This window comes from Halichondria panicea, chromosome 9 (genome assembly GCF_963675165.1).
Source record: "Halichondria panicea chromosome 9, odHalPani1.1, whole genome shotgun sequence".
NCBI classification, from domain to species: Eukaryota; Metazoa; Porifera; class Demospongiae; order Suberitida; family Halichondriidae; genus Halichondria; species Halichondria panicea.
In genome coordinates this window covers 2860432-2981527 of record NC_087385.1, presented here as the reverse complement: position 1 = coordinate 2981527, position 121096 = coordinate 2860432, and the positions used below count along the sequence as shown (strand labels likewise).

General features: G+C 41.5%; 8 protein-coding genes, 6 long non-coding RNA genes and 1 pseudogene across 16 annotated transcripts; 9 read left to right on the top strand and 6 right to left on the bottom strand.

Moving 5' to 3' along the window:
- Positions 1-1519: 1519 nt before the first annotated feature.
- LOC135341759 (glucose-6-phosphate isomerase-like) lies at positions 1520-14169 on the top strand. Its single transcript, XM_064538415.1, has 21 exons — positions 1520-1997; positions 6064-6154; positions 6262-6330; positions 6386-6454; positions 6517-6567; positions 6624-6648; positions 6708-6766; positions 6814-6960; positions 7010-7081; positions 7140-7184; positions 7372-7425; positions 7478-7582; positions 7648-7683; positions 7739-7822; positions 7879-7911; positions 7962-8091; positions 13390-13466; positions 13515-13643; positions 13694-13769; positions 13828-13894; positions 13947-14169. Exons 1-21 carry the CDS (start codon positions 1879-1881, stop codon positions 14068-14070), a joined length of 1662 nt encoding a protein of 553 aa, XP_064394485.1. The 5' UTR covers positions 1520-1878; the 3' UTR covers positions 14071-14169.
- Positions 10535-11579, bottom strand: LOC135341761 (uncharacterized). Its single transcript, XR_010396630.1, has 3 exons — positions 11282-11579; positions 10980-11055; positions 10535-10938 (listed from the first exon to the last, which is right to left on the bottom strand). It is a non-coding gene; the product is annotated as an uncharacterized LOC135341761 (long non-coding RNA).
- A 1006-nt stretch (positions 14170-15175) lies between the features above and the next one.
- Positions 15176-22143, top strand: LOC135341756 (uncharacterized protein K02A2.6-like). Its single transcript, XM_064538414.1, has one exon. The coding sequence runs from the start codon at positions 21045-21047 to the stop codon at positions 21876-21878; it is 834 nt and encodes a 277-aa protein (XP_064394484.1). The 5' UTR covers positions 15176-21044; the 3' UTR covers positions 21879-22143.
- Positions 22144-27279: 5136 nt separating this feature from the next.
- LOC135341753 (uncharacterized) lies at positions 27280-30928 on the bottom strand. Its single transcript, XM_064538411.1, has 6 exons — positions 30679-30928; positions 28723-30347; positions 28510-28671; positions 28232-28420; positions 28059-28182; positions 27280-28003 (listed from the first exon to the last, which is right to left on the bottom strand). Exons 2-6 carry the CDS (start codon positions 30343-30345, stop codon positions 27711-27713), a joined length of 2391 nt encoding a protein of 796 aa, XP_064394481.1. The 5' UTR covers positions 30346-30347; positions 30679-30928; the 3' UTR covers positions 27280-27710.
- On the top strand, positions 30904-52059 carry LOC135341754 (methylmalonate-semialdehyde/malonate-semialdehyde dehydrogenase [acylating], mitochondrial-like). Its single transcript, XM_064538412.1, has 12 exons — positions 30904-31062; positions 31250-31306; positions 34917-35153; positions 35265-35498; positions 39289-39436; positions 42622-42743; positions 47160-47339; positions 47795-47902; positions 49363-49521; positions 50898-51002; positions 51082-51180; positions 51783-52059. Exons 1-12 carry the CDS (start codon positions 31045-31047, stop codon positions 51879-51881), a joined length of 1566 nt encoding a protein of 521 aa, XP_064394482.1. The 5' UTR covers positions 30904-31044; the 3' UTR covers positions 51882-52059.
- Positions 51948-72273, bottom strand: LOC135341755 (basal body-orientation factor 1-like). The gene is made up of 8 exons (XM_064538413.1): positions 72113-72273; positions 71514-71676; positions 66983-67177; positions 59503-59735; positions 56358-56577; positions 54186-54451; positions 53972-54127; positions 51948-52251 (listed from the first exon to the last, which is right to left on the bottom strand). Exons 1-8 carry the CDS (start codon positions 72208-72210, stop codon positions 52068-52070), a joined length of 1515 nt encoding a protein of 504 aa, XP_064394483.1. The 5' UTR covers positions 72211-72273; the 3' UTR covers positions 51948-52067.
- Positions 72274-72343: 70 nt separating this feature from the next.
- On the top strand, positions 72344-74144 carry LOC135341758 (uncharacterized). Its single transcript, XR_010396628.1, has 2 exons — positions 72344-72524; positions 73915-74144. It is a non-coding gene; the product is annotated as an uncharacterized LOC135341758 (long non-coding RNA).
- A 5588-nt stretch (positions 74145-79732) lies between these two features.
- On the top strand, positions 79733-82924 carry LOC135341757 (uncharacterized). The gene is made up of 6 exons (XR_010396627.1): positions 79733-80664; positions 80742-80906; positions 80964-81309; positions 81366-81517; positions 81566-82240; positions 82308-82924. It is a non-coding gene; the product is annotated as an uncharacterized LOC135341757 (long non-coding RNA).
- Positions 82925-83891: 967 nt separating this feature from the next.
- On the bottom strand, positions 83892-86686 carry LOC135342116 (uncharacterized). 3 transcript variants are annotated; one of them, XR_010396761.1, is made up of 10 exons: positions 86266-86686; positions 86057-86124; positions 85961-86000; positions 85839-85898; positions 85568-85748; positions 85356-85505; positions 85202-85305; positions 84954-85073; positions 84686-84889; positions 83892-84075 (listed from the first exon to the last, which is right to left on the bottom strand). It is a non-coding gene; the product is annotated as an uncharacterized LOC135342116 (long non-coding RNA). The 3 variants fall into 3 exon arrangements; XR_010396762.1 differs by lacking the exon at positions 85961-86000 and having other exon boundaries at positions 84954-85140; XR_010396760.1 differs by lacking the exon at positions 85961-86000 and having other exon boundaries at positions 86266-86477.
- Positions 86687-90110: 3424 nt separating this feature from the next.
- On the top strand, positions 90111-91421 carry LOC135342117 (uncharacterized). Its single transcript, XR_010396763.1, has 2 exons — positions 90111-90491; positions 90544-91421. It is a non-coding gene; the product is annotated as an uncharacterized LOC135342117 (long non-coding RNA).
- Positions 91422-99035: 7614 nt separating this feature from the next.
- On the top strand, positions 99036-100928 carry LOC135342114 (uncharacterized). The gene is made up of 2 exons (XM_064538809.1): positions 99036-99930; positions 100112-100928. The coding sequence occupies exons 1-2, from the start codon at positions 99180-99182 to the stop codon at positions 100873-100875; spliced, it is 1515 nt and encodes a 504-aa protein (XP_064394879.1). The 5' UTR covers positions 99036-99179; the 3' UTR covers positions 100876-100928.
- A 5444-nt stretch (positions 100929-106372) lies between these two features.
- LOC135342113 (uncharacterized) lies at positions 106373-107472 on the bottom strand. Its single transcript, XR_010396759.1, has 2 exons — positions 107371-107472; positions 106373-107189 (listed from the first exon to the last, which is right to left on the bottom strand). It is a non-coding gene; the product is annotated as an uncharacterized LOC135342113 (long non-coding RNA).
- A 1153-nt stretch (positions 107473-108625) lies between these two features.
- On the bottom strand, positions 108626-111898 carry LOC135341260 (uncharacterized). The gene is made up of 7 exons (XM_064537770.1): positions 111876-111898; positions 111595-111770; positions 110288-111103; positions 109923-110199; positions 109693-109863; positions 109247-109523; positions 108626-109177 (listed from the first exon to the last, which is right to left on the bottom strand). Exons 2-7 carry the CDS (start codon positions 111690-111692, stop codon positions 108888-108890), a joined length of 1929 nt encoding a protein of 642 aa, XP_064393840.1. The 5' UTR covers positions 111693-111770; positions 111876-111898; the 3' UTR covers positions 108626-108887.
- Positions 111899-113282: 1384 nt separating this feature from the next.
- On the top strand, positions 113283-117807 carry LOC135341201 (LDL receptor repeat-containing protein egg-1-like). Its single transcript, XM_064537712.1, has one exon. The coding sequence runs from the start codon at positions 116163-116165 to the stop codon at positions 117447-117449; it is 1287 nt and encodes a 428-aa protein (XP_064393782.1). The 5' UTR covers positions 113283-116162; the 3' UTR covers positions 117450-117807.
- LOC135341239 (uncharacterized) lies at positions 117744-119867 on the top strand (annotated as a pseudogene).
- The last annotated feature ends 1229 nt before the right edge of the window (positions 119868-121096 follow it).

Genomic DNA, 121096 nt, shown 5'->3' with positions numbered 1-121096 from the left:
GTTGGCAGTTGGGAGTTGGTAGTTGGCAGTTGGCAGTTGGTAGTTGGCAGTTGGCAGTTGGCAGTTGGTAGTTGGCCTGTAAACTTTGCAACAATAATTAGCCTGCTTTTAAATTATGATACTGGCACCGACATCTAGCTGGCCTAAATCTAAGACGGCAATATTAATCTTATATATACACATCTAGGTAATCCTCATGTACCTATATTCCCGGGAGGGGGGAATTATAGAAACAGGTTTTGCATGGATTCGATCTATTTTGCTAACTGCAAAGTTTAAGCGATGTCAGACCGATTTTTATTTTTGCTATTTGTAACTCCTATGTATTACTATCTCTTTTGAACACTCTAGGCAAACCAGAAAAACTTTACTGCACTGGATTTGGTCAAGCGAATGCAGAGATACAGCGTTTTGAAGAACACTAGTCAGGGAAAAATTCGTACAAAAATTTACCGCATTTTAATGTACTTGGGCGGGACTTATGAAATTTGTTGTTAATACCGGAAACGATCTTAAAGTTAGCATATCTGCTTGAACCGCTTGGTCTATTCTCTTTTAAAAAAGTATGAAATGGACACTCAGGACTCGGGAGTTAACATTGTAACCATTTGATATCTATTATATTAAGTTTATAATGTTTCTGTAATGTATATCTTTATGATGTCCCTATAATAGTATGATGTCTCCTGCTTCAGAGAGTTCTTTTGGATTTAAAGTAACCATGCTATCTTTTCAGTATATTGTATCATGTTTCAGAACTCTCATCAATGTCCACCTTACGCTTGTATCTGTTTCTTGATGTTTATAAGCAACTTTTCTGTCAATTTCATTTGGTCTAAATAATTCGTTTTTAGTGTGATGTAGATTTAAGGCCATAGAACTATAAATCTATGATACAACTCTGTTGACAGCTTCTAATTAATACAGTAGATTACTCTTGTCTTTTTTGTGTGCAAATTGAATCAGTTCTTGCAATTTAATAGTTTTGGTAGATTACATTGTTGTCCCTGGAATTCTCTCCAATCTTTCTTCTTTCTTTTCAACAGAGGCTTTCAGATTGCTTCAATAATTACTTTCAGGAACTTCTAGGAACTTCTAAGAAATAAATACAGCTATTGGTACACTTGGCTTGATTTTACTGCATTTCTATTCTCAGCTCCACCCATCTATCCATGCAATATGTGATTCCGCAAGAAATAAAAGCTTATTGTAGCAACTTTTTGCATAATCTGGAGAGAGTTAGAGATGAAAGACATGCTCACTTGTGTTTTTGTTCATTTTCATGTTTGGTTGCCAAAATGATGATCACCTTTAAGAAAAAATCACACACAAAACAAGCATCAAATGCTAAAATCATAAAAAACTGTTATAAAAATCAAATTCTACGCTATTTTTTACCCTTGGGAACAGCTGTTGTTTTGCTAGACTCTTCCAGGGCTTGCGGAAAGCCCTTCTTGTTCACTCACTTTCTGGTCCCGTTTTTTACCATTGAATTACTGTACGAAAATACGCCCACGCACTACTTCCGGTCTGACATCTTAGGTCACGAACTACCAACTGCCAACTCCCAACTGCGAACTACCAACTACCAACTGCCAACTACCAACTGCAACTGCCAACTGCCAACTACCAACTGCCAACTGCCAACTACCAACTGCCAACTACCAACTGGAGTAGCACTCAGGGCCACCGTACATTACAGATAACTTTTTGGCTTCGTGACCAACCTCCTCCGGGAGTATATACATGGTTTCTTGTCCGTGGGTGTGGTTTATACATAGATCCTTTCCGGGCAAGAGTAGAAACAAGGGCTATTAATTTTGTGCTCTGCAAGTTTAATACAGTACGTGTTCCTCTGAGCTTTGCTGCACTCTTATCATGTCATCTCTTGTGGATATTCCCGAGTGGAAAGCACTCGAAAACCACTACAAAGCTGCCAAAGATTGGCAGATGAGAAAAATGTTTGAAGAAAATCCGGACAGATTTAAGGAATTCAGGTAAACTTGTTTGTTTAAAATTTATAGGTTGATAGGTTGTTGCTGGTATTGGCTATCAAGCATGGTTCAGAGAAAATATTACACTGCAGTTAAAATTAGACTAGACTTGCAAGCCAGCAATTTTTGCACGCTCCAATTTCTCCCCCTGAAATGTGCATTCAGGTACTAGTTGGGGTCCATAGCTGGCAATTTTACATACTAACAGGGTATTGAAATAACCTTTTGACCTTTTTTTAGCAAAATGTTCTACTTATTTCCCCCTCTACTTCAAAATCCTGTACGACACACCAGTGTGGATTATAACGGTCGGCATTCGGCTATTTACCAACCCAAGAACCTAAATAACCGGTCAGTTTAGCTCTGGGCTGCCACAATGACCTGCCAGTACTCGAGATCTAGTTGCGCAAGATGCGCCCTATGCATGCTGATTCAGCAAGCTAATTAGTTGCTATTGGATGCTGATTCAGCAAGCTAAATAGCCACGTGCGAAATTAAGAATAGATTGTAAAGTAGCTAGCTATGCCCTCTAACTGTCACTCTTCTCAGCATTTAGCTGTCAAACAGCCTAAGAGACAAGTTTATGTAGGAAGAGGCAAGTCCATTGAACTTGAGAAAGATCACTAAACACTATACCATGACTGTGTTGCGAATCTGAGCAAAACAAGCACATCTAGCTCTACAACCAGTCCTGATGAAAATGAGTCAACCATTTCACTGGCTGAATACTTATAGGATGGTTCAATGACTAAATTTTCACTTGTGCATATTAATTATTAATAATTAGACTGTCATATCATATTTTATCAGAATGAACGTCAATGAGCTATAAATAATAATGCATGGTAGATCCATGTCTCAGACCCTAGACTTTCCTCATTAGTCGGGCCTTGCGACAGTCATGGCAGAACAAGATACTACAATGACAGAGCATTTTGGTTATGGTCTGACATAAGTCAGTTCCTGTCAGATTTCTTATAATCCACACTGCACACTATTATCATTATGAATAAAATAATTGTTTCCGTCGTCAATGAACCAGCCACAAAAATCTCAGCCAATCGTATACAAAGTGCCAATCATATACAAAGTAAAAAATAATTATACCAAAAACATAATTATCAGAGAGTTAGTTTAGTTTTGTTTTCTGCTCTTCTTAGCATTGGGAATGAACACAAATGTCTTCGAATTTCTGTTGAAAAGTTTCTACAGGATCTATAGCAGTACAATATACATTGTAGTATAATTTATGTCGAACATTTCATTCATTTACTTGACAAGTACAAGGCTTTAACACTGAGCTTATGTATACGTTTAGTCCAACAAAAAGTTCTTACAACAGACTGAAGTAACCGTTTGCAGAGAGTGCAGTGCAGTGCAATACTGTAGACTGGCGCGAGCGACTGGCCAACTGTCTATCAGTCACTCGTCTCAGCGGAAGTGTATAGATCATGCAACACTACCAAACATGAATATCATTATAGATAATGTGGTTAAATTTTGCTATGAGATTTAGCTACTATGGAATGTACTGAATCCCCTGAAGTGTAAGTGCCGTTACAATTACAGGGCTAATATGACGTTGAGCAATCTGATAGGCTGCAATGCTCGTTGCAGCTGAGACGAGTGACTGATAGGCAGTTTGCCAGTCCCTCGCGCTACGCACGCGAGGGGCTGTCGCCGCCGGTCTAGCAATACTGTACCATAGATATAAGAAGGGAGAGGGATGGGAAACGGAGCATTTGCGCACAATCACTTCTGTGTAATGCCAAAAGTTGATTCGTGTTTCGCCTCCAACGGGAATGGTCATTACTATCATTCACAGCTCCCTACTGGGACTCCTAGTCCTGTGCTGAGCATCCACGTCTACTGTGCATCATATAGAAGCGTTGTGTATCTCACCAAGAGCTTGAAAAGCTTTCAAAGGCGGTTTTTTAGTGTTGTGTTATCGTTTCGGCTCTATCTAGTGGCTTTGTGTACCTTCTACAAGGAGAGGCTGTGACTACAGCCCAAAATATTAATGATTCCCTCTTTCTTAATTAAGTAGCTGCATGGGCATTGTATGCAAGTAAAATCAAACCCACTTGGCTTTAGGTTGGTAAGTAATATTCATTTTTGCTGGTTTTTGAAAAGCAGACTCGTTGTGTACCCATTTAAAAAGTTATGTCAACGATTTGAATGTACTAGGTAAATGTCTCTTTGTATTCATTGATAGTAACTGGTTCATCGTATCGGCACAGTATTTTACGACAGAACTTTGTTACATTTCCATAATTCTCTATCATGTCTGTGACTGTACTGGAATACTCAACAGTACAGACAGAGCTCCTCTCAAGAATTTGCCTGTCCAAGCTGCTTTTTATACTGCTTGGAGGGGTCTCACTAACTATTGCTGTGACTGTTCCACTAGCCATTACTAATACATGGAGCTCAGTAGCTAGTTTATAGCCTAGTACTACCTTAGCTTAAAATATGGCCTGGTCTCTATTGCATGGGTGATACAAAGACTTGGAAGTTGCCATAGTCTGTCTCCTGTGAAGCTGTGGCTCTATTGCGTTGTCGAGAAGGCTTGCACACTGTTCTGAAACCAGAAGAGGCTCACATCTACCTCTATGATGGCCCTATGGTTGCAGTTGGAAGCACAAAGTTAAAGACTTGCCAAAAAAGACTTAAAGACTTGCCATAGTCTGTCAGAAACCCAGTTCAAAATATCACGACCATCCAACCATCATAGAGGTAGATGAGAGCCCTTTCTGGCTTCATAGCGAATAGGTACCAGCACATGCGCATTGAGCTGCTCTTCCACGTGGTATTTTTAATATTTTGCTTCGAGGTACGGTTCCATCAGAATCGTCGAAAGAAAAGTGACTGTTTTATAATTGCTACAAGATCTTCGTAGACAACCTCAGGGAGGTTCTAGGGAAGCTAGAGAGTAAGAATATCGATGCCAGGGCGCACTTCCTCAAAGAGTGGGCCTGGTAGCGACTGCTATTAATTTCTGCGAATGAGAGTAGAAATAAGTGTATTCGCAGATAATTGCAAAATGCAATGAACTCATTACAACCATGAATACCAACATTTATTTCACAACTTGACTTAAATACCAGCAAAATGAGCTAAACAGTGAGAACGCAAAGAAATTTACCTGTGAAAATATATCATCTTAAGGTATAGGTATTAGAGGTGTGGCCTGTCTAGTGTCAGCTTTTACTCTATTCAGACGATTATCATCTACACTGTTGCAAGCTGTGAGTCTTTTGTTGGCATAGCAGGCTACGGGTAGCTATCAGATGGGCTAGAAACCTTCAATCGAACTTTCTATCTACTTCCTTCAATCTACTTCCGTTTGTTGTGGCGTCATTGTTTTACTGAGCATACCTGTTGTTATCCTGCGTTAGTCGGTATCTGGTTAATGGTTAGCGCATTCGCAAGCAGTCGCTACCAGGCCCACTCTTTGAGGAAGTGCGCCCTGGGATCGAGGCTAGACAATAACCAACAACCTATGATTATAAAAATAATACGGTTACAGGGTTGTAGGCAGTCTCCCCCCTGACTAGCTTTTAGCATGTGCAAGGCGAAACATTGATCTGCACATACGCAATGCGTGGGTGCAACTGTTGTTCGTGATCTAGCTATATCTGCACTCGAAGTAGTATTCGATCGAATGTGTATCAGCAACAGCAGCATTTAACTGAGCCATTCAAACTCAGGGCCGTAGATAGCTTAGGCACAACAGCTAGACACTGTGGTACAAGGATCAAAAGGTTGATCTGCATAGGTGCCAACTGTCCATATTTAGCACACCTGTCCCTTGTCCTGAAAGGAAACTGCTATTCACCTCAAGGTTGCTGCTCTTGAGCTGGGTCATTAAGCTCCAATAAATCCTAAAACTACAAAACAATGAGTTTTACACAATAAAACTTAGCTAGCTAGAGCTCGATCAATCCAGTAAGCGGGGCTCACTTACTTGTGCAAATAATAATAATTTCATTATTCCATGGATAGTTTAGTTAAGTTTGTCTACATGTAAGTGCAATGTGTGTGCTAATTAATGTACCAATCTGTCCAGTGCTACTCTCAATGGAAAGGATGGAAAGGTGCTTATTGATTTCTCCAAGAATATAATTCAAAAGGAGACGTTGGAACTCCTTTTCAACCTGGTAAGTTTCTCACTATACAGCTGAGCTGTTGTTATTTTACAATCATACGTGGATTTGTGTAAAGTAACTCCTTTAACTTACAATGTACATACTATTTCTTTCTACAGGCACGAGCGCGTGGAGTTGAGCAGTTGAGAGACAAAATGTTTTCTGGGGAGAGAATCAACATCACAGAGGTGATATTGATGATCTTACTGTACGTGACTGTCTTTGATTTGTTACAATCTGTAGGATCGTGCAGTCTTGCATATTGCCCTACGGAACCGCTCTGACAGGCCTATTCTAGTCGCTGGGAAAGATGTGAGTGAATCTACATGTATGTATAGTGAAACTGGCATGACTTCATCCATATTACTCCATAGGTTATGCCTGATGTCAATCGTGTTCTTGCGCAAATGAAGTCTTTCACACAGGTAATTAATAGTATTATATTTATGTTTCGGCATTATATACTTTGCTTCATTATTAGGCTGTGCGTAGTGGAGAGTGGAAAGGTGAGTAGTACATGTACGTGCTACATTTGCATACATGTTCATCCATATTAATTGCACAGGATACTCTGGTAAGAGGATTACCGATGTCGTGAATATTGGGATTGGCGGATCAGACTTGGTATAGCATGCCAATTGTATCCAGTTCTTGTAACTCCTGTCTTGTAGGGTCCTTACATGGTCACTGAGGCTCTTAAGCCGTATGGGAAAGGAGGACCCAATGTTCACTTTGTGTCAAACATCGATGGCACTCATCTTGCGAAGACCGTCTCCAGCCTGAATCCAGAAAACACACTGTTCATTGTTGCCTCCAAGGTTTGATGTTATTACAATATTGTATGCATCTGTGATGATTTTTCTGCAGACCTTCACAACCCTTGAAACAATCACTAATGCTAAGTCTGCTCGAAAGTGGCTTCTTCAATCAGCAAAGGATGTAAGTGTGTGGTGTATAGAAATATGTGTACGTGGTCAAAATACTATCTTACCCCTAGGATTCTGTTGTTTCCAAGCATTTTGTTGCGCTTTCAACAAATGAGGTGAGGTGATTCTGTAGGTTATGGTGACTGGATTGGCTAGATGTGGCAATGCTTTACCGTAGAAACTGGAATATTAGGGTTGCATTAGTGGGGTCAATAGTAGAGCTCTGCGCTTATATTAGAGTCTTTTCTAGCACTGTAACCGACTCGACTCGAGTGTTGACAATTGGAATTCTTATAACCATAGATTGAAGTAACAAAGTTCGGAATAGCCAAAGAGAACATGTTTACTTTTTGGGACGTAAGTAACCTTGACTTTTGATGCTATAAATGATATGGTATATCTTTTGAAGTGGGTTGGTGGTCGTTATTCCTTGTGGTCAGCTATTGGACTCTCAATTGCTGTCAACATAGGCATGGACAACTTCGAGCAGCTTCTTGCTGGAGCTCACTTTGTTGTAAGTTACATGTTTTTATATATCCATGAATGGGTTCAAACTGAATTGTAATGGTTATCGCGCAGGACGAACACTTCCGTACTGCCCCCCTAGAGAAGAATGTACGTGTGTCAACAATCAATTCTGTATGTTTTTCATTTATCTAATTGCATACAGGTACCTGTCATCATGGGAGTGCTGGGTGTTTGGTACAATAACTTCTTCGGTGCTCAAAGTCATGGCCTGCTTCCCTATGACCAGGTATAATGAATATAAGTGTCGTCATTTGAGTTGATTTTGTTACTCGGTCTTAACAGTATCTGCACCGGTTTGCTGCCTACTTTCAGCAGGTTTGTTTATTTAGTATAGCGTAGACTATTGTCGTTCGTCACTTTCAAAGGGAGATATGGAGTCAAACGGGAAAAGTGTGACTCGTAGCGGAGCAAGTGTTAACTACTCAACTGGGCCAATTGTGTGGGGGGAGCCAGGAACCAATGGTCAGCACGCCTTCTATCAGCTAATTCATCAAGGTATAATAATTACCGTACCGGCAAGGTTATTTTCGTACGGTGGAAATGTTTGTATTTTTGGTATTGATGATGCTTTCTAGAGGAAATGTTCTACCGCAATAGTCACTATCCTGAATTAATCTCCATACGGTACGTCGAAATCCACGCCTAAGCATGTAGATTGAAATCACCCCATTTGCTTATGCCTCGGTGAAGACAGCAATACACACATTACAATTACATTTGCATAGCAGGGAATGCAGTTAGAGTACGGAAATGATCGACCATGGTGGTTTCTCAGTGCAGGTTTACTGTTTTTTCCTCACTTTTGCGGCTACCAATAACCAAAAAAGGGGACTAGTATTCGTATACAGTGGACTCTCGATAATCCGGTCACCCTTGGGACAGAGCAGCTTGGCCGGAATAGCGAGGTGACTGTATTTCAGGAAATAGCCGCAGCTTAAGAACGACCTTACCTCGAATCTTAATGACTATCTTGAGGATAAAGGATAATGAATCATTCTGCTCTCTATTTAAGTGTAATCCAGCCAAACCACACCACATCCGGCCGTAATAAACGTATAAAATGATTGAAAACCTAGTTTGGGGCAGCCAGCACTGGCCATGCAGTGTGAATAGCGAGTGGCCGTACTTGATCGAGGGTGAGTTTTGTGCAGTAAGCATCTAGCTAGCAATCCGTGTCAAACGAAATGGCCGGTATATCATGTGTCTGTACTTTATAGAGCCGGAATAAGAAGTAGTGCAAACAGCTTGTAAGTTGAATAGAAAGCTTGTGCGATCAGATGATGCTATGAAAGATTCAGAAGAGGCCTTCACTGTAGCAATAACTCGAGAGAATGAAGCTGTGCCGGTCCACAGACAATACAAAATTTCGATGTTGAAGACTAGCCCAACTAGTGCAATTTGTGTTGTTCCCAACTGCTATGACTGAGCATAGATATAGAAGGGAGAGGGATGGGAAACAGAGCACGTGCGCACAATCACTTCTGTGTAATGTTTTGCCTTTAGACACCCCGCCAACCCGGCGGGGAATGTTATTACTATCATTCACAGCTCCCCACTGGGACTTAGTCCTGTGCTGAGCATCCACGCCTACTGTGCATCATATAGAAGTGTTGCATGTGTATCTCACCAAGAGCTTGAAAGCTTTCGAAGGCAGTTTTTCGATTGTTGTATTATCGTTTCGGCTCTATCTAGTGGCTTTGTGTACCTTCCACAAGGAGAGGCTGTGACTACAGCCCAAAATGTTAATGATTCCCTCTTTCTTAAGTAGCTGGGCATTGTATGCAAGCAAAATCAAAGCCACTTGGCTTTAGGTAGGTAAGTAATGTTCATTTTTGTCTTAGTAAGCTGGTTGTGACAAGCAGACTTTTTGTGTACTCATTTAGAAAGTTATATCATGCAATGATTGAATGTAGGTGTCTCTTTGTATTCATTGATAGTTGGTTCATCGTATCGGCACAGTAATTATTTTACGACAGAACTTTGCTACATTTCCATAATTCTCTATCATGTCTGTGACTGTACTGGAATACTCAACGGTACAGACAGAGCTCCTCTCAGCTGCTTCACTAACTATTGCTGCTTCCTTGTTGTGACTGTTCCACTAGCCATTGCTAATACATGGAGCTCAGTAGCTAGTTTATAGCCTAGTACTAGCTAAAAGCATGGGCTGGAGGAAGTAAAGAAGAAAACATTGAACGAACGCAGATCGTCAATGCTATTTATGTAGCGTTTCCTATCCCTCTCCCTTCTTATATCTATGGACTGAGAAAGAAAAGTGTCATTTCATTGTTTACCCCACTGAGCACTACTAAAAGTGTGGACTCTTAAAATCAGGCAGTTCCTCTAAACAACAATTCAAGAGTTTGTAGTGCACATTTTGTGAACGATGCCCATTGCAACAGTAAAGATATTGCTGTAGTGTTGCTCATCCGCATAATTTTGAGCAGCTTCCAGCATTAGGAATTACGCGGGAATAAATGGTCGAGTGGGAGGGAATAATTAATTCCATGTGGTTAGAATACTAATAACAAACACTTGCATCACTAGCTAGCAGAGGAGGCGGGATATGCATCATCAGTCACATGGCATGTGTGGCATACATACGTACGTTAGGTTAACCGATTTCAGTAATACTTGTGACACATGTGACACATGCACGTGGGATATACTGGCTCAGTAGTGACTTACGCCCCAGTACTGAGCCAATATATCCAATGTGCGCGCTAACTCGGGAGGTTGAACACGCGTCATAATGTTTTACGGAGGAAATGTGTGTGCATGGAGAGATATATGGAAACATGCAGAGAACAGTAGCTATTCAGCCAAGTCAAAAGCCTGCAAGCGATTTTAGCACTCCATACTAGTAGTAATTTGATGCTAAAAATACCCAGTGAAACTAGAAACTGAGTAGCATAGTCATACTAGAAGCATAGCCTCGATCCCAGGCCGAGTTTTCGCTTTTATAACGGTTAGGCGAACAACTAGGCCTGGTACTAGTTGTCTGCGCATGCGTCAAATTTTCGTTGTATTTGTGGTCGGCAAAAATATTTCGAAATTTGTACACAGAAAATGCACAGAGTGAGTACACAAACTATGCACATAGAGAGCTGCTACAAGGGCCTGGGGAGTTGCCAGTTGTGCTGCAGCACGATTACAGTGACCCAAGGCAACTTCAGGATGATTGAATGCCTTCAAATTACGTTTCAAAAAGATTTAGCAGGCTGCTAGACTTCTCTGATTCTAGGCCCCAACTCGTAAATCAGTTAAATTTTGAAAACGTAGATTCTCTTGATGCCTCTGAGCTACCCAGCAACGCTCGAACGAGCAGGTCATACTCCAATCCTGTGAATATAGGACAATATCAAAGACGGTTAAACCCTTACTTCAAACTGTCCAGTCTCGTCCGTTAGTATAGCCAAGAGGAGCACTGTTGGGATAGCTGGACATTAGCCATTGCTCCTGTACAGAGAAGTAGACATTCTAAACACGTGTAGATCTATATACATATTCAATTTCTCATATTAAACAGGTTACAGTGTCATTGTCGACGAGCTGATGATGGCAGCACCAAGTTCTCTAGCTCACACTCTTCACTTGATCCACCATATTAATGATGAAACTATAGTAGATCTTGCCAAACATGAACAAGACTTGATAGCATAGGGCCCACACAAAAATATCTGACCTTAACAAGCTTGACAAAGCTTTATACCTCTTCCCTTGTTGTTTAGTCTTCAGAATAATGTTTTCTAAGCTTCAGAGAAGAGAGAAGCTTCAGCTAAGAGCCATTCCAATCGATTCCAATAATGATAAAACGGGAACTGACTTCTAGTACACGATAAATGTCACGAAAGTGAACGAGAATATCCATTCGTCAGAATCTGACGAACGACTGACGCATGCGCAGACAACTAGTACCAGGCCTAGTTGTTCGCCTAACCGTTATAAAAGCGAAAACTCGGCCTGGGATCGAGGCTAACTAGAAGCAATGTGCCAGAAACTTAGATTACATAGAGTTATTCCTGCACTGGCTTTGTTTTTTTACTCTTGTCTTGATGTAGCAGGTATAGCAATTATTGTTAACTACTAACTAACAGGAGATATAATACAAGAGAGATAGACAAGCAAGAATGAAGAGTTAGGTAAAATGCTGACTCAGCAGGATCAAAAGGATCGGTTTTAAGCGTATTCATGAGATTATTAATGGAGAGTGCGTGTGGCGCCTGTCCAGCCTCCTCTGGTAACAACTGCACTCCTTTTATAAGACAACATAGGACAACTAGTTTGCAACTACTTGTGGTCAGCTGTGGAATGCACCATACGCACGAAAAACGTTTTTTGCTTCACTAAGTAGGTAAAAGGGACGGTTTCAGATTATTGGGTAGGTGGGTGGGCTTTAGGTAACTTCAGCCATACTGTGCCAGTATCTAACTGCTATGCCAAGCTCACATCACTTTCTAAGACGGCAACCAACCTGCTCTCCATAGTAGCCGTGAAAACCACTTGTTTTGATGGTAACTTCAGCCAGGATCCCACCATCCGAGAAAATGGCTGTGGGATCGGGATGCCGCACTTTTCATGCACAGATTGTTAATAATTACTGAGGCATGTGTGTCCTACCTCCTCTGGCTAGTTTGCAAGAAAATGACTGGGATCGTGATGCTTGAAGATCTGCACTTTTCATGCACAAATCATCTTTGCAGCTAGGTTCTACATTATTTCAGCATGGGATCTGGAGATTGGTACAATAGCAGTAGCACCAATGCCCCTATGGTGGCGTATCTAGTTAGGGGCTCAAGCACCCCCCTAAGCTAAAAATTATCTGGGAGCTGAGCAGCACTAGCTATTGAGATTGACAGCTTTGCGCATAAAAAGAGGGCCTGGTACGTGGGCGTATAAAATTTGTGTCGCGCACTCTCTCAGCACCCTGCTACTGCATTTCATAGAGACAACACTGCCTAGAGGAGCTCATGGAGCAGTAATAATTATACCATGGCAAAAAACGTTCATTGTTAAGCAATATATTTAAGAGGATAATATGATTGCTAAGCAATGTCCGTTCATTCATGGGGCAAAATATTTGTGGTCAGAGAACTTCAACCGTAAAAACCACCATTACCAGTTATACCGTAAATACGGAAAATAGACCTAATCGGTTTATGAGCTAAAGAATGCAATTAGTGTTGACAAGAGTGCATGAATATTATTCATGCACTCGCAAAGAAAGTTTAGAACAAGGGCCATTGTCGAAATCCAACTGGAGGTGAGATATTCTTCATGCAAGTTTAGTACTATCTAGCTGGTTTATAGACCTTATCCTTCATCTGCGTACATATAACACTCTATAGCTAGGCTGTTCAGTAGCTTTTAGAACTCATTTGGAGGAGCAAGGAGGTGTGAGATAGCTTTGGATATACTATCTTATGTAGATTTACTGAGTTACTACCTAGCTTGACATAAAACACACAACTTAAACTATAAGTGTTTTGCACTTCTAAACTATAATTACTGCAGTATAAACCAACTTTACTTGCATGAACACCTCCAGTTGGATTTCAGACAACTACCATGTGGGAGCCCTTGTTCTAAACTTTCTCTTTATTAGAAAACTGCAAATTCTACTATCACTTACATGTAAAGTGGGCGGTGGGTGTGGCTAAAACTACTTCGGAAGTAAACCAAGTGTGATCAACACTAATTGCTTTCTTCAGCTCATAAAATGATAAGGTCTATTTAGATATTACGCTACCTTGACCGTATTCTGTTATGAAATTATTCACTGGAATGTCATAGGTACAAAGGTTATCCCGTGCGATTTTATTGCCCCTGTGGAAACACAGAATCCTCTGGCTGACGGGCTGCATCATGAGGTGGGTAACCTGTTAATTATACATATTTTTTATCGATGTAACATGTAGATTCTTCTTGCTAACTTTTTGGCCCAAACTGAAGCATTAATGCGTGGAAAAACACGTGGAGAGGCCAGAGATGAGCTCGTCAAAGTTGGTGTTAAAGGACCAGAGCTGGACGCTCTCTTACCTCATAAGGTATTTCAATTAATAATTGTTCGTAATAAGTCATTTAATCCTACTGCCAGATTTTCAGTGGGAACAAGCCAACTAATTCCATCTTACTTCAAAAAATCACTCCGTATAGCCTTGGTTTGCTGATTGGTAAGCTATAAACATTTGCAAGGTTACCATTTGCACTTCTATGTTATGATCTTTCCAGCCTTGTACGAGCACAAGATTTTTACACAGGGTGCCATATGGAACATCAATTCATACGATCAATGGGGGTAAATACAATGTGCTAATAACCAATAACCTATAATGGGAAATTTGACACAGGGTGGAGCTTGGTAAACAGCTTGCTAAGATTATCCAGCCTGAGTTGAAGGGGAAGGAGCAAGCAACTGGACATGATGCCAGTACTAATGGTCTTATCAACTACATTAAAGCTCAAACAAAATAGAAGAGAAACATAATTATAACTCAGACCAAATAGGAGTGTAGGCTGGAGTGTAGGCTGTCAGAATATGTGGCGAGCATGAAATTGAAATTTATTATTATGTATATGTAATTAGCCAGACATGCTGCACGAATCACTACAAGTGCTAGTGCATTTGGCCTGGAGCAGCAACTAGATGTAATTAGAATTAATTGGCAATTTTTGCTGAGTCAGCAAATACGTTCAGATAAAAAACATTGCGTCACGAGATCAACTCCCACGAAATCAATTCTTACCAGATCAACTTCGCATGAGGTCAACTCTCACTAATAGTGAATTACAGATTAAAGTGCTGATAAGTACGCTGTGTTGACCCCTTTTCCTTCTGTGGCTAGCTCCAGACATAGATAGAGTAGAAGAGTGATTGGAAACGGAAGTACCCTCGAAGTACCATCCGTGTATCTCCGCGGTTTTAATCGAGGCTTACTTTTTAACACAAGGGCTAAACATGAATAATTCATGAGAATTGTTTTGCTCTCGTTTTGCTCTCTGTAAGAAGTCCACGAGCAGTTCTGCTGCTAAACATCAACTTTCTCTAATACTTGAGGCCATTTGGGACACAGGACACTATTTAGTTACAAAGCCTTAGCTATATCATGTCAAAGGTACTATAGGAACACTAGTTGGGCGGAGTCCAACCAACTACACAGTTGGTTGGACTCCGCCCAACTATAGGAACACAAGCATGAAAAAGCGCTCTGTGTACCTCTAGCTACTTCACGACAATCGAGATTATATTTTCTTTGTTTCCAATTGATACCTACTATCAGGGGGGGGGTAGCTCTGAGATGTACGCTTTGGACACAATAAGTTTCCTGGGCTTTTGCGGGAGTTATGAGGGATGGTCCCAGAGCCACTATGTAGACTCACTTCCGTTTCCAATCCCTCTTCTATGCAGGCATTCTCTGCATGTATTCGATCCATTTAAATGTTAGGATGAGGGTTGCTTTTCTATCCTAGAACCTATTCTCATCTCTGGCTCTCTTCCTCATTCCTGCAATGGCAACTTGAGTGGTATAATCTCAGCTGGATTGGGTGGGTGATCATGCTCGTTCCTTACAACCATACTCAAACCCTCTGAAGTGGCTCTTGCTTTTATGGTTTTTGCACCTCCAGAATTGCAATCATTTTCATCTATTATTTTGTATGCTTAAACTTTCCTCCTCGGTTTGTCTTGATGAATTGAACTGTGCTAGCTTGTATTTTTACTTAATACCTTTCAACCTACTAAAATTATAGTAAGCTAAAAATAAAGGTCAAAACACCTTTAGAAATTTCTGGAAAGTTGATTTCGGGAGTTGAGTTGACTCTATGAAAAGTTGATTCTATGAGAGTTGATCTACTAAGAGTTGACCTCATGCAAAGTTGATCTGGTAAGAATTGATCTCGTGAAATTAAGTTGATCTCGTGTGCACCCACCAAAAAAACTCAGCGTTTGTAGAGTCCTATGGACCTCAGGCAGCAATTACACTTTATGTAGCTAGTATAAGGTCACTGCATTGAGCATCAAGATAGCTATCTACACATTTTGCTGACTTGACAATATTCGTAGCACGTGATTGTTATGTGTCGAGTCAGCAAATAATAGCTACGTTGATGTACAGTGGTTTGCAGAACAGTTGTCGAGTAGCAGTAGGCGGTAACTCTGTCTTTAAAAGAGTTTCTTCCATGAACTGCAGGCGTTGAGCTGTACCACCTTTAATTAATCTTCTGAATAATTATGGTGTATAGCTTCCCACAAGAAAAGTACTGAAGAGTAGTTCAAATTTAATCACCGGTACATGTTAAGTATATTCATATACTCTCTTCAGTGCTTCCAGAGGAATTATTAAAAGTGATGGTCAGTACAGCTCTAATTGACAGCAACTACAGAAAACTCAGAGTCCTATAATTATACCACCACTTACGTCACCACTAATTGATCTCATTGGTCAACAGCTGTAGGATATATAGATACAGCCCCAGGCATGCACAGTTTTCAAGTTGTTTTTAGTTTTTTCATTTGTTCAAGAAAGTAAGCAAAGAGAAAAGAGCCATGCTTGACGGTACTAAGACACAAAGCGACGGCAGAAACACGGAAGGTGCTCTCCAACAAGCTTCCATGGGTCCATGGGCGCGGATTTTATCCAAGAAGAGCTTGCAACTCCAGTAAGGGACGTCGAATGGTCAACGCTTGTACCAAGGAAACTCTTGAGCGGAGTCAACATGTTGCTCAACTAGCTCTTTGACGGCTGCAAAATCCGGCATAGTCTTGTTCTTTTTTGCAGTCTGAATCGCGATTGAATTATTGCTAGGGGGAGGTCCTTTTATATAGTGCTGCGGTCACGTGGTATAAGTCAGATATGCCACACCTACTCGGACCCTATATATCCTCTTAGGTGTGGTATATCCTATACTTATGGCCAACAGGCAGCAATTGCAAGATCACAGGTATACGTCATACTCAGAGTAGCAGTGGGTTCACTAGACCGTTTACTCATGCTTTTAAAGCTGAACGTTTTTGCTGACTCAGCAAAAATTGCCAATTTATTTCCAAATTAATTGCCTCTGGCCTGGATATGTAACCGCAATGACACATCAATGCATTGAACTTCATGATTTGTGCACGCATGTCGGACCTCCTCTGGTAATTGCTGTAGCATGCAAAATATAGATTTAGTACAATTATTGATAATTATGCCTCGCTGTACATGCGCAAGCGAGGTACCCATAATTATTAGATTTAATATCATGTATAACTCTCTACTCAAAAGGTGTACGGTAGTGTGTTTGTGTGTCTGTGTGTGTGTAGACTGCTACAGCGAAGTACGTGCAAGTAAGAGTTTCTATAGGTTTCTAGTCATGGATTTTAATAATGCCTATTTGGCTTACTCGGAATACCTTTTCACTTGTTTACCGAGTGTTACTACTCTGCATTAGCTGCAAGGCTCTGCTGATGGCATGCCATCAATTGAACTTTTGGCATCGATCGTTCTTAATAACAATCATAGTCGATCATTACCCACTCCTTGAGTTTGCATGCTAGCAAACAAAAATGTTCATCATTTGTACGTGTATAAAAGCTATTAGTAGCTTTATGTTATGTAGCTTTGGCATCTCCACCGATGCGTGCATCAGCACCTGCGGTGCTTTCAAGAGTTCATTGGGACATATATTCCAACCTACGTCACAACCACATGCTGTTGTGCTGATCAGTGATCACAACTGACAGTAGGAAAGGCAATAGTTACTATTCATTGCCATTCCTGCTAGTTGCGGTGTAGCGTCGAGCCAAGCCGATTTGTCTCCAATTTAACACTAGGTCGCCTGGTGTTGACATACATACACATGTGCTGTGGTTGCTCAGGCCTTGGAGCGAATAATAGTAGGTTAAATCACGAAGAACTCATGTCATAGGTCTATTCTAGTTTGTCAGCTATAGAGTGTTAGCTGAAGGGGTCTGAGCATGGTATACAAAGAGATTGATGGCCAGAGTGTGAGGATACCGTATAGCGGGTATATTTCGAGGGTATAAATGTTTGCGGTTTTCGCGGATTGAGCCTGTACCGCGAAAATTTATACCCACGAAAATTTATGAATAGTAGGCGTGTTCAGTATTATGGATTCGAGGCTAACGGTGTGGAGGTACACTGCATGTAGTCTCAAGAACGGCGGCTGATTCATGAGACTACGCTGCATGTTGATGTGCGCATGCGCCAGAAGGCTGGAACTCAGACCACGAAAATAAAATCCGCGAAATCCTTTGTAATGGTCCATCCCCGAAAATTTATACCCTCGAAATATACCCGCTATACGGTAGTATAGACTTAGTTAGGCGGAGTCCAACCAACCCACGCAGTTGCCCTCCAATCTACTTGTACTAAACTACTGACGTGGAATGGCTCTGGATTCTACTGTCTCTTGGTGCACTGTGAACACACAAGGCACATCCAATGGAGAAGCTCTTGTTTGAAGCTCTTGTTTGGTGTACTGCTTGTGCAATAACACTCTGCAAAAAACAGCGATTGCCCACATCTAGTGTCATTATATCACTGTACATGTATTTTTAGACATAGCACAAAGTAATTGTAATAATTATTAATACTATGTACCGGTCACGCCCAGATACAATCGGCAACCTAGCGTTCAATTGGAGCCTGGGATCGAGGCTAGTTGCGGTGTGACGTAGGTCTGGAGGAATGCCTTTTGTATACAGTCTATTGGAGTTGCGTACTCTTCCTAAATAACTTTTTGATGTGATAGAATTGAGTGGAAGTCCTGCGAAACTAACCCTAACGCTTCAGGACGGACTCTGTAGGAGGACGGAGACCAGAACGTGGAAGTGAAAGCTTGCGAGTACTCTGTCACCACAGCAGCGATCAAGGCTTCTACCATTGAGGCTAGCTAAAACGAGTTGTTATAGATGCTTCAAGAGCGGCAGCAAGCTAGGATACGATGTAAGAAGATTATGTTGAGTGCCAGACAGGGGAAGACTGGAGGATGTGGAGGACCAGCTGAGGGAGACCTTGCCCGAACTGGGAGAGCTAATTCCCGTGTGCGAGCTCTAATAAAACAGCACTAAGTCTTATAACTTTATTGGAAAGTCTCTTTTTACTGTGTGTGTGGCCACCATGGACTAGGGAGTATCAGGAGTGCATGATAGCTCTTTTCCTTTTTTCCAAGGTCGCAGTTTGCCCGTTGAGGTCGCAGTCAGATGAGAGAAACATTTTTGTTTGTTTTTTGCAGGCCCCAGGTGGGGTAAAAATAATTATTAGAGAATGGCATGTACAGTGACAAGGGCACACGTACAATAGTAGATTATTTATTATTGTTAATATTAATGAGATGGGATTCTGCTGAGATCAGGTCGATCTCAATGGGCACACCGACGATCTTGCACCTCTAATTGCTTGGATGGCTGAGCGAGAAGGTTAGGCGACATCTTAACCAGCATAGAGTTTTATTGTAGGTGATGTCCCATTGCTGGGCGAGTAGTGAGCTCAGGTGTTTGTAGAAGCCTTCTACGCCCATGACTGATAGAACTAACGGTTTGAAAGAGGAGTGTTCAACTTCCTGGACTCTTTGCTGATATGCCCGTTTCTTTTCTAGTTCGTGTTTTCTGTATGTTGCTACATGTGACTGACTACTCTTGTGATGTCTTGAACATTCATGCCCTTGCAGGACATAACTTGAATAGACTATATCAGGTGTTAGTTGTAAGCTGTACTTATGATGTAACGTCTGTATTCTATCAAAATTTGTGCAATAATTGAAAACACACACTACTGCACTGTCAATCCTATGTACAACCTACTGGTTGTACTAATATTTATACATATTCTCGTTTTTGTATAAATACCTGTGTTGTTTATTATGAATGAGAGTTCTTTATTATTCAATTATTCAAGTCCATCTACGATATTACAACTGGCGACGAGGATTGTGGATTAACAAATTCTATGATGGTAGGAACTCTCAACTCATTCAACCCAATGGACGAACCTATCACCTCCTATCTGGAACGTGTTCAACTTTTCTTCGTTGCAAATTCAGTTGGCGATGGCAAACAAGTGCCTACTTTTCTCAGCATCGTTGGCCCTGCCACTTATGCAATTCTACGAGATCTATTTGCTCCTGCACTCCCAAGTTCTGTCACACTGGCTGACATTTTCGAACGCCTCAAGAAGCATTACGAGCCCAAAAGAGCTACCATTGTGGAACGCTACCACTTTCACAAAAGAGATCAACTCGAAGGAGAGACTGCAACCCAGTACGATGCAGCTCTTCGCAAACTCGCAACACACTGTCAATTCGCGGATTACCTCGAGGAAGCCCTTCGCGATCGGTTTGTTTGCGGCCTACGGCTGTTCAACGACGATTGCTCTCAGAGAAGGAACTCTCACTCGCAAAGCTATGGACCTTGCCGTTTCAATGATCAGCCCCCCTTGTTCTCGTCATCGTAAATGGAAATGGACCGAGCCTATTTGGACGAAACTGAAACTGGCTTAAGTACATCCAACTCAATTGGGAACAAATTACCACGGTGCAAACTGAATCCAAGGTGCTTCTGGAAGACCACAATGCCCTTTTTAAAGATGAGCTGGGTTCGATACACCCATTCACGGCAACTCTACATGTCAATCAGGATGCTCACCCCAAATTCTACAAGCCTAGACCAATGCCATTTGCCCTAAAAGACATTGTTGGACAAGAGCTGGACCGCCTTGAGGAACAAGGCGCTCTTAAGAAGGTCGAATTCAGTGAATGGGCTGCCCCGATTGTCACAATACCAAAGAAGGAAGGCCGAATTCGAATATGTGGCGATTACAAGATCACCATTAATCAGGCACTTACAGTGGACTAGTATCCCCTGCCAAAGCCCGAAGAATTGTTTGCAACCTTAGCAAATGGGGAACAATTCACCGAATTGGATTTGTCTCAAGCCAGTTTCCGCTGGACGAGTCCTCGATGCCTTATGTGACTATCAACACTCATCAAGGCCTGTACCAATACACTCGCTTACCATTTGGTATCGCATCGGCTCCAGCTATTTTTCAAAGGCTGATGGAGACAATTTTGCAAGGAATCCCTGGAGTCGTATGCTACATTGACGACATTCTTGTCACTGGCAAAAATGAAGAAGAACACCTCAGAAGTTTGAACCAAGTGTTTTCGAAATTGACCGATCACGGGTTTCGACTCAAGAAAGGAAAATGCAAATTTATGGCGAAGTCGGTGGAGTATCTCGGTCATAAAATTGACAAAGACGGAATTAGCGCACTACCAAACAAAGTAGATGCCATTGTCAATGCTCCTCACCCAACCAACGTACAAGAGCTACGCTCATTCCTGGGCTTATTGAATTACTACGGGAAGTTTATTCGAAATCTGGCTTCATCCTCTCAACCAGCTACTGCAAGCCAACCACAAGTAGAATTGGACTGCAGAATGCCTTTCAGATGGCCAAAGACCAGCTAGTATCAGCTGACGTGCTCACCCATTACAACCCAGACCTACCCATTCGCATGGCTTCAGCTTATGGAATTGGAGCCGTGATATCTCATGTGTTACCGGATGGAAGTAAAAAGCCGATATCATTCGCTTCTCGAACACTCACCCTGACTGAAAAGAATTATGCACAACTGGAGAAAGAAGCACTGTCCCTCGTGTTCGGAGTAAAAAAGTTCCACCAATACCTCTATGGAAGGAAATTTACCCTCATTACCGACCACAAGCCTTTGACGGCCATATTTGGATCCAAGAAGGGCATACCCACTCTAGCAGCAGCACGTCTACAAAGATGGGCCTTACTTCTGTCGACATATGACTACGAAATACAGTTCAAGCCCACTGAATCTCACAGCAATGCAGATGGACTTCCTCTACCTGTTCTCGATTCAGACAATGGAGGAGAAGCTGTCAGTCTCTTTAACGTGTCTCAGGTGCAGTCTCTGCCAGTAACATTTCAACAAGTGCAACAAGCTACCAAACGTGACCCCGTTCTGAGCAAACTGTTGAGATATGTGAGGGAAGGCTGGCCAACACAAATTCCAGATGAGTTTAAAGCCTACCACAATCGTCAACATCAAATCACGATCGAACACGAATGCCTGCTATGGGGAATCCGAGTGATCATCCCTACAAGTCTGCGACAGAAATTGCTGGAAGCTCTTCATGAGGGACACCCTGGTGTAGTGCGAATGAAAGCGATTGCCAGAAGCTATATGTGGTGGAGTGGACTAGATAAAGATGTTGAGAACCAAGCCAAATCTTGTTTACCATGTCAAGAATAAAAATCGAATCCTCCAGCGGCACCTCTTCACACTTGGCAATGGCCAACAACTCCATGGAAAAGAATCCATACAGATTTTGCCGGCCCCTTCTTAGGAAAGATGTTCCTTATAGTAGTTGATGCCCATTCCAAGTGGCCAGAAGTCATCATGATGTCAACTCGACCAAAACGATTGAAGCACTTCAAGCAATATTTGCGAGATTTGGCCTACCGGAACAGTTGGTGTCTGATAATGGACCCCAGTTCACATCTCAAGAATTCGAGCAATTCGTACAACAGAGTGGAATCAAGCACATTCGAAGTGCACCCTATCACCCATCAACTAACGGATTGGCGGAACGATTTGTACAAACTTTTAAGAATAGTATGAAGGCCAGTGAGAACGATGGAAAAAGTTTGAATACTCGAATTGCAAGCTTCCTTGCCAGCTATCGTTCAACTTCTCATGCCACCACTGGTGTAGCACCGAATGAACTCTTCCTCCAAAGAAAGGTCTGTACTAAATTCGACATGCTCCAGCCTGACGTGCAAAGAGTTGTACAGGACAAACAGTCTCTTCAGAAGAAGTATCATGACAACCGTGCCAAGCTACGCACCTTTACTCCTGGTCAAATTGTGATGGCCAGAGATTACTTATTGTCGAAGAAATGGATTCCAGGAGTGATTGAAACCAGCTCCGGTCCAACCATGTACAAAGTTAAGATTTACAACGGGAAGATTATTGTTAGGCATATTGACCAACTCTTACCAGCCGATTCCCAAAATGATCAATTGCCACCAGATGATAGGTTTACATTCTTCAATGATGAAGTTACCAACACCACTCCTCCTACCGAAGACCAGCAAGATGAAATACCTGCACCCAGGTACAATCTTAGACGAACTCACGAGAGACGCCCTGTCGATCGACTTATGAACTTACAAGCTAAGCGGGGAGGAATGTGATGTCTTGAACATTCATGCACATAACTTGAATAGACTATATCAGGTGTTAGTTGTAAGCTGTGTCTACTGTACTTATGATGTAACGTCTGTATTCTATATTTATACATATTCTCTCTTCTAGAATATTCCCTGAGTTATCGTTTTTGTATAAATACCTGTGTTGTTTATTATGAATGAGAGTTCTTTATTATTCAATTATTCAAGTCCATCTACGATATTACAACTCTCACATCAAAGTATGTTTTGGCCGAGGCCCCGTTGAGTTGGTCCGCGCTCACAGGTTGTAGGTTGGGTGCATACTTCCGTGAGAAGGGATGCTGTGGTATCTCTTATTTCGTTGTGCCTTAACGTAGGAAACCTCCTTTGGCACAGGACAGGGCGTGCTCCACATTGAAGTTTTTGCCACAGTCGCATTTGGAGGGCAAGTGAGTTGGGGTCCAGCCATAGCGTAGTGCTCTTGGAAGGCCGACTTGTGTAGTGTGAATCCATGTTCCAATAGTGGGAGAACTGTGAGCCGCGCTCCACTGCCTTCTGGAGCCAGCTGTTGATGTATAGAGGCTGCTTGTCTGTTCCTGTTGTCACCTCTCTTTTCTTCAGTTGCTGATCACGTTATATCCATATTCATTGTCTTGAGCTAGGATGTGGTCAGTGAGGGATGAGGTGACTGTGAGAGAGTGCTGCAGTTCCTTGTCCGCTAGCTTGGAGGGGATGGTTATTGCTAGTCGTATAAGTCGCATTCAACACTGTTTGAAGGTGGTATTAGTTTAGTTCGAAGTGCTCATGTTGGGTACGACCCGGCTGAGGTATGTCCATTTAATTAGGAGGCCATGAGTAATGGCTGAGTAGGCGGCATGTGGTTGCGACTTCGCTATGTTACTGAGGGCACAGTTGTACCAAGGGCGTATAAAAGGCATGCAACTCCACTATTAGTCTCGCACCAGCCCCGATTAAAAATCGACCTAGCGTTCAAATAGAAAACATCCGGGGCTGGCTGTGCGAGACTACTCCACTGTCCACTATCAGTACACGTAACTAGCAGAGTTCAAACGTGGGTGGTGCATGAAGTGCTAAAAATAGAAATTTCATTTCATGCACAGTCATGCACATTCAACCGCCCACGTTTTAACTCTGCTCATATAGGCCCTCTCTTCTTTTATACGCCCTTGGTTGTACCTTAGTGTTCACGTATTCAACAATGTATTCACGGGAGCCAATCGCTGCACCTAGGTAAAGTCTGCCTTCTGGCGTGACGTTGACTCCAGACCCAGCGAAGATGTTGGTGGCTCGGTCATGGTGGTTTTGCTTTGTGACAAGCCAGGTTTTAGACGGATTAGGGAGGCCTATTGTAGTGGGAAGTGCGGCCTGGGATCGAGGCTAGGCCTATTGTTGCTAACCCCTCATGTTCAACATATTCATGAACTCCATTTCAAAACTCTCGCTTTCGAGAGACTGCCACCTTATGCTTTATGCCGACGACATCTTACTCTTTAAACCGAGCTGGAGGATTTTCAGGGAGACGTTACAAACTGGATACAACCCTAACCATCAGAAAACTCAGTACCTCCCAATCTCTCGATCAAAAAACGGCCCAAGGCTCACCATCTCCTTAAATGGTCAGACCCCATCAAGTGTCACCCTAACACCAAATTTATCGTGGTCTACCCACATTGAGAACATCTCCAAGTCTTCCAAACAACTGCTAGGTAGAATACATAGGAACTTTCGTGACGCCCCAAAACACCTTCGCCACAAGATATATAAAACCACTGTACTCCCGAAGCTAGACTACTGTGGGGGAGTTTGGGACCCCCACCAACTCAAATCCACAAAATTACTGGAAAACGTTCAGAAATTTGCGGGAAGAGTTATAACTCAAGACTGGTCATCAAGCTACCCGTTTCTGTGCTCCTCCCTGGACCTAAAGCCACTGTCTATCCGAAGACGCATGCAAAAGTTGAAGCTTTGCTTTAAAATCCTAAGAAAAGAATCATGCATCCCTCCAACAGCCTTCACTCCCCACCCACAACCATCTCCAAGAAGTTCAAACTCAGTCCAACTCTTCACCCCGTTTGTACCAACAGATGCACACAAATTTTCATATTTCATAGATGTCATCAAACATTGGAATGCCTTGCCTGATGAAATTGTCTCGGCACAGACCCCGCTCATTTTTAAAAACCACCTACACCGTTTGTATACCTGCACTCCGTAGTTACTGCATGCATGCTCCTATACCATTCTTTTTTTCTTTTTTACTGCCTTGTTCGTCTGTTCGTTCCCAGGTAGACAACGTTTTAGTACGGTGGCCCTGAGGTACACACCTACTCCATTTTTCGTTTGCGGTTCATTTCGCAGTTCAACTACGCTTCTGCAGTTCACTTTTCAGTTTGCTTCTGCAGTTCAGTTTTTCAGTTCTCTTCTGCAGTTCACTTTTGCAGTTTGCTTCTGCAGTTCAGTTTTTCAGTTCTCTTCTGCAGTTCACTTTTGCAGTTCTCTTCTGCAGTTCAACTATGCTTCTGCAGTTCACTTTTGCAATTCGCTTCTGAAGTTCGCTTTTGCAGTTGACTTTTGCAGTTGCTCAATCACAATAATCACGTGACATCACATGACTTGTGCTTTCAAATTCAATATGATTTTGCAGCATTAAAGACAATATAGTATACTCACTGACCTAGAAATGCTGATCATGTGGCAAGCCTGTAGAAACAGGTTACCATAAACAACAATAATAATTAGTTTTTTGCAACTTAATTCTTTAATAAGAAACAGAAAGAGAATATTATGCTGGCTAGCTATAGCTGTGTGTCTAATATCTCTGCAGTCTGTGTTTGAACGATTAGTTTGTAGGGTCTCCACGAGTAAAAGTATTTTATCAACAGATCTGGGGTCTGCATACATCCTACCCTATGCTATATACCGTTGAGTTGTTGTGTAGATTAATGTGCCATGATAAACGTTAAACACAGACAGACACAGCAGAGACATAGCTAGCTAGTTAGCTATTAGTGCTACATAATAACATTCTCTTACTTGTTTCTTATTAAAGCACATGTGATTGAGCAGAAGCCAGACAACTGCAAAAGCAGAGCGAACTGAAAAAGCGAACTGCAAAAGTGAACTGCAGAAGAGAACTGAAAAACTGAACTGCAGAAGCAAACTGCAAAAGTGAACTGCAAAGTGAACTGCAGAAGCGTTAAGCGTAGTTGAACTGCGAAATGAACCGCAAACGAAAAATGGAGTAGGTGTGTACCTCAGGGCCACCGTAGCCTAGCGCTGTAAGGCCAAGCAAAGTCAATTTGTAGTTTCTCAGGCTATTATTCCTAAAATAGCAAGCGGATTGAGGCATTTGATAAATATTAATGATAATGATATTCATAGAATTTTAATTGAAAACACACCCCTAACTTCCTCAATAAGCGGAAGTGCATAATTTTTACTTATTAATTTTAGTCATAATTATATTCATGACCAAAAAACCATATAAATTTGTGGTCACGTGATATTTAACTTTTTTGTAAAGCTGCCAATTTCCAAGCGCGAGGGCCTGAGAAACTACAATTGACTCTTTGCATGGCCTAAACCCTGTATGCTCTTTTGCATAAAAAATTTTAATTAAAAAAAAAAAAAAAAATCAATCATGTAACTGCTGTTTTCTTGCTACGTAATGTTCATCACATGACAGTACAGCTCATTGCAAATGCAAGAACTTTGAGCATAGATAGTGGAGGAAGGGGATTGGCAACTCCAGCCGTACAAGCGGCACATCCGCTATATGGGTTAATAGTCATACAATAAAACCTACTTTCTTTCTTTGCTGCCTTCGTTCGTGGTGAAAGGGTTATTTATGCACATGCTGCTAAATAATTATTATTGCTGAAATACCGCTCACTATGGCTAGTGCATTGATGCTTAGTGCTTTACGTGGAGCTATAGAGAAATGTATACCTATGTCAGGAAGTAGCAGGAGCATTGAGGTGAATGAGAGGACAAAGGAAATGTTGGACAAAGTCATCAGCGAAGAAAATGCAGATGTATTTGAGAGTTTCTCTGTCACTGTCACACGGTTTCTTCAGCAGCAGGTTAAAGATACCTGTGACAATAAATATGCAGCAGCAATAAAGAGGACAAGGTTGTGGGTCTTATTTCATCAACTAAGAAATGACACAGAAGGTGTTCTCATCTCTAAATGGAACGAATTACTGTTTAGATTGAAAATTGACGTGTTCGATCTGATTTGCATGCAAGCTGTCTACGAACAATTATTTGAAGGGATGATTAAGGATGAATTTTCCAAGAACTGTAAGAGTTGCAAAGAAAAGGAACCTATATTATGTCTAAGCGGAGATGAGCTCAATGCTCTTCGGTACGCAGCAGGGTTTGTTCCCCACTCACTTTTAAAACGATTCGAAAAAAGAAAAGGTGAGAAGTTCTCTCGGTTCATTACCTGTTTAGGAGACATGGGTGTTGTCGGTGAAGGCAGTGACATCATGTCGTATACAACTAAGTGGTTTGATCTGGTAAATCGGGGTGGTTTGTTTCCTCTAAATGACAACTCTTTCTCTCTTTTTGTTGCCATTGAAAAAGTTGTTAAAACTGTGTTAGAAAGTCACATGCTCAGTCGAACTGCAAATAAAGAGAGCTTCAAGCAAAATGTCCATGATGTTATTGCGGCAAATGAAAATGTGCAGTTTTTTTGGTGTATTCTGTCACAAGACATTGATGATCCAGAACAATCTGAGGAACTATTACTTGAAATAATTAAATTGTGGGTTACTGTAAGAGGTTTTTCAATGGTTGCTTCATGGTTAGAAGCATACAAACATCGTCAGAAGAAGACAGTACAAAAATCAACTAGTTTAAGGAAAAGTATAAATGGAACAAATTAATTTTATGTTCGTTTACGTTTTGGTAGTGGAGTGCTATCTATTTCCATATCTTTACTTAAAAGACGTTTACGCCTACAGTTTCCTTTTACTTGATCTAATGCATAAGATTTTTTCATCCGAAGTGCTGGAGCATTCTTAACACACTGGTGTAGAGTGGGATGATCATTTCTTCCACCACACCCCCTCTGGTTTCCAAAGTAATGTTCCAAGGGGTCCTGAGATATTCGTTCACTCAACAGAAACGAGGATGAATCCAGGCTGAGTAGGTATTTCACCATCTCCACAAAAGACTTGACTACATAAATAAATAAAAACTTATCAGTGTGAGTGGCCTAATTAGCCTTAATTACCTGTAATTTGAATACCTTCCAGCGTCTCCCTAGAGAGTGTCATTTTGTTCTTTTCATTTGGTGGTAAATCTTTCACAGAGTCCTCCCACTCATGAAAGTAGGCTAAAAAATCATTTTCAAGCCACTGTATAAAGAAAGCAATATCAAAGAATTGATGACAATAAGTATCTTACGTTTAAACGCTCATCTGATGGGGAAACGTATGGCTTCAAATTTGGTTTTCGTTTACCGACCCACTCAACCTTACTGCGTACATTTAAACAATCGAAAAATTTGTCGAAATAGGAAACAAAACACTGAGTTTCAACTGTATCAGGGTCATCAAAATAATGAAAAGCGTTCGCGACACTCTGGCTCAAAACCTGTGCAATGCATGTGTTTGATATCAAAGATAATTAATTCACATTGCGCAAATACATGTACAAGTATTATTATTAATAAGTAGATTTACTTGTGCGGCCAGATCAACCCTCATTCTTGAAAAGGAAGTAAGCTTGACATGCTCTAGCTTTAGTTTGGGAAGTAGAGATAAGCCTTTTGAAGTGGAAGCGGTACTTGAAACTTTGTTATAGAGATTAATGAGATGCCTCCATTCGATGAACTTTCCAGATATCTATAAATTACACAGCATGTACACAAAATAGATAAAATCATTTTTTCTTACCTTCATTAGTCGAGTACCCTGAAATCCTGAATGTGACCAGCAATTTCTAACCGTCTTCATCAAGTGTGGTGGGTCGGCAAAGAAATAAACCCAACGACCTTGAACAGTGTAAGGGTTCCGGGCCTTATGGGTGTAGGTAGCGTTGACTTTGGGGTTTTGGTGCATTCTATAAAACTTCCTGTTTGGACTTGCACCGTCGGCAGTCACATGTATTACTTTGATTCCATTAACTTCTAACCTTCTAACGGCTTCCCAAACAATTGGGTAGAGCAAGTCTGCCGTAATACCTTCAGTCCCAAAATGAGCGTACGGGAATGACAGTTTAAACATGGTACCACGTACCATTAGTACCAAGACTTGCTTCGCCAAATGATGATGCTCTTCTTCTCTCTCAAGCTTCAGTAGATCATCGTTAATATCACCAATGCTTGTGAAACCAATAACACTGCCACTCGTCTTGTTGTACACAATACCTTCTTTAAGCTTCATTTCATCAAGAATTAAACCAACAAATTTTCTTGAAGGTGGCAAAGATTTTGCGTTTACTTCATCAAGCAATTGTTTGTCTACCTCGTCTTCAAAACCTACTTTACTCTCAAACACATTTGAGTAGTCTCGAAGAGTTCTTTCAGATGGGAGTTTCAAGAAACCACTTGTGCGCAAGGCATTGTAAGCACTCAAAGAAATAAGTTTCAGGTTTACGCACCACTTAATCATTAATGGATGCCACCTCATTCCTGTACCATTCTTTACAGAGGCAGCCTTTTTCTGCTCATTCCATAACAACCATTGGAAGCTTCCTTCAGGAAAATCTGCGCATATTTTATCGTTATTTTCTTGCATAATTGAACATAGATCAGTATGTAAATCATCATCAACCGGCTCTCCTCTAGACTCAATTAGCGTTGCAACTTTCTCTTGTAATCTTAAGATTCTCTTGTCCAAGGCATTAACTTGGGAACGTAGCTTCGACATTTTGTCCTTCTTTTCTGGGGTTTTTAGGTATCTTTCATTGCAATGACTACTGGGACTAGTTGTACACGATTTCTTCCATTGTTTATATATAGAACGGAGATTAGCTCTATACTTCACACAGGCACCACATCGCCCAGCTGCGATAGCACTACAATCAGCACTTCGAATAGTTTTGGGATATTTTTTCCCACAGAATTCCACAGGATTTTCATCTAAATATGAAGTGACATCACCGGTACGTGAAATTATTTTTCCCTTCTTTGATTGTATCATGATCACAAAATCCCCATCTGGATGACCAGCACACAGCGTCATACGGTCCAATATCAAAAGTAACTCTGAAACTTGAGCTTGAGTAAGGGAAGCTGGAAACTGCTTTAGTTCATCACATTTTGTAACTTGTCTCTTGTACACGTGTAGGGTCCACGTTCCATTATCATTAATGGTTACTGTATGGGTAATAATAGCTGGTTCAACAGAGGCTTCATCACTTGTCTCTATTTTATAATAGACTGCCTTCTTAGTCGTCTTTTGGCAACTCCAGGAAGTACTCGGCAACTGAATATTACTTGTATCTACACGTTTAGGCTGTTCCCTTCGACTCTTCAGGTGTGCTTTCCTATGCTGAAAGCAGCCTTTTCGAGGCATTGCTGCAATAATTAGTAATGAAACAAACATGTAAATATGACAGTACAAACATCGTCTAGACAGAATTAGAGCTCATTACGATACATATAGTATCATAGACTCCATACGGCAAAGAAAAAGTGTTTGAGCTGTTAAGGAACTGTTGACAGAGGGAGAACAATGGGGGTATCTAATTCCACTAAACAATCTCATTAAATATTTTATAAGCATAATACATAACAAAAGTATTGCTTTATACAATGCTTCTAATAGTGCAGCAAATATCTGTATCATTCTTTTCATAATCTAGCTATCCAGAAGATTACAAAAGGTACAAAAGACAAAAAAACTTACCAAATAGAGACAAAACACTGGAGATCTGAAATAAATCACGCTTTTGTTTTTTCCAGTGGTTTCCATATGATGTCTACTTTACTGTTGGTGTGGTATGTACAGTTATGAATGCTGTTGACCTCTACTTCAAGAGAGGCAAGTCTGTTTTGTGTGTTGGTAAAACCTCCCGCGCAATACCCAGGCGAATAGCGGATGTGCTGCTCAGCTCTGGCTCAGCTACATTGCAAACATAAGCTCACGTGAGTGAGTTGCCAATCCCCTTCCTCCACTTATGCTTTGAGGGAGCCGGAGTACGTACGTACATGATCTGAGAGCTTGAGCTAGCTAGCTAACTACAGTACGTCGTGTTATTATATTGTTGTCAAGATGATTACTACTGCTAGGGTATGTTACATAGGAGCATATAGTTTTGATAGCCGTACGTTTGTGTATTTTTAGGTAGGCATAATATGGATTGGTGTCCTTTAAATGAACGCGTTAAATGAAACTGTACACACTATCCACATCCGTTGATGCATGTCACAGTCATCATTATTAGCCCTGTGCCTCTACCTTGTATGTGTGAATGTAGGTGTTCCGAATTTGTCCACTTGGTCTGCAAGTGCGCTACCTGAGTGCTGGTACTGGGGTGAGTTACTTTATACCTAGATGCAAATGGATTTGAAACGAGGTAGCATAACACAGATCATCCACATTAGATGGAAGTAGAAGTGTAGTGGAAGTGTAGTGGGCATGGCTCCACAGACAACAAAATTCACAAAAAATTAATAAACAAAAATCTAAGTGAGGTACACGCATGAGGTCGTACCGTAATTTATGTGGTTATGCCTCGGTGCGCATGCGCAAGCGAGGTAACAGTAGTGTGTCTGTGTAGACTGCTACAGCTACTCAAGGATCAATGAATTGTAAGTAAGAGTTTTTATAGGCTTCTAAGTAAGTTTTCATTCGTGGATTTGCAAAGTAATGCTTTGTTCTCGAGTTATGACCTAGCTACTTTTGCTTACTTGGAATGCCATTGCAGCCTTTTCAGAAGAGTGCGTAGCAAAGCTTGTCCATGGAATATTGCTACTCTACTTAGTAGTTAGCTCTGCACTAGAGCGCTAGCTATTGGTAGCTGCACGAGTGAGAAGAGAGCTGCAAGGCTCTGCTGATGCAGCCATTCATTTTAGACTTGGACTTTGGCATCATTTTAACAATAATGGTTGATCATTACCCACTCATTGAGTTTCTCTGTGATTCTGCATGCAGCAATATGTTAAAAAGCTATTGCTATAATAGCTAGTAATAGCTTTATGTTATGTATAGCTTTGACACCTCCACCGAGGCATCAGCACCTGCGGTGCTTTTATTATGCCTCTAGGCGTAGCCGCACGAGAGATACGGTAAAGCTGTCTGTGTGTGTGTGTCTGTTCCAACTGTAACTGCTCAACGGGTGCAATGCGACGAAAACTAACAGCTTCTATAGGCTTCTAGCCACGTTCTCTTGGATTTTGTTTTGTGGATTAGCAAACTAAAGCTTCTTTCTCGAGTTATGGCTAGTTTGACTCACATTGAAGGCTGTTTGCAGTCTCTTCAGAATCTTTCATAGCATCATTTGTTTGCACAAACTTTCTATTCAACACATGAGTTAGCCTTGCACTAAAGCACTAGCTTTTTGTTAGCTACAAGAGTCAAAAAAGATCTGTTAAAACAGCTAGCTATAGTAGCCATTGTGAACTTGATCTCTTTGGACACACCCTTAATTATTCCTGTGGATGCAATGCGCATGCGCGCTCATCCCCACATGTTAGAGAATCCAGTGACAGAATCAACTTACTTCTTTTTCTTGAGGTCCTGGTATAGCGGTAAGCCACAAAACAAATGATACCATATAGACTAGATAACAATAGATTCATGTACACAAGTCTGGTAACAATAGATACATGCATGTACACAAGTCTCTTCTTTTCAGTATTAATAATAGATATACAACCTTTTTCACCTCACTTGAAATATACATTTTAAAAACAAAAAAAGAAATGTACCACTAATTGACCTCAGGTATGTGTACATATAGTAATGGTCAGAGCTGGGCATGCTCACAGTAAATGAATGATTGCAAGTAATAATGGGGGAACCTGGCTGTGCAAAATCCTATAATCCTTGTATCTGAGGTGGAGAATGGTATGGCAAAAGCTTGTCAATTGCTGTACCATCGGGAAGCAGCAGATAGATTGTTTGTTGCTGAAGCTACTACATGTTTGGGGGTTGTTGATAGATTTCAATTCACTGGAGATGTGTCGCTGCTTATAAAGCCAGCCCAAGGGAGCACTGTCTAGATGATCTCACGATGAATTGAAATTATTTGTGAAAAGCCGACTACCTAAAATTCTGACCCAATTGCTTCAGATTACTGGTAGATCTAAAGTGCTGCCACATTATACTGTCTACTTAAACGCCTAGGATTCACTCGAAAGAAGGCTAAACACATCAATACAACGCTCTAAAAATAGATGTAGGTCTTGCACAACCAATCATTCGTTTACAATTTGAAACTGTGAGCATGCCCAGCTCTGACCATTACTATATGTACACATACCTGAGGTCAATTAGTGGTATGTTTCTTTTTTTGTTTTTAAACTGATATTTCAAGTGAGGTGAAAAGGTTGTACACACTTTCTGCTTGTTTATATATACTATACTGTTTGTGCTATACTACTCTCTTCTTTCTTTTCTCTTACTCCGTACCTTTGACAAACTCACAGTATACACTACTGTGGACACCCCTTTCTTGTGAAACAATAAAGCACATTGCAAATTATTTACCTCTTCTATAGCACTCTAATACTTTGAGCGAAAGCAAAAACATAGCGAGAGGCATTAGCAAGCGCACTATTCACTTCAGTTTTTGTTTCGTACAAAAAGAACAAATGGGTTCTTTTTCCTTAAGACACTCTGAAGACATGGGTACTGAAAACATGTACTTTGATCTTACTTTGATCTTGCTGACCTCAGTAGCTGCAGTACAGTAAATTAAATGCAGATTGGCTGAAAATCAGCAGCGTAATACAATCTCGCTATACACACCGTACATTCAAAACAGTGACATATCACACAACAGTGGTGTAGGAAGCAGGGTGGTAAACAAAGTTAATTGTTAGTTTCTTATCATCGCCTGTGCAATCTTTAACCTATGTGCCTTCATTGCTGACTGTGCAAAATGTTGTCACATGACTAAGTGGTACAAAGTCGATATGTTGCTATGCAGTGTAGTGTAGTGCTCCGATCAGCTAGCTTGAAGTGTTGCCAACTTGTCTATGAAGTGTTGGTACTATATAGTTAGTTAGTTAGCTCTGCACTAGAACGCTATAGCTATTTGTAGCTCAAGAGTGAGAAGAGAGCTGCAAGGCTCTACTGGTGCAGCAGTTATTAATATGGCATCCTTTTTAGCAACAATCATGGTCAATCATTTCCCACTCCTTGTGATTCTGCCTGCATGCAGAAGAATATTCATCTTGATATGATTATTGTGCCTCAGTGCGCGTGCGCATGCGCAAGCGGTAGTGTGTTTGTGTGTGTGTAGACTGCTACAGCTGCTCAAGCAGTGCAAGTAAGAGTTTCTATACCGTATAGCAGGTAATTTTCGTGGGCAAGCTGACCTCCACGAAATTTTAACGTAGGCGTGGCTTACCGGAATGCATGCAGGCAACGAGACTAGACGAAATTTTTACTCACGCAAACCACCGTTTCTCGAGTTGAACGAATTTTTTACCCCACGAAACTTACCCGCTATGCGGTAGGCTTTTAGTCATGTTTACTTGGATTTTAATTCATGGATTTGGCTTCGTTCTCGAATGCCTAGTTTTGCTTACTTGGAATGCCATTGCAGCCTTTTCAGAAGAGTGCGTAGCGAAACTTGTCCATGGAGTGTTGCTACTCTACTTAGTAGTCAGCTCTGACACTAGAAGGCTAGCTATTGGTAGTTGCAAGAGTGAGAAGAGAGCTGCAAGGCTCTACTGATGCAGCCATTAATCTTAGGCTTAAATTTTTGGCGCATTGATCGCTTTTAACAACAATCATGGTTGATCAATTCGCAACAGTAAAATCCACAAAATTATTACTATTAAATATACATGATCCTTGCCAGAATGCAATAGTTCGATCACAATGGGTCAAATTTTCTGCTGATTTGGCTTATTCGCAAAGGTTTTTCACCAGCACAATATTGTAATAACACGGTACTTATGGTATCTATGCAGCCTACCACGAAGCTCTTCATCAATGGCGAATTTGTCGAGTCAAAATCTGATCGTTGGATTAAAAACTACAATCCTGCAACGAATGAAGTTTTGTCTCTAGTACCTTGTGCAACACAAGATGAAATGAACAGTGCTGTTGATGCTGCCAAGCGAGCATTTCCAGATTGGAAGTCCCGTAGCATCCTCTCTAGACAGCAAGTTATGTTTAAGCTGCGGGAGCTGATCAAGAACAATATGGTATAAGAAACCATTCGTATTATTATAGTACTTGTTAAAGGTATCCGTATGTTGTACGTTTGCAGGGACGTATGTACATGCTTTATATACTAATTACTATAATTATTTCAGGGAAAGGTAGCAGCATCTATTACATCAGAGCAGGGCAAGACTCTTGCAGATGCTGAGGGGGATGTGCTGAGGGGTCTACAGGTAGTGGAGCACTGCTGCTCTATCACTAACCTTCAGCTGGGAGAGACCCTTGGAAGTGTGACAAAGGACATGGACACATACAGTTATCGTGAGCCAATTGGAGTGTGTGCTGGAGTCACTCCATTCAATTTTCCGGCGATGATACCGCTTTGGGTAAGTATTGATTATTGTATTGTTATTCTAGACGTGCCTTATTAAGTGCCTATAATCCCACAGAAACGATATAATGTACTCCTAATAAGGAAGCTTTAATTTGCATCATTTAGAAAATAAGTGAAATGCAGAATTCTGCTCAAAGGCTCTTTTGCAGCTGCTGAGCTTACCTTCCTTTTTTGGCAGCAGGACATACATAAATCATAAATCAATTTGGAGACACGCTGTAGGATATATACTACTGCTAGAGCTGCATGGACCTAAGCTTAATAGGGAGTGGGCGTATCAACGCTCAATCAGAGTTTCTGACTGAGCTCAGAGAATGATGATGATGGAAGCTTGACAATAACAAGGGTGCACTTTACATGTATAATAGATCTGGGATTTAATAATAGGCAAAATAAACAAAAACTATAGATTGGGCTATAAATGAATGATGATAATGCTTTATGGGGGGTGATGAGTGCCAAAACCTCCAGCTCTGTTTATTTAGTACTAAAATCATTTGCATAGTGAAGTTCTACATACAAATGACGCGCTCTCTCTTATTTGCATGGTGAAGTTCTACATACAAATGATACTCTCATTTGCATGGGGAAGTTCTACATACAAATGATACTCTCATTTGCATGGGGAAGTTCTGCATACAAATGATACTCTCATCTGCATGGTGAAGTTCTACAGTGATACAAATGATACTCTCATTTACATGGTGAAGTTCTACATACAAATGATACTCTCATTTGCATGGTGAAGCTCTACATACAAATGATACTCTCGCATTTGCATAGTTAATTTGCTAAACTGGAAACTACTCCCCTTTTCACCTAAGAAAAGGCTCAGGGGAGCGAGTAATTTTTTTAACTCCATTATTGGACACGCCCACTTATGTGACCAAAAAGGATTGCCACATGAGCGGGCGTGTCCAACACGTAGTTGATATGTTAATTAAAATGTCTGTCTATACTATAATGTTAATTGTGTCCTCCTTCAATAAATTTACAGTTGTCCTATAGGGGCATGCGTGAAGAATGTCACGCTCCCACAATGTTATTGTTAACGTCCTAACAACTTGCGTGCCACCACTCACGCATGTACTATTTCTGTTGCTATATAGCCTCGAGTATACAATACATTTTCTGACGGTCTGGGATCAAAGCTGAATAAACACCCACACATTATGTAGTTATAGTAGTTTGTTCTAATTGTATTCCAACCTTCCCTTTTTCATCCGAGCCCTTCCTTATAGATGAAAAAGGGAGTGGTTTCAAGTCAATGCAAATATATATGAGAGTGTCATTGTAAAACTAACAAAGCTTATCATTTGCCATGCAGCGTTATTTGTATGTAGAACTTCTCATTTGTATGTAGAACTTTCATCGTATGTAGAACTTCACCATGCAAATAAGAGTATAATTTATATGTAGAACTTCACCATGCAAATAAGAGTATCATTTATATGTAGAACTCCACCATGCAAATAAGAGTATCATTTGTATGTAGAAAATCACCATGCAAATAAGAGAGAGCGTGTGATTTGTATGTAGAACTTCACCATGCAAATGAGAGTATTATTTGTATGTGGAACTTCACCATGCAAATAAGAGAGAGCGTGTCATTTGTATGTAGAACTTTACCATGCAAATAATTTTAGTACTAAATAAAAAGAACTGGAGGTTTTGGCACTGATCACCCCCCATAGCCGTAACAGCTGATATGGAGTAGAGGCTTTGATGTGAACATGTGGACGTTACATTTTCGTGTCGCTCTTCCGCCTGTCGATTAATGGTTTCCTTCTTTCTTCTCGCGAGGCATAGTCTGGTGCAAAACATAAGTAAGCTAGTCTAGCATGACATTGTAACTACTGTAATACACGAATAAATACTAGTATCTAGCAAAAATTATAATTGTTCAATAACAAATATCATTGAAAGCGTAAATTGTTAGAAGTTGATTTTTGAACATGCCCTTACTGCAGTATGCAATAAAACTTAGTACAGACATTCAAAAAATGTTGTTATAGAAATCAACTGACACAAAGATGGACACCTGAAAACACCTTTAACTGCAGATTAGTTAAAACGTACACAAGGTCAGAAGTATGTGGACCCAATAACTATATTATTAGGTATACGCACACGCATGATTAGCCTCGCGCAGAGTGGTATTTAAGTACAATTTTAGGAGAAAGAAGGGAGTATAATATATTCATGACTTTTCAGCAATAAGGACAAAATGAATGATTATAGCACTGACCTAGAAATGCTGATGGCCAGCTGTAGAAACAGAGGTTACCATAATTATAATAAACAACAAAACGTGAATGTTGCAACATTTATTGCATGGGCACTTGAAATGCAAGGTGCAAGGAATGTTGGAGTCGAAACTTCTGAGGAAGTGTTGCCAGAGGAGGTTCTTCAATGTGGGTTTGATAGTGCTGCTCGTGAGGTTCATGTCGATTGGTGGCAGCTAGCTAGACTATTCCATATAATCTTGGGAGACGATTGTAATAAATATGTCTGAGAGTGTTCGTACGTGAGTACGTGTTATTTATTTAATCTATGATTGTCCAAGGATCTGGTGTAGTAGCCTTGTAGTTGGTGTGACATAATCCAAAATGTCGCATCTTGGAGTTCTGAGTTTATATACAACATAATGTCTGCCAGTTCTAGATGGTACATGAGAGGGAGGAGATTTAGCTTGATGAGTTGTGGGTTAGCAGTGATAGACCTTGGCCTAGAATGAACTTTGTCGCTCAAGTAGACTTGCTACAGAGTATAGAGAATGAGATTTGGATATAATTATGAAATACATTTCAATCAGTCTCTCAAGAAATCTACTATCTATTTCCAAGAGTAGTAGTATCGTTTATGGCTTTGTTCATGTGAGACTCTTGTATAGCAGGGTGTCATACAGGGGAAAGGGGGGATATCCCCCCCTTTCAATTATGACTGAGTGTCCATAGCTGGGTATTGAAATAACAGTTGACCTTTTTTTAGCAACATTTTCTGGTTACTTTTCTCATTTCCCCCCTCTACTTCAAAATCCTGTATGATACCCTGTATAGCTACAGCTAGCCTAGCCTAATTAAGCTAGCTCTTCCAACTAGTACGTAGCTTTTATTCTCTGCATAATTATGCCAATAGTAGATCAGTTTGGAGGTAATAAAGATAATACCAAATGTAGCCACACCCAATTCCGCATTCCTGAAGCGTGACATTCCTGAGCGTGACATACGTACAAACCGTATTTACTTGCGTTTATTTCAGATCGAAGTCTTTAGAGGGGGCGTTTAATCCAGGAGGGCGTTTATTGTTATGTCTACTCCAAAACTCTTGCACAGCAGCAGTGCTCTTCTTGGGCTGCTGTCTCAGCTTAAATCTATTTCTCAGCTTAAATTTAAGTCATAGGAGTGCCCTCTGTGTCGGTATCTCTCTCTCTGCCATCGATGCATCATAAAAAGTATTATTATTCTATGCTGCCATGCTTGCAACTGGGTTCCATGTGCTATTTCAGCTCCACCCACAGTGCCACGCCCCATATATGGGTGATTGTTTAAGATGGCGTTTATTGACAAAGACAGAGCTTTTACCCTGGGTGTTTAAACGAGATGGGCGTTTAATCAAGTAAATACATACAAATGTTTTCTGAGCAGTATTAGTTGCTCAGCAACTATTCATAGTGGCTCACTGCTAGTATGTATAATTATAGCAACAATATTCCTCACGTTAATTTTTGCTCAGCAATACATAATTATAATTTGTATGATACCATAATTATTTCTATGTAGATGTTTCCCACTGCTCTGGTGTGTGGTAACACATTTGTGCTGAAGCCCAGTGAACAGGACCCTGGAGCTTCAATGCTTCTTGTGGAGTTAGCTAAAGAAGCAGGAGTGCCGGATGGTGTATTGAATGTCATCCACGGTCAAAAAGAATGTAAGTCAATTTATGTCCAGCAGTGGCGTAGTACATAGCCAGTATTATTTTAGGAAAGGGTGGGGCTAAAAGCTCGCGTGTGGAATTGTGCGCCCCCCATCCTGCTAATTTTACATGCTCCTTATATTGATTCCAATGCAACCTAGACAGTATGTTTGTGTAATAAATTATTGCTACTTGGTCAGGATAGAGTGCATAAAGAGGAGTAAGCATGCAACTACCTTATTTGCTTGATTAAACGTTATCTCTGTAGAGAGGCGTTTAAATAAGATGGTAGATTATAGCATAGATTAGGAGGGAGAAGGATTGGAAACGCAATAGAACCGGATGAAACCATCCATATTACGGTTGACATCATGTATATGATCAGGCCACCGGGCTTGAATCGAAGCTATACCGAGGTTGGCTGGCTATGAGTAGCAAGAAGACAGAAGACAGGGCTGATGAGCAGCAAATGTGATCGTTCCTGCATACATGCTGTAGGGGAGAGCTTGTAGCATCAGCTAGATTGAGCAAAACCCTCCTCCAAGACACTATAGGCTCTATAAAGACAGAATTATATTATGCCTGTTGGCCATTTGTAAATATCAACTGTCTATTGGTCACTACTATAGTGATATTTATGACATTTATGTGAAATATAAACTAAATTGAAGCTTGTATAGAAAAGTTACAATAACTACGAAAAACTTTCTTCGTCTACTCCTGACTTTTTAACCATAATCTTTCTGAAGTTATCTTGTAATTGCCTGGTGATGTTGGAATTTGGGTCTTCAAGGCATATCTGCATACACAAACGGTCGACATGTTCAACGTTTACCTACTAAATTGAGCAAGGTGTAACTTCTCACATGAATGCATTCAGGTCATAGAAATAGGACATTACGATGAACCTATTCCTATGCTTGGCCTATAACTAAAAATTGTGAAATTAGAACCTATTCACAGCATAGAGGAACAGAAACTTTAATTTGACCTGTACTGTAACATTTGATTACACTCGAAAAGAGTTTATTATCCTCAAAGCAGAATTGCTGAATTAGCCAATATTGGATTCGAGGCAGTGCTGTGAATTAGCAGCGGCCACCTCACTAATGCTGCCAATTAACTGTACTGTCCCAAGGGTTATCGTAGTAACGAGAGTCCACTGCTAAAAGTACAACAATAATGCTGATCTGCAAGTATGTGTACATGCACGGCAACAATATGTAAGCGACGAGAGTGACATCGAGCAAATACATACATCTATAATTATTATGTGGCACAGAGATAATTATGTTAACAATGATGTCAACCCTATGCCAAAAAGTGTGCATGTTACATGCAAAGAACAGGCTGCATGAGACGTACTGCAGACATTTTATTGTCATGTTAGGGACTGGAAAGGTTTTCAACATACATTGTAGTACATGCCATGAGCCCTATAATTATACATGCACTAAACATGCAAAATCCGTTCATTTTACATTTAAGTGAATAAGTCCCACGAAAAATGTTCATGTCAAAATTGCTATGATTGGCCGGCCGGCAGAGGGGTACGACACGCGGTTAAGCTCACTTGTAGTTTTTTCATACCGAGATCAAAGGAAAAACCAGCGTTATTGGCGAGGCTAGCTGTTTGTTAGCACTGCAAAACTGCATGCACTGTGTTGTACAATACTGCCAGAAGCAGCCCTTGTAAACTCTGACCTCATTGCATACCCACCCCCTTTTCATTGACAGGGAATGCAATTATGTATACAACTTAACAACCTGCAGATAAGTAGTAAGTTAAGATAGACACAATATCAATGTCACTTACATTCTAGCCAATAGACTAGCGTTTCTCAGGCCTCCGACACTCACAGCCACCTGGGGGAACCATCAATATAAATGTTATACGACAATTCCACGCAGTTTCCTGGGCCCTCCATGATGTGATCACCCATCCCATCAGGCCTGTTACTACTAAGCACAATGGTAGTGATACCAGTACTAAATTAAAGGAGGAAAGCTTCTTATAAGTTGGATCAAGCCTTAGATCGATACGGACGAATACTAAGTGAAAGACTACCTATAATATATCACTTAGGCTTCCTTTAAGCTGTATGAAGGACAGAGACACTTTCTGTACGCTCCATACAAGTGAGGGATCTTTTATAAGACTGATACATTACACAGATAATAAGTACAAGCTTATAACAAGACATGAGAGCTTACCATTCGAGCGACGGGAGTCTTTGTCTCTTTATTTCTTCGAAGATCCTTCCTAGGTGCCAAGCAATCCAGCTACATAGCTATACTAGCTAGCTAGAGAGTCCTAGAACGCCTAGCCTTCATCTAACTAACTTGTCTTCTCCAGAACATCTTTTACTAAGATTTACGAGTATACAGAAGTGCCCGGAAGGCAATAATTGAACTTCAATTATTCATGACGTTTGAGCGTCATTTACTCAAGAGGGCAGGGCGTTGCAATACCTTCGTAGCGTTCCCTCGAACATATCTCCGGAAAGAAAGTAGCTAGGAGGTCGATCTTGGTATCATTTTGAAGCTTAAAGGACGCTCTATCCGATTCAACAATAAAAACTGATTCGAAAATTCCCACGTTAAGGTCTCTTTTCATTGGCACTGTCACATAATTATTACCACAGCCTCATCAGGGGACCCACAGGAACACATCATGCCTTTCGTATAACTTCTATAGCAGCCTTACAGTGTAGGGTGTCTGTCGTTAAATAGAAACTTGGCATGATACAATAAAGCGTGTAAAAACTCAGTAATCTCTGCACAATACTTCTATGTAACGGACGGACTACAACTTCAAAATACAAAATAGTAATGTGTTTATTTTAATGGGGGTAATGTACACGCATGCACATACAAGGTATACCAGGCCGCTTTTTTCTTCGCGGCCTGGAATCGAGGCTAGTAGTATGTATGGTTGAGGCTGCTTATTGTAAACAGCAACTCCAGGATCAACAGTAAAGTAGAAAGCTAGATTGTGGTTGTTTCGTTGCTTATCCTAGCCCGAGAACATACCAGGAGCCATAATTATTTCTTCATCGTAATAATAACCATACACACTACTAGCCTCCGTTCTCAAAAGTTTCAGCATGCCCTCTAGCTCATATTTCTTGTTTGGCCAGCATTTATTGTACTGTTTCGGTTGGTGTTCTGAGTGCCTCATTATGATACATTACTTCCAGCTGTTGACTTCATTTGTGACAATCCTGAGATCCGTGCCATCTCCTTTGTCGGATCAGATCGTGTTGGTAAACACATCTATGATCGGGGATCGGCCAATGGGAAGAGAGTTCAGTCTAATATGGTATGATTAGGATTTGCTTCCAATATAATTTATTACACAAGCTGTCATATAATTATTAGTAAAACCAGTAGGTTTTACATAGGATTGGCAGTGGGTTTGCCCGTGTTCAGCAATATTTCACTTATTTTGACTTATGTTCAAACTGTTCTATCTCTGCAGGAAAAGGCCACATCAAGAAACTGGCTGGACAGATAGTTAATTTAGCCTTTTCTCTCTTTGTATCTCTCATTTCATAATCCATGAACGTTTTAATGAATGAATATTGTCATTTTAAAAATTGTACTATTTCGAAGTTTCACCGCTCTTTGTCTGACTGACTGGGTAAGTGAGCAAGTTTCTTGCCCAGCATTTGCTCCAAGTCAGCCATCTCCAGGACATTCTGCACAGGGTTTCCTAAACGACTACAACCTGGATTACAAAACGCTTCTTCAGATTTTGCGATTACTTCCACGAGGCAGATGACCTCTCAGGCTCTACTTCTCTTACCTAGACAATTCCGCCATCTTTAAGGGTGCTGGAACACCTACGCCCACACACACGTCGCTAGGGAAAGCTAACTATGAAACTACCTGCAGGGGAGACATGGATCCTTCACAGGATTATGAAGCAACACTCTACTAGTGTGCACTCCAAAAATGGAGAGGAAAGGATGATGAGAACAGATTTTACACTTGATTTTCATCATCTAGCCAAAAGAAGTTCCGTCTAGGAAACCAGTAGAGCTATGGACTTGATCGTTTGTTTGCAGGTGCACTCCTTCGCTACAAATCTGGCTCTGTATTTATTGGATTGTTATTGATTTATTAGTTTGTGTAGCTATATATCTGATTTTCTTTTGCAGCTTGTAGTTAATTTAATTGAAGACATTCTCACAAAACCACTATGTTGTTACTTGTGGTTACTACTATACTAGCGCACGTATTGAAATTAAATACTGCGTGTGCAAGTCTCAGGATTTTTGTAGCTAAATTATGTCAATTTGTTACTATGTGCGGGCACCCTTAATGACTCAGCAATTGCGTTGTGGCCAAATAATAGATGGCGTGGCTAAGAAACCGTGTGCCACAAATTCTAAAGTCAGTGTAGTGCTTGCCTGAGGTGTTGCTTTTCTTCACACTGTTCAGCTCTAGCTCCCTTCCTCTGACAGGTATGCTATATAATGCACTGGCTAGATATCATGCTCTTGAAATGGCTGTCATAAATTCAAAATATCACTCATTACTATTAGTCCTGTCTTCTCTTCTTGAACTTCTGTACTGCCTCTTGACATTCCACTTATCATGTCATGATACGTAAATTTATACTTCTGTACTGAAAAAGAAAGGGAATCCGACTAGAAAACATTTGCAATGTGAAAAATTGCTAGGATGGGCTGGGGGAACCACCAAAAAGCGTGGAAACAAGAAATCAGACGAGAGTATAACTCCAATCCGTTACAACGTCATGAAAATTGTGGAAAGTTCACGCTCTTACGAGATAGCAAACTAAGAAAAAAAATGGCTGCCAAAAGTTTATCAAGAAGTGTTTTGATACTCCTACTGGCCACGAGAGAATACATTAGTTCGAGGACTAAGTACCAAGCAGATCGTGTGTCCCATATTGTCGCACAAACTTTAAATAATGGCCACATGACTCTGCCTAAAATGATGCAATGCTAAGGAGATAATTATCAACCAAGTCGTGTAAGAACTACCCACTCTACCTACTTGCAACTCTCATCAGCCCTACATATGTTTATATACTACTGACCTGTATTTTCAAAGCCTGCCTATTATTTTTATAAAGATTCCCATTATGCCAGCATAATTCTTCCCCAAAATTGTGCCTATACTTATTGCTCAAAATTGTGCCACCATAATCTACCAACCCCTGCCCAGGAGAGCCTTACTTGTCTGCACCTCAGTTTAAAACTTGCAATGGTAGCAAAGATTTTGTTTGATATACCGTATATCTTCTAATTACCCTGGACACTCTTTTGGATAATTTTCGTTACAACAGACACTCCAGTGCTTTAATATTACATTTGTTCTAAATATCCGGACAATTCTGAGTTACATTCATGGACTAGACGGCAAGTAAGACTTAAGAGTGCTGCAGTTAGATAGCATTGAGTAGCTAGTTTTAGATAGCTAGTGTAACTATTCAGTCCTACACTGTTCTATTAAACTTAGCTAACTCGTATGCAGCTCGTTGCTTGTTCTAATTATTCCGGACACTTTGCATGCTCTATAAAAAAAAATATGTTCCAATTATACCTGGACAATTTCTATTTTTTGCTGTCAAATTAGAAGATATACGGTACTGACATTATTGCTGATCTTTTTCAGAATCAACTATCCACAATGGCATAGTCTCAATTGCCGTCCATTATGCAAGAAAGTAAGCTTCCTAACTCTTCCAGAAAGTTCACTGGAGTAATGCTCACTGTAGCTATTAACCTGGAACTGAAAAGGCATAGCCTTTTTACTACATACCCTCGCGAAAATAAGCCCATCTTGAATAAACGCCCATCCCCTCTTTTGCTTTGAAGTTCTTCAGTTCTTGCACAAGGGTATTTTCACTTGATTATAAGCCCACCCAGAATATGGAGTTGAGCATGCGCAGTAGTAGCCTCGATTCCAGGCCGCTCTTGAGAAAGACGGCCTGGTATACACAGTCTGCGCATGCGTCAATTGCCCCCAAGATTCTTGGGGTCGAGATATCTTAGCAAATCAGTCAGTATACTGTATATTTATAGCAGAATAATAATTATTATAAACACAGATACTGGCAACGTTTATGGCCTAGACTAGTGACTAGTTTTGTTGTGATGGCTTCTACTTATCTTCTGCTCTTGCTCACACGCTCTCTCCAGTGTTGAAAAATCAAGTTTTGTATTCTTTTGCACTGTGGTAGAGTGGGGGCGTTTTTCAGTCAGTGCTGACCGGCTCTGGCAAGTTTACCTGCTTCCAGACACTTGTTTGATGCCATCTCAGTAAGATCAGTGCTCCTCGTATGAGCCAAGAGTTGTGATAGCGATTTCTCTCTCTTGACACTAAAAGTTTAATCAACCACGTGGGTGACCATAGTAATTGATAAAAAATTAAGTACAAAGACAAATTTACTACCGTAAGCGGTCTAATTACAGAACCAGCCTCGGTGAGAACGCCCTCTTTTATAACTACCATATGAAATCAATTTTTTTTTGTACATTGCTTCTAGAAAAATTATTATTTTTTACTGGTTCTATAATTAGAACGAATACGGTATTGACTCCACCCACGCTCAAGCGGTGGTTACCAGGCCCTCTAGTGAGATGGGCTCACAGAAAGTGAAAGCGATAACCCAGATGCCATTTCAAGAGCTGAGAATATTTTTGATGATTCTTTAAAAAGTGTGTCCATTCAGAGGCAAGTACGTCGCAGGAGGGCTAAAACATTAGCTGAGCAAAAGTATTTGCAGAAAAAGCAGCCAAAGCGAACAAACACCACAATTGAACAGTTTCCTGACATTGGAACCACAATCGAAACTTCAAGCTACTATTAGGAACTGGTATGGGAATGTTGGAGTCAAAGGTCGCGCCCTAGGCAGCTCTTTTTATACCCACAACTCGCTTCGAGTTCCAGAAGTGGCTAATGCGGTAATTAATGCCAACATGCTCGTTTAAAACTCTAGTTGTACATCTTCTCAAAATAATTATTGTGCTAATGAATTTGCTACAAAGCCGCCAAAATTAGTACCCTAATAACAGAGAAAAATCTGAATGCTAATTTTACCAAAATTAATAGTCAACTACAGTATACATCAATAAAAGTTCCCATTCCGTTTCTAAAAACGCACGTATAAACGGTAGCGTTAAACTGGATGTAGAACGCGACCAATTTCTCATTTATAAATTAAAACGGTGACGTCATCATGAAAAATTACACAATGATACTGTATGATTTGTAGTACAATGAGCTAGCTAGCTATTATAAAGTACGCAGCCATGCAGTCAGACATACTGGAGAAGAGACAATGGTCTTCAAAAACGGTCATTCCAGGTCACAAATAACTTGCATGGAGGGCAACTTAGTCTTGGGGCTGATGCGAGACCGAGAACAACTGGGGAAACGGTTCACTGTTGTAAAATAGCATCTATAAGCTAAAGAGCATTAAAGCGCTAGATAATCAGCTATACTGTAGTACACAAGCTAGCTAGCTACTGCTACACTGTACGCACGATCACAAGTTAACGAATCTGCTTACTCAGCAATTTTTTTGCACATGTGTGAAAACGGTAGCGTTTTGCATAATACAATGCGTTCATTATGCGTTTTTTTATGCGTTTAAACGGGAACGGTGCGTTCTACGCAAACGGAACGGGAACTTTTTATTGATAGATACTGTATGTCCTATAGCAAACATAATTATTATGTTTTACTCTACATGTTATAGGGTGCCAAGAATCATGGAGTGATAATGCCTGATGCTAACAAGGAGCACACTATCACACAGCTTGTTGGAGCAGCTTTTGGTGCTGCTGGTCAACGTTGTATGGCCTTATCCACCGCCATCTTTGTGGGTGAGACCAAGGAATGGATCCCTGACATCATTAAGAAAGCCGAACAGCTTAAGGTAAATCTATCATAAACTGGTATATCTTTACCATGAATTTTAGTGTTTGTATTGTACGTTATTTAATCCTTAGGTAGCAGAAAACAAAACAACATGGCCTGTTGTATAAGTGTGTATTATTATAATTGTTATGTGTCACTCAAGTTTCTTGGAATTGCAAACTGAAGCGTTCTCAATTATTAATGGCTTGTTTGTTGCCTTTGAAGGCCATTGCAGACTTAAAATAATAATGTAGCTATTGTACTATTGTTAATCGGCTACAAGAGTGAAGAAAGAACTGCAAAACTGCACTGTTTCATGGCAGCAGCAGCAGCCATTAATTATTAATTTATGAGGGCAATAAATGGCCCATAATACATCCAAGCCATGCATTCATAACACCCAACACGTACCATTCATAACACGTAGATTTAGCACTTAACTGTACCTGTTCATGTGCTTGAATTAATGTATAGGTCAATGCAGGAGATCAACCTAGTACTGATTTAGGGCCAGTTATATCTCCTGAAGCCAAGCAGCGTGTTTTGGATCTTATTCAGAGTGGAGTCGATGAAGGAGCAAAGGTAAATTGAACTGTGGTTAACTTATAATGACACACATTAACATTAATGATCTGCATGTGCCATTTCCTCTATTACCCGACTATAATTATTTTTAACAGGGGCGTACCTAGAAATTTTACAGTAAGGAGGAAGACTGACCCTGCAAAATGATGTTAATCGGAAACCATACCCACTAATTGACGTGTAGAAGGGCATGTACATACATTGCAGTAACTGCTGTTTAGTTGCTCTTCTATTTTCTTCATCAACAAGACATAATAGTTATAGGCTGAGTCCAAGGTCTCTATGGGGTTTTGAGAACCGAAGACCTGCTGAGGCTGTAGCATCCCAAGCGTAGCGAGGGTGCTACTAAGGGCCTGAGGTTCTCAAAACTCTATAGTGACCGTTGGACGAGGCCTATAACTGATTTAGAATAGTGCTAAGCAAGCTAAGCTATTATTAACACAAAGAAGACTCTGTTTCTACAAACCTCAAGCAACATTAAAGCTTTGCTCTGGCTAGTCTACATAAAAAAAACTCTCATTGAAGGCAGTTTCCATCTCTTGCATAGCAAAAACGGTTAATAGAAAGTTGCTATTCTACTTAGTAGTTAGCTCTTCTGCACTAGAGCACTAGCTATTGGTAGCTGCAAGAGTGAGATAAAAGCTACAAAGCGGCACTGCAGAACACAAATACTTTTAAAAATTAGTTTTTAATGATGCACTGCGTCATCGTTACTATGACTTCAACATAAACTGTGTGTACTTGTTCATGTATAAAATAGATGTTGCTAAGCATTCCATGTATGATTGTATGTATCATGTAAAAAATGTTAGTGAACATAATTGTAATGGACCTCCATAGAAGACCTCTGAATGACTGAGAGGTCTCTATGAGAAATAAAGGACCTCTCAGTAACCAATCAGATTGCACCATTTGTGACAAGCATTTTCTAAATAATAGTTATAGGCTGAATCCCATAGTGACCGTTGGATGAGGCCTATAACTGATTTAGAATAGTGCTAAGTGAAATAAAGGACCTCTCAGTAACCAATCAGATTGCACCATTTGTGACAAGCATTAAAGTGATTAGAGCTCAGTGATGGAGGTCGTTTTCTGCTCATTCTATACCTAGTTGGCTATAGAGTTAGTATAGCCAGAAGTTAGTAGCCAGAGCTATTAAAAGCTAGTGAGGTGAGTCGCATGACACTTGAACAGGAGGCAAGGCTCATTGTTAGTTACGCCCCTGAATTTAGAGCAAGACTTGCATGCAACACGTATATGTACATGTATAATTTAGCAGTTTGTAGTGGTACTTGCTAAAAATGATTACACTAAAGACTATGTATGAATGAACCAATAACAAGCAGGATGAAGAAAGTGCATGCAAAATAAAACTATAGTAGCTAGAATTAGCAAGAATAAACAAACAGGCTCTGGCTTACTAGATATAATACTAATGCTTGATTTTTAAATTTTAGCTTGTTCTCGATGGGAGAGATATCTCTGTTCCTGGTTACGAGAATGGGAATTTTGTTGGGCCCACTATCCTGTCTGAAATTACTCCTTCAATGACATGTTACACAGAAGAGATCTTTGGACCTGTGCTTGTAACACTTAATGCCAATGACCTTGATGAGGTGAGTTTGAAGTTTGTGTGTAAATTATGCCTCGGTGCACAAGCAAGATATATACGGTAGTGTTTGTGTGTCTGTCTGTCCATCTGTGTAGACTGCTACAGCTGCTCAAGGATCAATGAAGTGCAAGTAATAGGCTTTCCAGTCATGGGTTTTTATTCGTGGATTTGCAAAAAAATGCTTGGTTCTCGAGTTATGCCTAGTTTTTTGCTTACTTGGAATGCCATTGCAGCCTTTTCATATAAGAGTGCGTAGAAACTTGTCCATGGATTTTTGCTACTCAAGCTACTTAGTAGTTAGCTCTGCACTAGCTGGAACACTAGCTATTGGTAGCTGCAAGGGTGAGAATAGAGCTGCAAGATACTTTTGGCATCAATCATCGATCATTCCCAGATTAGCCTGCATGCAGCAAAATTAATGCATCATCAGCTTAGTGCTGTGTGCATGTATAATAATGTGACAGGGCCTAGGAAAACAACCCTTATGGAGCAAACTAATAATGTTCAGTATGCTACAAAGTAAAATAATATTTAGAGCTATTTTAGGATTTTGTTTTTCTTTCATAAAAAGTAACATATCTCCTCCACCTTTTCAAAAAAATTTTAATCCTACAAGGCAGCCATTGAATTTTTCGTGCTGTTCTTGTATGCGGATAGAACTTGGAATATTGGTTTCTCAAAACGGTAAGTCAATACTTTCACCCGAAAATATTTTGGGGTAGGAAGGTGCGAAGCTTAAGTACTACTTTATTTAATTAATTAATTAGTGTGCTCCATAAGGGTTGTTTTCCTAGGCCCTGTCACATTTATTAGCAACAGCTAGTAGCTTAATGTTATGTAGCTTTATATGCACCCACAGTGCTTTCATTATAGCCAGGGCTGCATCCAGGATTTTGGATCAGGGGGGGGGGGGGCGAATTACCCCCCTCGCCCCCCCCCTCAATGCAGCCCTAATATATAATTATTTCAAATACAGTGGAACCTTCATATCTTTGAGTGGAAGAGTATTTAGACTGACGGTTGCAAAAACCAGCGTTCTGTATGAATCTATGCCAGGAGACTAACGTATTTACTGAAGACAGTCTAACTGTTATTCTAATATAGCGGACACTCTGGTGCTGATGCTTTACATTTGTTTTAAATATCTGGACAATCTAAAGAATGTGAGATACATTCCAAGCAACGTAGCTTTGTAGCCGCAAGGGAGTGCTGAACTATTCCAGGGTTATCCCTAAAGCGTGGTAGAGTGGCGCAGCGCCACTCTGAGGCAGCTGTCAGCAGCTAGCTATACTAAACTCAGCTGCTAGATAGCTACAGTCTATTGGAGTTGCGTACTCTTCTAATAAACTCTAGATAATAATTATTTGTGTTCCTATACAGGCCATTGAAATTATCAACAATAATCCGTATGGAAATGGTACTGCTATCTTCACAACTTCTGGTGCTGTTGCAAGAAAATTCCAGGAGGAGATTGACGTTGGCCAGGTATGTAGGTGTGTATTTATACATTAAGGTAACTTCCACATTACCATAATGTTTTACATTATTTTTGCTATACTTATAGGTTGGGATAAATGTCCCTATTCCAGTGCCTTTGCCAATGTTTTCATTCACTGGATCAAGGGGGTCATTTAGAGGAGATATCAATTTTTATGGGAAACAGGTACGTCTGTATCTATCTACAATAATTATTCAGTACGTGCCATGATAGTATTTACATTATTTTGTGACTGGGTGGGATCTAATCGGTGGCAGTTAGGTACTATACCACCTATAAATAAAAGTCAAAGTAACGTGTAATTAAAGATTGAAATTATAGCCATCACTTATAAAAATTAATTCTGGGCACATCAACTGAACGTGTTTAAGACACTGCTTAAAGCGCAAGTGTGCATGGCGTGTTTAATCAAGAATTCGATCTATTGTAATAACGTATACTCGAAAATTGGTTTACTTCCAGTTCTGTAAGGGCAGGGTTTCATTTGGCAAAATGTTTGGCTACGCCTAATTATAATATTATGCGTCTAGCCTAACGCATCGTAGTAGATCTAGCGTATAGTTAATCACATTGGTTACGTAGTACTAATGTGATGACGTCATTATTCTACAACATTTAGGGGGAGGGGGGAAGGTTCACCCCTGCCCCCCACGCCCACTAGATAAAACCCTGAAGGGGCATAGTCATTTGAATCTCTATAGTTTTAGTAGCTACGGTCAATGACTCATTGATTACCTTAATTAACAATTTTTAATCTCGTTTGGCAGGGCATTAACTTCTACACCCAGACGAAGACAATAACCAGTCTTTGGAGACAGGAAGATGCTGCTGGTGCAATGCCTACAGTCATGCCCACAATGAAGTAGCATAGAAACAATACTACAATATTGACAGCTCTACAGTTATATTATATTAGTTATGTTGATACAACATTGCATTGACAAAATAAACGTGTATTAGCATAGAAACAATACTACAATATTGACAGCTCTACAGTTATATTATATTAGTTATGTTGATACAACATTGCATTGACAAAATAAACCTGTATTCTACTGCAAAACTGGACCACATGCAGGTGTGTCTTCATCAAAACAAATGGATGGAAGGGGTGGATGCAGAGGAAAAGATTTTGATGAAAATGAATTGTTCATTTTCGAAAAAAGTTGATGAAGCACTTGTTGTTTTTGTTCCCAGGTTAGACCTGACATAGCAACTCCTCCTCCAATTCCATCCCTGTAAAACATAATTAAGAAACGTCATATCAGCTTGAAACACAACCTTGAAACTATTATTGGACTGTATGGACGGTTTTACATTCGCAACAGTAGTGTGTAGACTGATCGATATAGCTGCTCAATGATATGAAGGGAAAGTAAGAGTTTCTATAGGCTTAATTATGCCTCGGTGCGCATGCACAAGCGAGGTATACGGTAGTGTGCTTGTGTGTGTGTAGTCGGGCTGCTACAGCTGCTCAAGGATCAATGAAGTGGCAATTGCAAGTAAGAATTTCTAGTCATGTTCTCGTGGATTTGCAAAATAAAGCTTCGCATGCCTAGTTTTGCTTACTTGGAATGCCATTGCAGAAGAGCACGTAGCCAAACTTGTTTACCGAGTGTTGCTACTCTACTTAGTACTTAGCTCTGCACTAGAACGCTAACTATTGGTAGCTGCAAAAGTTTTGTTGATGTAGCCATTAATTTTAGTTGAACTGTTGGCATCGATTGTTTTTAACAACAATCGTGGTCGATCATTACCCACTCTTTGAGTTTGCATGCAGCAAAATAATTAATGCCAAAATGTTCATCATGATAATTATAATGTGTGTATAAAAGTTATTATTAGCTTTACTGAGGCATCAGCACCTGTGGTGCTTCGTTCTTATTACTTTAAAGGACATTGGAGACTCTCAAACTTGTGTGTATGGCAGCAACACCTAAGTTATATTTATGCCTCGGTGTGCATGCGCAAGCGAGGTGTACATGTATACGGTAGTGTGTGTGTGTTTGTGTGTAGACTGCTACAGCTGCTCAAGGATGAATCAAGTGCAAGTTATAGGCTTCTAGTCATGTTTACTTGGATTTTAATTCGTGGATTTGCAAAATAATGCTTCGTTCTCGAGTTATGCCTAGTTTTGCTTACTTGGAATGCGAGTGTTGCTACTAGTTAGCTCTGCACTAGAACGCTAGCTATTGGTAGCTGCAAGAGTGAGAAGAGAGTTGCAAGGCTCTGCTAATGCAGCCATTAATTTTAGACTTGAACGTTTGGCATCGATCGTTTTTAACAACAATCATGGTCGATCATTACCCACTCTCTGAGTTTTTGCATGCAGCAAATTAAAATTAAATTGTTCATCATGAGCTTGCAGCCATTAATAATATTTCGACATTAGCAACAATCATGGTCGATAATTTCCCACTTGACTATTATTTCAAGACCAAATTGCTTTACGTTTTTGCTGACTCAGCAGTGGAGTCTTCGTACTTTTGCTATTCTCATAAATCATTTGCCCTCTAAAAGAAGGGCGGCTGGTACACGAAACTATGTTTCTGCACGGTTTTGTCACTGAATCTGTTGACAACTGTTGTGGTTGGTGTCTGTGATGGTTACTGGACCTAACCTAATAGCTAGATTCAGTCGTGTTCTACTGCTGAGTCAGCAAAAACGTAAAGCAATTAAAAGGTCAATAATTAGTGAACCCTGAGTGATGTCTGACCTCCTCTGATTTTCACCAGGCCTAAAATTATAAGTCTGCTAGTACTGCATAGAGCGGAAGCATCACTGCATCAGCATCCACGGTGCTTTCATTAGAAGTACTATACGAGATTTCGTAACCGTAACTCTAATCTGTTTTTTGGGGTATAGTATAGACTCTCAAATTAAGAGGTGTGAACCATACACATGCATGGTTGCAATATCATACATGTTTACGCATTATACAAGCATGATAACAAACCATTTTTCTGCTTGTTCCATGTCTTGGTACACACTGTTCGTACTCTTCTCCATTCCAGGCTTGAAGGTTCTCACAGGTGGGAACTTACTTCTTCCCTGAGCAGCATCTGACACATTCTGTTGATACACTAAGTGAGCATCCTTACGATACTGGCCCCTGTAGAGTCATTCGTGTGAATGTATGAAATTCAGTGTCAACAACGACATCTACCAACCTGTTTCTTGCTATTTCTTTTCGAACTTGAGATAATGCTTCAAGAAAGAATTGTTCAACATGCGATCGCTGATCTAGTACTCGTTTGGCTAGTCGCTTGACATGATTCATTTCTCTACTTTGAAACTCGTAACACTGCCTTAGAATAGTCAATTCAGAAGAAGCTTGTTGAACTTGCCGGGAATTTTTTTCCTGAATGCTTATTTTCTCCTGCTCAAATTCATGTATGACTACAGTCAGTGATCGCTCAAGGCCTTCCGTTTTAACCTATAATATGCAAAGAGTATTAAACAGAGACGACAAAGTTAGTCTAAAGCCCCGTTTACACGAGCCCTTTAATGGAATCCGAATTAAACCTAACCACATTGGTGTAAACGAGCGATTTAGATTGTGTCAGAAGCGGTTTAGCTCGAGTAAACACAAAGGACTAATTTTGAGGTGTTGTACATGTTTGTGGGTGTTCCTAGAGTAAGCCTGTCAGCCGCCCATTCAGAGGAGGTACATGTCACATGCATAGACTATGGAATTTCAATCAACAGCAGACTATGGGACCACCAGCACCTTTGTTGCACCTTAATTGACATTCCACAGTCCACGCACGTGATATCGTCATACCTAATCTGATCCAGGTTCAATCCGGATTTGACCCAGATTAGGTGTCATGTATACGAGGTACGTATTTTCAGCTGAAGTGATCCTTTACCTTAATACATGCAAGAATTGTCATTTTGGGTAATTTTCAGCGGCAAAATCATTTGTGGGTTAAGCAATTCAATCAGTTCGCCGGATACGCTTATGGGGATGCGGTTCTATTCTTTGACAGGCAGCACATAAAAAGTGCATCAGTTGGTTTAACGATCTTCAATAAATAAAAAGGAGCAAGCGGGGGTCATGAAAACAAAGCGGATGGGGCTGGAGAAACAGTTTGTGTGGCCAAAGAAAGTTGAGTCATTTCTTGAGACAATCAGTCCCTTTCCAAACTTGATTAGTAGCGCTTTGCTCAGACCTGCAATCACTTTTATCAGGCTCGAACTCATGTATATAGGACTTAGACAATTCCCCTTGTGGCCGGCCACACATTAGATGGATGTTGACATTACATGCGTAGACTTATCTAGTGCAGCAGTGACACAAAGCTCCTTTGATTCCACTCTCCATTATCAGGTATAAAACATATTCACTTCGTATCCTAGGTGATGTCTAGTGATTTATATGTACTGGGATCTGTATCATAGCAACTGTCTAGTGATTACCGTATAGCAGGTATTTCGAGGGTATATATAAATGTTTGCGGAAATGCCTTTAGAAAGGTTTTCGCGGGTTTTTCGTGGAATAGCAGCCTTTTTGCAGCATGCATGCATGCATGCGATATTAAATTCGCGGTACATGCTTAATCCGCGAAAACTATGAACATTTATACCCTCGAAATATTCCCTCTATACAGTATAATTATTACCAGTGATTACCATCCTTGGACCTCGGGGCTTCACCCTCGTCCTCGGAGGTTTACTGCTATGAATTCTGATGTAGCGGACAATAGGTGTTATATACCCACTGGAATCAACAATGATTGCTACATGTACCTACGGTACCTTACTTTGGATACAGCTAGCTAACAGTCTCAAAAACTCTTGAAAACGAACGACAATCTTGTGCGTATAGTGCTAAGCTTCTAGCTCTACGCACTAACTTGTCCATGTCCAAGCAGTGAGCCCCACCCTTTCTCCAGCCTTCCTGGTGTTTAGCGAGCCCGACCCATCTGTCCTACCCTTGCCAACAAAGGTATATCTACATGTAGTATAAAATCAGTGCGCCTTCAAGGCGAGGGAGTTTATGAGGAATGCCGCATGGTAGGTAAACATACCACTCCCAGATGCTATGATACAGACCCCAAGTGGCCGGGGTACATGTATATCAAGGCAAGGGAGTTTAAAGGAGTTTATGGTAGTTAAACCCCACCCAGTTGATATGATACAGACCCCAAGTGGGGTACATATATATATTATATCAAGGGAGTTTATCAGGAATGCTGTAGTTAAACCCCACCCAATTGCTACGATACAGAACCGGGAGGGGTTTAACTACCATAAACTCCCTTGCCTTGAGGGTGCACTGGTTTATTGCAGCCTCAAGGAGCTATTTGAGCAACACATGACGCCATAAGACAATATACCTGCAACTCTTTGATCATTTTCTTATGGTGACGAGCTTGACTAATTTTGTCCAGTACAAGCTGCTGATTCAACTCTTTCTCAGCCATTAGCTGTCGGTTGGCCATTTCAAGTGTATCCTTTGACTTTTGCAGACTTTCTTCATGTTCTGTATGTAGTGTGAGTGCTTCTGCCATCCTGATGTTGTCACGATACACATTTTGAGTGCGTTCGTCAAGATTCCTAAAAAAAAGATGGACATGTAGACTGCTTTACAGTTCTAAATAGAATTTGCACAAAAGTAGTGGATAATTACTATGCCTTAGTGCGCATGCGCAAGCGAGGTATACGATAGTGTGTGTGTGTAGACTGCTATAGCTGCTCAAGGATCAATGAAGTGCAGGTACGAGTTTCTAGTCATGGATTATAATTCGTGGATTTGCAGGCTTGATTCTCGAGTTATGCTTAGTTTTGCTTACTTGGAATGCCATTGAAGCCTTTTCAGAAGAGTGCGTAGCTACTTAGTAGTTAATGTAGCTCCCCTTACAAAAATGTTTAAGTGCGGCTGCACACTAGCAATAATGAGTGCAGCACGCAGGATAAGTGCAACATGAGATCTGATTTCCAATTACATATGGCGTGCGTGCTACACGCATGAAAACTGCATGTGTGTAAGTTGCGCACATTAGGCACACATAAAACTTTCCTACAACGACTTGCACGTATGCCACACACATGCAAGTTGCACACGTGCAGGTTGCGCACATTAGGCACACATCAACTTTTATAGCAGTGACTTACACGTATGCCACACACATGCAAGTTGCACACATGTAAGTTGCGCACATTAGGCACACATCAACTTTTATAGCAGCGACTTACACGTATGCCACATACATGCAAGTTGCACACGTGTAGGTTGCGCACATTAGGCACACATCAAACCGTTATAGCAGTGACTTGCACGTATGCCACATACATGCATAGACAGCTGCACATCGGTTGAACTAGCAGCTGCCCCAATTTTTGAAACTCTGTCTCTGCAAGCTCTTTTAGAATGGACAGTATGATAGATACAAAGGAGCAAATTCAAGACTATTTTTGCTTGACATTGGTGAGTTTTGTCTTGTTGGCTAAAGGTTCATGTTTTTAGCACATTAATTTTAGGAATTAAAGTGTATTTACAGCAAGGTACAGTCTAATTTTAATTGGCTTTGTCTACTAAGTATTCATGCTTCCCTGTGGGCTGTAGCATCTTCTTAATACCAATTATATGTGGAAAAAAAGAACTACAAAAGACAAAGAAAGAGCTCGCTAAAAGTTCCGTAGTTGATTAACACGTAGTGGAAGGCAACAAACAGGCTGAAAATCCAATACTCAAATTGAAAAGAAAGAGAGAAGAGAAAGAAGCCGAAGAGCTACCAGCTTCAAAGAAATATGAAAAGCACTGCAAACAGTTGATCACAGCCAAAGCAAAGATAGTAACAGACAAGTTAAGACCAAAAGAGCTTCAAACTAGCCCAAACGATAATTCCTGAACAAAGTTAGCTTGTACTGCATTCTAGTGCATAATTATGGATCTGTATGCATGTTTCCATGGCAGCAACTTTTAATACTGGCATTCAAATGGCATATATGTAGAATATGGGTAGCACGCGTGTTCAATACACGTAATATAGGTGCAAAATTAAAGCACCAATCGTAAGTGGCATGTGTGCAGCACGCATGTACATTGCATGCCATTACATGCGTGCTGCACACATGTGGGAAGCACACAACCTTCAAATACGAGCAGCACACAAGCAGGCTACATACATGAGGCACACGTGCAGCACACGTACCACAGCTATAACAGTTGCACTCATTCTGCACTCGTCCCACGCCTATGTCCAACATACACCATGCAGCACGCAAGCAGCACAAATGCTAAACAAAATTAATGCCAGATACGTGCAAGATATAAGTAAACGTGTGCTGCTGATATGTGCTGCTCATATTGCATTTTTGTAAGGGTCTGCACTAGAACGCTAGCTATTGGTAGCTGCAAGAGTGAAAAGAGGGAGATGCTGATGCTTGGACTTTTGGCAGCGATTTTTTTTTAACAAATCATGGTCCATCATCTCCCACTCTTTGAGTTTTCCTGTGATTCTAGATTCTGCCTGCATGCAGCAAAATTAATTAACGCAAAAATGTTCATCATGATAATACAGTACCCATCAATAAAAAGTTCCCATTCCGTTTGCGTAAAACGCACCATTCCCGTTTAAATACATTAAAAAAACGCATAATGAACGCATTGTATTATGCAAAACGCTACTGTTTTCACGCATGTGCAGAAAAATTGCTGAGTAAGCAGATTCGTTAACTTGTGATCGTGCGTACAGTACAGTGTAGCAGTAGCTAGCTAGCTAGCTTGTGTACTACAGTATAGCTGATTGTCTAGCGCTTTAATCCTCTTAGTTAGCTTATAGATGCTATTTTGCAACAGTGCACCGCTTCCCCAGTTGTTCTCGGTCTCGCATCAGCCCCAAGACTAAGCTGCCCTCCATTCAAGTTATTTGTGACCTGGAATGACCGTTTTCGAAGACCATCGTCTCTTCTCCAGTATGTCTGACTGCATGTCTACGTACTTTATAATAGCTAGCTAGCTAGCTAGCTCATTGTACTATAAATCATACAGTATCATTGTGTAAGTAATTTCAATTTTTCATGATGACATCACCGTTTTAATTTATAATGAGAAATTGGTCGCATTTTGCATCCAGTTTAACGCTACCGTTTATACGTGCGTTTTTAGAAACGGAACGGGAACTTTTTATTGATGTATACTGTAATGTACATAATGTGTGCATAAGCTACATTTTGTATTGCTAATAGCTTATGTGACGTAGCTTTGACACCTCCACCGAGGCATCAGCACCCACAGTGCTTTCATTATGAAAGATGACAACATCAGTTTATTATTGTGCTAATCGCATGTTGTCCTATTATTCACTGTGATTCGTACAGTGATTAATTGCGTATCAGTAATTGCACGTTGTCAAGGCAGTAATTGCACGTCGTTAATGACAACGTGCAATTACTGCCTTGACGACCGCACGTTCGAATAACGGCCGCATCACAAACGATTAACAATCAATAGTAAAGAATTTCGCATAAATTAAATACCTCACAGCTTCAGTATGTGCCTTTTCAGCCAAGTCAGAAATTCTTCTGTTAGCCTCCTTTTGAAGTCTTAGTTTTTCTTCAAAAAATCTCTGTTCCATTGTTGAGAGCGTTACTTTGTGTTCATGTGCTGCTTCATCCAGACAACATTGAAGTTCCTCAAGCTGCTTCTGCATTTCAGCACGTTTCTTTCGAAACTCCGTAACAATTTTAAGTTCATCTTGCATTACTTGACCCTAAATGAATGACAATAACAGGGTATCACTTTCCGAGGACACTATTTTAATTACAGGCCGCATTTTTCGCTTTTGTACTGGATTATTAATTAGCGTATGGAATAGCATATGCGCATGGGGTCAATATAGCAGCTTTATACTTATATTCGAGGATGTATAATGAGCCACACCCGGTAACCAGATGTCCCTCACGCATGATGTTTCACTAACTCTATATAGCTAGCTAGCGGCTTGGAAAGCAAGCGAGTGAGCTAGCAAGCAACCTGTACAGGCTATAACTCGAGTCTGAGGCCGTAGGGTAAGAGTTGTATTACCGTAGAAAATGGATTAATTATTAGCGTTTACTCGACTATAAGCGTATCTTAATTTTAAGCGCATGCTCAACTGCAGGTCTTTTGTACTCGAATTGAAGCACTTTTCCGATTATGTGAAGGATATTAGTGAGCTAATCTATGAGTTACATGTAGCTAGCTTGTACAGTGCATGGTAGCTATATAGCTGGTGATATCCATCTGGAAGGGCTCTTTGGGCATGCTGTTACGTTGTCTGATCATGCTGAGAGACGTAGATGAGGTGGACTTAGACCTTCTGTTCCAGTTCCTGGTCAATACGAATATAGTAAAATGAACTGTAACATAATAGTATGACATAGATCCAGTTAGGGTTGCCTTACTTGCTCACTTTCTAGCTAGCTTACGAGTCAGCTAGCTCTCATCGTAGAGACATCCGGTTACTGGGTGGGGCTCGAAAATGACTGCATTATAGGTGCATTCTCAAATATAAGCGTATAGAGCTCTGCTATGGACCTCATGAGCGCATGCGCTAATAATCCAGTTTCTACGGTATCCCACCAGTCAGATACCTTACCCTCGCGAAAATACTCCCACCTTTTTCTGCAAGAAGTTAAGGGACTGGGCGTATAATCGCGAACGGCGAGTTTTTACTCGAATATACACCCACCCGCAGCCTCAAATCGAGGCTCACACTTGTAATTAAAAAGTTGTAGGTCATACTACTACTGTTTCAGCAAGGTAACCTGAAAAATTGGGCGATAACTTTGTTCTCAGATTTGTGTTACATGTAATTGTTCCCTTTCTCTGCATAATTATAGGACTATAGTTGCTCCCTGCATAATTATACACAGAGGGTACGGTATACTATTATTTAATGATTCGCTTCGTATCCTAGGTGATTTCCAATACCATATTTATTATGCCTTGAGGCGTAGCTGCACGAGGGATACGGTAAAGCTGACTGTGTGTCTGTGTGTCTGTGTGTCTGTTCCAGCTGTAACTGCTCAACGGTTGCAATGCGACGAAAACTAACAGCTTCTATAGGCTTCTAGCCATATTCTCTTGGATTTTGATTCGTGGATTAGCAAACTAAAGCTTTTTTCTCAAGTTATGGCTAGTTTGACTCACATTAAAGTCGAAGGCTGTTGCAAGTCTCTTCAGAATCTTTCATAGCATCATTTGTTCGCATAAACTTTCTATTAACTTATGAGTTAGCCTTGCACTAAAGCGCTAGCTTTTTGCTAGCTACAAGAGTCAGAGAGAGCTGCTAAAGAAGCTAGCTATTAAATTGTTAGTAGCCATCAGAGGAGGTAAGCCAAGGTCAACAGGGACATTTTTAATGAACACATCTTGTCCTGGGTTCTTGACCTTTGCTTGGATTATAGCAGCTACCATTTCTGTTGCTCTTGATCGTTTATTTGCCTGATTGGAAAGCTTGCTATAACTAGATCTATCCAGTACAGCAAACCAGTGCACCAAAATTTATACCCTAGCTACAGAAAGCTAATTTTCCATATCTTGTGGTTTCGAAGAATGCAATTAAAGGTCAAAGGTTGCAATTAAATCTGGGATCTGTTCTCTAGCTCTCAAGCTGGTTCGTCTGGGGCGCGATAGCTCAACTGATTTTTTATAAAGAGGATGAAGCTACATGTATAGTGGTGGTGTATAATTATACCCAGGGGTGCGAGGGTAAACTCAGTTTTACATGTAAACAGGAGTGTATCTGATGTAAAACATAAGCCCACGTCATGTTTTAATTAGTGACCTTTTGACATTGGCGTACCTCCTCTGAGTAGCCATTATTGATCGAACTTGTGAGACACACCCTTTATTCTTGGATGTAATGCGCATGCGCGCTCAATACCACGTGTAAGAGAATCCATTTTGAACCCGGCCCTGGCAGAATCAATTTTCTTCTTTGTTGAGGTCCTGGTAAGCCACAAACCAACCTTTTCTGATAACTCTTTTCAGACTGATACTACTTTCTGTGATTATCTCACAGACTATACTGACTATAATATGCCTTTGACAAAGGTTGGCTCCCACTGTTTGGCTACACCCATTTAAGACGATCAGTATGCACTATTTAATAACTGTGGACACCCCTTTCTTGTGAAACAATCACCCTAAGCACATTGCAAATTATTTACCTCTTCTATAACACTCTAATACTTTTGAGCGAAAGCAAAAACATGGCCTAGATGATTTCCTTTATTCTCAGGGTAGTACCGTATAGCGGGTAATTTTCGTGAATTCGATGGCTGACACTAGAGGGAGGGGAGGATAGTGCCTAGTAAGACTGCAGAAAAGAATTTCATTAGGATCAAACAGTTGTCTTGCCTGTTCTCAATTGATATTTTCTCATTCTTATTCTGTCTGATATTCCTCCTCATAATAATTAGATTTACATGTATAGATTCAAGATGTCTCCTTATCTGATAATGAAGTTGCCAGGCAGATTACTGACAAGTTCAATGGAAGCAAAGTGGTAGTGTTATTTGCTGAGATTGCCAGAGCCTCCAAGGCTGGTGGAAGGAAACCTCTCGCTGCTATGGTGCGTGTGAATTGTCATATTTAATAGCCACACCATATCGATGTCAAAATGTGTGAATCATAGCATAAGCATATCAGTACCTAACCTAACCTTGCATGCTTCAGTTGTGAAGAAGTTCAATACAGTAGACTCTCGCTATTCCGGCTCTATGAATTACGGCCACCTCGATATACCGGCCATAGACTATAGACGCACATGTACTAGCCTCGATTCAAGGCTGAGTAACTTGGCACGGAATGTTAGCTAGATGTTTACTGCACAAAACTCACCCTGAAGTACGGCCACTCACTATTCCCAAGAGTATAATTATAATAGAGAAGAGAGTATCAAACGTAGGCATACTGTACATTAGCCTCGATTCCAGGCCAAGTTGTTTCTAGCTAGGCCTGGTGTTGATTGTAAAAATACGGCCTGGTATTGATTGTATCTGGGCGTGGCAAGAACCGGAAACAAAAGCAGAGATTCTTTACATTTTGTTTCCTGCTTTTTTCTGTAATACTAAAGGTGTACGTAGAGGCATTTTACTCCCGTAAAAGTTACAGTAATGTAGCTCCGTGTCATGTTCTCAATTTATAGCTAGCTAGCTATGGCATGCAACGCGTTGTCTTGTTTGAAGCAAGATGGCCTCACTCTCATGGCAGAACAGGCCCAGGCTCTCAAGCTCCTGTTTGAGGGAAGGGACATGTTTATCTGGTTCCCAACGGGGTATAGCAAGTCTCTCTGCTATATCAGTTGCTACCCTTTTTAATGGACTACAAGCTAGGTAGGACCAAGGCTCCTCCTGTTGACAAAAGTGTTGTTCTTGTTAATTGTCTCTCCCCATCATGAGACTCATGATTGACCAGGTCAGGAGTCTAAACAATAGAGGTGTTTCTGCTGCCATCCTCAGTAGCAATAAAGGAATCGACAAAGATTTGGTTGCCACTGCCAAAGAAGTGTCTTCTGGGAAGTATTTCCTGCTGTATACTGCCCCAGAGGCTATTGTTGAAGACCACTGTTGGAGGATTCATTTTTTGTTGTACCACAGAGTCAATTTGTTTTATGCATTAAAAAACCACGCCCAGATCACGCCCAAATACAATCAATACGAGGCCTAGTAGGTGACCTAGCGTTCAATTGGAGACGGATCGGCCTAGGATCGAGGCTAATCAGATGTATGCAGAGAGTAACGTGACTTCCTGTATCTGTCACAAGCTTGGAATTTGCACACTGACCAATCCAAGTGTGGGTGATGTAATCTATCAAGAAAGTAGATTACATCACTCACACTTGGATGGGTTGATAGACTACATCACCCACGCTTGAAGCTTGTGACAGATACGGGAAGTCATGTTACTCTCTGCATACATCTGATACACAGTATGCCTACGTTCGATACTCTCTCTCTATCATAATTATACTCTTGCTATTCCGTATACTGGCCAGTGCTGGCTGCCCCAAAGTTTTCAATGTAATTTAATTTATTACGGCCGGATATGACGTTTTGGGTGGGGTTTGGCAAATAAAATTAGTTTGAATAGAGAGCAAAATAATTCATTTGTCATTAGATTTGAGGTAAGGTCGTTTTTAAGCTGCGGCTATTTCCTGAAATACAGCCACCTCGCTATTCCGGCCAAGCTGCACTGTCCCAAGGGTTACCGGATTAACAGAGTCTGCTGTATTCTTAGCTATGAAACCTATCGTAACCTTTGAAGTGAATGTGATATTTTGTACGGCCTTCAGAAAAATGGGCATTCCCATAGGTTTGTAGTCTACATCAACGTACATGTACAATCTTGAATATGCACTGCTGTCTTTTACAATGTGTGTTGTTTTTATGCCTCGAGGCATAGCCGCACGGGGGATACGACTGTGTGTGTGTCTGTGTGTGTATTCCAGCTGTAACTGCTCAACGGTTGCAATGTGACGAAAACTAACAGCTTCTATAGGCTTCTAGCCACGTTCTGGATTTTGATTTGTGGATTAGCAAACTAAAGCTTCTTCTCGAGTTATGGCTAGTTTGACTCACATTGAAGGCTGTTGCAGTCTCTTTAGAATCTTTCCTAGCATCATCTGTTCGCACAAACTTTCTATTCAACACATGAGTTAGCCTTGCACTAAAGCGCTAGCTTTTTGTTAGCTACAAGAGTCAGAAAAGATCTGTTAAAACAGCTAGCTAGAGTAAACAACCGATTATCAAACACGTGCTATTTTCGAACGCTTGTTCTCGAGGGCAGCGGCTCAGAGCACTAAGCTGATAGTACCTAGGTATAGACAAGGTAAGGCTCTATTCAAGTCCAAACTCACGGCCAACAAAAAGCTTCTTCGGCGGAGTGACAGCTAGGGCCAAATACTCAACTATTGGAACAGATTTAGTTCAAACATAGCCACGATTCTTTGAACTCTCTCTCTCGTATCGACAGAAGGCTCTAAGCAGCTAGCTACAATGCATGACTGTAATCTACAACTAGTAAACTATGTACAGCTCTGGTGTCGAAGTCTGACTGCAAACCGTTAGATAATGGTGGCCTCTTAAAAAAGTCCAGTATTGCCATCAAAATCCGAACGATTAATATCTTTTTTACATTTTTTCCTAAAGTTGCAGTCTTACGGCATGGCTACACAGGAGATTATAAAGAAAAAGGCAATAATCGTTATAAGTACGAACCACGAATATTTTACCCACGAATGAAGCGACCTTGCCTACCTTTACCTGCAGTGCAAGCAGCTACCACGAAATGTCTCAATATTGCTGAACTATGAATATTTTGTCCCCCGAAAATTACCCGCTATACGGTAGTACAAGCCAGTTAAACTATGGCCTCTCGTGGTATATTTGCTCATAGATTGAATAGGGAGAGGGATTGGAAACGAAAGTAGCATCACGTGACACTTTACATTGAATTTGCAGCATGGCAGCAGAGAGCCTTTGATGTCAATCCGTGTCAACACGCAGGAAACAATGTTTCATGAATTATGATCACTACAAGATATTCAGAGCCCCCCTAAAACGTCATTCTCATGCCCCCTAATGGTGAGCATCAGTTGGAAAAGAAAAAATACATATTTGACTTTTGTGAAGATAACATATAGCTATAGAGGTACAAAACGTTCTTTGTCACGCTATGAGATCTTTATGTACCTAGAATGCTTCTAATATAGCTAAGACTGTGCAACTCATCGGTGTACTGTGTCCCATAATTATGGTCTCAAGTAAGTGCAAGTTTTAGTACAAATGTACAGTATATCCAGCAGACAGTCAAGGTACTAATGTTAGACACAGCCTCGATTACACCCCAACGTAATGCGGATATAATTCGAGGTAACTTCCGTTTCCAATCCCTCTCCCTATTTGATTTGCTTTACACGCTCGAGTAATCAACTCGGCTGTGCCTCGTGGTTTATCAGATTGCCCTCAAGAAAAAGATGATTCTGCCAGGAGGATCTGGATCTGGGACTTTATTCTCTCACATGTGGGGATGAGCGCGCATGCGCATTACATCCACAGGAATAAGGGGTGTGTTTGCAAGAGGTCAAGTTCACAAATGGCTACTATAGCTAACTGTTTTAACAGATCTTTTCTGACTCTTGTGGCTAACAAAAAGCTAGCGCTTTAGTGCAAGGCTAACTCATAATTATGTTGAATAGAAAGTTTGTGCGAACAGATGATGCTATGAAGAGGCTGCAACAGCCTTCAATGTGAGTCAAACTAGCCATAACTCGAGAAAGAAGCTTTAGTTTGCTAATCCACGAATCAAATCCAAGAGAACGTGGCTAGAACGCATTGCAACCGTTGAGCAGTTATAGCTGGAACAGAAACAAACACAGTCAGCTTTACCGTATTCCTCGTGCGGCTACGCCTCGAGGCATAATGAATGTGAACTGTGAAGACACACCTATACTTTAAAGCTGTAACAGAACTTTGAATGCTATTAAGGTTTGTATTTAGTGACCTCTTGTGACCTTGTCAGACCTTCTTCAGCATTGTTGTCGATTCGTTTCGCGTGCAAATCGATTTGTTAACTCTGCAGTTTTGATTTGCATTTTGCAGATCGATTCAACTGACTGTGCAATTTTGATCTGCATTCAGCTGACTATGCAATTTTGATCTGTATTTTGCAGATCGATTTGCTGACTCTGTGCGATTTGCAGATCAATTCAGCTGACTATGCAATTTTTTATCTGCATTTTGCCGCTGACTATGCGTTTTTCCAATCGATTTTGCCAAGCATATAAAAATACCACTCCATATTACTACTTCGTGCATTTATATGTATTCCCTCGGGCTGCACCCTCAGTAGTACAAATCCAATACACCCTTGATATCCATGGTACAACTATTACATGTACATGTATTAGCAACGACTAAATTGTTTTTGCACAAGTAATTAATGCCGATTGGTGTTAGATCAATTACTCACCTCCTTTTCTTTTGAATCAAGAGCTGACTGTAGCTGGCTTAGTTGATCTGCATGTCTTCGCATGAGTTGCACCTTATCTGCTTGTGTCACCCCTGTTAAATCGTTTACTTGTTCCTTCATATTGTCCATTTCGTGATCTCTCTGGGAGTCTTCGCGTTTTAAAAATGCAATTACTTCAATTGTGTCCCGTTCTGTCTGCAAATCAAGGGCAGTTGACAATAAAATAATCCGTATAGCAGGTGATTTTCATGGGGTAAAATATTCGTTTATTTTTGTGGTCAGGTTGACCTTCACAAAAAATTTTCCCGTGAAAACGTAGACGTGGCTTAATGGGACGCATGCGATGCAGTGCAGCCAATGAAGTCAAACGAAATTTTTACTCACAAAAATCACCGTTTTCGAGTTAACGAATTTTTACCTCAGGAAAATTACAAGCAGTAATGTACTAAAGCATACACTACCGTATAGCGGGTAATTTTCGTGGGATAAGTATTCGTTATTTTTGTGGGCAAGCTGACCTCCACAAAATTTTAACGTAGGCATGGCTTACCGGAACGTAGGAATGCAGTGCAGCCACGAGACAAAACAAAACTTTTACTCACGAATACCACCGTTTTTCGAGTTGAACGAATTTTACCCCATGGAAATTACCCGCTATATGGTATCACCTTGCGGAAGTTCTTGGCCAACTAATAATCCATAGAGCATGAACGTAAAACGATGCATTAATTGCTGCATGTTAAACAAGTGCAAAGATTAAAGGCGTGGCCTTCTGGTAAGCAGTAGTCAACCCATGAAATTTATTCAACGAAATGCTTTTTTTTTAGAGCACGACATTTAAACAACATTTAAGTGCCTCGAAAAGTTCGCGTTATACGATATCAGGAGCACATGAGGAGGTAGCGTCTTACTACGTGGACTCTGTATCGCCTGCTATGTACAAATGATGCCACATTTGTTGCCTTTTGACCTCTGAGATTAAAGGAAGAGCAGTGTCAGTGAGTATAAATTATGGCATATTGTACGGAGAAAAGTTGATCTTTTGAGACGTGGCTCACCTGAGACCACCCTCCACCCAATACTTTAAGAGAGCATTTAGCAGATTACAAGCAAATAAAATTGGTTAGACGATAGTGAATCTGCAATACTATATAATTATGGATAGTAAGATGCTCCATCTTCTCATGTGCTCCTGACAATTATATACATGTACCGGTTGATTACCTGCATGGTTGCAGTCACGAGTAGTTGCAAGCAGTCGTTTACCCCGTAAACTGATAATACCACCTGTTCCACCCCCCAAAATTGTTGACATGTTCATCATACATGTAGACTAGAGCCCCGTTTACAACAGGCCTAACTTAATCGGGGTAGGAATCCGGATTAAACCTAATCGCTTTTGTGTAAACGGGCCTATCCGGGTTCTAGCTAACCCACTCTGGAGGTGGTTCAGATTGTGTCAGAAGCGGTTTAGCTGCGAGTAAACGTAAAGGGCTAATTCTGAAGAGTTGTACATGTTTGTGGGTGTTCCTGAGCTTCCTATCAGCCAATGTTTGCGCAAATGAAATTAGTGGTCATTTTACTATGCCTACTGCCTAGAAAAATCTGTTCAATTCGGATTTGACACGGATTTTGTGTCGTGTAAATGGGGCTTAGTACAAACATACGGCATCCAGGTGAGTAGACTCAGATATCAGACAGACGGACAAACTGCACTTTAGTGTTCTAGAGTTATAAGTCAGTGCATGTAAACCATGCAATGATACGATCCACCAGTAGAAACGTTGGCAATCTAAGTTGCTCCGTATTACTAGAATATTTTGAGGGTGAAAAACCTTTGCGAATGAGCCAAATCAGCAGAAAAACTGACCCTTTGCAATCTAACTATTGCGTTCTGGCAAGCATCGTGTGTATTACCAGTTGCAAAGTAATACAGTAGCTGATTATCTTCAAGGCACTAAATTTTCGTGATTATTGCAGATTGATTCGAACCTCGAAAATTTGGGAGTTATGGTTTACTTCAACACCGGTTTACTTCCGGTGTTGAAAGACCTCTCTAATGTAGGAGTGTGGTCATTTGAACCTCTAACCTCTAAAATGAAAGCACCGCAGGTGCTGATGCCTCGGTGGAGGTGCCAAAGCTACATAACATATATAGCTAGCTTTTATACACACATTGATTGATTTATAATTATCGTGATGAATAATTTTGCTGCATGCGGGAAACTCAAATAGTGGGTATTGATCGGCCATGATTGTTGTTAAAAACGATCGATGCCAAAAGTTCAAGTCTAAAATTATGGCAACTCCATAGGTCAGCAGAGCCTTGCAGCTCTCTTCTCACTCTGCAGCTACCAATAGCTAGCATTCTAGTGCAGAGCTAACTACTAAGTAGAGTAGCAACACTCAGTGAACAAATTTTGCTACGGACTCTTCTGAAAAGACTGCAATGGCATTCCAAGTAAGCAAAACTAGGCATAACTCGAGAACGAAGCTTTATTTTGCAAATCCAACCATTGCAAGCCAAGAAAACATGACTAGAAGCCTATAGAAACTCTTACTTGCACTTCATTGATCCATGAGCAGCTGAAATAGTCTACACACACAGACACACAAACACACTACCGTATACCTCGCTTGCGCATGCGCACCGAGGCATAATAATTATAAAATGGTAGATCTAGTGAATATAATTATTATGCCTCGAGGCGTAGCCGTACGAGGGATACGGTAAAGCTGACTGTGTGTGTGTCTGTGTATTCCAGCTGTAACTGATCAACGGTTGCAATGCGACGAAAACTAATAGCTTCTATAGGCTTCTGGCCACGTTCTCGATTCGTGATTAGCGAACTAAAGCTTCTTTCTCGAGTTATGGCTAGACAGTAGTTTGACTCACATTGAAGGCTGTTGCAAGTCTCTTCAGAATCTTTCATAGCATTATCTGTTTGTACAAACTTTCTATTCAACATAATTATGAGTTAGCCTTGCACTAAAGCGGTAGCTTTTTGTTAGCTACAAGAGTCAGAAAGAGCTGCTAAAGAAGCTAGCTATTTTAGCAGCCGTTATTAATTTTTTGTGAACTTGCAGACACACCCCTTATTCCTGGATGTAATGCGCACGCGCGCTTAATACGTGTAAGAGAATCCATTTTGAACCCCAGATCCTGGCAGAATCAATTTTCTTCTTTGTTGAGGCCCTGGTAAGCCACAAACTAACCTTTTCTGATAACACTGCTTGTTATAGATACTACTTTCTGTGATGGAATTCTGTCTCTTTTTAGACTGATACTACTTTCTGCAATGTGCTCTATTATCGATTAATTTTGATGATTTTTTGTATTACTCGTTACTGTGTTTATTGTTCATTCAATAACACTTATTTCGTCAATTTGAAATCACATTGCAAATTTTTTTACCTCTTCTATAACACTCTAATACTTTGAGCGAAGCAAAAACATGGCGAGAGGCATTAGCAAGTGCACGCTTGCAACACTCGTTGCTTGAGGTGCACTAGATAGTAAGTAGATACTTGTAACCTGATATATACTCTGGAAAAAGGGGGCGTATCCCAACAAATTACGACACACTCACGCGCATCTGTTATTGCTACCCCTGTAAATTTAAGCTATCTACGGCCAAGGGCGTATACAGAGAAGAGGGCATGCAACTCACTGTGTACCGTACATTTATGGAGTTATAATTATGGGCGTGTACATCAGAGCTGCCTTTGCTAGCTAGCTAACAGTGCAGTATTATTTTAGAAAAGTGTCATGACCAGTCCTAGTCCAGCCAGGTCCAAGACAACCCCTTTGAGCGGGAATTAAGTTAAGTGCTGGGCGTATTGTTAAGAAGTACCAGAGACTCAGGAAGACAAGTTTATTGTACCTAGATTTCATCTTCTTGGTGTTGTAACTGTTGGATAGTTTGCCTTTGCCTTTGACACTGCTAGTACGAGCCATACTGCTGCTGAGAACTAGTTCTATATACGCAATCGAGCTAGCTAGCTAGCATGCAGCTACCTAGTACCTGCAGATATAACAATAAAAAAAGATATTGATTTACCTTGTGCGGTCAAAGGTTACGTGTGGGCGTTTTTGTGGGCAGTTCAGCTCAATACGAAGTTGGATGATTCTGAGAATAGGGTAAGTTGCATGCCCTCTTTTCTGTATACGCCCTTGCTACGGCCCTGCACTTGTCAAACTAATGCCCCACCCCCCTACCGGGGAAAGGTGGAGATTAGATCAATCTAATCCCCTTACCTTTGGGCATGATATTTGGTCTAATCCCCTGGTAGCCCGTAGTACACATGGGGGTTAGTGGGATTACACCTCTAAGGTATGTAGGGAAGCAATTTCAAGTATAATCCCACTAATCCCCACCTATCCCCGGTAGGGGGTGTGTGGGCATTAGTTTTACCAGTGCATAAGTCACACCTACTCGGAGAATAAACACCCCATATATCCATCATCAGGCTTGTAAGTGTGTAATCCTATACTATCTATAACTAGCTGTAAATGACACTTACTACGAACCTGGTTCACCGCAGTTTGGAGCCTTTCATTGTCAACTACCAGTTTTCTGGTATTTTGTCGGTATTCCTGTCTTGATTTCTCGGCTGCATTGTATCTTGACTCCCACAACTTAGAGTTTGCTAGAGCCTCTTTTAAGAAACATTCTTTATCGCCTTTCTCTGAACTGGTTGTGGAGTAGTTAATTTAATTACTAGTTTGATCAATTAATGTAATACCGTAATTGATGTAATTACAGCACCAGAAAAATTAATTCCACTTATGAGTGGCGCATCTTTAGAACACAAAAAATTGTGTTCAGCCCAAGCTGGCGCCTAAATTATGGTAGCGCTTATGTTCAACTGTGGGTTAGACGATTGTTTAGAAGTGAAGGAAGTCAAAGATGCAGGATGATTGTCTTGATGTCTCAAAGAAGCCTTTTTATAAGCGCCAGAAAAAATTATTCTAGCAACGGTTGGCGCTTTTTTAGGACCTAAAAATTATGCTGATGCTGACGTGGCGCTGTAATTACATCAATTACGGTAGGGCTATAAAAATTATTTGTCACTTTCACAAATACATTCCATGAGAATTGTCTACTACATGTTGTCACTTGATCTCACCTAGCTTTTCTTCCCTTCCTTTTAACCTTTCCTTTCCCCTTGCTCTTACTCTTTCCAGTTTTATTCTTCTTTTTTAAAGGCATCCTGCACAAAATCATGAGCTTACTGTAATAATTTATTATACATAGCAACTGTTGATAGGATTACATCATAATTACTCTGTATACGTGGGGCTCCCCCTTATAAAAACTAGTAGAGGCGTAGCCGCACGGAGGGTACGTACGTGACTGTCTGTCTGTGTGTCTGTTCCAGCTGTAACTGCTCAACGATTGCAATGCGACGAAAACTAACAGCTTCTAGCCACGTTCTCCAATACATATAACAATATGCATGTACACAAGTTTTTTCTTCTTGGATATTATATACACTTGAACTACAGATCCTGGAAGAATCAATTTTCTTCATTCTTGAGGTACGTCCTGGTAATTAAACAATAGATGCATGTAAATAAGTCTTTTCTTCTCAGTGATTTTATATAGATAAGCTAACTTTAGAAACTACTAATACTTTTTGAGCGAAAGCATAACATGGTGAGAGGCATTAGCAAGCGCACGCTTGCAACACTCGTTTTCTGATGTACATATTTCCCACCTACTACACTTTTGCTATGTAGTCTAGTGGGGTTTAACTGTCATAAATTGGCACCTCAGGGCTATAGCGCTACAAGGGAAAATATGGCTCATAAATTGGCACCTCAAGCATATGCAGTAAAAATAAATTAATGGTGTTTTCGAAGAATGAAAATGTCTTGCATGAGAAACAAATTGTCATAAATGAAAACATAGAGACAGAGGGTGTAGTCTGTTGACTAGTTCATCAAAAATTCTGCTGTGTGCTTGCAGAAGGAGCTGCTTTAAAGACACTCTGGGAGAGGGCTAGGGCTCAGGCTGAGCCTTGCTCACTAGCACTGGTACTGCACGCACTGCACTTTAATAGGCCTGTTTAGCTTCTGTATTTAAATAAAAAGAAGCCAGTTTAGTAAATAATATAGGAGTGGCTATTTTAAGCTTACCTTTGCTTGCCTACTAGCCTGGCATAGCTGAAGAGAGCTGGTCTAGACACCGTCTAGAGCAAGCTGTGTTGTTTCTTCTGGCTGGTTGCTGCGCAGTAAGTGGAGGGAGGGGCTTACTAATTGAACAGAGAGGTGGAGTGGCTCTGTACCTTTCGCTTTGAGGGAGGGGCTGGCTGCTCATATTCTGTCCAGGCTGCGCAAGGATTTGAGTGCGGACAGCAGCCCTGGTGTGAACGAGCTATCTTTTCCTAGTTGTCTTCTTGTTTGAATAGTGTTGCTATGTGGTAGTCATGCAGCTTGATGCATAGCAACCAGTCAGCCAATCAGATGGGACATAAATAATAGTTAGACACTGTTTAGGAAGTTTCTACGTGATTTAGAAGCCCAAAGGGCGTTCTGTAGAATCCCGAACGCAGTGAGGGTTCTACTAGCCCTGAGGGCTTCTAAATCACGTGGAAACTTCCTAAACAGTGTCTAAGCATTTTAGATCATAGCAACAACGCTCATACGCCTGACAACAATGGTTTGAACGCACAAACAAAATTAATGGATTCTGAGCCTCCTCCGGTGCCGAACGCTTTCTTGAGTTCGCCTATTACGGTTTCTAGAACTACTGAGACCCAGCCCACATCCTTCCCTGCTTCCTTCCAAACCAGCCACACCTCCAGCTCTGTCTTTGCAGCAATCAGCCCCACCTCCATATCTGCTGCAGCAACCAGCCCCACCTTCCTATCTGCTCTCTCTGACCTGCAAGACAAAGAGTTCGTAGACTATTTGCTCTCCTCCACAGCCGGCCAGTGAGAACGTATTTACTGCTCCAGTGGCAAAGAAAGCAAGAAAATTCGCTCCCCCAAAGTCAAGTAAAGAAGTAAAACAAGCAAGAAAGGAAACAATACCAAAGAAACACTCATTGTCATCAAGTATTGCTTATTATTATGTACTTTTATTATGGTTATTATCTTATTTTGATCAAATCTTTGCTACATGATTTTCTATTGAAGTACATGATTTTCTAAGTAAGTACATGATTTTCTAAATTGGATAGAACATTTCCTCTAACCAATCAGATTGCAGTATTTATGACAAACATGATCTAATATCAATTAGAAAATGCTTGTAGTAATACTGCAATCTGATAGGTCACTGAGAGGTCCATTATTTCACTTATGGACCTGAGGTCTTCTAAGTAGGTCTATTATACTGATTATGCCTACAGGCAAGATGATGTCAAGATTAACTTGTATGGAACATGGCAACATCACACAGTTTATGTTGAAGTCATAGTAACGATGATACAGTGCATCATTAAAAATTAATTTTTTTTAAAGTTTTGCGTTCTGCAGTGCCGCTTTGCAGCTTTTATCTCTCTCTTGCAGCTACAATAGCTAGTGCTCTAGTGCAGAGCTAACTACTATGACAATAGCAACTTTTTATTTGCAATGCGTGATTCTCAAGAAACAGAAACTGCCTTCATCAATGTGAGTTTTTTTATGTAGACTAGCCAGAGCAAAGCTTTAACGTTGCTTGAGGCTTGTAGAAACTCTTGGTTTCAGAGTCTTCTTTGTGTTAATATAGCTTAGCTTGCTTAGCACTATTCTAAACCAGTTATAGGCCTCGTCAACGGTCACTATGGAGTTTTGAGACCCTCAGGCCCTTAGTAGCACCCTCGCTACGCTCGAGATGCTACAGCCTCGGGCCTTCAGGTCTCAAAACCCCATAGAGACCTTGGACTCAGTCTATAACTATTATTTAGACACTAGTTGATAAGATCTACATGGGAAGTACATGGGAAGTACATGGGAAAAGTGCCTCAGAGCAGGTATACTATGGGACTTAGTATACCTGCAAATTTACTTAGTATACCTAGTATTCCGTTGTCAAGTAATTGTATTGTAGTCAAGCAGTTTGCGCATGCGCACTAGTATCTAAATGAGTTAGACACTGTCCATGTGATTTAGAAGCCCTCAGCCACTTTAGTACCCTCGCTACGCTCGGGATACTAAATCAGTGCCTTTGGGCTTCTAAATCCCATAGACACCTCCAAAACAGTGTTTAACTATGGTCGTACAGATTGCAGTAGATGATTGCGATCTATAGGTAATGCGTCATATCCTACGCGAGGATATTACTATCTTTTGGCAGTACCGGTCTAAGCGGATGTCACGTGCCCATTTATCTCTGTCATGCTAGAGGTTGGGGTCACGTGACTGCGGTTAGGTTTTGGGGGAGTACTGAGAGAGGGGCCCCTGCGATTAGCATTAAGCACGTAAGTGTTGGGGGCCCTCATTCAGCCCCAAGGAATAGAAATAGGTAGTGTACTCCCCAAAACTAGGAAAATACCTGGGTACGACACCGAAAAAGGGGGGGGGTTACAATGGCGGGTCCTGTTAGGGAACACATGTATATATATAGACTGCATACTGAGCATTGAGTAATAATCCCTGTTGAGGGGTAGCCATGTCGAGGCGCGGGTCCTATTAAGGGAACACATGTAGGCTGCATACTGAGCATTGAGTAATAATCCCCATTGAGGGGTATGCCATGTCAAGGCGCGGGTCCTGTTAAGGGAACACATGTAGGCTGCATACTGAGCATTGAGTAATAATCCCTGTTGAGGGGAAGCCATGTCGAGGCAGAATGTGGGTATGCGTATTTTAGGTTGCCGATATGGCTCAACACCCGGAGGTGGAATTATTTATCTACAATAAAATATATAGCTTACACACAAACCATCTATACATAAACCGTCATAACAAATAATGGAAGTCGTGTATATACAAAATATAAGTGCACGAAGTTGTGAAGAGTCGGCGAATGTGGGAAGAACATACCGGCAGTACGGACTGAGTCGACGGGGAGAATCGCATGGTATTCACGGGGAGAAGATTGTTGTACTGCTAGCATGCCATGGAGTGTGGGTGTAACGCTGGCAAGGCTGGGCTGTTTGTTTTGGAGACTAGCACCCAGACCAGTATAGTCTTGCACTGATGTGTATAGAGGGCCAGCAGTCGACGACGGTCATGATTGTGACTCTAATGGACAATTGAGGGGGTACACTGCATGGTTGCCCGGACGTTCAGCCAAAGCGTGGTCAGAATAACTATTAGTATTAGCAGCGGGTTCGTGCGACCGGTGGTGAAACCTGAGGGAAAGCACCCGAGATCCAGAGGATTGCCCTGTAGTGGGCTGAGAATAGTGCATGCTACAGTGCAAATCAGTAGAAAATTTTGACCCTTTGTGATCCAACTATATACTTGCGTCCTGGCAAGGATCGTGTGGTAATAATGCGGATTCTATTGTTGCGAATTGATCAACCCTCGTGATACTCGCAAAACATTTCCTATCTGCCACTGGCATACTGTTGATTATTGTTGCTGGCGGGATGTGGCCGTGAGTCCTAACTGAGACTGCTAAACACTTGTAGTAATAATAATAATAATCATAAGCTGTGTGACCAGAGCTACGCCTGAAACCGTCAGGTTGAATGTAGGTAGTGCGGCCTGGGTGGGCTCTGCGGAGATTCAGAAGAATGAGGTGCTTATAAGCGAGTCTGCCTGCAGGGTTAGTATGAGAGGCGGCGCTGCCGATGAACGCATGCGTTTTGAGTGGGAGAGCTATTATTGTTGCTGGCGGGGGTGTGGCCTGGGGTCGTGCTGATCTATGCGCAGGCCGAGGCGGGGCTCTGCGGAGATTCACGACAAGCAGTAATACAGGCAATGACTTTACTGACTGCGATGGTGCTAAGCAGGTATAACTACTGAGCACTGTGCTTCTGACTCTGCGCAATGAGCTGCCACGAGCGGGGCTGGCGGTCAGGTTGATTGGTTGATTGTAAGTGCATGTCTTCGCAGGGGACTGGGACTGGTGGGCAAAGAATGTTTGAGTTTACATGTACCGCGGTGCCGGCTGTAGAAAACACTTGCCGCAGAGCCGGTGCTTCGGATGGCGTGTGGGAGAGGGGCTGTGTGGGATTTCAACTGGGCGGTCAGGTTGACTGTAAGTGCGCCTCGGAGCGGGAGTTCATGCCTTCTGACGTGGGCAGGGGCATGAGTTTACATGTACCGCGGTCTGACTAGCGACCGAGATTGAAGAAATGAGTATGATGTGGGTCAAAGTATGATTCTGTGCTGTTAGCGGAGCCTTGAGTGGGCTCTGAGTTCTGCGCCCTGGGCGGGGCTCTCAACATCTGTGAGGGTTGAGTTTGCGGTGCCTGTAGAAAATACTTCATAGGGCACCTGTAAGCAGCGGCCTGTGGACCCCCCTAGCGGAGAACCTGTTGATGGCTGGTATGAAATGAAAAGGCGACTTCCAGTATGACTGTGAGAGAGGCCTTGGGCGGGGCTCTGCGGGTTAACAGACAAGTTTTAATTAATGTAACGTATGATTCTGTGCTGAGATTGGTCTACTGTAGAGGGGTCGGCAGTCTAACTAGTGCAGAGGCCAGGCTAGTATGAACATTGTTGTGACTGACTGGGCGAGCGGTCCGTGAAAGAGGCCCTGGGCGGGGCTCTGCGGATGGGTGCTGAGTAACAGTCTGGCGCTGGGTTTAATTAATGAATACAAAATATGACTAGGTGGGCAGGCCTGGCCCGCTTCTACTGCGCCCACTGAGATTGAAAAAGGCGGTGTGGGTGGGCAATTCCTGGGCGGGGCTATGTGGCCTGAATTCGAGAAACTGAGATAGAGAATACCCAGCTTAAAAGCAACTTTGGGCTGTGTGGCCGAGCTAAGCTTTAATTAACGCCAAGTATAATATTATGTGTAGCCTGAACGATAGTACGTATGGGCCTGAGCAACACAGATATTAAAAAACACATGGTGTGGGTAGCATGTAGACGGAAACAATATGGTGTAGACTGTGATAATCAGAAGGGTGTTGGGTTTTTGTCCAAAATACCCAGCCCAAGATCCAACGTGAGATTAGAACAAGGCACTGTAGAGTTCAGCGTCGGGGTAACTCAAGGTCGGGCCGGCGTGGTTGTCCAAGCTGTGTGTATAGGGCGAGCCCCGGGCGGGGCTTCCAACGGTGCATAGGCGAGCCATGGGGTTGGAAATGTTGTCTGACTCAATAGCCAGCGTGAGATTGAAGCTTATACGGTGGGTCTGGTAATCAACTCGGGGCACTGAAATCTAAGCTCAATACCAATCAAGGACGGCCTGAGCAACGTGGGTGGGTGGGGCTGTTGAAGTAGTGAATAGTGTGGGGGCGGGGTTGCCCAAGCTATGTGTATAGACAAACCGGCTTCCAACAGCGGACGAGCCATGCTGCAGCTGTGTCTTACCCGAATTTAGCACAGAAAACTGTTTGGTGAGGAGGTTGTCCAGGCTGTGTGTGGGCGAGCCCTGGGTGGGGCTTCCAACAGCTGTGTGGATGGGCTGCATCGCGTGGGTGGGAGTCTAACAGCCTGGGTGGGGCTGCTGTGTGGGTAGGCTGCATCCCTGTGCAGCTAGCAGCTGTGTCTTACCCAACTGTTTGGTGAGGGGGTTGCCCAGGTTGTGTGTGGGCGAGCCCACTGTGTGGGTAGGCTGCATCCCTGTGCAGCGTGGGTGGGTGGGGCTACGTTGAAGTGAGGTTGCCCAAGCTGTGTCTTACCCGAATTAGCACAGAAAAACTGTTTGGTGAGGGGGTTGCCCAGGTTGTGTGTGGGCGAGCCCTGGGCGGGGCTTCCAACAGCTGTGTGGGTGGGATGCATCCCTGTGCAGCGGGTGGGTGGGGCTACATTGAAGTGAGGTTGCCCAAGCTGTGCCAGCTGTGTCTTACCCGAATTAGTACAGAAAACCTGTTTGGTGAGGCGGTCGCCCAGGTTGTGTGGGCGGGGCTTCCAACAGCTGTGTGCATTCTACGTTGGGGTTGCCCTTTTCTTGCAGCTGTTTCTTACCCACAGAATACCTTTTTGGTGCCCAGGCTGTGTGTGGGCGAGCCCTGGGCGGGGCTTTTAACAGCTGTGTGGGTGGGCTGCATCCCGTGTGGGCAATCCCTGGGCAGGATTTCCAACAGCTGTGAGCTACACGTGTGTATACTGCGGCGGCTGTGTGTGTACATGTGTATGTGTGGGCAAGCCCTGGGCGGGGATTCCGTGTGGGTGGGCGAGCGGGGCTGAGCGTGAGGGTACCTGAGGGCTGCTTCCACAGCAGTGAGTGGCCTGTCGTCTGGGCTAGCGAGCAACTGCATCCTAAGGTTGAGCCGCTATGCTCGTGCTATAAAGCAGCTGTTGTGAGTGTAAGCCACTCACCTATTGTCTGTGGCAAGTCCTGGGTACAAAGGAGCGCTCTGTACCTGATGTAGCTTCCTTTATCTGCTCTTGAGAGAGCGCAGTGGGGCCAATCAAGGAGAGGGAGGGTTGGAGAAGAGGCTAAGCTTGAGACAGTCAGCCAGACTTAAGATTTGAGCAGCCAATTTGTACAGGGCTTGCTGACAGTAGCTGTACTTTAGCACGTGGAACCAGGATGCTACACAACCAAAAAGTCCTGATCTGTTCCGTGTCCGTGTACAAGTCCGTACAGTTGTGTGCAATTGAACTTGTACATTTCATCTCAGAGGAGGTCGGACATCACTTGAACTTTCACTAATTACGACCTTTTAATGACATTCCAGGCCAAATTGCTTTTTTTATGCTGACTTAGCACAAATAATGCTGACTCAGCAGTAAAATAACTGGATCTAAAACCATAATCCTGATCCTAGCTAGCTAGCTATGGCTGAACGTGACAGTGCCAAGAGAAAGCTATTTCAACAGTTTTCAACTCCTACTGCCAGTGTTGATGTAACACCCAAGGCAGCCAACATGAGAAGCGACCCCAGAGTCGAATTCCCCTCAGGAGCAACACTAGATCTAACCAGCTAGTCATGGTTGAACACAGAGCCAAGAGAAAGCTATTTCAACAGTTTTCAACTCCTAACTGCCAGTGTTGATGTAATATGTACAGTAACACCCAAGGCAGCCAAGGCCAAGCAGCATGAGAAGCGACCCCAGAGTCGAATTCCCCTCAGGAGCAACACTAGATCTATTAAACCAGCTGGTCATGGTTGAACACAGAGCTAGAGCTATTGATGAAACAAAGCAATGTCGACAGTTGTCCACTCCTACTGCCAGTGTTTATGTAATATGTACACCCGTACCCAGGGCGGCCAAGGCCAAGCAGCATGAGAAGCGACCCCAGAGTCGAATTCCGAGCAGCACTAACCAGCTAGCCATGGCTGAACATGTCGACAGAGCTAGAGCTAGTGGTGAAAGAAAGCGATGTCGACAGTTGTCCACTCCTACTGGAATAACACCCAAGCAGCAGGAGAAGCGACTCCGCAGTCGAAGACTTCCCCTCACAGTGAAAAACAGCACAAGCTCAGTTGCTCAACAATCCGGTGCCTCGTGTACACCCTCTCCGGCTACTGCATCGAAATGGAAATTAAAGGAAGATATAGCAATTGTAAAGTTTATTCTATTATCAACACCTAGCAATAGTTGGCCTGCAATGTCTGAGAATTTCTGGAAGTCAGCTGCTCTGTTTGTACACCAAAGAAGCCGAGAACCATTGCGAAGCAGTGAGTGAAATAAATACCGTTGCATGGATGTGTGTGTTAAAATACTTTAAAATAATGACTAAAATGTATATGACTAGGTTTGGCGTGTAGCTCTCGAGTGAGGAAGGTTCTCAGCAAACACTACACAGCACCGAGGGAAGCAGAAACAGCTACACGTTCTAAACACCCTAGTACAACACCCCTCATGACACTCCCTGCAAGAGTATCTTCAGAGCCACGTACAAGCTCTGAGTATCTCTTATGTACGTACTGAAGTATATCATGTACAGGCTGTGTGTACTATTATTTTATCCACGTAGGTTGATACTGGAGAATGCCAGGTTAATCTCGTAATGGTTGACAAGTTTCAGAACTTCAAACGGCAGGTTCTAAACCTTCCACCTGCAGACCAGCTGAAATTAATCAGTGAGCTGTTTTGTGAACTCGCTACCAGCTTCTATAAAGTTGCCGTGGATGGTAACTTTCTTGAGTTGACACTGCTTGCAATGAAGCACTTGGACTCAAGTGAACGTATTGTATCATCTTGCCAAAGGATTAGGTACACTCCGACCTAACTCTAACGAGTCACGCTTTCCAGTATCAAGGATGCCTTTTGGGTTACTTCAGTACATGACGACTTTTTTTACTTCTACAAATACAACTCATGTAAGTGGTGTACGTATAGACTTATTATTGTTCAATTTAAACCTATACACATGCAGGCTGTGTGTTAAGAAGGTTACGAGAAGTGGCTTGTTAGCATGTACTCTCTATTGGGACTAAGTTCTCAAAAATGCTATGTGGTCCAATGTGGAGTCAGGTCTCAACATCTCAAACTGGACAAGAAAACGTAGTTTTTTTGGATCCCATACAGGTACATGTATGACATCATGTGTGTAAATCTGTATGATTGATCTCATAGGCTCGAGTGAATGTACCTGCCCTAGGTGAGCGCACAATGAGAAGGCACATTGTGAATACCCAGTTCTCTAATTCTTGGAACATATTCGGTAAATTTGATTTTCTGAAGTTTCTTTATAATATTTTTCAGATGGCTACACTAGACCATGCTGTAGAGGTGCATCCTGAGGCTAAATGGTGGATCAAGGCTGACGGTTGTGATATCGTGAGTGGTTTGGAGGAGTCTGTACGGCTTGAATGGAACGGAGATGCTGTCCAGGAACTCTACCACATGTATCGTACACGTCGTTCTGCAATTGATATGCTTTGCACAAACCAGTCCATAGCTGATAGACGTCCAGCCCACAACCAATCAGGGTTGAAAGATTTCATGAGGCATTATATGATGACGAGTCTGGACTAACATACCCAGCATTGACAGGCCAGAGAAAACAGTCAGTCCAAGATGCAGAAAATCTTTTCTCTGAGGGTGTTGAACTGTTATGAGAAAAAATAAATATGAGTATGAAGAGAAGTACGTTAGAGTCATCAGGAATTGGAGGCGCTCTTGTGATGAGCGAGGTCTGTCATCTCTCCAGAGGTCAAAGTACAACTATGACCTCCTGAATCTCATTTTAGATGAGCTGATGCCTTGGCATACAGCCCAGTACGACTTCAGCTTGATGGAAGTTACAAGGTAACCTAAAGTTTACTGTTGATGTGAATTGAAGCAAAAATGATCTAGTGGCAATTTTTCCACACAGGAAAGTAACTGTCCTAGGATTCACCAGGGAGATTGTGTATGCCCTCACCACAGGAATCGAAAGTGTTGAATGGAAAAGACGAGAGTACGCCCAAACTGGAAGGCCAATGGAGAATCCCCGCTCAAGCACTACTGATGATGTTGAGTGCTGTTCTCAATCATGAGAGATTTGACAGGAAAGCACTTTACCTTACGGCAAGCGAGGTACACCTGGAGGAAGGTGTGCATCGAGTTTGACAAGAGGTCAGACTCAGCTCTGGGGTTTTATTACTTTTCTTCATCACATGACCGCTTTTATGAAGGAAGCAGACCGCACTTTGACGAGAAACCTTCAAAGAGGAAGAAACGTGTTCGAAGAAAAGAACAACCAGCTCACCTTATGTATGGAAGAGCAACACTCCCTGAATCTGGTGCTCGTTCAACTAGGATGACCTTCCATAATTTACCCATTCCAATGCCACCACCACTGGAAAGCACTCAACATCACCTATTTGAACACTCATACGCTCAATAAACTTCACTCCAACATTATACTTCTTATTGTGTTCAATTAAGCAATAATTTATATGAAAATCAAATTATAATTATATATACAACACAACAAGGGATTAAAAAGATTCATGAACGCATAATAAATATAGATAATAAAATACACATAACATAAAGTTCAATAACCAGTTATCTTGTACTTGCTTTTCGTTTAGCTAGGTTTGACCACTCACCCATCTTCTCGACCCATATACCAGCGAAGTATGCTGGTCCTGATCTCCAGTCAGTAACATAAGATATCCAGGCGAACTCCACAGATATTATTCTGCTATATTGTGGACTTCATCTAACAATTCACTAACGACATATCCTATCGTTTTCCATTTTCCATCCAACTGACATTTGAAGGCTATTGCTTGTGCATCTCTAGGGTTTAGAGGTTCCTTGAATAATGAGACAGGGATTGTATGTCCAAGCCGTCGCACATCCTGAGCTGATCGAAGAGCATCTTGGTATCTTTGCTCCTTCTTGCTACCAATACACTTAAATTTTAGTCTGTGACATCTCTGTGTTAATGTTGTCTCTCGAACATCCTCCTCTGGATCACTATCAGGCTCACTAGCACTGTCACTGTTAATGTTAGGGTCACTGTCACTGTCACTGTTTCTGCCATTGCTGCCTTCATCCTCACTGCTACTGTCGCTGTCGGTGCTCATAGACATAGGGTTAGGTCCAGTAGCCATCAGATCTTAATATAATTATATATAACTGCATGCAAACTGGTTTAGGGTTTCTGTCACAATGCAGAAACGCAAGGAGACGCTACTGCTGAGTCAGCATTATTTGTGCTAGAGTCAGCATTATTTGTGCTGAATCAGCATAAAACGTAAAAGCAATTTGGCCTGGAATGTCATTAAAAGGTCATAATTAGTGAAAGTTCAAGTGATAGCACAGATATGTGCGGAAGCTGTACAGTTGTGATTCAGCATTGTACATAATCTGGTACATATATGTAAATATAACCTAGAGCTAGTAGCTCGGTTGTATATCATTGTATTTACAGTAATTATGATAATTATAAATATAGATCATGCAGTTGGCAGAGATAATTATGTATTGACAAGTGCATGCATGAAAAGGATGGTTAAAATAGCTAGAGGACAACTTATAAAAATTACTATGATAATGCTAAGTTGCTCTCGTTCTTGTTCGATTGTAAAAGGCTGCGTAGTAATGTTAAGTTAACAACGGACAGTCTTGCTCATTGTATATGGTGAAACCTAGCCTCGATTCCAGGCCGCATTAAAATACGGCCTGGTACCTATTGCAGGGGTGATAGTGCGCATGCGCTTCAAATTACCCAGAATATGGGTAATCGTACTACGAACGTAAAACCTTAGTAAATTACACAGGAAATTAGTCCGTTTACTAAGAATATGTTCCGTAATACTTTATCTCTATGACTGAGCTCTGTAAAGCTGTGGCTTATGCCGTCTATTGTGTTGGTCTAGAAGGCTTGAACACTAGTTTTAAGACAGAAGAGGCTCTCATCTACGTCTAGGATGGTCCTATAGCCGGGTTGTCTTCGCAAGTAGCAGTTTGAGGCACCATACACTTCCCATAGCCTGTACAGATCCAAGGTAAGACATCCTGACCATACAACCGTCATAGAGGTAGATGAGAGCCTCTTCTGGCTTCAGACTAGTGTGAAAGCCTTCTGGAACAACGCAATAGAGAGCTAAGCTGATGTACAAAGATAGAAAATAGATGAGAGAAAGAAAAAGGGGATTCCCCAGATTTTGGAGAATAAACTAACGCATGCGCACTATCACCCCTGCAATAGGTACCAGGCCGTATTTTAATCGGCCTGGAATCGTGGCTAGGTGAAACCCAACTCGAGCTCCCAGGTCGAATTGTCCAGTGTAACATATGTACATGTCAGGAACATGTGTTTACGTGTTCAGTCCGAAGGGTCAAAAGCCTCTCATTTTGGCAAGGGGGAAGGGGGAAGATTCTTCTTCCATTATGGCACAGACCACTATATGCCGTCAATTAAGCAATTAGAATGAACAACAGGAGTCCTGCATACACAACCTGAAATATATTGTCAATGGTACATTGTATAATATTATATTCAAAATTGATATTGAACACTTACATTCAAGCAAGAAGTAATTCGTACATGTGTCCATAAACTGCTCCATATACGTTTGCACCGATTGAAAACATCCAAGACTATGATGAATGTATATCGTATTCTCTTGGACTTCACACCATTCTGATTGGTGCCATTGAAAGACAATTAAGGCAATATCTGGCAATATCTCTCAACTTGTTGGTTGAGCCTTGTTTTTAGATAGCATGCAAACAAACATAATTATAGCTTAATCCATGCATGTACAATACCTTTCTCAGTGCTGCTCCAGACTGATATAGCCTTGCCAAGATGTGTGATGAGACACCAGGCCATTCCATGCTGGTTGTAGAGATTAGTCAACCCAGCAACACACCTAAATAAGTATAACGTAGGTAAACCAACAGCATAAATTATAATACTCACTGTTGAAAATCTCACTCTGGTAATAGCCACTTGAATAGACAAATCTCAATGCTTGTAATGTTGAAAACGAAGCAGTAATATCACCACTTAGGGCTCGTCTATTTGAAAAACTTTCTTCTCCCTCATCAATATAAATTAAAGGCTTCACACCTGCAACACAAGACGAAGGAAGTGTTACATATCATATATACGTACACAGTTTAAACATTAACCTTTCAGTGTTAATTGAAAGCAGCAGTTGGACCGAAGAGACAGCAAGGTCTTCCACAAGGTTGAGCAGCGGGTGCACTTCCATTTTTTTTAATGTGTGGGTTGCATTCCTTACCAGGTCTAAGAACCCCTTACATACTTGTCTGCTTTCCAAAATGAAACACACTATGCAACTCTGAACACCTAGATACACATGCACGCAGGGGTAGAGTTTGAAATGTAAAATGTACACGTACACACGTCTAAACGTATACGTACATGTAGTGCACTCACTTTTGAAAGTGCGAGCCATTCATAGTTAGTCACATAAGGGGTCACAATAAAAGCAGCCATCTAATAATTGAAATAAATGTATAATCACAAAGTAATAGGGAAGTAGTGGATCATCAATTAACCCCTCGTCTGAATGTTGTCAAATAATGATGACTTTCAAGCCTAGAAATATATAATTATAATTTTGGTCATCAGTGCATACATAGTTATAGACTCACGCGTTTCCACTCTATAGATGACTGACGTCTAGCTGTCTGGCATCTAGCTGTCTGGCCAGTTGTTCTACCTAATAAAAATAACCAAAGTATTAAACTCTGGTTGTCTAACAAACCTTCATGTGAGTCTGCACCTTTCCACACTGTCTAATGCCTGCTTCTTAATAGCTACAGTAATAAATAATTTAAATCACAAGCTCTCATTTGCTCACATGCACAGATGTGTAGCAGAGCAGCTCCTTCCTCACTTGTGATACATAGCAGAACATCACATTGGTAATCACGAGTGAAGTACATATTGCACACACATCTTTAACACACATCTGATCCACTTGTATTACAAAATAGATTTCATACGGTTCTGTGCACACATCAGTATAATAAGTGCACCTCTCACAGATGCTAATCATATACGTGGATTTTTGGTTGTGTATACTGGATGCGCATGTGCGGTAGGCATGCATGTAACCAGAAGCCACGCCTATATGATTGTGGGATTCGAGGTAAGGCCGCGGTACCAAAGAGTTCATGAGACTACCATGTAATCACCCTATGGCTACATATAATCAAGAGTTCATCTAGCCTCGATCCCAGGCCGCACTTCCCACTTCACTTAGGGAAGTGGGTGGACATTTGTGAGACTCCTAAAGGATAGCCAGGATACCTAAACAATTATGTGATGAAGTCTAGGACCTTAGCTGTACAAGATTACTGTTTTATTACTCTAACTGATTACCCACTATAATAATTTGCTGTTCTATTAATCACCACAAACCCACCACCTTGGAAACATTTTTGGGTATGTTGTACCTTGGGCATTCACCTACACATTGGTGTCAGCACCATTTCTAAGAAATGTTCCAATCGAAAGATATTTACATTACAGATTTGTGGTAATCTACTCTCTAAGCTGGATGCACTGCACAACAATTTGACCAATCATTGAACCCAAAGAACCCCCTCTGGATCCGCCACTGTCAACGCCTACGGTATCCGTATTAATTTACCTTATATTTTGCCACCATTTTAAGCATGCAATTATCTCAGGAATTAGCAACCTGCATGTAGCAGATGAAGTCAAGACGTCAATTTGGATGTTATTATGGTAGTGGACCAGTTAAATTTGATGTACAAGATACTCTTTTTTGTGTGATTTTTATCAAGGGGGGAAAAGAAGCCTCACCTTTGCCTGAGAAACAAACAATTTACTTTATTAAGAGTATACATAATTATAATCACTATTATACATGTACATGAATTATTCCAGAAAACGCTAAACAGCTTGTACTTCTCTACTAAACAACTAATTATGCACCGCTGTCTTGAACACACACGTAAATAGCCATGGATCATCGTGCTGCCATTTTTGTCCTCCATATGTTGACACCAATGAACGTTCCGGACAGGATCAAAAAGGCCAAGTAAATCACCCCTGCTCCCCAGCAAGCACTGCAGTAAAACTTATATTAAGTACACCAATACTTGAAACTCAACTTACTAAGCAGCCTGTTGATAAGCCACATCCACATCTTCAGGGCTAAAATACTCAATCAAGGGCAATTTGGTTTTATTGTTCCAGTAGGGTGTATCCTCTTGATGCACTATACCAACAAACTGAGTCTTGAGTAAGTCCTCAAACAAGACAACAGCTTTAATGTAATAGAAGATTCCAAGCAGAAACTGTATTAATAAATTTATACAGTAATTATAATCGTATGAGTTGCTGTTAGCCCAGTGAGTGGGCAGATCAAAGCAATCCAGTGCTCTGTATAGGCATCACTACCATAGCAACCATAAATATATGTACATTATATACATACTGCACTGTATGTAAATGCAGTAGATTTCGTGGAAGAAATCTGCTTTTGGGGCTGTCAGCGCGCTGTCAATGACAAAGTTTGATAACAGCTGTGGCCGAAAATGTTCATAAAAACTGTAGAGAACTTCATCATTCACAATCAAAAATCAATAGTATGGTTACAGGATTAATAATGTTACTCGTGCTTTTAATCCCATATTGCACTTTTAACCATACTACCGTGTAGCAGGTAATTTTCGTGGGGCACAAAATTCGTTATTTTCGTGGGCAAGTTGACCTCCACAAACTGTTAACGTAGGCGTGGCTTACTGGAACGTATGAATGCAGTGCAGACAACAACATTTTTACTCACGAAAACCACCGTTTTCCAGATAAACGACCCCACGAAAATTACCCGCTTGCTATACGGTATGAGTTGTTAGTGACTGGAGAATGTACAGCAATTAATCCTATATCACATCCGGTCCAGCAGGTAATTGCACGCTGTCAATGACAACGAAAACATTTTTAAATAACGGCCGCGGCTGAAATGTTAATAAAACTGCAGAGAACTTCATCATACACGATTAGAAATCAATAGTATGGTTACTCATGCAATACGGGATTAATAGCACTCATAATGTTACTCGTACTATATTGCACTCTTAACCATACTATGAGTTGTTAGTGACTGGAGAGTGTACAGCAATTAATCCTATATCACACGTCGTTATTGACAGCGTGCAATTACGTGCAATTACCTGCCAAGTGATTGCACCACTGTCAATGACAACGTAACAATTTTCGAATAACGGCAGTGGCTGAAAATGTTAATAAAACAGCAGAGAACTTCATCATAATTAACTATACTACAGTGGAACCTCCATAAAACGGACATCATTGGGGGGAAAACAGCATTTTGGCCGTTATAGAGAGGTGGTCTTACTTGGGAGGTTTCGATTGCCAGCTATGTTATGCTCGCTGAGTCATTTCTTGCTGCAAATGAATCTTGCAATTGGGGCTTTGCTAACTGCTTCTTTAGCTCATACAAGAGGCTGTAGAGACAATAATATAGGTTTTCACGATTGTGCAAAATAATACTATCTCAGCAATAATTTCCTGCTAATTCTGGGTGTGGCTGTCCGTTCTGGGAGGTTATTTTCCATTGCTAAAGCTAATCGGGAGAATAGAAAGCTGCTCGGCATACGGAGTAGAGAGGTGGTCGCTCCTGAGAGGTTGCTTTACATTGAAGTCATTGTAGTTTCAATCCGGACCTGAGCTTTTGGCCGTTATATAGCGTGTGGTTGCTATTCGGAGGTGGTCGTTAATGGAGGTTCCACTGTATTAATTATCCTTAAGAGACTTTAAGACTACTGATTACAAGAATATGAATGACACACATCAAAGTAGTATTTTGACAAACACACATACTTCAAAGGTGTGAACAGACACTTGCAATAGACAAAGATGAATGAATAGGCCTATTATTATAGTTTAAAGCTACATTTAATTTTAACATACCGACATACCGTTCTTTTAATTACAGTCAAATCAAATTTTGGGTTTTGCTCCAAATGAGTGCCTGGAATAATTTATTATTTGCTGGCGCTTAGGTAATTATTATAACGCGACTTTGAAATCGAGGCTATAATTATATGCGCAATTGATCTATTATGGCCTCGTGAGACAGCTAATATAACTTGAAGCACCAAACTAGAATTATTGTTTTTTACATTGGGGTTGCTGTAATTCGAAATAGCACAAACTAGCACAAACTCTCATCAATTTTTTACGTATCTTTACTACTTCTAGATTTAACACACCAGCATAAGTACTCCCCATACACTGATCACGAAACAGCAGAGGGATCCAATAGGGCCGCACAAACAAAATACAACTTTTCCAGCTACTTCACCAGTCGAAGGCATCTTTACACGTACACACGTACCTAGGAATTAGGAACTAGAAGTGATGTTTAGGTTTGACATTGACAACTATTAAATTCCGAACCTGTTCGTTCCTGGATCCTCTAGGTGTTAGATACTCCGGGTCCCTACAAAGCACACAGATAGAAAATTAATACGGTTGTAAGGATTATCAGCTAGCTTATTGTGATAACAAAGCGCAAAGTTGCATCATTAGATCTACGTCTTGTGACCGGAGGCAAGAGGAGGAGCTACGACGGTAACATGAATAGTTGAGTGGAGCCCGACTAGATTATTAATTGCTGTTGTGTTAATTGCATGCCAGTCTCATGAATTAGCCGCCCTTCCTAAGTGAGAGACCTAGGAAGGGCGGCTAATTTGTGAGGCTAACCAACAAGCTGAAAGTACATCATAAGACAGCCTGGAGCAGAGCTTGCCATCAATAGAATCATGTCAGGGAACACTCCAAAACAACCAAGAAGCCATCATCTATGATTAAAAGAAGTTATATCCTGGACCATGCATGTACCACAGCAGAAGAGCCTGAGGCCTCCTTTTACAATGTATATACGTATAAAGTGGACCGTACATGCATGCTACATGCAACAAAGGCCAGCTATTGAGAAGCCTGGCCAAAATCTCATTCTCCCTGTGTTTGACTGTGGGAGGGAGCAGCTCAATACTTGACTGCAAAGCAGCTAGGCTAAACGCACAAGTAAGTTTTATTCTCTGTTTTACGTTTTAATAATCCATTCTCATTCACACAGTTAATGTGCATGTGACGCTCATTCAACTCCAAAATGATCTTGTTGTTGCCAAACCAGTTCAAGATACGACAAGAAATGAAGATTTTGATGAGCTCGAGCATTCTTCCTCATTAGTATTCACACCTGAGTTTGCCAATGTGGTCAATGTCGATGGATTGAATTGAAGATGGCAAGGTGTTTGTTATTTGGAAGTGGCAGGTGCTACATCCACAAGACAAGACGGTAATAATAGTAAGGAGAATTGCTGTTTGTTTTCGGCCAATGGAACCCCGGACTATTCAGACGCAGAGTCTGAAACAAAGGTGATCGGATGTATTAAGGAAAAACTATATCCAGAAGTACTCTGAAAAGCAAGTGTACTTATTGATGAAGGTGTCCCTGTACCTATATATAGAAGTACATGTTGAACCTGACAATCCTGTGACTCCAAATGCAATCGCGTTGTAGACGGTTCCTTTGTATACGTAGTGAAGGAATCACGGGATGCTGTGTACGATGCCCTCATAAGGAATGACATTACTATTGTAAAATTCAAGTGGGTCAAATAATTGTCAGTGACTGGTATATACCATATGGGCCCAGGGTTTTTTTGCTAACATAACAACGAAAGGTGTATGGCCATATCCATCAAATTAATGTTGAAGTAAGTACTGTTGTCGCCTAACCTAATTTTGCGTTGATTGATTTCCAATGACTGCATTGTTGATGTAATTTATAATTGTAACACTCGCACGACTATAAACAATTATGTTCTTCTAATAGCATTGTTCACTGCTCATGTTCATTTTTTGTTGTACATTTCTATTGAAATTCGATCAAGTGCAGCAATAACATACATCATATAATTATACACGTATGAATACCTGTTAGCCATGAAATGCTCATGATTATCAATGTCTAAACTAGAGCACTAAAGTGCAAACCCTCGGCTGGTGACATGATTATAAAGAAACCAGAAATATAATGCAGTGCATAATTATAGTGATGTTGTTATCACATATGACTTGCACAGCCAACTCAGGAGCAATAAAACTAAACCAGACTGGAGGCATGCTGAAACATTTCAGAACTGGTAGTGGTACTATAGTATAGATATAGTATAGATATATGCATTATGGATTAGGATCACAGCAAAGAAGCCTGGAGTCTCAGAGAAGTATGGCTCCAGGTCCTGCAGTAGGATCCTAAAAAGCAGCAGGAGCTATAATTCAAGCTTTCTACTAATTAGTGACCCTGTTCCATCGTTCTTGGTACAGGATCACTTCAGTTATAAGTAACGCATGTGCAAGTTCTGTTCAAGCTACATTTTGCTCGCTTTTATTAGACAACGAAGCTTTAACACCGAAAGCTGCCACTATCAAAAGTACTAACTTGTTGTGTGGAGGCTACTCATGCTGTTAATGCAGTGCTAGAATATCCAAGTAAGCAGACCCAGTCACAAGCTTGTTTAAGCTTCTTAGCTTTTGCTCGACAAAGAAGCTTTAACATCAAAATCTGTCACTATTTAAATCAAGATATTGTTATGTGAAGGCTATCCATGCTGATATATTTGACCCACTTGAATTTTACAATAGTAATATCACTCCTTATGCATTAATTTAATTAAAAAGAAAACTGCCAGCCGGATAATCGAGGTTCTACTGTACTATGAAGTCGTGAGAGGTCAAGGCCCGTGGGCGTGGTGTGTCTAGTAAAAGTGTACTAAAGCAGTTTGAAGGACAGTACAGCTTATCCATAGCATGAAGCCATTCTATGTAGCACTAAAATACATAATAACCCAGTCAAGCAATGTCCTTTGCTGTTTTGACTTCACAGCAGGGAAAAAGAAAAGTTGACAAAGTAATTCAAGCTAAACTCAACAAAAATGGGAAACAGAGTAAAGACAAAGGACTTAGAGCTTTTCAGTGGTATAAACTTACTTCTCTAGAGTATCTCCCAGCTTCTGAGTGATTGCTAGTGGATCAGGAGAGCTAGAAACAGACAACACAGACCGTTCAATCACGAAAATATTCGCGACCGCGAAATATAACGCGGAAGTTTACACAGGGAGACCTTTGACCTAAGGAATGTGTGTTAAGACATGCGGATGACACGCGGATGTCGTACCTCCTCTGTTTCCAATCCCCTTCTTTTTTTTTGAGCATGCGCAAGTGAACTTTCCTTAGCCGACCACGTTGTTGAGTGTCATATCTTAAAACAGGTTGGAAGTATTTCTCTGACCCGTGTACGTCTACAAAATGGGGCATAACAATGTATGGTATAGTCACCCAAGGAAATACGGACCTGGATCAAGAAGCTGGTGAGTTATGTTACCTTAATGTATGAGAATTTTTACAATAAATTATAAGTAGGCCTACCTCGTGATTCTACCATATGTAATTCCCCATGCCTTTCCTCTAGGTCTCTGGGCTGAGATTAGGGTAGCTAAGAAAGTTTGGATTATACCATAGATATATTAAAAAGGGAAGGGAATTAGATAGAACAGAGCATGTGCGCACAATTATTTCTGTGTAATGCCAAAAGTTGATCCGTGTTTCGCCTCCAGACACACCCCGCCAACCCAGCGGGAAATGTACTTACAGCGCCGCATCAACATAATTTGTTATATAAAAGGCTTGTTTGAGACAGCAAGACAATCATCCTGCATCTTTGACTTCCTTCATACTTCTGAACAGTTGTCTAACCCATAGCAATGAATGTTGTTAAGGAGTCACTCAGCTCTCAACGTAGCCTCAATTCCAGGCCACACTGAAGATGGGCCTGGTATCGACTGTTTGCGCATGCGCTACCTATTACCCAGAAACTGAATAAATTGGATAACATCATATTATATGCTCAGTAAAACAATGAAGTGGATTGAAGAAAGTAGATAGAAGTTCAATTATGAAGGTTTCTAGCCTATCTGATAGCATTTCTAATAGCTACCCTTAGCCTGCTATGTTAACAAAAGACTCACAAGCCTGCAACAGTATGGATGACAATCGTCTGAACGGAGTGAAGGCTGACAATAGCCTATATGGACAGGCCACGCCCATCTGCTACTAACATTGCTGAAAGTCTACATGTAGACTCTATCAGAAAGAAATAGCTGCTGCAACCAAACGTACAGCTATGTCTCTAGCTAGCTAGCTATACAGCTCTGTGTGTGACTACTTTGTCAGTATACTTATTCAGGATATTTTTTCTGGTAAAATTTCTGTTTAATGGGAGACTTTACGGGGAAATTATCCAATAATTTTGCACATGCGCTAGCAGGCCTTGTGAAGGAGGCTACTCTCAACGGTGTAGCTAGCAAGTAGAACTGAGCTAGACCACGCCCATTTTCTCTAAAAAAAATTCTGTACTAGCGGTGGAACATTATTATGTGACACCGTAATTTAGGTGCCAGCTGGGCTGAACGTAACTGTTTGTGTTCTAAAAGATGTGCTACTCAAGAAGTGGAATTAATTTTTCTGGCACTGTAATTACATCAATTACGGTACTATCATTCTTAATCTGTGCCCGAAGAGGTTGGACACACATCATAGTGTTTTACGGAGAAATGTGTGTGGTGGAGAGGTTACGAAAACTTAGAGAGAACAGTAGCTATCCTAGCTAAGCCAAACGACTGCAAACAATTTTAGCACTCCATATCAGAGGTACCGTCAAGGGCGTATAAAAGAAGAGAGGGCATGCAACAGCAAAAGAGCAGAGTTCAAACGTGGGCGGATGAATGTGCAATATTGAGGACATTTCGTTGGTAATATTTTCGTGGTAGCTGCTTGCACTGCAGGTAAAGGTAGGCAATGTCGCTTCATTCGTGGTTAAAATATTTGTGGTCATACCTCCAACCATGAAAACGACGAATATTTTTGCCCCACGAAAATTACCCGCTATACGGTAGTCACAAACTTCAAGTTGTTCCTGCACTTCCCTTTATTTTTACTCTTGTCTTGATGTAGCAGGTATAACAATTTTAGTAGTGTTAAACAACTACGACTCACAAACTAACAGGAGATATAATACATGTAAGAATAGACAAGTTAGGTAAATGCTGGCTCAGCTGGATCGAAAAGGCTCGGTTTTATGTGGTGTATTCATGTGATTATTAATGACTACGGATGACGCGTGTCCCAGTGAGGATTACAACGGTCGGACATTGGTCAAAAACTGATCAGTATAGCTTGATGACAGACCAGAGACTCCAACATTCGGTCACAAATTGACTGGGCAGAATTATCACGTGGCTTATTTCAATAAGATAAAAAACGGAAAATACCATGTTCAATAAGATAAAAAACGGAAAATGTCGTGTTCAATAAGGTAAAAACGGAAAATATCATGTGATTGATTGAAATACTCACTTTTGCAGTGCATGCATATGCTATGATAGCTAACTCCAGCAAGAAAAGTGAGAGACAAGCTGCTGAGGCTACTATAGAGTGAGAAGGACTCAACTTTATGACTGACCACTTTGTGCTATGGTCTGCCACTTGAAAAACGTTATAATCCTCACTGTATCCAGCCTCCATCTGGAGCATACACGCCTACTGTGCATTAAAAGCATTGTGTATGTCTTTTGAAAGCAGTTTGTTATCGTTTCGGCTCTATCTAGTGGCTTTGTGTGCCTTCTACAAGAAAAGGCTGTGGCTGCAGTGCAAAATATTAGTGATTCGATCCCTCTTTCTTAAATAGCTGGCATTGTATGCGCATAAAATCAAAACCACTTGGCTTTAGGTTGGTAAGTAATACCATATAGCGCGAAGTTTTTGCGGATTTGTGGGTTAGCAATTCTACACGAAAATTAAGTCCACGAAAATTGCTGTTTAATTAGAATTATCTGCTATAACATGCAAAGATTTAAAGGCGTGGCTTTCGGTAAGTATTCATTCCGGAAATGCTTTTAGAGGCCTAAATATAAGTGCCTCGAAAATTTCGCGCTATACGGTATTCGTTTTTGTCTTAGTAACCTGGTTTTGAAGTGCAGACTCTTTGTGTACCCGATTAGAAAGTTATATCAATGATTGAATGTAGGTAAATGTCTCTTTGTATTCATTGATACTCATAGTTGGTTTATTGCATTGGCACAGTAATTTACGACAAAACTTTTCTACATTTTGATCATGTTTGTGACTGTACCCTGGTATTGGAATACTCAACGGTACAGACAAGATCCTCTCAAGAATTTGCTGTCCAGGCTGCTTTTTACTGCTTAAGGAGTCTCACTAACTATTACTGCTACCTTGTTGTGACTGTTCCACCAGCCATTGTTAATACATGGAGCTCAGAAGCTAGTTTATAGCCTAGTACTAGCTAGAAGCAGCATGGGCTGGAGAAAATAAAGAAGAAATAGTTGACTGAAATGCGGATCGTCAAAATTGCGTTTCCCATCCCCTCTCCCTTCTTATATCTATGATTATTCACAGCACCAGATGTTGGAAACGCCCTAAATAATTATTTTAACTTTCCCTTAGTTAACATACCTAGCTGAACCCCTTCTTGCCACGCCTAGTAAATAATGAGGATTGAGGATCATGACAGATACGTGGCTCCCATAGAAGGTACGACATCCGCGCGTCAAAGGAAGTTTTTTAGACTCGCATTCCCTGCCAAACTTAAACATAATTATTAAGCACTGGGCTATTTTTAGCTGCCAAGAGTCTGATTCGTGCACTGTTTGATCAAGTTATAGCTATTAGCTTAATCAACCATCGTATCAGCTTCAGAACCTTCAGGAGGGATGCTTGACCCGGATATAATAAGGAATGTGGGTCTTTAAGAAACGCGGATGTTGTACCTCCTCTGCGTGGTTCCATGGCGGAGATGAAAGGGGGCATGACCAGATGTCACATGGTGCCACACACACTCCTGCTCATGCAAAATTGTCACTCACAAAAGGGTACAATAGAACCGAATAGAGCCAGACCATCCTAATACATGAAATTTCCGGATTAATAATGTCATTAAGTTATCATGAATATCATTATCATGAAATCATCAAGACACTTGTACGTATAACAAACAAGCTGTAACTGTTTGGTCTTCAAAGACTAATAACTTGTTTGTATTCTGTATTATAGTACATTTTTGTATTACGCCAGGATCAATCTCAGAGCATGTAAATCAAAAAAATGTGGTGGCCCTGTCTCACAGTTATTAGTCTTGAAGACCAAACAGTTACAGCATGTTCATAATCAAAATCTTCTAGTGGAGGTCCTCCTGTCAATAATTGTCTAGCGAATCAGTCTTGAGTCGATTCCAAGAATCTGGTTAAAAAGCCTCTCTCAACATTACTCTTCTGGAATACGAATTAACCAAGGAATTGTTCTGGCCATCTTAGGTATCCAGGGTTTCATCTGGGATTAAAAGTTTTGGGGGAGGGAGGTTTACGCACACCGCAAAATGTTTGGCCGCTATACGGTATGCTATGAAGCATGCTATGAAGCTTTGACACCTCCACCGAGGCATCAGCACCTTCATTGATCTATTTTGCATGTGGCACAATACATAACCATAAATGTACAATAAGATAAGCTAATTGAATAACAAGTCATTTATAAATGACCAGGAATACAGTAGACTCTCGTTAATCTGGTCACCCTTGAGACAGTACAGCCTGGCCGGAATAGCGAGGTGGCTGTATTTTGAGAAATAGCCGCAGCTTAAGGTTGCGGTAAACAGTTTGCTCATGAATATTCATGATTTTCTTATAATGATTTTTGTGAAACTATAAATGCCATGATAAAACTTTGAAGCACATACATGATAAATATATTGGTGTATCCTGTATGACAAGTATCAGTCTTCAAAACATTTTCCAGTGGAAGCTCTGAGCGATTATCAAGTTACTAGAAACAACACAAACCAGTAGTCATTTTAAACTTCCAAAAACACTTCTAGCTCTGTGTTCTGGAGGGCGGGTCGAAGCGTTTTTTTTTTTCTTTCCAGGCCAAGAAACTCTCACAAAATAAAAATATGTAGACTAACTCCACTTAAAATGGTGGCCAGAGCCAAGGAAAACAGCCTCTTGTGAGCTTTCAGTAGCCTTTTTTCGAAATATCTCTTCGACCCGCCCTGCATATAGTGAAGCTACAGTAGACTGTACCTAAGCTTTATAGTAAAAATGTCTATTCGAGCCATGAAATGACTACTGCGTTTCAGCTGGACTTCTAGCTGGAAAAGATCACTAAGATCTAGCTCATGAATAATTAATGAGCAAACGGTTGACCGTAACCTTAAAACAACCTTACCTCAAATGTAATGACTACTTTTGCGGTTCTTGTCTCGAGGATAAACACATGTTGCACACCGATGCATAGTAACCCGCTGTGCTATGTCTTGTCACTTGTCTTTTTGTGGAATAGTCAGAGTTCATTGTGGAAGAATAGAATAATGGCAAGAAAAAGGGACTTTGAACAATAATTTTGGCATCCTTAGAAACTATCATGGTCTATCATTTCCCACTCTTTTGTACCATTCCTTGCATGCAATTAAAGTGTTTGTGTTTCCACCTCCTGTGCTTTCATTAAATGTATTTTTGCAGTCGCATCTGTGGTAACCGGCATGGCCTAATCAGGAAATATGGACTTAACTGTTGTCGTCAGTGCTTTAGGGAGAATGCCTCATATATTGGTTTTCAAAAGGTGACATGCAACGATTAACACAATATCTCTGTTTGTAAATCCCTTTGACCTTCAGAGTGTATTAATGTAAATTCTAACTTTTCCTCTGTAGCTGCGCTGATCACATTGAACATTTCTAGGAACTCTGTGTCAATGAGAGCAATGTTAAGTTTCGCCCTTATGTTCACACATTTTTGTGACTGATTGCAAATTAATGATGGACTATTTGATTGTTTGATCATATTTGTCTAGTTATACGTATACTTGACTGTTGCATTGGATATATAAATTGTGTGGAGTAGGTCTGTACTCTCCAACATGATTGCACCCCAAACTGTAGTAGGACTTCATACAGGAAAAAATTGACGGTAGGGGGCAAGGCGCTGTCTGGCGGCATGTTGCCTCAAAAAATTGGTTTTTAGACTCTGGTATCGCTTCTGGTGCATTCTTAAGAACTGTGGAGTTAGGGTTTCAAATAAATTGCAAACACAGTTTTGTTTAAAAATGCAAGCGGCAACAATTTCAAGTGTCTATGTGCTAAAACGAGTCAGTTTAGATAGATAAATAGCTGTGTCTATTCAGAGGACGAAGCTCATTAATACACTGAGCAACACCTAACTTAATGAAAATCGCTCATGAATCTCCCCCTAGATAATCAGAACTTCATCCTGTGATTTACATTGTTAATCCCAGGGGGGCGAATGTGTAGCCAAGCTAGGGTAGGTAGTCTCACAAGCCACATCACACATCTGGAAACAGCGTGCACAGTTGAATACAGACTAGGGGTTTTAATGTGTGCCGGCGCAGTTGAACCGCAAACACGGAGTGAGGTATAGGTGTGGATGTACCTCGGAGCTATGGCACGCCAAGTGTAACAAAAATAAATAGTGCTATAGGACGTCATAAAGTAAGGGAAAACGTCATGCATGCAAGACGTGCTGTAATCGTTACAAGACGTGCTGTAACGTTACAAGACGTGCTGTAATCGAGTGCGAGGCTCAAGGTCAAAAGGTGACTGGGTGTTCATTAATTAAAATGGTTGATCAAAGAGCTGGAGCTGGAGATCGAGTGTGGGGATGGGAAACATTTCTCCAAGAAATGGAGACTTTCCTTACTACAGTAGATAGAGAAATCGATTATACTCAGTCTACTAGTTATGCCCAGTTCGTTATTGAGAGGTTTGAGGTTTGTATACATGCTCTATCTTCCCTTCGTGTGCAAATTGAAGATGATGGCGATGATGAGACGATTGAAGTTTGCACGGCATTGAAGGAAATAATGGACAGTTGTGTGTTGCTCAAGACAATGTGGTACACTCGACTTGATGAGTTGGATGCACACACAGACGGAGGCTACCAAGTTCCCCAGGTTGCTAGGAGAGTAGGACGTGGCCGTCCCCAGCTATTTATTTGTCAAGACCAGTTGGAATACCTATGTAGTTTAAATTTCACTTGGACTGAGATTAGTAAACTATTGGGTGTCTCTCGAATGACTATCTATAGAAGAAGAGGGGAGTTCGGCATTCTAGATGTTCATAGTGCTGCAAGAAGTATAAGTGACAGTGATCTACGTACAAAGCTCCAACAGGTGCGTCGAGAAATGCCAAATATGGGAGAGACACTGGTGATTGGGCGACTACGGTCATTGGGATATGCTGTCACTAGACAAAGGGTGCGTAATGCTATCCACGCAACCGATCCCCTGAATGCAGCTCTGAGATGGAGAGGAATCCTCACTGCTCGGCGCCCTTACTCTGTTCCCTCGCCCAACTCTCTATGGCACATGGGTAAGTCATATATAGGTGTTGTGTGACCAGGTTTATGGTTAATGTGTGTCAATTAAGTTTTAGATAAAGGAGCCCAGATGTGTGTACATGCATGTATATAGGTTGGAGCCTTATTATTATAGTAGTAGCAAGACTTGTGTATACAATACATGCATACTAATCATATCTTGTATTCGTACAGATGGCCACCACAAGCTTGTGAGATGGGGCATGGTAACGCACGGGGCTATTGACGGATATAGCAGACTCGTCGTGTTTCTTCGCTGTAGCAATAATAACACTGCCGAAACAGTTTATAATCTCTTCCTTTCAGCTGTCCAACGGTTTGGACTACCGTCAAGAATGCGATCTGACTACGGTGGTGAAAATTATCGTGTAGCAGCACATATGCTAGAGAGTAGAGGATATGACCGCAACAGCATGATAACTGGCAGTTCCGTGCACAACCAGCGGATTGAGCGCCTCTGGCGCGATATGCATCGTTGCGTAACAGTGATATTTTACAAGTTATTCTATTACCTAGAGCAACATGGTTACTTGGATCCTGATAACATGTTTCATCGGTATTGTTTACAGTACGTCTATCTTCCACGTATCAACCAGTCACTGAAAGTATTTATGGAGGGTTGGAACTGTCATGGGGTTCGAACGGAACACAATCTAACACCACATCAATTATTTGTGCGGGGAGCACTTCAAATGCAGAGAAGAGGACTTCAAGCCCTAGACTTTTTCGAACATATTGATGAAATGTATGGTGTAGACGAAGAAATCAGTACGGGTGATGACGATTACACAGTTCGTATACCCCCAATTGGTCTTGCATTGTCTGATGAGAATATGGCTTTGTTGAAGGAAAGAGTAAATCCTCTGGCAGACAGCGATAATTTTGGGATAGAACTGTATGTTGAAACACTTACTTTTTTACGTACTTTGATTAACTGAGATTTGTTAATGAATGTGCAGTGCGTAATGCCAGTAATAATTACAAATTTATATCCAAGTTGAATGATGGTACAGTGCATGGAACCCCTCTATAACGGACACCTTTAATTGGAGAACAAAAAGTTTTGGCCGTTGTTAAGGGGTTGTTTTGTATGCAAACTTTTGGGACCTGGGTGTCTGGCCGTTATGTCGCAGTTGGCCGTTAAGAGGGGTTCCACTGTATATAATTTTTATCATTTATGTTAATGAATGTCTGTCAGATGCAGGTACACATAATTATATAGACACACTATAAAGAGTATGACTAATATTATAGTAGTACTGCCAATACACAATGTTAGGACGTATATTATTATTATACTGGAATAGGTTGCAAGTACGTAGCCACTGTATATACACTTGGTAGATATTGTCATATAGTTTTACAGATGCTGTTTGTTAGTCTGAGTCAAATTTCTCATTGGCTTGTGGCACCGTCTTCAATTATACCTGAATCCGGATAGAAAAACATTTGCAATGTGAAAAATTGCTACAATCCTATGTACAACCTACTGATTCATATAGCATTTGAACGTGGAACATTTGTGGAACAATCATAATTATTACATGCATGCTTGCAACATGATAATCATAAGCTCATGCAGATAACTATATAATTATATCTTCACTGTGACAAATGCAAGCACATGCATGTACTACTTGCATGCATGTATAGAAGGTCTTGCTAATTTTGCATTCATAAGTTATAGGTGTTATATATAACAATTCTCCTGGGACCAAAGCTTGCATGCTTTTTATTGGACCTATATACCTACATCACTCAGTAATACAAAAATCACAGCGATGAATGCTTTACAATACAATAACATCGTCATAAAGGTAATAATTATGGCCAAAAAACATTGACAGACATGCATGCAGTGTTATCAATAATATAACATCGTCATAAAGGTAATAATTATGGCCAAAAAACATTGACAGACATGCATGCAGTGTTATCAATATTGCAAACGTCAATAGCTGTCCATTCTCCATAAGTACTCGCTTGACAAACAAGCTCGGAACTCAGAAACAAACACTTGGTATGAAGGGTATGTTGAGGATAGAATCAGGGATGGTGCACAGGTGAGGGCAATGGGTCTACGTGAAGAACCGGTAAGAGCGTTAAATTCTAGAGATATTTTTGAGGAGGAACACACCGAGCTGCCAGTAACGAAGCGCAGAAAAGTTCGCAATTCATCCAGTCCCATCATTTATTATGTTCAGAAATGTTCCCAATATAATTATGCTTTGCAATACTTTTGAAAAAGTGCTATATGCTCAAACCCATTTCAGTGATTTCAACCATGAAAAATAATGTAACATCACAGAGTGACTACACTACATGCTTACAATTGAATCTACAAAAATCGTCTCAACCATGCATGTGTGCAGAATGTCACTGTGCTACAGTAACTGTAGAATCATGTTTGGCAGTGCTGTCGAAAGTGTGCCCATCATTATACCAGTATGATAATGTGCCCACCCCTATACCTTATATAGATTTGATGTTATAATTATGTTCTCGTGCAATAATTATTATAGCTGCAGATTATATATAGTGTTAGGACGATGAATTAAAGTAATAGTGTATAGGACTCAGTCAATATTATATTGGAAATTCCGAATAGTGTAGGAATAGTGTGGGGCATGCAGGGTCAATGATAATCAGTCAATGATAATCAGTATAGTAGAAGTGGTGGGTATACATGGGAGTGAACCCCTCAGAGTTTTTGGCACTCTGAAGTGGTTGACCAATGGTTGCTAGCATGCAATGATAATCCTGCTAGTTCATTTATGGGAGGCTTAAGGAAGGAGCGAGTGCATATACAGACCGCCTTGTCGTCAGTGTTTTTCCACAGTAGCTGAAACAAAAGAAAAGGTATTGATTTGCATTTACCTTCAGCATGCAGTCGTGCATGGTTACTGAGCCGCCTGTTTCCTTTCATGCATGGTGGCCCAATTTGTTCCTGAAGATAACCCACATTGGAGCAATTACCTTCTCATGCTGGAAATCACAGACCATCTATTTTCCCCAGATCTCGACACTCAGATGAAGTTGCTTACCTCAAAAACCCTTCAATAGCCTTTTGTGAGCTCTATACTGATGCCCCCAAAATGCACTATCTGATGCATGCATGCACCAAGACTGATCATTGAGTAAGTGTGCACATGTATACATATATACTGTATATAGTGGGTAATTATAGTGGGTAATTGTCGATTTGGCGAATGAAGGTGCATGCATGAGGGTCACCAAAAATTAAAAATCGCCAATGCCCAGTATATCCCACGTGGTTAATAATGCCGTGCCGTAGTATACTATGGAGTGTCGTTTGTGTCAAAACACCATGTGTAAAAACTGCATGTCTAATCCACGTCATGCACTTCACTATTTCACTATATCAGTGTCCCACTACTATAATTAAAGCGGTCTCACGTACCGGTCTCACGCTTTACTAAATCGGTGTCCTGATTTACTAAATCGCTGTCCAGATATTTGTTCCCGCGCTGCGTGTTACTGCAGCCTTTTTAATTGCGCATGCTCAAAGATTTGCAGTATTAAAGGCATTGAGTGTATGCGAACTCACAAGGTTCATATAATATTATATAGGGCGCTGTTCCATGCAACATCGTCAAATGAAAATTGCCAAATTTACCCGCTATAATTATATATAATTATGGTGTAAAATACTCTGCATGTATATAATGTATACATGCATGCATGCATGCCTGCATGATATAGTTAAGACATGCACGCATGTGCTTTTTGTGACAGTATATTATTTTTATATCCTTGTATAGTGTTAGTTGCAACTCCCTGCATGCATGCATGGGGTATCAAGTGGGGTAAATGTAACCATGCTCTTGTATATAGGTTTGGTCAGTGTATCCATACAAACCGAGTGATTGGTCAATAATGATTTTATTGCCAGTTGCTATATGACAGCAATAAAAAGGCATACTGAGAACAAAGAGTATATACATAAGTTATAGAGTTGAGAATGAATTCTTAATCTAGACTATATACATGTTGGCTACTCAAGAGAGATCATGCATGCATGCCCCTGAAGGTGCCTCTCTGATGAAAAGGGTCCTTTCTAAACATCGATATAGTCTATATAACTCATTCTAAATGCGTTACTCAAGCTCTATATGCTGCAATGACAAAGAAGTTTTAAATTGCAGCTGCATGTATGGCCATGGCAAGAAAATAGATTTTACGTATGTAAACAAGTGATAATTATATACATGAAAAGCATGTGAAAAACATACATGCATGCATCAACATCCCTAACCACAGGGATCTGTATATATATGATTCCCTATACATGACGTATATATCATTCCTATGTAAAAGCAGGTTCTGCATGTAGCACAGTTATAAACCACTGCATATATACCTAACCACATACCAACGGGCAAGAATAACTGTGTGCATGTGTATACTCCCCGGGTGATTCAGTAGCCTCACTGAGTATAGGCCCGGAGTTGCAAAAAGAAGCTGTAGGTAAGTTGTTATTACATGACTGTGAAGACTATACCTATACAGCTGGCTGTTATGTACTTATGTACGTAATACTATCAAGGGCGTATAAAAGAAGAGAGGGATGCAACTCCAAGAGCAGAATTCAAACGTGGGCGGATAAATGTGCATGACTGTGCATGAAATACTAAAAATAGACATTTCTATTTTTAGCACTGCATGCAAATGCACACATTCCTCCGCCCACGTTTGAACTCTGCTAGCTACGTGTACTGATAGTGGAGTTGCATGCCCTCTCTTCTTTTATACGCCCTTGATACTATTAATTATCGGAATTTTTAATTTGTTATGTATATTGTTGCACGACAATTGTTCCTATTAGAGCAAATTGGATAAGAGTGGATGGTAAAAGCCAGCCGTCATCCTTTAGAAACTTGATCAAGACTGTCCAGTGTTCGTTCAAATTGTTGATAATTATTGTGGAAAACAACCCATTTGCAATTTAACTGCATCCGTTTTGATCGTCACTATCATGTTTTTATACACTTACCAATCCATACACTCTTACATATTTATCCCATACAACCCCTTATATCATCTGCAAGAGAACAGTTTGTGGACAGCACGCTGGTTATATAATTACGTAGAACACTCAGTAGGTCCTATAAAATCAAAATACTGTGCATGTGAGCTTTGGTTGGTATATATACATGTGTATAAAGGCAGAATTGTTATAAAACAGCTATTATAATGATAGCATATCAAATTAGCAAGACCTTCCACATAACTATGTGTAAAATACATGTGAATAGGGTTTTAGGTTATCTGCGTCAATTTATAGGAAATATGGGACTGGATGAATTGCGAACTTTTCTGCGCTTCGTTACTGGCAGCTCGGTGTGTTCCTCTTCGAAAATATCTCTAGAATTTAATGCTCTTACCGGTTCTTCACGTAGACCCATTGCCCTCACCTGTGCACCATCCCTGATTCTATCCTCAACATACCCTTCATACCAAGTGTTTGTTTCTGAGTTCCGAGCTTGTTTGTCAAGCGAGTACTTGTGGAGAATGGACAGCTATTGACGTTTGCAATATTGATAACACTGCATGCATGTCTGTCAATGTTTTTTGGCCATAATTATTACCTTTATGACGATGTTATTGTATTGTAAAGCATTCATCGCTGTGATTTTTGTATTACTGAGTGATGTAGGTATATAGGTCCAATAAAAAGCATGCAAGCTTTGGTCCCAGGAGAATTGTTATATATAACACCTATAACTTATGAATGCAAAATTAGCAAGACCTTCTATACATGCATGCAAGTAGTACATGCATGTGCTTGCATTTGTCACAGTGAAGATATAATTATATAGTTATCTGCATGAGCTTATGATTATCATGTTGCAAGCATGCATGTAATAATTATGATTGTTCCACAAATGTTCCACGTTCAAATGCTATATGAATCAGTAGGTTGTACATAGGATTGTAGCAATTTTTCACATCGCAAATGTTTTTCTATCCGGATTCAGGTATAATTGAAGACGGTGCCACAAGCCAATGAGAAATTTGACTCAGACTAATAAACAGCATCTGTAAAACTATATGACAATATCTACCAAGTGTATATACAGTGGCTACGTACTTGCAACCTATTCCAGTATAATAATAATATACGTCCTAACATTGTGTATTGGCAGTACTACTATAATATTAGTCATACTCTTTATAGTGTGTCTATATAATTATGTGTACCTGCATCTGACAGACATTCATTAACATAAATGATAAAAATTATATACAGTGGAACCCCTCTTAACGGCCAACTGCGACATAACGGCCAGACACCCAGGTCCCAAAAGTTTGCATACAAAACAACCCCTTAACAACGGCCAAAACTTTTTGTTCTCCAATTAAAGGTGTCCGTTATAGAGGGGTTCCATGCACTGTACCATCATTCAACTTGGATATAAATTTGTAATTATTACTGGCATTACGCACTGCACATTCATTAACAAATCTCAGTTAATCAAAGTACGTAAAAAAGTAAGTGTTTCAACATACAGTTCTATCCCAAAATTATCGCTGTCTGCCAGAGGATTTACTCTTTCCTTCAACAAAGCCATATTCTCATCAGACAATGCAAGACCAATTGGGGGTATACGAACTGTGTAATCGTCATCACCCGTACTGATTTCTTCGTCTACACCATACATTTCATCAATATGTTCGAAAAAGTCTAGGGCTTGAAGTCCTCTTCTCTGCATTTAAAGTGCTCCCCGCACAAATAATTGATGTGGTGTTAGATTGTGTTCCGTTCGAACCCCATGACAGTTCCAACCCTCCATAAATACTTTCAGTGACTGGTTGATACGTGGAAGATAGACGTACTGTAAACAATACCGATGAAACATGTTATCAGGATCCAAGTAACCATGTTGCTCTAGGTAATAGAATAACTTGTAAAATATCACTGTTACGCAACGATGCATATCGCGCCAGAGGCGCTCAATCCGCTGGTTGTGCACGGAACTGCCAGTTATCATGCTGTTGCGGTCATATCCTCTACTCTCTAGCATATGTGCTGCTACACGATAATTTTCACCACCGTAGTCAGATCGCATTCTTGACGGTAGTCCAAACCGTTGGACAGCTGAAAGGAAGAGATTATAAACTGTTTCGGCAGTGTTATTATTGCTACAGCGAAGAAACACGACGAGTCTGCTATATCCGTCAATAGCCCCGTGCGTTACCATGCCCCATCTCACAAGCTTGTGGTGGCCATCTGTACGAATACAAGATATGATTAGTATGCATGTATTGTATACACAAGTCTTGCTACTACTATAATAATAAGGCTCCAACCTATATACATGCATGTACACACATCTGGGCTCCTTTATCTAAAACTTAATTGACACACATTAACCATAAACCTGGTCACACAACACCTATATATGACTTACCCATGTGCCATAGAGAGTTGGGCGAGGGAACAGAGTAAGGGCGCCGAGCAGTGAGGATTCCTCTCCATCTCAGAGCTGCATTCAGGGGATCGGTTGCGACAAGTGGCTAAATGCAGTACGTTAGCCTGTGTAGAAAGGGTTAAAATGACCGTGAATCTCATTATAATTGCACCGTAGCTAGCCTAGGGGGCGGCTAATAATAATATTATCACGAATACGCTGTGTCGCGCAGTCCAGCGAGTCCTGGCCCTGAGGAGCCCTGAGGAGTCCTGGGAGTCTGGAGAGTCCTGCGAGTCCTGCGAGTCTGGAGAATCTGGAGAGTCCGGAGAGCCCTGAGAGTCCTGGGAGTCTGGAGAGTCCGGAGAGTCCTGAGAGTCTGGCGAGTCCTGAGAGTCTGGAGAGTCTAGCGAGTCCTGAGAGTCTGGAGAGTCTGGAGATTCCTGAGAGTCTGGAGAGCCCTGGGAGTCTGGAGAGTCTGGCGAGTCCGGAGAGTCTGGAGAGCCCTGAGAGTCCTGAGAGCCCTGAGAGTCCTGCGAGTCTGGCAAGTCCTGAGAGTCTGGCGAGTCTGGAGAGCCCTGGGAGTCTGGAGAGTCTGGCGAGTCCTTAGAGTCCTGCGAGTCTGGAGAGTCCTGAGAGTCTGGCAAGTCCTGAGAGTCCTGAGAGTCTGGGAGTCCTGAGAGTCCGGAGAGCCCTGAGTGTCCTGAGAGTCCTGCGAGTCTGGAGAGTCCTGCGAGTCTAGCTATAGTCCGGAGAGTCTAGCGAGTCCTGAGAGTCCTGAGAGTCCCGAGAGTCTGGAGAGTCTAGCGAGTCCTGAGAGTCTGGAGAGTCTTGAGAGTCCTGAGAGTCTGGAGAGCCCTGGGAGTCTGAAGAGTCTGGCGAGTCCGGAGAGTCCGGAGAGTCTGGAGAGCCCTGAGAGTCCTGAGAGTCTGGAGAGTCCTGCGAGTCTGGAAAGTCCTGAGAGTCTGGCGAGTCTGGAGAGCCCTGGGAGTCTGGAGAGTCTGGCGAGTCCTGAGAGTCCTGCGAGTCTGGAGAGTCCTGAGAGTCTGGCAAGTCCTGAGAGTCCTGAGAGTCTGGGAGTCCTGAGAGTCCGGAGAGCCCTGAGTGTCCTGAGAGTCCTGCGAGTCTAGAGAGTCTGGAGAGTCCTGCGAGTCTGGAGAGTCTGGAGAGTCTAGCTATAGTCCGGAGAGTCTAGCGAGTCCTGAGAGTCCTGAGAGTCCCGAGAGTCCCGAGAGTCCTGAGAGTCTGGAGAGTCTAGTGAGTCCGGAGAGTCTGGAGAGTCCTGAGAGTCTGGAGAGTCTGGAGAGTCCGGAGAGTCTGGAGAGTCCGGAGAGTCCGGAGAGTCTGGAGAGTCTGGAGAGTCTAGCGAGTCTGCTGAGTCGAGTTAGTCTTATAATTAAATTTGTCAATTCAATGCATGCATGGTAGAACGTAACGACAACAGATTGATTATAACAAAACAACACATTTCGTGCACTTATATATAATTTAGCGCACTGAATAATATTCAACCAGTATTGTTAGTAAATATTGTTCCCCTTGCAAAGTCTTTTGGAAAAAGGAGGCACAATAGTCGAGGATCTTGTAGCACGTTTCTTGTCCCCATCATCGACAGATCCATCAGTAGATGTACCGTCTGTTTCAGTCAGTGATGTTGTTACAGTAGCATGTTTCTTGTCCCCATCGACAGCTTCTGTTTCAGTAGTTAAGCCTGGCCCACTGTTTTCCTCTTCCTCACTGCATGGAGTTTTTTCAGCCACTTCCAGCCCACACTTAATTACTTCAGCCAATGGAGTCTCAGGGTCGGTCACTGCGTGTGTACACAATGTTTATTCTGTGACACTGATACTATAAACAAAATAGGTAAAGACAAACTAACCCCTTCTAAGTACATCGTGAAGATTTTTAGGAAGTTTGTTAAGAAAGATGTTGGCAGCTCTTACGCGATCACTTGTTTTCCTATTTATTAACGTCCCACTATGTTTGGTAGGATTCAGGAAGTCTTTGCTGTCCGTGCCTTTCCCCCACTCAAGTTGGTCGACAGCATTTCTAATTTCATCAAGGGAATGAGTAAATTTCAGCCCGTTGTGAGAAAGATGGATTGCCACAACTTCTTGGTTGCTTACCATCAACCTTGTTCTGACAAAGGTGAGTACCTGTATATATATATGTATGTTACAGTGTATGCATATTATTATGTAAGAGTGCAAGCCATTCAGAGCACCAATATGAGTGGTTAGAAACACCTTTAATTAAGTAAACAGAAACCATGCAAGTGGAATTAGGTATCACCACAGCACACTCAATTACTAACAGTATTATTACCTGTCTTATGACTTTTCCATTGCAGTACTCAAGCACTTCCCTGACTGTGTCAGTCACAACACTTTCAAGAGAACTAGTTTTGTCAGTACCTTCCTCAGTTGCAGTGCTATTTAGAGTTACACACGCCATTATTTCATTCTCCAGCTCATCCTTCCCACAGGCGCGTACCATCTTGATTTCATGTATGGTTCAATAACAATCAACAAATGCGCACTAATTAATAAACTTACCTTGAATGTAAAGTAAAGAATAAGAGCCCAGCTTTGCGCTAGTCTGGGTTGTTCACTAAACTGAGGCAGCTGAAGGATCTGCTGCAAAATCCTCTCCACCTCTGCCTCTCCATCTTTTTCGAGGTCTTGTCTTAGAGAAATCACCCAGTGAAGAATGCCAGAAGGCGTTCCGTTAATGATTGAACTCTCTAAGTCACGTCTCGACTTTCTTTCCTCAACGGTAGAGGGACCAACTTTTGGCCTTCGGAAGGAAATTTCCACACATCTGCTCTTCACTCTGTGATTAAAGTTTAAAGTGCAGGTATAAATAGCTGTATATAATTATATGAAAATTGTGGTGTATAACATTCTAATTATGTACACACCTTGGATCATCCTTCAATTTGTCATTGGTTGCTATGACAGGTACAGACAGTGGAAGAAACGCACCACGACGCAAATTGGCTGTTTTAGCCGCTCCATGAAGGTCGACAATGAGCTTGACAACATCCAACTGCTTGCTGTGTGCAGTGGCCTCATCAATACCATATGGCATACACGAGAGGGCACTTCTTTCCATAAAATAAGCATTGGAACCTTCAACGTAAAAGGCATCTTTGGCCATCCCAAAAATACTCAGGGCAGCCTTTAGAGCAGTTGACTTGCCAGTCTCAGTTGGTCCGACAGCAAGCACAATTGGAAATCCTCCATACTTCGCAGCAATGTGGGTGTAGTGACAAGACATTATGGTTCCACCAAGAACAAGGAGAGCACGCGGATAATTGTGCTTGGTGGCTATCTGTAGGCCGTCGAGGAGATCCTTCAAAGGTTCCATTGAGCTGCTTTGGATGGAAAGTTTCGGCACAAGCTCATTGAAGCTGACTTTGTCACACTGTGCCATTATGCAATTGGGTGACCACACATAGGGACTTTCCGTTGCAGATATGCACTCTCCGTTAGACTTGATATGGATGTCATCACCAAACACCCATACATCGCTACCAGGCTGGCATCCTATAACGGTGGTTCCCTTGGAGATCTTAATATCCGAAGCATGCTCTCGTTTGAGAAACTGGAGAAATCTGGTGAGTTCGGAGTCTGAAAAAGCACAAGTGAATCCACCACCGCTCCCAAAAGACTTGTTCAGCTGGCTGATGAACTTTACTTTCTGGTTTGCAGAGTCACTTGTGAAGAAACATCTCCTGCATGTTTGAAACAAATGATCAGTTTAGTAGCATATTGCATTGGTAGCACGTCCTGCATGTGCTCTAAAACAATAATATTTTTCTGCACACATGACAGTAGAAAAATGATGTGAGAAAACTATGCTCTGGTGATATCAGATATCCCACAGTCACAACTTCAGCCTATTGTTGGAACCACAACTATACTTATTTGTGGGTTCCAAACTCTACATTTTTAATATCATTTATAGGCACATGGCTGAGCTATAAGTCAGTGGAAAGTATGTTTTAATAATTTTTATTGCACTATAATGGAAAATGGAAATACCCATGCAGTTGACCAGCTATAATTATACAAATCCCTCAAAGATAAAGTATGTATACATACAAGATGTATGCAGTATATTATACAGATTGAGGTATTGCACACCCATGCACTTAACAAGCTACAAGGTGTGTCACATGTGCTGTAATTAACTGTATATAGTTAGAGGGAGGGTTAGATGTACCTGCTAACACCATCCATTTCGCGTTTCACTTCACAGTAAAACCCAGTCAATTCTCTCGCTTCCACTAGTGTCTTCAGCCTGATTGCAAAATCACACATGGCCTTATCTTCTCCTTTTGCTGATTTCCCAGCAGTTCCGAGTTCCCAATTAATAAAAAATTCTCCCTTTCCAGAATCCTGAAAGAATATACATGCAGCACAATAATTAAACTGAATTTTCTCAAACTGCATGTGGCTTCAACAATTAATATGTGCAATGAAATGTGAGCTCTGCATGCTCACCTGTGAGCTTGTGGAATTAGAATCCCCGAAAGTACTACTGCTGTCTCCATCAGTCTCTCGTGATGCACACATGGTTATATGGCACAATGATACAATGATGAGCTTGTTCTTCGAACTGGTTCTTCTTTGGAACAACAATTAGGTACTCGCAGCGAAATTAATACTTAATTGATGATTACGCGCATGTGCTGTACATAATTACAGTCTATAATAGCCTGAACAAGCGGGAGAAGTCTCAACAAAATCATAGTTTGCTCTGTGTATAATATTCTGGATTTGGCTCAATGTCGCTCTATATTTGCAAGTCTTGCTCAAGCAGTTATGCACACAGCAGTAGTCTAGCTCGACATGTAAGGCAACACAGAGAAAAGGCTCTAGGGAAGAGTCTAGATCTGACCCAAGAAATCTCTTCACAAGAAACATCAGAAATTGGATATATCTGCTGTATTACTTGTGACTCCAGGTTAGATCGATTGAATACTTAATGGCACATGATTACACAGATCATGCAACTGCAACTTCCACATTATTATTAGTTTCTTTCTTACAGATTTCGTTTCGTACAAGAGTTAATCCAACATCTAACACAAGCTCACGAAACAACTGTTTATACAGAGAAACATGAGTTTTCTGGCTTTTCAGAGTTTTTAAGATGGAAGGAGGGTGAAGAAACTCGAACCTGCACACAGTATGTGCAGCCGTGTGGATCCCGTGTCCGCTGTGGAGTACGTACTTGGTACTACTATTGTAACAGATCAGGAAAATCTAGATCAACCACAAAAGGCCTCAGAAATTCGAAGTTGCAGGGCTCGGAAAAATTAGGTGTCTACTGTACAGCTCACCTAATTGTAAGTCAGCACACAGGAGGAAATGTGCTGGTTAACTTTTGTTCCACGCATTATGGCCACACTCCAGAAGAAGATGTAATGCATTTACGACTCCCTAAGGACTTCAAGCTAGCTGTATTCAACAAACTGTTGCAAGGGGTGACGATAGATCGAATTCTAGATGACATTAGAGACAGTGTCGATGAAGGTGGCCTGAAACGGTGTCATCATAGCACAAAAAAAGATATCCAGAATATCAAAAGAGTGTGCAATGTGGATGGAGTACAAAAGCACTCAAACGACTACACAAGTGTTGCTGCATGGGTCGAAGAGCTGAAAAGCATGGAATTTTGTCCAGTTATTGCTTTCAAACCGCAAGGGGTGTCTAGTGAAAGAGAAGGAGTGAAAGACAACGATTTTTTGTTGGCACTTCAAACCCAGTTCAGGGGCGGATCCAGGAAAAACAAAAGGGGGGGGCTAGCTAGAAAGGGGCGGAAAGGGGCGAAGCCCCGTACGAGGGCGGCGGAGCCGCCCAGGGCAACCTCGCCAGAGGCGAATTTTTTGCAAGATTTGACCTTTGAACTTTCATATTAATGAGTAGAATACGTTGACGTGACCTCTGCACTTACTTTTAATACTATGGTGATACTGTACTGATCAGATGTACGTACGTACGTACAGCTAGCTAGCTAGCTAGGTACGTCCAGCTAGCTACCCTAGATCCTTTATATTCCTAGTAGCTGTTGTCTAGCATCTCTCAAGTGATTTCAAGTGAGTCTACAGATGCATAATTGGTGGCAAAATTGTTGTAGAGTCAGACTACAACACATGGTAGTTTTTTCAAAAGGGGGGGCTTCAGCCCCTCAAAATCACCCCTGGATCCGCCCCTGCAGTTTCAGCTCGAGATGATGAAAGCTTTTGGAGGAAATGTAATTTGTGTAGACACTTGTGGATTGATTTGGGTAGATCGAATATTAAGAACAAAAAATGCAACTGTTGCATGTGTTGCACCTGTTGCAGCCCCCAGGCCCAAGGAAGGGCGGCTGATTTATACTATGGGCGTGGTTTCCAGTCTAGCAACACTGCACTGTACTTAGCCTCGACTCCAGCCCCTTGAACAACGGCTTGGAATCGAGGCTACACTGTACTGTGCAGGCAAATCCAACCCGTATGCAAAGGCGCTATATATAGCAGCTCGGAGTTTAATACTAACCTAGATTCCTTGCTCTAGACTAGTTAATAATAGAAAGTCAATCTGGCCAGCTATCCCACTAAAATGTGAATCGGATCCTGTGCTCTATGTCAGTATCAGTATCAGAGTTCTCTGCCGGTAATACTGAATGTTTACCATGCAGATAAAGAGTGACCGGCTGAACGATGGTGACAACGGATTATAATAATTATAATGCCACAAATCAAACATATTATGCATGTAATTATGACCATAACTGGGTAAATAGATAATAATAGTATATACCGTACAATTAGTTTTGGCATTATTCAGTTAATCACGGATAACTTTCCAGCTGGTGGATGACAGCTTGGACATATCCAAACTTAGCTCTCGAAAGGCAGCTCCTTCAAACCTACACAGGTGTAGTGATACCATCGCCAGCATGAGTCAGCCTCACACCCGACCCACATGCGTTTTCCCTTCTTCGTAAATTTCCCTCCACATTAATTTTGCTGGCAGTGTTTCTCGTCTTCTGTATAATTATATGCAGTAGTACAAAATATTAATGGGCATGGTGACGTGTGCATGAATAAAATGTTGCTGTTGAGAAAACAAATTACTGTGTGCATGACAGTGCATGCATGCATGTGTGCATGATTTTTACTTTCACGCTTGAAAGCAGAGGTACGTTTGCAAAAACCATTTTTTAGATGCTGCTGTCTTGACCAAACCACATGATGGGTGGAGTTGGCTGAAAAAACGCTCTATGAAAAATGCGCCTCTCTACAAAATGCATCTCTCTACAAAATTCACCTCTCTAAAAAACGCACCTCTGTACAAAACGTCTCTCTACAAAATTCACCTCTCTAAAAAACGCACCTCTGTGCAAAATGTCGTTCTCTGAAAAATGTACCTCTCCAAAAATTGCACCACCTATTTTTTAAAACGCACCTCTCATAAAAAGCAGCACCAAAACGCACTAATGCATGCTGGTGGTATAATCATGCATGCATCCTCACATAATTTATATGGACTATGCCGGAAAAGTTACCTGGTATTTTCTTGAGTTTGATGACCGAGTCAACCACTTCAATAGCTATGATCTGTTGTTCTGCATGCATAATTTATAATAATGCATTCGAGCTCAACATTGACATACTATAATTATTATAGTCCGGTCACCCTATATAATGTACATAATGTATGCATGTATGTACATGTATTATTATAAGAATTATAAAATATAGGGACAGTGTCGCATGCAGTGGCCGCAATAGCAAGGTGGCTGCTTTAACAGCCTGCATGCATGCCAATTAATTCGTGCCTAGCGAAACAAAAGGTATAATTATATATATAGAGAGGTGACCGTAATTCAAAGAGCCGAGAGTCTATACCGTATAGCGCGAAACACATTCTACAAAACGTCCACAAAATGGAACCTCCATTAAAAAATTATTGCTGTTATTTTGCACAATCGTGAAAACCTATAATTTATATAGATGCATGCATAATTATAGCTGGTCCCGGCCGACCTATCTCACTTACCAGGGGAGACTTTTTGCTGCAATTCAAGCATTGGGGGATCCTGATGTGGCCTTTGAGTAATGGATGAAATGGAGGTCTTTTCATCTGCATCATGACGACTGCCCTCAAAATGTTTTTGTAGCTTTCTCGGTTTAATCTTGTGGCAGATTGGAGAAATTGATTGATTGAGAGCAGCCACAGAATGTTTGTTAATTGGAGTGCTAGTAAAAACTCCTCTTGGTGTCGGCAGAGCTCTCTCTTTTCTCTTCTTTTGAGGATTAAGTAGTGAGGAATGCTCAATAACGTCGGACCGTGTAGTAAACTCAACTTCATCATTGTCCGATGTAATTGGTGTGATCTGTTGAGAGGTGATCTGTTGAGAGGTGTGTAATTCTGCCTCAGAACTTGAAGGTGATCCATTCAAAGAAAGTGAGAGGTGTGGTCTCGTGCATCGCTTCTTCTTGGGAGACCTACACAACTTGGCAGGAGAATACAATTATTTCTTCAATGTAACTGCAGCTGTTTGCCTCACATTCCTGCTCTGGTGAGCCTCACGTGCAGGAGTTTGTTGAGAGGAGGATGCAGGAATTTGTTGAGAGGAGGATGCAGGAGTTTGTTTCAGTTCAGAGGAGGCTATATATATATATAATAATAATGATGACTGCCATGAATTAATTGCACATTAAAAATCATGTACGAACAGACTGTCAGACAACTTACCATCCTTCCAAGGTTCGAGAATTGAACCCTCTACTTAACCTCATGACAGCAGAGCAAACATTTGCTTGGATTTCCAGATGCAACGGTGCAACAGATGCAACGGTGCAACAGATGCAACAGATGCAACAGATGCAACGGTGCAACAGATGCAACGGTGCAACAGATGCAACAGATGCAACGGTGCAACAGATGCAACGGTGCAACAGATGCAACGATGCAACAGATGCAGCGGTGCAACAGATGCAACAGATGCAACAGATGCAACGGTGCAACAGATGCAACAGATGCAACGGTGCAACAGATGCAACGGTGCAACAGATGCAACAGATGCAACAGATGCAATGGTGCAACAGATGCAACAGATGCAACAGATGCAACAGATGCAACGGTGCAACGGTGCAACAGATGCAACAGATGCAACGGTGCAACAGGTGCAACGGTGCAACAGATGCAACCGTGGAAAAGATGCAACAGATGCAACGGTGCAACAGATGCAACAGATGCAACGGTGCAACAGATGCAACGGTGCAACAGGTGCAACGGTGCAACAGATGCAACGGTGCAACAGATGCAACAGATGCAACAGATGCAACGGTGCAACAGATGCAACGGTGCAACAGATGCAACGGTGCAACAGATGCAACAGATGCAACAGATGCAACGGTGCAACAGATGCAACAGATGCAACGGTGCAACAGATGCAACAGATGCAACAGATGCAACGGTGCAACAGGTGCAACGGTGCAACAGATGCAACCGTGGAAAAGATGCAACAGATGCAACGGTGCAACAGATGCAACAGATGCAACAGATGCAACGGTGCAACAGATGCAACGGTGCAACAGATGCAACAGATGCAACGGTGCAACAGATGCAACAGATGCAACGGTGCAACAGATGCAACAGATGCAACGGTGCAACAGATGCAATGGTGCAACAGATGCAACAGATGCAACAGATGCAACGGTGCAACAGATGCAACAGATGCAACGGTGCAACAGATGCAACGGTGCAACAGATGCAACGATGCAACAGATGCAACGGTGCAACAGATGCAACAGATGCAACAGATGCAACGGTGCAACAGATGCAACAGATGCAACAGATGCAACGGTGCAACAGATGCAACGGTGCAACAGATGCAACGGTGCAACAGATGCAACAGATGCAACGGTGCAACAGATGCAACAGATGCAACAGTGCAACAGATGCAACGGTGCAACAGATGCAACGGTGCAACAGATGCAACGGTGCAACAGATGCAACGGTGCAACAGATGCAACGGTGCAACAGATGCAACAGATGCAACGGTGCATGCAATGCAAGTGATCATGCGTGGACAGAGGAGGCGCGGTGCAGCTCAGGCAATTAGCCTTTGAATAATTATCCGTCCACGTCGTATGTTTTTGCTGAGAGTAATCAAAGGGCTAATTACTTGAGCTGCACCGCGCCTGTCGCCTGTCGGACCTCCTCTGATGCGTGGACTTAGGCTAAGTCTTAGCCTTGATTCCATACACTCTAAGTAATCGAGGCTACTTAAGTACCTCGATTACCAGGCCGCACTAGCTAGTGGGATGGATAGCCTCGAATCCTTGATTATACAGCCACAGTAATGGCGATCCCATGCAACGTGCTACTGTTGCATTTATGTGCGTACATAATTCGTGTGCCCATATCACGCCATATCTATGTGTAGATGCCACCCATTCAACTAATTATTACGAATACCTGCTGGTAACTGTTATGGTAGTTGACGATTTTGGGGAAGGAATTCCAGTTGCGTGGGCTATAACTACACGAGAAGACACTTGTATGCTGGCCTATTTTTTCCTAGAATTGAGGAAAAGAACTGGTCCCCTTTCCACACAAGTGTTCATGTCAGATGATGCGACGCAGTACTGGAGTGCTTGGACAGCTGCGTACAGCAGTATCAACACCACAAAACTGCTGTGTGCCTGGCACGTAGATCGTGCTTGGAGAAAAGCTCTTAAGGAGCGTATTCCTCTCAATGAAAATCGAATTGACGTATATCACCATTTGAGAACTTTACTGACAGAACTGCAACCTGACAAATTCCGAAGTTTGTTGCAGAAATTTATCAAATTGTCACCCACAATTTTGCTCTTACTTTCAAAGAAATTACACGCCAAGGGTGGAAGAGTGGGCAACCTGTTACAGAATAGGCAAGTTTGTGAACACAAACATGTATTTGGAATCTTTTCATCGAGTACTGAAAATTGTGTATCTAGAAGGAAAGAAGAATCGACGACTTGATCAACTTATACATATTCTTTTGAAGCTTGCTCGTAATAAGGCCTTTGAACAAGTACAAAAAGTTCATAAAGGGAAAACAACTTATCGTATTAATGAAATAAATCGAAGGCACAAAGAAAGTTCTAAGATGATTTCTGAAGGCTGTCATCTCCAATCGATTTCAAACAAAGAATGGAAGATAAGTTCTCAGACAACCTCCGGAAGAATGTACACTGTTCATTTGGAGAATCAGTCCTGTCCTTTCTCTTGCAAACTGAGGTGCGCAGCATGTGATGTATGCATCCACATGTACAATTGTTCATGTGTTGACTCGGTTGTACATACTACAATATGTAAACACATCCATGCTACATGCTTTCTGGCCAAATCCACGAACAATGCAACAAGTGCATGCAGACTCAGCCACTGAAAGTCATTCTTTAACTACAGCTTCAGACAAAACGGATAGGTCAGAGATTTCTAATTCTATAGATGATTTATCAGGCTCAGACATTTCTCCTGAAATAAGCACTGAGGAATCGAGACAAAAAGCTATTTCCCTCATTAATGATCCTACACACTTAAGTACCATCCTCTCCAATGCTGGAGGTCAAATTGATATGCTGAAGAAAAGTGCATTTGATCATTTGCACCAGTTGCACACTCTACTCACATCTTCTGACAGTAATGATGCAGTTCGAAGTGTCACTGAGCATATCAAAAGCGGTATTAATGTTCTTAAGGCATATGAAACAAGGAAAGAGCATCCCACCTTACCAATCAAAAGCCGTTCTTCACCTAATGCGCTTAATGAAACTCAAATCAGATTCCAGTCAATAAAGAACAAGAGGCCGCGACATACAGGGATTGCTAAACTGTCAGTTGCTGCTATGGCTAACTGTAAAGAAAATCTGTCTAAAGTGGACATTAATGTATGTGTTGTTTGCTACAAAGAAGATGACAGGCAATATGGTACATCTGATCGAGTTCATTGGGCTCAATGTTCGAAGTGCAATCTGTGGCTCCACACTTTGTGTGGGAGACCTGTAAACGAAAACTCTTTTCTCTGTAACCTTTGTACATAGTAAATACATGTCTGAAAAAAAATAATAATATATCTTTTCTGATCAAAACCATTTATTATGAAATTATTATGTGCTTGTGATATACAATCATGATTAGAATTCATAGTACTCTACTCTATAGAGAACACTATAGCAGACTCTAGACTTTCAGAACACGCTAAACTCTCTGGACTCTCATCATTATCTAGGACTTACCAGACTCTCAGGACTCTCAGGACTCGCTAGACTCTCCGGACTCTCAGGACTCTCCGGACTCGCTAGACTCTCCAGACTCGCTAGACTCTCCAGACTCTCCGGATTCTCCAGACTCTCCGGACTCTCCGGACTCGCCAGACTCTTAGGACTCGCCAGACTCTCAGGACTCGCCAGACTCTCCGGACTCGCTAGACTCTCCAGACTCTCCAGACTCTCAGGACTCTCAAGACTCCCTGGACTCTCAGGACTCCCTGGACTCTCCAGACTCTCAGGACTCTCCAGACTCTCCAGTCTCTCAGGACTCGCTAGACTCTCAGGACTCTCAAGACTCTCCAGACTCTCAGGGCTCGCTAGACTCCAGACTCTCAGGACTCGCCAGACTCTCAGGACTCTCCGGACTCGCCAGACTCTCAGGACTCGCTAGACTCTCAGGACTCGCCAGACTCTCAGGACTCTTAGGACTCGCCAGACTCTCAGGACTCGTCAGACTCTCCGGACTCCCTAGACTCTCCAGGCTCTCCAGACTCTCGTGACTCGCTAGACTTTCAGGACTCTCAAGACTCTCCAGTCTCTCAGGACTCGCTAGACTCTCAGGACTCTCAAGACTCTCAGGGCTCGCTACACTCTCCAGACTCTCAGGACTCTCAAGACTCTCCAGACTCTCAGGGCTCGCTAGACTCCAGACTCTCCAGACTCTCCAGACTCTCAAGACTCTCAGGGCTCGCTAGACTCTCCAGACTTTCAGGACTCTCCAGACTCTCCAGTCTCTCAGGACTCGCTAGACTCTCAGGACTCTCAAGACTCTTCCAGTCTCTCAGGACTCGCTAGACTCTCCAGACTCTCAGGGCTCGCTAGACTCCAGACTCTCCAGACTCTCCAGACTCTCAAGACTCTCAGGGCTCGCTAGACTCTCCAGACTCTCCAGACTCTCCAGTCTCTCAGGACTCGCTAGACTCTCAGGACTCTCAAGACTCTCCAGTCTCTCAGGACTCGCTAGACTCTCAGGACTCTCAAGACTCTCAGGGCTCTCCAGACTCCATCCAGACTCTCAGGACTCTCAAGACTTTCAGGGCTCGCTAGACTCTCCAGACACTCCAGACTCTCAGGACTCGCAGGACTCTCCAGACTCTCAGGGCTCGCTAGACTCTCCAGACTCTCCAAACTCTCCAGTCTCTCAGGACTCGCTAGACTCTCAGGGCTCTCAGGGCTCTCCAGACTCCATCCAGACTCTCAGGACTCTCAAGACTCTCGGGGCTCGCTAGACTCTCCAGACTCTCAGGACTCTCAGGACTCGCCAGACTCGCAGGTCTCTTAAGACTCTCCAGACTCTCCAGACTCGCTGGACTGCGTGACACATTATAATTATTATTAGCCGCCCCCTAGGCTAGCTACGGTGCAATTATAATGAGATTCACGGTCATTTTAACCCTTTCTACACAGGCT

Coding starts and splice junctions, on each gene's coding strand:
- LOC135341756 (XM_064538414.1), top strand. CDS start 21,045: ATGGCCAAAGACCAGCTAGTATCAGCTGACGTGCTCACCCATTACAAC.
- LOC135341201 (XM_064537712.1), top strand. CDS start 116,163: ATGACAGCAGAGCAAACATTTGCTTGGATTTCCAGATGCAACGGTGCA.
- LOC135341755 (XM_064538413.1), bottom strand. CDS start 72,210: ATGATTTTGTGCAGGATGCCTTTAAAAAAGAAGAATAAAACTGGAAAG. Junction 67,178..71,513: donor TCCAAACTGCGGTGAACCAG/GTTCGTAGTAAG, acceptor CTTGATTTGCAG/ACAGAACGGGACACAATTGA. Junction 56,578..59,502: donor GCACATACTGAAGCTGTGAG/GTATTTAATTTA, acceptor TCTTTTTTTTAG/GAATCTTGACGAACGCACTC.
- LOC135341754 (XM_064538412.1), top strand. Junction 35,154..35,264: donor AGCTGATCAAGAACAATATG/GTATAAGAAACC, acceptor TAATTATTTCAG/GGAAAGGTAGCAGCATCTAT. Junction 42,744..47,159: donor AGAGAGTTCAGTCTAATATG/GTATGATTAGGA, acceptor TACATGTTATAG/GGTGCCAAGAATCATGGAGT.
- LOC135341759 (XM_064538415.1), top strand. CDS start 1,879: ATGTCATCTCTTGTGGATATTCCCGAGTGGAAAGCACTCGAAAACCAC. Junction 7,426..7,477: donor ACATGTTTACTTTTTGGGAC/GTAAGTAACCTT, acceptor TATCTTTTGAAG/TGGGTTGGTGGTCGTTATTC. Junction 7,684..7,738: donor CTGCCCCCCTAGAGAAGAAT/GTACGTGTGTCA, acceptor AATTGCATACAG/GTACCTGTCATCATGGGAGT.
- LOC135341753 (XM_064538411.1), bottom strand. CDS start 30,345: ATGCCTCGAAAAGGCTGCTTTCAGCATAGGAAAGCACACCTGAAGAGT. Junction 28,672..28,722: donor AGGGTACTCGACTAATGAAG/GTAAGAAAAAAT, acceptor TGTAATTTATAG/ATATCTGGAAAGTTCATCGA. Junction 28,183..28,231: donor CATCAGATGAGCGTTTAAAC/GTAAGATACTTA, acceptor TTCTTTATACAG/TGGCTTGAAAATGATTTTTT.
- LOC135342114 (XM_064538809.1), top strand. CDS start 99,180: ATGGTTGATCAAAGAGCTGGAGCTGGAGATCGAGTGTGGGGATGGGAA. Junction 99,931..100,111: donor CAACTCTCTATGGCACATGG/GTAAGTCATATA, acceptor GTATTCGTACAG/ATGGCCACCACAAGCTTGTG.
- LOC135341260 (XM_064537770.1), bottom strand. CDS start 111,692: ATGTGTGATTTTGCAATCAGGCTGAAGACACTAGTGGAAGCGAGAGAA. Junction 109,524..109,692: donor ATGGAAAAGTCATAAGACAG/GTAATAATACTG, acceptor ATATATATACAG/GTACTCACCTTTGTCAGAAC. Junction 109,178..109,246: donor TCACGATGTACTTAGAAGGG/GTTAGTTTGTCT, acceptor GTACACACGCAG/TGACCGACCCTGAGACTCCA.